Source organism: Leptodactylus fuscus, chromosome 1 (genome assembly GCF_031893055.1).
Source record: "Leptodactylus fuscus isolate aLepFus1 chromosome 1, aLepFus1.hap2, whole genome shotgun sequence".
Lineage (NCBI taxonomy): Eukaryota > Metazoa > Chordata > Amphibia > Anura > Leptodactylidae > Leptodactylus > Leptodactylus fuscus.
The window spans coordinates 125843714-125965609 of NC_134265.1; the positions used below are offsets into that span (position 1 = coordinate 125843714).

Here is a 121896-nt window from a genome sequence, read left to right on the forward strand (position 1 = left end):
CCCGGGAGGAACGCCCCCTCCATCTGCTCGCAGTACTCGTCCATAGACGAGCATTATCAGGGAGGGAGGGGGTATTCCTCCTGGCTCTCACAGTACAGCGCGATTGGCTGTGCTGTGAAGAAGGACGTCTCTGACTGAGTGTTAGAAACGCCCTTCTGACCATAGAAGAGCTACGGTACCGGACCGGGCTCTTCACACTGGGCCCAGATCGGGAAAGCCGACAGTGCGCTGAACTCAGCGCACTGTCAGCTTTCTGGCAGTATATAGAACTACCTGTGTCCGATCTGATGAAAGGTCCTCTTTAACTAAAATCCACACTGTGCCTAAAAATTTTTTTTGCTAAAAGTCGTCATATTCTGACACCCGTAACTTTTTTTATATTTTTGTGTATGGGGATGCATAGGGCGTCTTTATTTGTGGAGCCGAGTGTAATTTTTAGTTATACCATTTTGGGGAATTGCTTTTGCTTTGCTCACTTTTTATTCAAATTTTTATCAGAAGCAAAACAGTGAGAAAATGTCTGTTTGGCACTTTTAACTTTTTACCGCTACATAATTTACTGTATGGCAAAAATATATTTTATAGATTTATAGATCAGGTGTTTTCAGACACAGGGATACCTAATGTGTAGGTTTTTCACAGTATTTAAGTACTTTTATATGTGTTCTTGGGAAAGGGGGGGGTGATTTAAACTTTTAATGTTTTTGATTTTTTTTATACTTTTTAAAAAACTATTTTATTTTTTTGCATTTATTAGACCCCCTAGGGGTTTTGAACCCCAGGGGGTCTGAGTACTAATGCAATTTATTAGGGTAAGTTCACACAAGGTATTTTGGTCAGGATTTTGAGGCCGTATTCGCCTCAAAATCCTGACCAAAAAGACGGCTCCCGTTGAAATCAATGGGAGTCGGTCATGCTCATTCATAAAGCGAATCTGCCTGAGGACACTCCCTCTTCCCAGCTAGGCCCATTCATTGGGCCTAATCCAGAGCGCAGTGCGCTGCACCGGCATTCAGTCGCAGCTGCCCATTTCTTGGTCCGGAACCTGAGGCAGCTTCCGCCTCAGTTTCCTGACCAAAAAACCCTGTGTGAACTTACCCCTACAATGCTAATGGTTTGCAAAAAAAGAGTATCCTGCAATAAAAACTATTGAACATCAGACCTGGGAGCCTTCACAAGGCTCTTGGATGTCATTGAAATGGGATGCCAAATAAGGTCCCATAAAGCGTGAGATGTGAATGGAGCTTTATGCTGACAGAGCTTCTGGTAAAGCTGGTTTCACACAACCGTTTTCTAACTGGCTGCCATGAATGAAAGGCACGGCAGCACCCGTATACCGGCTGTGCTACTGTGGCCTCTTTCATTTGAATAGGAAAAATCCGGATAGCACACTGACCATACATAGAGTCGTGTGCAAGAGGCCTAAAAGTTAGAGATGAGCGAACACTAAAATGTTCGAGGTTCGAAATTCGATTCGAACAGCCGCTCACTGTTCGAGTGTTCGAATGGGTTTCGAACCCCATTATAGTCTATGGGGAACATAAACTCGTTAAGGGGGAAACCCAAATTCGTGTCTGGAGGGTCACCAAGTCCACTATGACACCCCAGGAAATGATACCAACACCCTGGAATGACACTGGGACAGCAGCGGAAGCATGTCTGGGGGCATAAAAGTCACTTTATTTCATGGAAATCCCTGTCAGTTTGCGATTTTCGCAAGCTAACTTTTCCCCATAGAAATGCATTGGCCAGTGCTGATTGGCCAGAGTACGGAACTCGACCAATCAGCGCTGGCTCTGCTGGAGGAGGCGGAGTCTAAGATAGCTCCACACCAGTCTCCATTCAGGTCCGACCTTAGACTCCGCCTCCTCCGGCAGAGCCAGCGCTGATTGGCCGAAGGCTGGCCAATGCATTCCTATGCGAATGCAGACTTAGCAGTGCTGAGTCAGTTTTGCTCAACTACACATCTGATGCACACTCGGCACTGCTACATCAGATGTAGCAATCTGATGTAGCAGAGCCGAGGGTGCACTAGAACCCCTGTGCAAACTCAGTTCACGCTAATAGAATGCATTGGCCAGCGCTGATTGGCCAATGCATTCTATTAGCCCGATGAAGTAGAGCTGAATGTGTGTGCTAAGCACACACATTCAGCACTGCTTCATCAAGCCAATACAATGCATTAGCCAGTGCTGATTGGCCAGAGTACGGAATTCGGCCAATCAGCGCTGGCTCTGCTGGAGGAGGCGGAGTCTAAGATCGCTCCACACCAGTCTCCATTCAGGTCCGACCTTAGACTCCGCCTCCTCCGGCAGAGCCAGCGCTGATTGGCCGAAGGCTGGCCAATGCATTCCTATGCGAATGCAGACTTAGCAGTGCTGAGTCAGTTTTGCTCAACTACACATCTGATGCACACTCGGCACTGCTACATCAGATGTAGCAATCTGATGTAGCAGAGCCGAGGGTGCACTAGAACCCCTGTGCAAACTCAGTTCACGCTAATAGAATGCATTGGCCAGCGCTGATTGGCCAATGCATTCTATTAGCCCGATGAAGTAGAGCTGAATGTGTGTGCTAAGCACACACATTCAGCACTGCTTCATCAAGCCAATACAATGCATTAGCCAGTGCTGATTGGCCAGAGTACGGAATTCGGCCAATCAGCGCTGGCCAATGCATTCTATTAGCCCGATGAAGTAGAGCTGAATGTGTGTGCTAAGCACACACATTCAGCACTGCTTCATCAAGCCAATACAATGCATTAGCCAGTGCTGATTGGCCAGAGTACGGAATTCGGCCAATCAGCGCTGGCTCTGCCGGAGGAGGCGGAGTCTAAGGTCGGACCTGAATGGAGACTGGTGTGGAGCGATCTTAGACTCCGCCTCCTCCAGCAGAGCCAGCGCTGATTGGTCGAGTTCCGTACTCTGGCCAATCAGCGCTGGCCAATGCATTCTATTAGCCCGATGAAGTAGAGCTGAATGTGTGTGCTTAGCACACACATTCAGCTCTACTTCATCAGGCTAATAGAATACATTGGCCAATCAGCGCTGGCCAATGCATTCTATTAGCTTGATGAAGCAGAGTGTGCACAAGGGTTCAAGCGCACCCTCGGCTCTGATGTAGCAGAGCTGAGGGTGCACAAGGGTTCAAGTGCACCCTCGGCTCTCCTACATCAGAGCCGAGGGTGCGCTTGAACCCTTGTGCAGCCTCGGCTCTGCTACATCAGAGCCGAGGGTGCGCTTGAACCCTTGTGCACACTCTGCTTCATCAAGCTAATAGAATGCATTGGCCAGCACTGATTGGCCAGAGTACGGAATTCGGCCAATCAGCGCTGGCCAATGCATCCCTATGGGAAAAAGTTTATCTCACAAAAATCACAATTACACACCCGATAGAGCCCCAAAAAGTTATTTTTAATAACATTCCCCCCTAAATAAAGGTTATCCCTAGCTATCCCTGCCTGTACAGCTATCCCTGTCTCATAGTCACAAAGTTCACATTCTCATATGACCCGGATTTGAAATCCACTATTCGTCTAAAATGGAGGTCACCTGATTTCGGCAGCCAATGACTTTTTCCAATTTTTTTCAATGCCCCCAGTGTCGTAGTTCCTGTCCCACCTCCCCTGCGCTGTTATTGGTGCAAAAAAGGCGCCAGGGAAGGTGGGAGGGGAATCGAATTTTGGCGCACTTTACCACGTGGTGTTCGATTCGATTCGAACATGGCGAACACCCTGATATCCGATCGAACATGTGTTCGATAGAACACTGTTCGCTCATCTCTACTAAAAGTCATTCTAATTTTGTTCACATAGGTTAGTCGACTGGGGCAACACGGTGGCTCAGTGGTTAGCACTGCAGCCTTGCAGCGCTGGAGTCCTGGGTTCAAATCCCACCAAGGACAAAATCTGCAATGTGTTTGTATGTTCTCCCTGTGTTTGCTTGGGTTTCCTCCCATTCTACAAAGACATACTGATAGGAAAAAAAAATCTACATAAAAAAAACCATAGGTTAGTCAGCTGGTGTGAATTAGGTAAATAATACTCATACTGAAACACAGTGGGAAAAAACGCAGTAGAAACATATCATGCTTTTCTCCAGCAGTTTTCATTGTAACTTTGCAGACTTTTCCTATGCGGACTTTCTGCCCTTATAACTTTATGGAAAGCGTTAACGTTTCCACAAGTATAATTGACATGCTAGGATTTTCAAAAAAGCATTTTTGAAAACTAAGCTTTTCTGCAGTGTGTGGATGGGATCACTTTTCAGGTACAGTAAAACTCAAGGTTCTCATAATGTGGAGCTTCAGCTTAAGCTTCTCTTATGAGTCCTATCAGGATATACTCTGCTTTTACTCAGAATTCCTGCTCAAAATTATATAAATCACTCTCATCCACAAGAATCCGTCATAATCCGCCCCCTCAAAATGGTGGTCTATGGAGACTGCCTGCAATCTTTTTTCTGCTAGTGGCATGTTGTCTCTCTTCAGGTGGATTCCGCGGCTCATGGAGCCGCCACGTCTGCCTCGCGGCAGCAATCTCTGGAGTCAGCCCATTCATTTGAGCCTGCTCCGGAGGGAGAAGCCGCGACTGTTGGAAGCCGCCCTTCAGCTCCCCGTGTAAACGGGCCTAAAAGTTTTTATCTAGTCTTAGCCATTTTGCTTTTAAGGTAAATTTACACATAGTTTTTTGGTCAGGATTTTGAGGCCGCATCCGCCTCAAAATCCTGACCAAAAAGACGGCTCCTGGAAAAAAGAAGCGAGGTGTTCATTCTTCAGGCTTCTGGTGCAGTGCAACGGCTTTCAGTCGTGCCTACCTGGTTTTTGGACCGGAACCTGAGGCGGCCTACTCCTCAGGTTCCGGTCCAAAAATTTCCGTGTGAACTTACCCTTAGTGTGGTTCCCCAATCAGAGAAGGCAGAAAGACCTGGAAGCACTGATAGCAGATTAGTGAAGGAAATATACTAATGAGGAGACAATAAGTCTGATGGTCCAACAAGTCTTGCAAGCATCCAACAGATTTCTTGAACAGTAGCAAGAAACTCTATTGAACAGGGGCCCATGGTAAACTTTTAACTTTGGGCTTCCCCCTGTCCCCACATAACAGCGCCCACTTTACTGGTCCCTACATGGTAAAACACCCCATTTACACACAGTATAAAGTCCCAGAGTGGCCTCCATACAGTATAATGTCCAAAAGTGGCTCATCCATACAGTATAATGTCCCATAATGACCCCTATACAATATAATGTCCCACAGTGGTCCCTCCATACAGTATAATGTCCAAAAGTAGCTCATTCATACAGTATAATGTCCCATAGTGATCCCACCATGTCCCCCAGTGGCCCCTTCACCAGATATATTTTCCCATAGTGGCCTCCGTACAAAATAATAATAATAATAATAATAATAATAATACATTTTATTTATATAGCGCCAACATATTCCGCAGCTCTGTACAATTTGTAGGGTTCAAATACAGACAAAAAGAGACATTACAAAGAAATAGTCATTTCTCACAATGGGCCCTGCTTGCAACAGCTTACAATCTATGAGGTAAAGGGGGTGACACAAGAGGTGGCAGGGGTGACATTGGAGGTAGCATTGCTTATACAGTGGTCAGACAATTTTGTAATAGAGGTTACTGCCATTACACAAACATAAAACTGTATTAGCCATCGCCAATCGTGTCCTTTAACTTGCAGTTGGTGCCTGAACATATAAAGTCAGTCTGAAACAGCATCATATTGTGTGGGGTAATGTGGGAGCTGGAACAGAGGAGGGTTTGTTTTAGGGATTCTAATTACGGTACAGACGGGTTAGGAATTGTGATAGACTTGTCTGAAAAGATGTGTCTTTAGTTTGCGCTTGAAGCTGTAGAAATTGGGAGTTAATCTGATTGTCCGGGATAGAGCATTCCAGAGAAGTGGTGCAGCTCGGGAGAAGTCTTGTATATGAGTGTGGGAAGTTCTGATAATAGAGGATGTTAGTCTTAGGTCATTGAGTGAACGGAGAGCACGGGTTGACCTAGACAAAGTAGGTAGACAAAGATGAGGGAGGTAATGTATGGAGGTGCGGCATTATGGAGAGCCTTGTGGATGAGGGTGATACATTTATATTGTATTCTGTAATGAACAGGCAGCCAATGTAGTGACTAGCACAGACCCGAGGCATCGCTGTAGCGTCTAGCCTGATAGATGAGCCTGGCTGCTGCATTCAGAATAGATTGTAGAGGGGAGAGTTTAGTAAGGGGAAGACCGATTAGTAAGGAGTTACAGTAGTCAAAGTGATAGTGAATTAGGGCAACAAAAAGGGTCATTAATGTTTCTGTGGTAGGCCAAGAGGAGTGCTGTGAAGGAGGCAAAGTAAAAGGGTACCGCATCCGCATTTTATATTTTGATGCATTTGTATGTAGAGTGGTTATGTGGCCAACTTTCCATGGAGAAATGACAGCTTACGGTTCACTTAACAATGTTGGCAGTCACAGAGGTTCGACCACCACCTATCATAAATTTTTGATATCTGATAGAACAGAAAAGTATAAAGGGGCTGATGTGGGATTCCCTCTTTAGCTAAGGCCACATGTAGTAAAACCCAGTAAAGAAAATGCTACAGAAAAAACACAACAAAAATGTATTATCCTTAATAAAGTAGCGTTTGAGTAAAATGGGAAATTCACTGGAATTAGGGTTATGGAAAGGTTAGAAAATCTTCCAGCTTTACCTTGTATAAACATGTAAGAAGTATATGATCTTTCATAAAAATCCTGCATTAAGTAAATGCGAGTACTAAATTTCACAAACTGCCCTTACTACAAAGAAGCTTTTTTTGAAGGTGAAACTTTGTTTTCTTGAATCTCAGGGGCCATCTTTATATGCAAATGTATCAATCTGCATAGCAGAGTATTCAAGCGATCTGTCTACAGAAGACAGCGCTTTATTTTTGCTTTTAAATGTTTTGAAGAATGACCTTAGCGGGTTTCCACCATTACATTTTATGACAATAATTTCTTTTATCTCCACACTTGATGAGAAGTGACTCCTCCGGCGGCGGTGCCAGAAAGGGTATTTACAAAACTGCAGAAACATAATACATTATAGGCTGTGATTTTATGAGGATCAGACTTGAGATCCGATTATGATGATTTGTTTACATGAAAAGATGCGAATAGTTCCTTTGTTCTTTCTAACAATGAGGCTGACATTGGTAGGCCAGTCATTCCTAAGCCGACAACTGAGAAAGACTCCTGTTTACACATGGCAATCAATCCAATAGGGCCTGTCTGACAATACCAGTTTTTTCATGTCAGATTAATTTCAATTACCATTATAAATGATGAGTACAAGTCATTTACATGCAGCCATTATCACTGGCAGTTGCGATTAATTGGACCGCAAGCAAAAGTCTAGCACCTACTTTTAGTTACATGTGAGAAGCCAATAGAAAACGCATTTCCCTACATTTATATTTTATAGTATATTATATAGTAAAATGGGAAATCAAGTGATTATTTAAGGAGGTCAGAGGAAAATTCTCAGCACTAAGTATGACATCGCATTATATTATACAAGTATTATTTCTTGGTTAAACTTTAATAATGTGCTGTGACGGAAATAAATACAGTAGCTTGGTTATTGTTCCTAGGAGTGGAAAATTCTGAAGTTTTCTCGTCCTAATTCAATTAGGTTAGGAAGTAAATAAGCTCAAGCACGCTCGTCTTTGTGAGTTAAATTCGGGAAATATTACTCTGGGTTCATTAACCAGAATATATAGGACATAAATGTATTACAGGCAGTGATGTGTAACTCTTCATTCCTTCGCCAAGAAATCTGGAAGAAATTGTTATTACTAAATCATTTACCCATTTACATCGAGGTACCTGCGAACCTCCTGACATACATCTGTAGCTGTGGCCAAAAGTTTTAAGACTGACACAAATAAAGGTTTTCACAATCTTTGCTGCCTCAGTCTTTTTAGATCTTTTAGTTTAAGGTCCCAGCAAAAAATGCTTCGGAAAAAATCGCAGTGGAAATGCATGGTGTTTTTTCCTGCAGCATTTTTCAATGCATTTTTGCTGCATCTTTTTTCTCCCCTTATTAAATCCACATGGAAAATACAAGCGTTTCGCAGGTGAAAATGACATGCTGCTTTTTTAAAAAAAAAAAAAAAAAAACATGTGTTTTTGAAAACAGCTTTTCCACAGCGTTTTTTTTCCCCCCACAATGTGTGGATATGGTTAGATAGAATCTCATTTGCTTTGCTGGTATTGTAAGATGCAGTCAGATATTTCTACAGTATACTGAGGTATAATTACAGTCCTATGAAAAAGTTTGGGCACCCCTATTAATCTTAATCATTTTTAGTTCTAAATATTTTGGTGTTTATAACAGCCATTTCAGTTTGATATATCTAATAACTGATGGACACTGTAATATTTCAGGATTGAAATGAGGTTTATTGTACTAACAGAAAATGTGCAATATGCATTAAACCAAAATTTGACCGGTGCAAAAGTATGGGCACCTCAACAGAAAAGTGACATTAATATTTAGTAGATCCTCCTTTTGCAAAGATAACAGCCTCTAGTCGCTTCCTGTAGCTTTTAATCAGTTCCTGGATCCTGGATAAAGGTATTTTGGACAAACAATTCAAGTTCAGTTAAGTTAGATGGTCGCCGAGCATGGACAGCCCGCTTCAAATCATCCCACAGATGTTCAATGATATTCAGGTCTGGGGACTGGGATGGCCATTCCAGAACATTGTAATTGTTCCTCTGCATGAATGCCTGAGGATTTGGAGCAGTGTTTTGGATCATTGTCTTGCTGAAATATCCATCCCCGGTGTAACTTCAACTTCGTCACTGATTCTTGAACATTATTCTCAAGAATCTGCTGATACTGAGTGGAATCCATGCGACTCTCAACTTTAACAAGATTCCCGATGCCGGCATTGGCCACACAGCCCCAAAGCATGATGGAACCTCCACCAAATTTTACAGTGGGTAGCATGTGTTTTTCTTGGAATGCTGTTTCTTTTTGGACGCCATGCATAACGCCTTTTTTTATAACCAAACAACTCAATTTTTGTTTCCAAAATGAAGCTGCCTTGTCCAAATGTGCTTTTTCATACCTCAGGCAACTCTATTTGCGGCGTACGTGCAGAAACGGCTTCTTTCTCATCACTCTCCCATACAGCTTCTATTTGTGCAAAGTGCGCTGTATAGTTGACCGATGCACAGTGACACCATCTGCAGCAAGATAATGCTGCAGCTCTTTGGAGGTGGTCTGTGGATTGTCCTTGACTCTTCTCACCATTCTTCTTCTCTGCCTTTCTGATATTTTTCTTGGCCTGCCACTTCTGGGCTTAACAAGAGCTGTCCCTGTGGTCTTCCATTTCCTTACTATGTTCCTCACAGTGGAAACTGACAGGTTAAATCTCTGAGACAACTTTTTGTATCCTTCCCCTGAACAACTATGTTGAACAATCTTTGTTTTCAGATCATTTGAGAGTTGTTTTGAGTAGCCCATGATGCCACTCTTCAGAGGAGATTCAAATAGGAGATCAACTTGCAATTGGCCACCTTAAATACCTTTTCTTATGATTGGATACATCTGGCTATGAAGTTCAAAGCTCACTGAGGTTACAAAACCAATTTTGTGCTTCAGTAAGTCAGTAAAAAGTAGTTAGGGGAATTCAAATCAATAAAATGATAAGGGTGCCCATACTTTTGCACCGGTCAAATTTTGGTTTAATGCATATTGCACATTTTGTGTTAGTACAATAAACCTAATTTCAATCCTGAAATATTACTGTGTCCATCAGTTATTAGATATATCAAACTGAAATGGCTGTTGCAAACACCAAAATATTTAGAACAAAAAATGATTAAGATTAATAGGGGTACCCAAACTTTTTCATAGGACTGTATAAGATTTTCATAAATTTTTACATTTTTATGAACAAATAGATTAGGTTTATGCAAAGACTCAATATTTACAGTGCTGATCCTTATTTTTCAAAACTTCTGCAATTTGCTCTGGTATGCTAGCTATCAGATTCTGGGCTAAACTGCGACATTACCAAATTGTTCTTGGATGGTTTGGAGAAGTTGAAGATGTCTAGATGGCTGTAACATCTCTGCCTGTTCGGGTCTCTGCACCACCCCCTGCTCGCATGCTGCGGTGCAGGAGGCGGGTGCAGTTTGGTTCTTGGCTTAAAGTTTTTGGTCGCACTGTGTGAACACGGTTTTAGTTCTGTGATTGTATTTGCACCACACCCGTATTCTGCCCTTATTTGCTTCTGTTCATGAAGTGTTAATTCGTGTGATTGACAGCCTGCCTTCCTATCAACTCCAGGGGCGGGTTCTTCCTCCCTATTTAGTCTTGACTCTCATTCACACCAATGCTTGCTATTGCCTTGTGCATACTTGCTCCTTACTGTCACTGTTTTTGCTTGCATTCTTATCCTTGACCTTTGGCTTTCCCTACTGACTATACTTTGGACTCTGATTTGGCACTGCATCGCTCGACTGTTACTGACCCTTGGCTAGCTGACCTCTCTTTGTTGTTGTCTGTCTTGTCTCCGTTTTGTGTTTCACATACACAGGAAGGGACCGTCTTCGTGGTTGCCGCCTATTACGTAGAATAGGGCCTGGCAATAGGAAGGGACAGTTGGGGGCTTCAGCTTAGGGCTCACTGTCTCTTGTGTCCCGTCCCAGGGTTCAACAGCTACTGGGGAATTGCTGTCCTAGCAATTTCCTAATAATGGCCCTGAAGAATCACCTATTTAGGAAGGCCTACAACCTCCAATAACACTACTGGCACCTCACCACCACCTGAACAGTCTCGCCCCTCTCCTTCTGTCTCTATCCCTCTTCCCTCATAGATTGTAAGTCTTTACGGGCAGGGCCCTCCATCCCACTGTGCCTGTCGGTCATTGTTCGTATTATATTTGTTTGTATATTTTGTGTACCATATGTAAGCCCTGAAATGTGCAGCACCATGGAATTAATGGCGCTATATGAATAAAAAATAATAATAATTCTTTATTAATGGCTGTTTTCTTAGGTAAAATTGTGAGTGAGCCCACTCCCTGGGACAGAAAGCACCGCAAATACATGAATGGTCTCAGGATGAAATGGCACTCAGGATTTTGAATGGGGCTTCATCAGAGAAAATAACTACTCTACCTTTAACTTTAATCATCTGCAGTCCAAGTCCTGTTCTTCCTACAGAATGTTAGTCTTTTCTTGATGTTTTTCTTGGACAGAAGAATGATTGGACTTAAGTATACTATAGAAACATCTAAGATTTAAAAATACTGAAGCAGGAAAACTTTGTGAAAATCAAAATCTGCATCAGTCTCACAACATTTGATGATGACCGTATATTATACAAGATAATAAGGAAGGATAATAGGCTACAAGAATTATTACCAAAGTTATATATGAAGGTATGCAACTAGCACTCTCCATAAAGATTATTCTTCCTGAATTACACTTACAGTTCTTAAAATAAATTTAGTTGCAGTTTATGATGCAGTTTTTGGGACAAACACAGTAGATACCAAAAAGGGGAGTAGTGCTAGGGTACTTTCACATGGAGGAATTTGCCACGGATTTGGGGGTGGATTCCACCCATAATCTGCCTCTCATTGTTTTCAATGAGATTGTAGCAGGACGCTGAAAAATTAAGTGTCCTGCTCGATCTTTCAGCAGATTCTGCGGCTTGAGACTCCCTCAGGAGAAAGCCATGACAGAATGCCGATGCCCTACACTGCAATTCATTGTGGGCGGCCCGTGGCCAAATAATTGAGCTCTTTGTCATTAACTCAACTCGCCGTGTTTAGTGGAAGAGAGATGCTGTTTATGAGCTAAAGAACGCGGTCCCCACTGTCAAGCATGGAGGTGGAAACATTATGTTTTGGGGTTGTTCTCTAAGGGCACAGGACTACTTCACCGCATCAATGGGAGAATGGATGGAGCTATGCACCATAAAATCCTGAGTGACAACCTCCTTCCCTCCACCAGGACATTAAAAATGGGTCGTAGCTGAGTCTTCCAGCAGGACAATGACCCAAAACATACAGCCAAGGCAACAAAGGAGTGGCTCAAAAAGAAGCACATTTAGGGTAAGTTCATATGGGGTTTTTTGGTGCGGAACCTGAGGTGGAGGTTGCCTCAGGTTCTGGACCAAAAACCGGGTAGCTGTAACTGAAAGCCAGTGCACATGTCGGGAGGAGGGAGTGTCTTCAGGCGGATTTGCGAGGCGACTTTGCCTGAAGAATGGGCATCTCACTTCTTTTTCCAGGAGCTGGAACAAACCAACTCCCGGAAAAGATAACTGACCGGCTCCCATTGATTTCAATGGGAGCCGTCTTTTTGGTCAACATTTTGAGGCGGATACAGCCTCAAAATCCTGACCAAAAAACTCTGTGTGAACTTACCCTAAGGTCATGGTGTGAAGCTTTCCTCCCCTTGTTTGGTTCATTGCATGCCAACTGTTGGTTGCATGTCACTCAGGTGGTGATAAACAAGATTTTAAGGCCTTATTTACACATCAACGCCCCATGATTTGCCTCTGGTCTGTGTCTGCATCAATTTTTGCAGATTGGATTTGGCTTAGAAACACTGATGCAAATCACCGACCAAAACACTGATATGTGAATAAAACCTAATATTGGTAGGAGGGAACTTTTACTGGTGGCTGGACTGATAGCTCAGATGTAGATGTTATATGTAAAATTTGTATTGTAGTTGGCCCCTATTTGCTCCTGGCAGGTAATGAGTCTACCTTCTTGTCATCATCTCTGCTTAAGGTAATAGGTCACATATACACTGGTGCCAATAAACGTATGTGCCTGTTTTGTGCTCAGTTCAGTAAAGCTCATTTCCCAATAGTCCCACAGAAGCCTTTTATAAGCAGCCCTCTTGCAGGAAGCCAGTATAAAAATACTCAATAATCTCAGAATCCATAGATGGAAGCTTAGCAGCCAGCTTTCCTCTGAGAACGGCAGATGATGAAAGTGCTGGTGGCACGTATCAATTAGTGTCACCAGCACTTCTGTTACATCATGAGTTATGCCGAGTGACAACTGGATCTCCATAGCCCTTCTGACATTAACTATTACAATGTAAAACTCCAGATTTTCCTTTACATTTACTGCACATATTCTTTCTATTTAATCTACAGATATATATTTCCCCAAAATATCAAAATACCTTCGACAAAATAATAGATTTCTGGAATTTACAGATGTAGCAAAGTTTAACTTCACACTTAATGCATTAACAACACCGTGGCACAGAGTATTAACTCTTTCAATGGCTTTTGTCATTTTTGACATCACGCTGCAGCAAGTTATCACATTGCAGAAAGTCAAGTTAAACTTTTGTACATCTGTATATACCTTAACTAGAGAAAAGAGGATATACTGTAAAACGAAGAAAAGTCTTCTCTTGTAGCTGCAATCCTCTGGATAATCTGTTCTTCTTGATGGCTCTGTATGATAAACCATGAATTCAAGATCACTACCAAGTATAGTAGAAAAGTCATCATTCTCACTCATCGCCTTATAATCCATATACTCCCTCCTGTTAATGTAAGCGTTCCGACATTCTGACATTTCTAACGTTCTCTCTTTAGCTCATGTTCATCCATGCTTATATTATATGCTTTTTTTGCCTTCATACTGTTAAATGAGTCCTACATAGACTTTTTTTTACACAGATTTGCTTACTGCAAAGTCAGAGTTTTATCATTCGGTTTCTAAATGGATAATGTTGTAGGTTTTGCTTTTTTGTATTTATTTTAAAGGGATTTACCCATGAAAGACATTTATTGGATAAGTTATAGACGTCTGATAGATTTGGATTCCACCTCTAGGACCCTCCCTTAAATAAACCCTCCCAAAGGCCGTCCCACAGCTAACCTGTACTCCATCCAGGCTGACTGTTAAGAAAAAGGCCACACTTACCCAATACCAGATGATACAACATGGCTGTGCAGACTGTCAGTGGTGATCTGGTTTTACACAATTAGTCAGGTTGCACAACCATGTGCTTATCGCCAGCCATGAATGAAAGGCACGGCCAGCATGTGGATGCCATCCGTGTGCCGCCTGTGCTCCGGCCGTGCTTCTGAAGCACCAGTCATTCAATGAATAGCAGCCATGGAAGCAAAAAAACGGACAGGAATAGGAACTTTAACATATTGTGGCCCAGACTGTCAGCCCGCACACAGGACCATGACCAAGGGGTCATATGTATGGGCCCATAGGAATGAATGGGTCAGTGTGCTATCTGGGAAAAACCTGGACAGCACCCTGACCTTTCATACAGTCATCTACAGGGGGCTTTAACCTAATTCTCTTGTTTCCATAACTCCAGGTTCACTTCTACAGAAGGTTCTGACAGTATAGTTTGGATTTGGGGTCTGACTTCTGGGTAGGGGTTTAATTTAGAGATAGATTCAAGTCTCAGAGGTAAAACCTGCATTTTAAGACATTAGGATATGCCATAAATATTGTTTGTGGGTAAACCTCTTTAAAGCTAAGGCCCCACATAGTGAGCTGCAGCCAAAAGCCAGCCAAAAGTCTGCAATGTTTTCCTCTGCGGGCTTTCTACCTCTATTATACCTATCCGTTAACCACCAGCATTTCTGTATGTATAATTGACATGCTGCGATTTACAAAACCATGAGCATTTTTGAAATTGCAGCATTTCTGCTGCAGATATTTTAATACAACGTGAGAATGGGATTAGCCAGATTTATATCCGCTATGCAGGTAATGCAAAACGCAGCATTTTTCCCTCAGCACTTTTCCTCTGTTGACTTTCTACCCCTCATATACCTGTATGGAAAATGCCAATAAGTATAATTGACATGCTTCGATTTACAAAAATGCAATTTTCTGAAATCGCAATATGTTCACTGTGGATATTTTTCCTTTTTCATGTAGATTGTGAGCCCCACATAGGGCTCACAATGTACATTTTTCCCTATCAGCATGTCTTTGGAATATGGGATGGAAATCCATGCAAACACAGGGAGAACATATAAACTCCTTGCAGATGGTTTTATGCCCTTGGCGGGATTTGAACACCAGGACTCCAGTTCTGCAGTGCTAACCACTGAGCCACCGTGTGGCCCCTGCTGTGGATATTTTTCTGCAATGTGTGGATGGGATTAACTAGCATCCCATCTACTGCAGGTACTATAAAACACCGCAGCAAAATTACAGTATTTACACTACATGGGACTCTGGCCTTACATCTATTTTCTTGTAGTTCCTATCCTTTGGGGGGTAAGGAGGGGTCTCCTCATTAATATTATTAGAGAGATACTCCCAAACCCATGACACACATGCATGCTCAATTTGGTTGGGTATGCATATGCTCTCAGTGGGAAGAATGCTACCTCCAGACTCTGCTGGCAGCGGTTTATCTTCCTAAGAACAGAAGGTGTGGCCCCCATACCCATTATATTAGTCAGTTGGTCCTGCTACAGTTGGTAGGTTTGGGCAGATTGTAATTGGTCAGCATAGGATATACTTGCTGCACACTGAACGCTAAGAAAACAGGAGCTCTTAACAATTAAATTTTACCATTTATCATTTTCACAAGTTATTGCATCCTCCTGCTCAGCGCCCCTTGACCAATAACACACTGAAAAGTCGCTTACTATCCCTTTGAGACAAACATAAACAATTCCAAAAAGTTTGGTCTCCGTGGACTTTGAGTTTATCAGACCAGTGTAAACATCTGCTCTCTTGAGATAGTTGTTTCTTAGTAAAAATCTGTTCCTAGCAAAATCCCTTTAACTCTTTCCTAGTTATCGTACATTTAATTTCACTGTGATAGTCTCATTGAGCACAGGGAAGTCAGAGACCGCAATTTAATCATCCCTGATTTCTCTTTTGGGGATAGCTGGCCCCCCACTTCTGCGGCTGCAAACTCTGCAATAATGTACCCCATGACATAAAGTCAAGGAGTAGTTACCAAGAGGTTAAAATGTAACTCTGTGATTCACTTAAATTTACACCTTGACATGCACCCCATTGGGGAAATTAATATTTACAATAGAATTAAGAATTGAGGACTATACCTTCATTCACTTGCAGGCTGCACGCACCATTCATTCTAGTATAAGACTGTGAAAGAAAATTGCACTTTACTTCCTCCCTGCTGATATCAGCTATTGGAGGAGACAGACATAGCTAAATACATTGAACAGCACTAATATGAAATTACAAGTTGTTTATATGGAGACTTGCTAGATGAGCGAACACTGTTCAGATCAGCCGTTCCGAACAGCATGCTCCCATAGAAATGAATGGAAGCACCTGGCACGGCGACCGGCCGCCGGCAAAGCGTACGTGCCAGGTGCTTCCATTCATTTCTATGGGAGCGTGCTGTTCGGAACGGCTGATCCGAACAGTGTTCGCTCATCTCTAGTGTTTACGTGTCTAATAGAGATGAGCGAACACTGTTCGGATCAGCCGATCCGAACAGCACGCTCCCATAGAAATGAATGGAAGCATCTGGCACGTACACTTTGCCGGTGGCTGGTCGCTTAACCCCCCGCGTGCCGGCCGCTTCCATTCATTTCTATGGGAGTGTGCTGTGAGCGTGCTGTTCGGAACGGCACTCTAGTCTAAATGAGCGGCGTTTTACTCTGTGGGATTGGAGCCTTAGACTGTCTAGCCTAATTTTTGCACTGTCTAAGGCTAAGGCTCCATGGGACGTCCTGCAGCAAAAAAGGACTACGGGAAAAAACAAGGCAGAAACACATTGCGGTTCTTCCCGCAGTGCTTTAAACAAGTTTTCCTCTGCGGACTTTCGACATTTCTGTAAGTATAATTGACATGCTGCAATTTCCAAAACCGCACCACGGTTTTTACCGCAAAGTGGGCATGGGATTCACTAGAATCCCATCCTCTTTGCCCTGACTGTAAAACGCCACGAATTTTAATGCGGCATTTACGTCCTGTGGGTCCGCAGCTTAAAAGTTAGACAGTCTTAGGCCAGGGCCCCATGACCCGGAAATGCCACAGTAAAAATCGCAGCATTTTTCAATACTTGCAAAGTGAATAGGATTCATGTGAACTCACCGATTAAAACCGGTGTGGTTTTGGTAAATCGTAGCGTGTCAATTTTATCTATGGAAACACCGTCATCTTTCTCGTAGATATAATGGTAGCAGAAAGTCGGCGGAGGAAAACTCTGTGAACTTTCTGTTCAAAGCACTGCGGGAAGAACCGTGATGCATTCCCACCGCAGTTGTTCCCGCAGCGCTTTAGCGCAGCGTTTCCGGTCCGTAGGGCCTAAGTTTATCTGCCCAATTGACTGATTTCTGGTCTATAGCACTATTAGGTCTGAAACATGGAAGAACATAAGAAAAACTACTTCATAATAAGGGTGCATGCACACTACGTAACGCCGGGCGTGTATGAGAGCCGTACACGCCGGCGTTACAGCAGGGCTGCCGAACACTTCCCATTCACTTCAATGGGAGCGCTCATAAACGCCGCTGTTACTAGCGCTCCCATTGAAGTGAATGGGAAGTGTTCGGCAGTCTGCTGTAATGCCGGTGTGTACGGCTCTCATACACGCCCGGCGTTACGTAGTGTGCATGCACCCTTAATTAGAAAGAATTAAATTAGTCATGGCAATTGTGTGTCTGATATCCTGCATTTTTAGCAGTTGTCCTCTCTGCAGGCTCCTTTCCTAATTCTAAGTTGGCCCTCAGCCCTCAGCTACTGGGATGAGACTAGCTGCCATGAAAATAGAAGAAGCATTATGGAGGAGATTTTAGAGCAATGCTCTATCATAAAACATAACAATAATAATAATAATAATAATAATAATAATAATAATATTTATTATTAGCTGAAGCAACATACAGTGCCTCACATAAGTGAGTACCCCACCACATTTTTGTAATTATTTCATTATACAGTATATTTTCATGGGACAACACAAAATAATATGACACTGTGATAATGTACAGCGTCAGTTTACAGCTTTGTATAACAGTGTAAATTTGTTGTACCATCAAAATCACTCAATACACAGCTATTAATGTCTAAACCCTTGGCAACAAAAGTGAGTACACCTCCAAGTGAAAATGGACAAAAAGTGCCCAATTAGCCATTTTCCCTCACCGTTGTCATGTGACTCATTAGTATTAGAAGGTCTCAGATGTGAATGAGGAGCAGATCTCTTAAATTAGTTTTTTATTGCTTTCACACTCTCTCCTTCTAGTTACTGGAAGTTCAACATGGCACCTCATGGCAAACAACTCTTATCCCACATTGCGAGAACACAGTGTTTGGCCACGGCAGAAACTCCACTACAAAAAAAATGCTCATGTTTTTTGAAAATTGCAGGATGTCAATTATACCTACGGAAACGCTGGCGTTTTCTGTACAGGTTTGATAGGGGTAGAAAGTCCACAAAGGACAACTCTGTGGACTTTCTGTGAAAACACTGGGGAAAAAAACGCAATGTGTTTTCGCTGCAGTGTTTTCTGTAGTGTGTTATTGGCTGCGGCCTGCTATGTGGGGCCTTAGCTTTAAAGACAAACCTTTTATGTCAAAGGTTTTGAGACTTTTACATGTTTATTTTTCTGCTGAATCTGTAGGATGGGTTATATATTTTTTTTACTTACATATAATTTCTTGTTTAATGTTTCTTGGGGGTTTTTATGAGTGAAATGGGAAAAAACAGCAATTATGTCATTGTTGGTTTCAATTACGTTTTTTGTCCCTATTGGTTGTTATAATGGCATCATTAGAATTAATTTTTTGCTAATAATATTTTTTTGGTACTATTCCGTTATCGGGCCAGCAGCAGCGCAGTTCAGCAGCAGCTTTCGGGACAGCAGTTCAGCAGCGGGAATTACAATGACATCCGAGGACTGCTGGCCCGATGCTTGTGCCCAGTAACCAGTACATCGATGACCCCCCTCCCCCATCCTTCTCCTCCTGCCAGTGCTGCCCCCCAGCTCTCCTTACATCTTCCCCGTACCCTCTCCCCGCCACACGACTAGGCCTCACCTCAGCGCTAGTACCGAGACCGAAAGGAAAGACACCGGGGCTCAATCCAGGCCCTGACAAGAAACACGCCGACTATAGGAACGGTGAGCTACAGCGAGCCGGAGGGACAAACTTTCTGCAGCGTCCGGCGGCTATCTAGTAGCATTCATTGCTCAAGATTTACGGTGAGGCCTATTACAGGGAGAGGGTACGGGGCAGATGTAAGAAGAGCTGGGGGGCAGCACTGGAAGGAAGAGGAGGATGAGGGCATCGATCGATGTACTGCCTACTACACACAAGCACGGCCTCTATCATCGGGCCAGCATCGGCTTAGTCATGTGGCGGGGAGAGGGTACGGGGTAGATGTAAGGAGAGCTGGGGGGCAGCACTGGAAGGAGGAGGAGATGGAGGGGGGGTCATTGATGTACTGGCTACTGGGCACAAGCATCGGGCCAGCAGTCCTCGGATGTCATTGTAATTCCCGCTGCTGAACTGAACTGCTGTCCCGAAAGCTGGTGCTGAAATGCGCTGCTGCTGGCCCGATAACGGAATAGTACCATTTTTTTTAATGAAAATCAGTTTAGTCAGTGAAGGCGTTAACATCCATAAATTGCTCACATCATATTATTGCCTGTCAGTGTAAGGCCTCATTCACATCTGCATCGGTAATCCGTTCGGGGAGACTCCATGAGGACTCCACCGAGCATATTACCAAACTCATTGGCATGCGGTGTGCAGTGAAAGCACACGGATCCCCATAACCTATGATGGGGTCCGTGTGCTTGTCGCCAGATCTCTGCAGGGAACATGCGGACAGGAAAGTACTTCACAATCTTCTTTCCTGTCTGCATGATTCGTGAAGGCAGCGCACGGCAAGCACACAGACCCCATTATAGTTTATGGGGATATGTTTGCTTTCACTGCGCACCACTTTCAAAAGCGTTCGGTAGTCCGTTCAGGGGGTCCCCATGGGCTCCCCAAACGGATTACCAAACGCAAATGTGAACCAAGGGTAAAGTTTTCCGTACAAACTATTAAGCCACACCCCAGACATGGCCTAATGCACTGAGGTCTCGGGCAGACTTATAGCCAGGCTGACATGGCAAAACTAGTAACTAAATGTTTCTATGAATAAAGTTATGGATTTTATCGCCCAAGCCTTTGCCTCATATCCTGCATCAACAGAGGAGTCAGCTCTGTGACCTGTGCACGCTGACATAAAAGGAGCACACATGAGCAGATCCCATTTGCTTTCTTGTGCATTGAAGTTGTTTTTTTACTTATTACATATGGTAACACACACTTTCAAAGGCTGGTTAATAGTAAGTAAAACTGACAAGTGTGAATTAAGAGTAAAAAAAAAGATTAAAAAATCCAAACCAGAGTTCCTCACAGTACTTATTTCTATCAAAATTGTAATTATTACGCTTGGACCCATGTTTTTAGCTTACAAAGTTTTACATCCTTTTTAGGATTGAGCGATCGGGATCGGAAAAGATCAGATCCCAATCGACGATCAAGTTAACTTCACGATCGCGATCGGGTTCCGATCCCGCCTAAAAAGATCGGAAATGGAATTCTGATCCCGATCGCTCAACTTACCTGCACAGATCCGCTGCTGCTCCCTGTTCTTCTCGCTCCTCTTCTCTCTCATTGACATGCCTTCTAAGCGCCCTGCACGCCCCCGCCTCCCTAGCCTAATGTTAGAGATGCTGGGAGAAGGCGGGGCTTGTGGCTTAGGAGAGTGTGGGCGGGTACTGGGAGGGGAGACGTGAGTGATGCACTTACGTCTCCCCGCTCACACTCTCCTAAGCATCGCCTACTCCCATCATCTCTAACACTAGCCTAGGGAAGTGGGGGCGTGCACTCTGAAGGCATGTCAATGAGAGATTAGCGGACCGAGAAGACCAAGGAGCGACAGCGGCAGCGGATCTGTGCAGGTAAGTGGATACCAGGGGGGCTAAGTAGCCGGGGAATTTTTTTTAATCGCTTCACAGCGTGGAGTCCAAAAATTGAAACAAAAATTGACACATGTATCACATTGAAAGCAATAGGTAAAAAAGCCTCCCATTAATTTCAATGGGTAGCGCGCGTATGCCGGCACCCATAGAAATCAACGGGATCTGTTTTTTATGCACTCATTCTGAACGAGCGGCGCGTAACTCCGTGTGAAGGCTCCCTTGGAAAAACCGTGGTGGCAGCGCATTGGAAAGTCCGCATTTCGGGTGTTCACCTGCTGTTCTGGGCGGCAGGCGGTGATTTCAACTTAGGACACAGATAAAGGTTGAATACAAGCAAGTGGCACTTTTCTCTCCGCATGATTCGTGCAGACACCGCGTGGAAAACACACTGACCTCATACTGACCAACATATTTTTAATGTTTTCGGTATTCCGTTTGGGGGGTTTACAAGTGGACTCCCTGAAAGAAATACTGAACGCAGATGTGAACCAGGCCTTAGGGCCCATTCACACAGAGTAAATGCGCGGGTATTTTGGCAAAATACACGTGCAAAAATATGACTCGCATTGACTTCAATGACATTTTTTTACACGTGTAAAAAAACACATCAAAATACATGTGTAAAATGTAATTGAAGTCAATGGAAGTCTTATTTTTACACGTGTATTTTTTACACGTGTATTTTACACGTGTGAACGGGCCCTTACTCTTGACATTGGCTCAAAAACACACAGAAAAATCTACAACAACAAAAAATCAGCTTTTCTGCAACATGGACTCTTAGCAAAACGAATGAGTTTCTGGCTAATCTCTCCCACACTGCAAAAAAAAAACCCAAAATGCTGCAGAAAATCTGCATTTTTGAAAAACACTGCATGTCAATTTTACCTGCAGAAATGCAAGCATTTGCCCTGTAGATTTGATAAGGCAAAAAACTGAGAAAAATGCAGCAAAAACACAATGAAAAAAGCTGCATTTCTTCTACGTTTTTTCCACTGCGTTTTTTAGCTGTGTTCCACAATGTGGGGCCTTAGCCTCAAGGTGTTTTCACACAAACAGATTAGGTGATCAGTATATGTTTGCCACAGACCTGTACCACTAACACCCGTATAATCTGAGGTTATGTGAATAGGTGATAATGTACTTTGTCAGAAAACCCCCTTAATATTCAACTCAAAGGGTTTAAATAACCCATTAGGACATTCTGAGTTAATAGAGGTTTCCCATTAAGGACCCTCTTCTGTCAGCCATAGCAGAGAACGACTATCATCTATTATTGCTGTGGAAGTCCCAGCATGCCCATACATTACACAGACAACCCAATGTGAACAGTGTTATGCTTCATTCCCTGCAAATTAAAGATGATCAATGGGCGGCCCAGCAGTGGGAATCCTGCACTCAGTTTATTGTCACTATCACAAAGCAGGTAACACCTTTCATTGCAAATTATTACTCATGTGTACTCTTTTTATTTATATTATGTCATTTTATATATTGTTAATAACTGATGTAAAAAAAATTTACATATATAACCAGGAAATTCTTCCTCACAGAAAACAGGCTCTAGATGAGCAGTACCAACTTCCAAATGATGTGTTGGGGGCTTGAACACTAAAAGGATTTATACCAGAATAGTACCTTGAAGTTCTTTGAAGTCCTGATGCAAATTCTGTAATGGAGCCCCCTACTTTAAAGGTGTTTTCCAGGCATTTAATTAAAAAAAAAGTCTGTTAGTGCTATTAATGGGTTAATAAATGCACCCATATACCTTTTAGGGGGAGTTCACACGGAGTTACGTGCCGCGAGATTTGGCACGTAGACGCCGCGGGACCCTTTGCGTGCCGTACACGCTCCCATTGAGTTCAATGGGAGCGGGGATTGTATGCGCCGCGCTAGTTTGCGGCCGTGCATTTATTCACGGCCGCCAAACTAGCGCAGCGCATACGATCCCCGCTCCCATTGAACTCAATGGGAGCGTGTACGGCACGCAAAGGGTCCTGCGGCGTCTACGTGCCAAATCTCGCGGCACGTAACTCCGTGTGAACTCCCCCTTAGTGTGTTTTGAGTGATTTCTGGGTGTCACTGGAGGCTCCTGGTATCTACTGCATTTGTTTACATGGTTCTGCTTCCTGCTCTGAAACTTTCACACTAACCCCTCTCACCTTACCCCCCCTTCCTCACTCCTTCCTCCCATACCCCCTGCCCTGTCTCTCTAGCTATCCCGCCTTTCCCTACCTACTCAGTCCAACCAATTCATATTATATACTTACCTCCAAGCTTCTTATGGCGAAACGGCTCCTCCTGTACTGCTCCTGCTCTGCAGTGATGATCCACCTGTACTGCACATGCGTGGAAGCGCAGTAGAATTCAGTGAATTGTTGGCGGTGTGCACAGTGGAGAAGAGCGCGCACAGACAAACTCATTACTGAGGGAGAAGCTGTCTCAGTGGAAAAAGCCTGGATAGTAAATATAATGGGGTGATGGAGGAGGGATTAGTAGCGACGATCCGTTTCTGGAAATGGGGAAACGGATCGTCACCAGATAATCAGAAAATGTCCCTGGGGTGGTCATGTGACTATGCGTAGCTATCCATTTTTGATAAATGATGTTATTTAGAAAGTAGGAGGGGGGAGGGCGTTTAGACTAGTTTAGGGGTTTCTAGTTATCCCAGACAACCGCTTTAGCTTGTACCATTTAAAATTGGTATACTTAAGTGTCGGAGGGACTAGTAGGTAATATCTCCTTGGCACTGACTTACCTATCATTTTGTAATTCACGACTGGTCACATGATTTAAAGGGAACCTGTCATCAGATATCTCCTGCTTGGCTCCTTCCCGTTGTATACCTTTTTCATTTTTGTTTTTCACCTTCCAAAAACCAATTTGATTTTTCCAGTCACAAAGTCGAATGAAATGTATTTTTTGCAGGACAAATAATACTTCGTCAAGGCATTTAATATTCTGTGCAATGTACTAGGAAGCTGGTTTGCTTGTCTTGCTATAATGTAACTTTTTTTTTAATTTTTCTGTGCACAGTGCTGTGCAAGGTGTCTTTTTTGCAAGGCAAGATTTTAACTTCTATGGACTTTATTTTGGGACATGTGCAATGTTTAGACTACATTTTATTCTAATTTTTTGTGAGATAGAATGATGGAAAACAGGAGTTCTGATTTATAAGGTTTATTTCCTGCAGAATTCGCCATATAGGATAAATACTTATACTTTTATAATCCAGGCACTTTATGATGCGGGGATGGCTAACACGATTTTGGGGGTGATTTCAATTTTCTTATATGTTTTAATATTTTAAAAAAATATTTTGGTTGTTTTTTTTTCATTGATTTTGTTTAGTCCCCCTAGGGGGCCTGGATCTTCAATCTTTAGATCAATTGTACCATAGACTGCAATATTACTGGCTAGCTGAGAGGATGTTGAGAGGATACAAGGATTTTTAAAGAATAAAAAGCTGCTGTCTGCCCCGGGGTGTCCGCTGTAAACCTCGGAGAAACCGGACAGCAGACGGCTTGCAAGCGGTCGGCTTTAAAACCCATTCATTTGACTAGCTTTTCAAAGGTGACCACCCATGCGCATTTTCAACCTCTCCGCCTGGTGTACATTTTTTTCCGTGGACACAAAGTCCTCCATGTAGGATTTTGTGTCTGCGGAAAAAAAACAGACACCAGGCAGAGGGGCTGAAAACGCATACGGGAGGTCACCTTTGAAAAGCCAGTCAAATGAATGAGTTTTAAAGCCGACCGCTCGCAAGCCGTCTGCTGTCCGGTTTCCCCGGGGTTTACAGCGGACACCCCGGGGCGGACAGCAGCGGCAGTGTGAATGTCGCTTAAGTTAGTGGATTATCACATATTTCATAGCTACTGATATAGTCTACTATATTTTTCAGGTCAGAACGCAACGTGCAATGCATCTGTTAATAGTGTATCAAATTTAGAACTTTACAAATAAAGAATCACACGTTCATGTCAGACAAGTTATGTTAGCTTATTGTAACCCAGCATGGAAATTCTTGAACCATATAATTGTACGCAGACTGAGATGTAGAAGACACTATACGAAAAGTGGCCACACAATTTGATAAATGTCACAGAAAACCACTAAATTCTGCAGGATCAGCCAACTATTTTAGCTGTTTGGGGTTTTCCAGATGTCAGAGAAAATATGGAACAGTTGTGTTGGACTTCAACAGAAGTTATTATGTTGTAATATGTTCGGTGGGGTGAAAACTGTCTTGGCCAGCCATCAAATGGGTAATTTGGTAAAGTCCAAACTGATTTTTGTAACTTCACAAATGTCTTCACTACAATGGCTCAGCTAGAATGACAAACCAGAATGATCTACTCTACTAATAGGGTTCGCAGCTTAGGATAGTCCTACCCATTTGTAGGACTCTTTCAGTCCACGAGAACCTCAGTAATAGAAAACATAAGGAAAATGTTTGTTCTCGTACCGTGTTAGCCAGTGGGTAGGAAATATAAAAAGGTATCAACTACTGAAGACTATCAAGTTTTTTGATTTTTTATAATAGAAAACATGGCATGGAGAAAATGAGGACCATATCGCCATTTTCAATCTGTCCTTTAAGGGATGGAAATGGGGTGAACACGTGTCTTATGCCCTTGCATTGAGAATAATGGTGAGATGAACATACACTAGAATGGGAAACCACCTTTATATATATATGATATTAATTTAAAGGGAACTTTTTTTTCCTGCATGAGTTTTCGCTGCAGTGGCCCCAAACCTGATGACCCCAATTCTATACCTGGATCCGCTGACAGTCTTAAAGTTTTAATATACTAAAGAATAACTCTGGGCTCATCTTTGGCAGATTTCAGGGCGAATGTGTAGTAGAAGCCAAGGGCTGTACACGTTGTTCCACTGTGCATGCGCATTGAAGTAAGATATACCCTTCTCAGGTTGAACTGCCTATTATGTATGTGCCTGAAGCTGCTGGGGATGAGTAACATGATGCAGATTTGATATATGTATGAATGATATAAAATGACATGAATGCAACATTATGTCAATAAGGTGCCCTATCTATGGATAAAAGGGTGCTTGTAAGATATGCATGATGAATTTAGGTACATATATGTATAGTGTCTGTGTACAGGAGAACAGTGTGGACAAATTAAAAGAATTCTCTGCACCAGGTCCCCAATATGTCCATTTACAGAGCCAGAGAGAAATCTCCCATCAATGCCACATCCCATAGATAGATGCAGGTACTTTGCTCTTTTCCAGTGTGTGCTATGTAGTGTCAGACAGCCAGGTCTGTGCTAGAGAGGCTGCAGTATATTGCAGGACCCAGCATTGCTGTGGGGTTCCCTAGGTCAGTGCTGCCTGTGACCATGATGTCTACATTTAGTAGTAAGAGGTAGATAAAGACTGCACTTCATGGAGATGTAGTGAGAAGTGAGGGCAGTAGTTCTTCACAGGGCTGGCTGGGCACTGTAGTTCTCTCCACTCCATATTGTATCCCTCCACTTTGTATCCCTCCTTCTTCCTAGCTCCTTCCCTCTCCCCTTCTTCCCCTTCTGCCTCCATCCTCAGTGCCCCCTCCTTGTATTTTCTTTCATTCTGGCTTGCTTCTTCCCTCTCTCCTGTTGCCTGTCTCCTTGCCTGCATTCTCCCCATCACACTCTCTTCCTTGCTCTCTGTCACTGTCTTTTTCTTCTCCTCTCTTTCCCATTTCCTTTCATGTGTCTCCTCTCCCCTCTTTTCTCCATCTTCAGCTGTCACTGTACAGTGCAGAGGTCTCTCGCTATTCCTGGCTCTCTACTTGACTTCTACGGTACCGCATGCCGTCTCTAGATGACATCCGCTTTCTCAGCCATCTCTCCATGTGACAGCTCTCCATTCAACTCTCTGTCTCTTTCTCGCTTGACTGTCTCTAATTGATATTTTCTACTTCTGTGGCAGCCCCTATTCTGCTGTCTCTTCCTGTGACATGCCCGTGTCTGCTGTCTTCTCCCTCTGCTGTCTCTTCATGTGACATGCTGTCACTCTGCTGACTGTCTCTTCACATTGCTGCTGTCTCTCCCTCTCATCTTGCTGACTGACATTGGTTGGGTACGTGGCAGCCCCTCTCAATGTGACAGCCACTGTGTGCCCGCATGCAGCTCACCTGTGACACTCGGCCAGTGACAGTGCCTGCACTGTGTGTTGGTGACCATCCACTGGTGACAGTCTCTCGGTGACAGTCACTCCGTATGCTGCCCCTTCGAGTCGTGTCTGCCCCCGGGTGTCCCCTCGCCCGCAGAGATGCCTTTTCACCCGGTAACGGCGGCGTTAATGTACAGGGGGGTCTACACTATCCCCGAATTACTGAGAGAGCACGCACCCACTCAGCTCCCCGAAGACGAGATAGAGGGTAAGTACTGCGGTGTGTGGGGGGCGAACACTTAGGGGCAGCCATTCTCCTGCTAGGTGAGCTGACCCAGACGGGAGGGGGAGGCTTCAACAGGTGAGTGGGGGGTGTGGGGTAGGATATAGGACAGGCTGGACAAGACGGATTGGGCATGGATATACTCGCTGTGTGTATATATATATATATATATATGGTATAATACATACATTCTCCATAGATAGAGATTTCCATTAGAGATGACTCTGCCCCCCATTCACTAGGTGACCCCTGGCTTGCCAGCATCATGAATATGCCAGGATCAGGCTATTGTTGGGCATGCTTTAGTCTGGAATATTGATGATGGTTGGAATATGGAAGGCAGGCTATGTGGACTGTGGAGAAGCTGTGTCCTATGTCTTTCCTGGATTTCATTCATTGACTTGTCCAGTGAGGGTGATGATGTATTGAGTGGATGGTAATTGGTGTAAATCAGGTGTCACACAGTGTGCTGATAGCAAGGACTGCTGCCAATGTGCTCTGTAGCAATGCCATCAAAGAAAAGACTGGCCGCTAATAGGAATGCAATGTCTACATGGAATCCCTACAACTGCAAACTCTCTGCTCCTTAGTTTACTGAAGCAGTCTACATTGTTTTACGGATGCCATTATATAACAGGGCTTGAGGTTTTTTCCATCAGCAACCATATTAAGTAAACCAGCTTACTGGCATAGGGAATGCACCAGGCTTCTCTCATCTATTCCAATGCATACGCTTTTCCCAACTAAAGCTATTGTACTGTTCTATGCTATGGCTTATTACAGCTGCTAAGGGACTAAATGGACGTCTTCATAGTGTAGCACTGGCACAGAATGATGGCATCGGTAATTCTGTTCACTGGGAAGTGGCATTTTGGGGTGTTTTGATAGGCTCGTGTACAAGTACCGGACATTTACAATATGTTTGCCACCTTGGTTATTATTTGTGATGGCTCCATGTTCGGAGGCTAACAGCGGTCAGATTATATATATTTCTTCAGAAATGATCACTTAGTATTAAATGTGGGTCCATATTTGTCCCTTCCCTCTTTGACCTTTCCTTACAGAATAAATGATTTTGCTCACGTACTTGGGCCTTTTCCATCAAATACAGATCAGCATATCGACATTGAATTTTAAAATGTTAACAAAGTTGAGAACAACATAGAAATATTCTAGCAATTCCATTCAGGTAAGGCCCCAGTACTAGAGAAAAGAACAAATAGCAATTGTAGTGTCCCCTGGGGTACCTGGCAGCTTGACACTTTAAAAGCCATTAAACCAAAGCATCTAAAGTATAAGAAAAAAAAAAGGAATTATTGCAATTATGCGAATAGTCTTAAGTCGACAATCTGACCATTTTGTGTATACAGCTACTATGCAGATCTGTGTTCTCCATGGTTACAGACTACAAGCAAACCATGTGGAGTGTAATCTTGCATTCATGTGTACATACAAATAAATGGCTATTAAAGTGTTTTTATCATTTACTCCTTGAAATATATTTTCTTACTTTAGTAGAAATTTGTAGGGGGGGACAATAAAGAGCAATGTAACAGAGTGAATTTGCTAATGTATTTGCACCTAGGTTTTGCACCAGGTATGCACCAATTTCTATCCAGATTTATGCCATTTTTCTGACTATCTCCACAAGAGGCATGGATTGACATAAAAGAGGTGGGGATTTAGTGGAAAGGTACCCTGGCTTGAAATACAACATTTTGGTTGAAAATTTTGGCACAAACTAGACCAACCAATAGGTGGTGTAAACATTTAGACAGATGGTGTATATGTCAGATTAACAAACAACCTGATCCACGGTTACAAATCTGGTGCATTTTCAGCTGTTTATGTTGCTTATTAGTCAGTATGGGCCAATGTGTATTAGCTTGGTGGGTTAAGGTTATGATTTTGTATGATTTCTATGTATTCATCTAAAGCAAAGTGTTAATGTATTCCACTGTCACTATTGGAGTATTACAATGGACATATGGATAAAAAGAGATTTTAAAGGAAAAGAATGGACTATATGGGCCAACCAGTAAATCCAGTTACTTGGATGCCAGATCTATTGTACAGAACCAATACAAAAATCCTCTGATAATATTCACAACCCACCCAACATTGTATTTATTTCTTTATGATGGGGTTGAGTTGTAGGATTCTTGACACTCAGGTGGTAGTGGTCCTTATCAGGAATGTACCAATGAGCATTGTAGACAAGGAGAACTTTCAGATGACTCATAATCTAAGTGCTGACCTAATGCATAGCAACAATGTATAAAGTTTCTCTTCTCCAGACTGGATTTATTACACTTTACAGTTTTACCTGGTTTTTATTATGTAGATCATGCACCATTCAGACAGCGTCTCATTTATTTGTGTCCTTCTAAATAGAAATGTCTGAGGACAATGAGAGCACTACTTACTGCAATACTGCTCCTTCAGGGTGCAGACTGACAATAGTGAGTTTCAGTGTGCGGATGCTGGTGAAAGAAGGACCAGTTCCTTTGTTTTTTTGCAGTGCAGAGTTGTAGTAATCTTTAGAGATGAGCGAACACTAAAATGTTCGAGGTTCGAAATTCGATTCGAACAGCCGCTCACTGTTCGAGTGTTCGAATGGGTTTCGAACCCCATTATAGTCTATGGGGAACATAAACTCGTTAAGGGGGAAACCCAAATTCGTGTCTGGAGGGTCACCAAGTCCACTATGACACCCCAGGAAATGATACCAACACCCTGGAATGACACTGGGACAGCAGGGGAAGCATGTCTGGGGGCATAAAAGTCACTTTATTTCATGGAAATCCCTGTCAGTTTGCGATTTTCGCAAGCTAACTTTTCCCCATAGAAATGCATTGGCCAGTGCTGATTGGCCAGAGTACGGAACTCGACCAATCAGCGCTGGCTCTGCTGGAGGAGGCGGAGTCTAAGATAGCTCCACACCAGTCTCCATTCAGGTCCGACCTTAGACTCCGCCTCCTCCGGCAGAGCCAGCGCTGATTGGCCGAAGGCTGGCCAATGCATTCCTATGCGAATGCAGACTTAGCAGTGCTGAGTCAGTTTTGCTCAACTACACATCTGATGCACACTCGGCACTGCTACATCAGATGTAGCAATCTGATGTAGCAGAGCCGAGGGTGCACTAGAACCCCTGTGCAAACTCAGTTCACGCTAATAGAATGCATTGGCCAGCGCTGATTGGCCAATGCATTCTATTAGCCCGATGAAGTAGAGCTGAATGTGTGTGCTAAGCACACACATTCAGCACTGCTTCATCAAGCCAATACAATGCATTAGCCAGTGCTGATTGGCCAGAGTACGGAATTCGGCCAATCAGCGCTGGCCAATGCATTCTATTAGCCCGATGAAGTAGAGCTGAATGTGTGTGCTAAGCACACACATTCAGCACTGCTTCATCAAGCCAATACAATGCATTAGCCAGTGCTGATTGGCCAGAGTACGGAATTCGGCCAATCAGCGCTGGCTCTGCTGGAGGAGGCGGAGTCTAAGGTCGCTCCACACCAGTCTCCATTCAGGTCCGACCTTAGACTCCGCCTCCTCCGGCAGAGCCAGCGCTGATTGGCCGAAGGCTGGCCAATGCATTCCTATGCGAATGCAGACTTAGCAGTGCTGAGTCAGTTTTGCTCAACTACACATCTGATGCACACTCGGCACTGCTACATCAGATGTAGCAATCTGATGTAGCAGAGCCGAGGGTGCACTAGAACCCCTGTGCAAACTCAGTTCACGCTAATAGAATGCATTGGCCAGCGCTGATTGGCCAATGCATTCTATTAGCCCGATGAAGTAGAGCTGAATGTGTGTGCTAAGCACACACATTCAGCACTGCTTCATCAAGCCAATACAATGCATTAGCCAGTGCTGATTGGCCAGAGTACGGAATTCGGCCAATCAGCGCTGGCCAATGCATTCTATTAGCCCGATGAAGTAGAGCTGAATGTGTGTGCTAAGCACACACATTCAGCACTGCTTCATCAAGCCAATACAATGCATTAGCCAGTGCTGATTGGCCAGAGTACGGAATTCGGCCAATCAGCGCTGGCTCTGCTGGAGGAGGCGGAGTCTAAGGTCGCTCCACACCAGTCTCCATTCAGGTCCGACCTTAGACTCCGCCTCCTCCGGCAGAGCCAGCGCTGATTGGCCGAAGGCTGGCCAATGCATTCCTATGCGAATGCAGACTTAGCAGTGCTGAGTCAGTTTTGCTCAACTACACATCTGATGCACACTCGGCACTGCTACATCAGATGTAGCAATCTGATGTAGCAGAGCCGAGGGTGCACTAGAACCCCTGTGCAAACTCAGTTCACGCTAATAGAATGCATTGGCCAGCGCTGATTGGCCAATGCATTCTATTAGCCCGATGAAGTAGAGCTGAATGTGTGTGCTAAGCACACACATTCAGCACTGCTTCACCAAGCCAATACAATGCATTAGCCAGTGCTGATTGGCCAGAGTACGGAATTCGGCCAATCAGCGCTGGCCAATGCATTCTATTAGCCCGATGAAGTAGAGCTGAATGTGTGTGCTAAGCACACACATTCAGCTCTACTTCATCGGGCTAATAGAATGCATTGGCCAGCGCTGATTGGCCAGAGTACGGAACTCGACCAATCAGCGCTGGCTCTGCTGGAGGAGGCGGAGTCTAAGGTCGGACCTGAATGGAGACTGGTGTGGAGCGATCTTAGACTCCGCCTCCTCCAGCAGAGCCAGCGCTGATTGGCCGAATTCCGTACTCTGGCCAATCAGCACTGGCTAATGCATTGTATTGGCGTGATGAAGCAGTGCTGAATGTGTGTGCTTAGCACACACATTCAGCTCTACTTCATCGGGCTAATAGAATGCATTGGCCAGCGCTGATTGGCCGAATTCCGTACTCTGGCCAATCAGTGCTGGCCAATGCATTTTATTAGCTTGATGAAGCAGAGTGTGCACAAGGGTTCAAGCGCACCCTCGGCTCTGATGTAGGAGAGCCGAGGGTGCACTTGAACCCTTGTGCACCCTCAGCTCTGCTACATCAGAGCCGAGGGTGCGCTTGAACCCTTGTGCACACTCTGCTTCATCAAGCTAATAGAATGCATTGGCCAGCGCTGATTGGCCAATGTATTCTATTAGCCTGATGAAGTAGAGCTGAATGTGTGTGCTAAGCACACACATTCAGCTCTACTTCATCGGGCTAATAGAATGCATTGGCCAGCGCTGATTGGCCAGAGTACGGAACTCGACCAATCAGCGCTGGCTCTGCTGGAGGAGGCGGAGTCTAAGATCGCTCCACACCAGTCTCCATTCAGGTCCGACCTTAGACTCCGCCTCCTCCAGCAGAGCCAGCGCTGATTGGCCGAATTCCGTACTCTGGCCAATCAGCACTGGCTAATGCATTGTATTGGCTTGATGAAGCAGTGCTGAATGTGTGTGCTTAGCACACACATTCAGCTCTACTTCATCGGGCTAATAGAATGCATTGGCCAATCAGCGCTGGCCAATGCATTCTATTAGCGTGAACTGAGTTTGCACAGGGGTTCTAGTGCACCCTCGGCTCTGCTACATCAGATTGCTACATCTGATGTAGCAGTGCCGAGTGTGCATCAGATGTGTAGTTGAGCAAAACTGACTCAGCACTGCTAAGTATGCATTCGCATAGGAATGCATTGGCCAGCCTTCGGCCAATCAGCGCTGGCTCTGCCGGAGGAGGCGGAGTCTAAGGTCGGACCTGAATGGAGACTGGTGTGGAGCGACCTTAGACTCCGCCTCCTCCAGCAGAGCCAGCGCTGATTGGCCGAATTCCGTACTCTGGCCAATCAGCACTGGCTAATGCATTGTATTGGCTTGATGAAGCAGTGCTGAATGTGTGTGCTTAGCACACACATTCAGCTCTACTTCATCGGGCTAATAGAATGCATTGGCCAATCAGCGCTGGCCAATGCATTCTATTAGCGTGAACTGAGTTTGCACAGGGGTTCTAGTGCACCCTCGGCTCTGCTACATCAGATTGCTACATCTGATGTAGCAGTGCCGAGTGTGCATCAGATGTGTAGTTGAGCAAAACTGACTCAGCACTGCTAAGTCTCTGCATTCGCATAGGAATGCATTGGCCAGCCTTCGGCCAATCAGCGCTGGCTCTGCCGGAGGAGGCGGAGTCTAAGGTCGGACCTGAATGGAGACTGGTGTGGAGCGATCTTAGACTCCGCCTCCTCCAGCAGAGCCAGCGCTGATTGGTCGAGTTCCGTACTCTGGCCAATCAGCGCTGGCCAATGCATTCTATTAGCCCGATGAAGTAGAGCTGAATGTGTGTGCTTAGCACACACATTCAGCTCTACTTCATCAGGCTAATAGAATACATTGGCCAATCAGCGCTGGCCAATGCATTCTATTAGCTTGATGAAGCAGAGTGTGCACAAGGGTTCAAGCGCACCCTCGGCTCTGATGTAGCAGAGCTGAGGGTGCACAAGGGTTCAAGTGCACCCTCGGCTCTCCTACATCAGAGCCGAGGGTGCGCTTGAACCCTTGTGCAGCCTCGGCTCTGCTACATCAGAGCCGAGGGTGCGCTTGAACCCTTGTGCACACTCTGCTTCATCAAGCTAATAGAATGCATTGGCCAGCACTGATTGGCCAGAGTACGGAATTCGGCCAATCAGCGCTGGCCAATGCATCCCTATGGGAAAAAGTTTATCTCACAAAAATCACAATTACACACCCGATAGAGCCCCAAAAAGTTATTTTTAATAACATTCCCCCCTAAATAAAGGTTATCCCTAGCTATCCCTGCCTGTACAGCTATCCCTGTCTCATAGTCACAAAGTTCACATTCTCATATGACCCGGATTTGAAATCCACTATTCGTCTAAAATGGAGGTCACCTGATTTCGGCAGCCAATGACTTTTTCCAATTTTTTTCAATGCCCCCAGTGTCGTAGTTCCTGTCCCACCTCCCCTGCGCTGTTATTGGTGCAAAAAAGGCGCCAGGGAAGGTGGGAGGGGAATCGAATTTTGGCGCACTTTACCACGTGGTGTTCGATTCGATTCGAACATGGCGAACACCCTGATATCCGATCGAACATGTGTTCGATAGAACACTGTTCGCTCATCTCTAGTAATCTTTGGTTTTTTTCTTGCTGTCGATACAAAGTCACCATTTCAGTCAATGTGATGAATTGCCAAAGAAGATTGTTGTATATATACATAATTTATGGAACAAATATTCCTTTTAATATTGTTTAGTACATCGTGATGATAAGAAATGTTTTGTAGCTGGCATTAAAAGCACGGTGGACCTCTTTGTCCTATGACTTCAGAGGAGAGAGTGAGCAAGCTATAAATCTTCAGATGTAGTCCTTCAGAGTTCTCTTGAATCTCATATTCATTTTACCACAAAAAGCTGAATGACACTTTGGATCAACTTACCATTTACCAAGTAACCAAAAGAACGTCTTGCAATGAATATTATAAAATAAGTGTTGTTTTTTCCTTTCTACTATTCTGAATTGGAACAAACACAGTAACTGGGTCATGGCAATATGGTCCCTAATATGAATATGAGACTGAAAAAATGAATTGTTTCATGACTGCAAGGCAATACACTTATGAATTATACCGTGCACTTAGCTCAAACACTGGGGGTGCATATAAAGAACGTGGATACTATAGCAAAAACTAAAATGAAGCCCTCTTTATGTAGCTTTTACTACAGCCCATTCTATCCCGGAAAAGGAGAGTTTGTCTTTTTATTGCTATTGAAAAGTGGAGAAGATACATTCTAATTTCTTGGCTAATTTTAAGGTGCATATGTATAATGGGGAGAGGACTAGCCCATGCTGCCCCCTCATCTAAGGAGTGTGGGAGAAACCAGAGTACCTGGCGGAAACCCATGCAGATATGGGAAGAAAATGCAAACTTCATGCAGATTTTGTCCTCATCTGGATTTATACTAGGAACCCAGTGCTGCAAGGTACATCATTGAACCACACTGATACCTGCTACATCATTGGCTAGTCAATGTAGAATCAAATATCCATGTCTGGACTAAGTAGACATTTTTACCCAATGCTGGACTATAAGAACAATCTATCTTCCAAGCACATTCCTCTAACCTCATTCTAATAAATTTTAATATCACACTAACACTTAATACTACTTTATTCCGACTTTGCATATTTTTCAATATCAGACCAGTTGCCTAATATCTCCAGTGTTATTGTGACCTACTTTAGCCTAGCACTGTCTCATAGGCTATAGATAACACTACCAACCAATTAGTGATAATGCAGCCACCTACTGTTTGCAACACAGCGAAAAGCGAGAAATCATTTAGACTAACCACGCAGAGGCATTTATGCCAACAATAAAAAAAGACTTTTATGAAAAAATATATCTATATATCTGGCTTTCATGTAGATATATAATCCACGGGTCATTTTAATTATGTATCCTGAAAAAATAAAAAGATACTGAATTTTTATTAAATAATAAGATGGAAATCTGTAAGACTACAATGACAGATGTGTCGGGAATGCATGGCAGCTGGCAGCACATATACCCATATGAGGCTGGGACCTTCCACTCATGTGCCGTACACAGTGCTAGACTCCTTTGTTGAAATTCACAACTACAAATCTGAGCAAGAAACCATCTGCATGCAGCATCTATTGATCACAGTGCGGATGAAGTACACAATATTGTGGCAACAACTGCAAATCACTTGTCAATTACTGGCCCTTTTGTATAAGCCGCCTATAATACACTTCAGCTGTAACTATGTTTAATGTCCCATTACAAATATAATTGAAACCCTCAAAAATAACAATTGGCGATTCAGAAACAGCAGTATCAAATTAACTAAAATATGCATGTTCTCAGTGTAGTTGTTACGCGTCCTAAAAATGAACTGACAAAATGTAATTTGGGCGTATGAAGCAAAGAATTGTGAATTGACTTGTAACAATCAGAATCCTACGCAAATGGTGTACTTAATATTGCAAGTGCACCATTCTGGCTCAAATGAATTCAGAATTCGGACACATATGTTGCACATTCAATAGGGGCTTTAGTAACTTTTTCTTCTCCACTACAAACTTTGTTAGGCTAATACCCACGTTGTGAAACGCAGCATTTATTTTAACCAAAGTCAGGAGTGGATTTAACAGAAGGGAAATGTCTAAGTGCTTCTTGACTTTGGCTAAGGTCCCACATAGGGGGCCACAGCAAAAAAATTCTGCTGGAAAAACTGTGGTGGAAACACATCTTGGTTTTTCTTGCAGTACTGTTCACAGAAATTCCGCCGAGGTTTGCTCTGTATGCTTTTGCTTCAATTATACCTATAGGGAAACCGCTGGCGTTTCCGTAAGTATAATTGACATGCTATGATATCCAAAACCGCAACGGTTTTGGAAATCGTAGCATTTCTGCTGCACATATTTTTCTGCAATGTGTAGATGAGATCCTGCAGTGACTAAAATGCTGTGGCGTTTACACCACATGGGGCCCCAGTCTTTGGCTCAAAAAACTGCAGCAAAATTTGCAACAAAATGAGCTGAATTCCTGCAACGTGGGGTATTAGCCTTAAAGTGTCCAGGGAATAAAGGGCATTGTTAATAGGGCTCTTCAGGGAAAGAAAAAAAGGGAAAAAACATCTCAGTATAGATAAATTCAGAAATACACTTCATGCAAAAGCTGCTCCTTTTCTGGTTATGCAGAGATCTATGGAGGTGGGTGAGTGGGGACGGTAGGCCAGTTACTGGTTTTAAAGAATACTTTGCCTTTTAACAAACTGGGCATGAATCAGTAGTACAGTATGTGCACATAAGGAATAATAGTACTTATAGCCATTGCGTGTCTTCTGTAATGTTTAGCCATTTTGCCCTGCATGCTCTCCATCTCAAATTCCCATTTGTTCTAGAGCTAGTGGATGGAGACTAGCTGTTATTATGTCCCTGTAGACAGCACACAGAAAGTAGAGGAGAATCTTCTTCATATCTCTCTCTCACACTTAGGGAAATCAGCATGATCATATAGAGATGTACGGACCTATATTGATGCAAAAAAAAGGCATGGTGTTACATAGAAACTTACAGTCCCTTCTGTGCCTGTGTCTTTCCATTTTTTCAGCCCCTGCTCGCTCCTCCCTTCCCTCTCCATAGACTCCAGTAGTCATATGTAATTTTATACCTGTGTGAGCTACAGTCCTCTCATGAGCTAGCAAAATGGATTAGTCAGTGATTTAAATGTCAGTTTGGTAGGAAGGGAGAGCGGACAAGGAGCCAGATAAGTGGAGAGAGGCATTTTTCTGTGATATCATATTGCAGAGTTTCCTATATTGAACTGCACCATTGATTTATACAAAGTTAGTGACCATTTATGTAAGAGAGAAGGTTTGAAATCTCCCTGCATGGTCTAGTTATACAGAGAGTCTGTCTACAGGAAACTCTGTATCATATTAATGACAGTACCTGGTAGGGCTGCTTCTATATTTTCCAAAGATGCCTTTCCTATTCTGCATTGCAGCCCCATATTCATGGCAATCTGGGTTTTATTCTCTTTCTGCAAATTAGCTGATAAATGCTTGTCATACCATGGCTGATCCAGACAATGAGTACATGGGAAGATGTCACTCAAGCAATGGAGGTGGAGCTTGAGGCAGTTTGGGGTGGTTATCTAGATGCGAGAATGGAAACAGAGTTCCCAGTAACCAAGGGGTTCCTTGGTTTCTCATGTGGGGTTCCCTAGAAAAAAAGCAACAACAAGACAAGTCACTAGGAGTAGCGAAGGTGAAAATTTATTTAAGCCTGCTCAAATGAATGGCAAAGCAGTAAAGATAAGAATGATAAAATCCTTCTGCTACCCAACACCAAACGTCTTGGAAGCAGGAATAGTATCAGGAGTTCCCCAGGGCTGGAAATACTTTTCAGGTAGGATGGTTGGGAAGTACTGGTTTATTATATTCCATGTTGTGTTCATCATGGCAATGTGCCAATCTAGTGCCAGTCCAAGCAAAGTGTTTTGTCTCCTTTACTGTTTGCAAAGAACTCTGTGCTCTGCGACCCAGCAGGATGATTCACATACATACTAAGGTGTACAAGATAGAGGATCATCTAGGACCTCAGTGATATTCAGTTCTAAAATCACACCCATTTTTGCTGAGTGATATGTCCTCAAATTGAAATGTACATAGGGCAAATATTGGTTTTATTGCAGATAGTATTTGAAGAGATAAATTCCTTTTAAGACTTGCTTGTCTTCAAATAACATTTAAGTACATCATACTCTCGGGCGTTTGTTAGCTTGTGCCATTCCTGGAAAATGCTGCGTTGGTTTCATTTTTTTCATTTTTTTTTAAATAAAATTATTTAAGTAGTATTTTTGTAGGTTATGTGAGTAGTATGTGAAATGAGAAATGTTTAATATAGCCCTCTAGGTCATGCTGTGTAAAGTACAGGCGGATGTGTGACATAAATGAGATGTCTTATTCTGCTTTCTTCCTGTTTCTTGCTATGTAATGTTCTCTTAGTGAGTTATGATTTGCCCTTTAGCCATAATCCTGCCTCTGATTCTAGTTATACTCTGTATTTAATGTGCACCATTAGGTATTTTAATACTCGTGTCTTCCTTGTCCTTTTTCTAAATGAACTTAGCTTTCCCTTCTGTGGGTAATAATGTGTCATTTGCAATAAGATTATAATAATACTATGTTATCTACATCATTGTCAACAATTTGCATAAAAATAAAATATAGCTACCCCATGGTATAATGTGGACAGTGCTGTGTTCCTCCTGAACAAATCTATGTGTGGTATTTATTTAAAGAATCTTTCTGGCTTCACACTGTTGACGGCCATGTCTTCGGCTAGGATATCAATATCAGATTATTGTGGGTCTGATTCTCAGGACCACTTCTGATTCAGTGTTTAAAGGGGCCACAATGCTCGTGTAAGTGAATGAGACAAAGCTGGAATATCCTGCACAGCCATTCCTTTGTGGATTGTGTGCAGTGGAAAAAATGCATGAGACACTTTAAACAGCTGATCAGCAGGGGTACCGAGAGCTTGACCCCCACAGATCTGATATTGAAGGCCTATCGTAAGTACAGTATTTAGGAGCACTGAAATGTTTTCTTATATCATTGGCAATTGAGGTTTAATGTATAAATCTTAATACGTTGGACAGATCCCACTGCATTATTGCAGCTGTCTTTTTTGGAAGATTTACAACACTTTGTGGTGTAAACAAGTCCAGGTTTTTCTCTGTTTCATAACAAGTGTATGGTGTGCCTCGTAGACCTGTTCACCAATAACATTCACTGTTGCTCAGCAGTGTATAGAGATCATTCTGGGGAAGCGTATGCTGTCATGATGTAGAAGAAAGTTGACAGCAAAAAAATGATAGTATAATTCATGAGGAGCCTTTTCTAACCTATAAAATTCTATATACGCCATTGCTAAGACCAATAAGGCATAGGATAACTACAAACATAAGAGTGGCTATTATTTCATACAATTCATATACATTATTAATACAACTAAACAAAGCAACTACATAGCACACTTTTTTTTCTTTCTTTGCAGATTGCGAGCCCCATATAGGGATCACAATGTACTTTTTTTCCCCCTATCAGTATGTCTTTGTAGAATGGGAGGAAATCCATGCAAACACAGGGAGAACATACAAACTCCTTGCAGATGTTGTTCCTGGTGGGATTTGAACCCAGGACTCCAGTTATAATCACTGAGCCACCGTGTTGCCTGCTACATAGCACACTTTTGTATTGACCTCACATTGTTTCTGTCTATATGCAAATCCAGAAGTTTCACTATCACAAATATCTGGGGCACAGGCACCAGACCTTTTGCCTAGTATCGCAAGCACCCAGTTCTAAAATTTGCCCTTATATGTTACAGGCTGCCTTAGGCCTGTAACCTGTAACAGAGCTCGATAAGTTGTCTAAATGGTGCAATACAGAAGCCAACAGAGCAAAAAACAAAAGTGACCTTTGACCTGCACAATATGGCAAATGGTTTACGTGGTGCCTGGTGCTTTCAGTTTGAGGGTACGATGAGACATACACGAAAGCCTTATTACTGTTAGGGGAACTATGTGGGCATTATTATAAATGGGAGTTCATTGAGGGAACATTATTACTAACGGGGGGATGCTAGGGGAGCATTGCTAATAGTTGGGGTATGCTGGGGGAGTATTATTACCATTGGGCACTATTACAAATTTGGCACAATGAGTACAATATTTGGGGAAATTACTAATAGGGCACACTGGGGATAATTTTTACTATGGAAGACACTGTTACTTATTGGAGTACAATTATGAACAGAGCAATCTGAAGGGAGGATTATTACTATAGGGCACTATTGCCAATGGGACACACAGCGGCAGTATTATTGTTACGGGGGACACTATTACTAATTTGGGCAAAATTGAAGGAGCTATCACTAAGCTGGCACTCTGGGGGAGCATTATTACTACTGGGGCACTATAACTGTTGAGGCATCATTTCCTGGGCTCAATTATATCTGACGGTATTACATGTGACAGTAATATATACACACTGCTCTAATGCACAGTAGGGGGCATTATCTGTATGCCACTATAATTTCTGCAGTGCAGTATTCACGAGCACTGGGATGTTTTGTTATGCAATCTTCATATGTTGAATAGATCATACTGCAGTATTCTAGCATTCTTGTAAGGAAGATTTTGGTGACATTTGATCTCAGTTCATTATGAAGGATGTAGAGTTTATCATGGATACCCATCACATAATATTAATAAAATTAATTATTAGGATTCTTGATCTAGTCCAACGATGGGCCAAACGGCACATGCAGAATTTATCCTTTTCTCCATTCGTTCTCAATACAATAAATAAGGACCAACATATTTTCCAACTGTCTTAACATCTGTTCCTACATATTGACATTATGCAATTTACCTATTATAAATTCACAGAAAACTGCTCCTGATCTGCCTGAAAGTGTAGCTGACACATGGATCACTGATCCCCATAATAGCTGCTTTCATCTTCCAGATATACTGTATTGTGGAAGGAGTTTTCCTACTGTATACATGTCTCTCCTATTCATAGGACAGAAGGTGCATATGTGTGGCCACTGCTCCATTCATTTCTATGGGGTTGCTAGAGATCATTGTCCCAACAGTCACACAGAAGTGAATGGATCAGTGGCTACACATACACATCGCTACCTTATTCACATGGAGCACGTAGGGACTTGACAGTCACTTTTCTCATGAGTTTAAGTATATTGAGGCACCACAGAGGGTTTAGTATCTTTAAGAATTCTTTTTTTATCACAAATACATACTGTACCTCCCAACTTTTAAAGGACAGAAAGAGGGACAAAATGTTAGCGTGCTATGCGTGCCATGACATATTTAGCTCCACCTAAATCAAAATTGACTCCGCCCATTTCCATCCATTTCTCTTTTAATGTACCCTGCACCCCACACCTCTCCCCTCCACACAGTACACCTTGCATACCACATCTCCCTCCACACTGTACACCCTGCACACCACATCTCCCCTCCCCACACAGTACACCCTGCACCCCACATCTCTCCCACTCATACAGTACACTCTGCACCACAAAGCTCTTTCCCCACAGTACAACCTTCAACCCACATATATCCCCCACACACAGTGCACCCTGCACCTCACATCTCCCCCCCCCACAATAGACCCTGCACCCCACATCTCTCCTCCACACTGTACACCCATTCATCCCGCATCTATTCTCCCACACAGTACTCCATGCACCCCACATCTCTCCCCCACATTCTACACCCTGCATCCCACATCTCTCTCCCCACCCCTCCACACACACACACACACACACACACACACACACACACACACACACACACACACACACATACTACACTATGCACCTCACATCTCTCCATTTTCTTCCACCCACTGCACGGGATACAACTTTGCAACTTGCAAGCAAAGACACACCCTGTCACGTCTGATATCAGGAGGTCCTTATCTGGTGATCTGGCAAAGTTTGTTAATGAGAATAACATGTCAGGGACATAGTGGGACAAGCTGTAAGCTGCGGGACAGCAGTCTAAAATTGGGACTGTCCCGCCGGATCCAGGACAGTTGGGAGCTATGCAAATATGTTTTAATATGTCAGTCTTTTAAAGCTTTATGTCTTGTATTTTGTTTAGAACACTTATGTCATGTTTATATCTGTAAGCCTTCATCAAGTGACATCCTTGCCACATTCAGAACATTCATTTATCTTTCTATACTGCATTCATTTCCATAATAACCTTTATTCATAGCTTCCTGATGTACCAAACGCTGAATATACGTTAAACAGAACTAGTGATATACCTTCCCACATAGTACTTCTCATTACAAACATCTAAATGTACTATCAAACCTACCTTTTTTGGGGGTTATCTTTCCCTGTTCTATAAGGCATTCATTACAGTGTCCTCCTGAATCCATCTTCAAAAGCTTTTTAAATTATTCTCATTTCTCAGACATGAAGCTATTAAGATCATAATCCATTTCCTTCCCTTCTACTATACTTTGCCTCCCTGTTAATTGGTCCGCCTCTCGGAAAACTCTTGCCCTCACGCTTAACGTGGGCGTTTGCATATTATCAAGGCTCACATCACATTGTGGGGCCGCCTTTTATACTGAATATCTAAAATTCTATCGCATATCTGGAAAAGCTTCAGTTACCTCCTTCAACTTTATTTCTCGTCTAACAAAAATTTCTCACCCAAGTCTGTTGCCTCACTTTTTTCTGTATTTCCTCTTGCTAAAACACAGTGGTTTAAAAAGTCTCAAAGACTGATCAGTTAATTAGTAGTTAAAAAAAAGTACTATTCCACCAATTTCTTTCTTCTTCTTTTTTAAATGTAGATTGTGAGCCCCATATAGGGATCACAATGCACTTTTTTTTTTTCATTCAAGTATGTCTTTGTAGAATGGGAGGAAATCCAGGCAAACATGGGGAGAACATACAAACTCCTTGCAGATGTTGTTTCTGGCGAGATTCAAACTCAGGACTCCAGCGCTGCAAGGCTGCATTGCTAACCACTGTGTTGCCCCCCAATTTCTTTATTTTTCTTCCTCATATAGCTACAACATACTCCACCACACTTTACAGATATTATCATCACTCCGTGTTGATATTGTCCTTGGCTGGATTTATACCCAGGACTTCAATACTACAAGGCAACAGTGCTAACCACTGAGCCACCATCTTGCTTTACACCTAGACAATCTATACTCATACTTTAAATAAGAACAACCAATCTGACTATATGCAGCTGAGCAACAAGCATATCTCAATGGTATCTGGGATTGTGTGAAATGCTATTGGACCTTCCTTTGCCAGTACTGTATTCTGTCATTTCTATTTTGCCAGACCCGGTGCAAAGGTTATATAATTCACTCTAAGTGTTAAAAGTCCAATTAGCATATGCATTGGTTGAAGACATTACAGTATTTCCCAAAGTGTTGCGTGGGACAACAGGTTCTGTGCTATTTATTGCTTTTTCTCACCCGCCATAATAGGAATAAGTAGCATCATGACAAGACCCAACCTGAATTTGTCTGCACTAATAATTGAAATTACATTACAACTCATCTCAGTCAAGATCATTTGCAGATGTGCAAACATGTGCCCAAAGTGTAAATGCTCTGTGTTTCTTTAGTGAATTTTCCTACTTATATTTGTGTGATGATATGTAATTCTTATGGGAATACACATGGTGAAAGGAACTAGGAATACAAACCAAGTGGAGCTGTGCATTGTAAAGATAATCTTCAAAAAATTGGGTGTAAAGCTTTCAAAGATCAGACTGCAGACCCCAGTACATCCAAAGAAAGAAGCAACACTCCAGGGAATCCAGTAAAATGTAAATTTATTCAGCCACAATTACATTTCAGATCTTCATACAAACTATTTTCTGGTCCAAAGTAAGAAGAACTAGTTATTCATGTATTTTATTTAGTGTTCCATAGGAGAACGTCTAATGGTACACCATACAAGACTAGAGTGGGTCTGGTACTATCATTTCAACTAATAAGAACCTATAACATTAAACATACTATCCAATCTCTTAACCTCATGAATAGAACCAGGCCTGTAGTACTGTGGCATGGCCTCTGTATAGGTAAGAGCATATGCTTTTGGCTATGTCCACTGTATAGGTTCCATTGTTGGAGGGTCCCTGACAGCTGATTGGTGCAGGGTTCAAGTTTTGGACCACCAAATGATTCTGATGATCTTTCCTCTCCAGGTTACCAGTATCAAAAATGACCACCAACCTGGAAAACGCCTTTAAAATTAGCTTTGGTATTTTAAAGTGCACGTACTCATCATTTGTCCATACATGCTGTCCAGAGTCAGTCTGTGGTATGGCAGGGTCACCTTTTGCACCCTTTCCTTTAACTCAAGTGATTGGGGCTGAGCTGTAGTTTTGCGCATAGCCAATTGGCCAGGAGCACTTCTGTATAGGGAAAACCAGTTAAGGGCTGCAGTGTAAAAGCAGTTGGACCACTAGTGACAGCACTGCTAAGATATCCTATTAAGAAGTTTTTTAAAAAATTGTTATTTTTTATTGGGAAAACCACAACTCCCAGCAGGTCCTGATGGTCTACAGCAGTGTGGATGTGCTGGAAGTAATAGTTCCCTATGGATGGGAAGGGGATGATCGTAATTTGTTCATGTATTTTATTAACTAGTAATGGAGAGGAGTCAGAGGACCTTTTATTTTCACACCCGTGCTGTTTGGCACTCATCAAGTGCGTTTAGAAGTTACACTCACTCTAAGATGTAGTAAGTCTACGCTCTGCCCTGTGCTGCTTCTGCTGTGGTCACTCTCCTTTCTCGCCACGCCGACTGCTGGCATCTACTGCAAGTTTAGCTGTAGGAAATGAACCCTCAAAGAATCTGAAGCCTTGGATTACAGAAGCAATGTGAACGCCAGGCCAGCTGACATTTGCCAGTATTGCCAGATGGGCAGTCTGACCCTGGCATTCCAGGGACTGCGCAGTTTATCTTCTCATCTTGCTCAGCCAGAGTGACAGGTAATGGGCAGCCGCTGAGGTGAAAGACAAAGATTTTTCCATTGAGGCAGCTGCAGGTAAGCTCCATAGCATGCATAGGGGTTGATGCAGCATGGTAGATACAGTGCACCCCTGCAAGTAAATAATGTAAGCAATTGCACAAAGTTGAGGGTAGGGTGAGTCATGAGGGCAGGTATGAATTGCCTACCCCTGTGTCACGGGCATGTATTCTCATCTTGTCTGTGCCCTTTCTGTCTCTACCAAGCATTGTACTGGCTGTGGGAACTCTAAAAGTAATACTATTAAAAGAATGGAATACTGATGTAATCCACGTGGAGTTACTAACTTAGTACCTCTTTGTGCATTATATAAGCAACAGTATGTACCAACGACGGACAACAAGACCAAAGGGTCTAAGTGGAAGAGTTGTTTATGCCACCCCTGCCATAAAAGGTTTATTCAGGTTATTCACATTGATGACCTACTCTTAAAGGGGTTGGCCACTTTCACACCAATATTGACAAACAAATGTACAATAAAAAGATATACAGTTTTCCAATATACTTTCTGTATCAATTCCTCACAGTTTTCTAGATCTCTGCTTGCTGTCATTCATTCTGTTACTTCTAGAGGATAAAACTCCGACCATGGTCATGTGATTTACAGTCCATGGTCATGTGATGAGTACACAGGTGCTGCTCGTTATAGTCACAGCCCAGTAATCAGAAATCCGCCTGGTAATCAGCTGGTAAGGTATAATAGAGTGGGGAAGGGGGTGGGCTGAGTGAGTTAGGAAAGGCTAGCAGTTGGAGGAATAGCTAGGGAGACAAGGAGGGGTGTTGGGGGGGGGAGTGAGCTCGAGATAGTGTGAGAGCCTACAACTACCAGAATGCATTGCAGCAGGAAGCTCCACACACCATGCAAACAAATGCAGAAGACACAAGGTATTCCCAGAGAGACCCAGAAATCACTCAAATCACTGCTAAAGTTATATAGGTGAACTTAATAACCCATTAATAACACTAGCAGACCTTTTTTTCAAAAAATTATTTTTGCCCGGAAAATCCCTTTAAGGATAGGCCATCAGTTTTAATAACCTGAATAACTCCTCTAGGACGGGGCCGCATGTTGTGAAAAAAACAGAGCGTTTTGCAGTACCTGCATAGTGGATGGAATTTTGGCTTATCCCATCCACATATTGTAGAAAAAAATCTGCAGTGAAAATGCTGCGATTTAAAAAACGCAAGGGTTTCTGCAAATCGCAGCATGTAAACTATACCAACAAAAAGTTGTTTTTTTCTGTACAGGTATAATAGAAGCAGAAAGTCCGCAAAGAAAACCTCAACACGTGACTGTGGCTTGCTATGTGGGGCCCAAGTTTTGAAGTTTCCCTTATCCACACTCCATTTCTTCTCAATGCACTGCCAGAGATATCTGAATGCTTTACTTGGCTAAGTGCTCATTCACATCTGCGCCCGTACTCCGTTCTGCAGGTTTACGTTTCCTGCACAAAACTGGGCAAGAGACAGAAACCTGCCGGCATGTTTCAATCCCATTCATTTGAATGGGCTTGAAAAGTCTCCGGCTGTGTGCACCGGTGAGCGTTTTATGCGCTCCACAGCGAAACAGTTTTTTTTAAACCGGACACAGAGTCGGACATGCAGTACTGTGTGTTCGTTTTAAAAAAAACGGTTTCGCCGCGGAGCGCATAAAACGCTCACCGGCGCTCACAGCCGGACTCGGCATGACAGAAGAAACCTGAAAACGGAGTTCAGGCGCTGGTGTGAACCCAGCGTAACACTCATAGATAATATGATAATATAATAACTCCAAGAGCAGCACATACAGCAAACAAGCACAACACAGATATTGCCCGCACATCTGGCACATACCATGATGTATATACACTAGTTATCTTTAAACATGCCCCTTTATATACCGCACATGCGGTTTTATATACCGCTAGTACGCTGAATTCATTCGGCTTTCCCATTATGTGCCCCTGGGCTGGAGATATCTGTGTTCCTTACCGCCCAGCCATGACACTGAGCTGTGAGCCTAGCTGGACTGTCAGGAACGCCCTTCTGACAGTGGGCTGAGATAGGTAACGGCACTGATATCTCCAGCCCCGGTCACACATAACGGGAAAGCCAACAGTGCACTGAATTCAGCATACTGTTGGCTTTCCAGCCGCATATATATAATTCTATGCGGCCGGGGAACATGAAAGGTCTCTTTAAGGGATTCTTCCTTGTTTTTGGTGCTAACCTCCAGCAGGCTGAAACTTCCATATATAAATCCATGTCCCTATCAGGTAAGCCCCACCCACTCACTGCACTAAATCTAGGATCATTAGTTTAGTAATCCCATTGCTTCTTGTTTTAGGGTGCCTTCACACGGCGTAGCGCGCCGCTCCTTTAGACATGTATACACGGGACCAAGCGCGGCGCTTCAAAACAAAGCCCATTGATTCCAATGGGTGCCGATATACGCGTGTATATCGGCACCCATTGAAATCAAAGGGGCTCTGTTATGAAGCACTGCGTTTGGACACGTGTATACATGTCTAAAGGAGCAGCGCGCTACGCTGTGTGAAGGCACCCTAAGTCTCCTGATTGAACCTCGCCTTAGCATTTCTTTGTACCTTCACTTAGGCTCATTGGGGTTATTGACATGTGGTACATGGGCAGAGGCGTAACTTGAAGCTCTTCGGTCCCAGTGCAAAATCTGTAATGAGGCCCTTATCTAACTTGTGCCATATCTTATATATGGCGGAGGATCCTTTTGGGTCCCCTCAGAGTCCAGGGCTCAGTAGCGACTGCTATCTCGTCACCTTTTATAGCTACACCACAATACTTTGCTTTGCTGGTGTATTTTTATTTTTTTTTTTATGCCTCCTCTCCTCTCTCCAACAACCATTATAGAAGTAAAACAATTAACTCTTTACCCACCTTGGTACCAATTTTCTTTTGATGGAGCAAAAGTGAAAAACTAAGCAACTCTGCAAATTCTCCTAATTTCTGTATAGTTTTTTCTATGTACAGGTCTCATATAGACCTTTATGTCTCAATGGTAACAGACTATAGACAATCTTGATATAGTCTGAACCTACAGTTATACTCTCTTCCCTCATCTAATGATAGCTTTCCCCTCTAAATTGCCTCCTCTCTATCTTCCCCGCTGCCTTAGATATAATCTGTCCCTCCTTCCTCAGGTATCATGTACCTTCCGTCTTCCAAGTCTAATCCCATTTAAGGGATCATCTGGACCTTTCCAAAAAAATTGTAGAGCAGTCTTACTCTATCATAAATGAAGGATATGATGTTATGTTGAACAAAGCCGAAAATAAAACTTTTAGTTCTTGTCATTTGTAACATTTATAAAATTGTCTGCAAAGGAAATCTGGTGTCTTAGCTATTATTTTGAGACAGAAAATTAAAGCTTGGTCATGATAGATTGCTATGGTCGGCTGCTCCGTCTCCTCTTCACTAGTTATTCTAGAGCAGACCTAGTTACTGATCTCAAAATACTGTATGCTTCACAAAACAAATTGCAGATAAAAATGTTTCCACATTTCTTTTTGAGCCATCTTAACCAGTAAAAAAAAAGACAAAATATTTTATTGTTATTAATATGTAAATGCACTGTGAATGTGGAAAAATTGTTAGTTATGAGAGGTTCAGTCACACAATTAATTGAATATAAGACATTATCAAATGTGTTAGCACAGAAGTGCACATAAACTGTATAAGACAATATAGGAATAACTTACATTTTTCGAAATGCATTGCAACTTCATAATGTGCACCCTGAAAACCACAGAAAAACTTGTTATTGTAGAATCCTGAAAGGTTTGTCAGTATAAAGCACATGGATTTCTGCAAGCCCATTAAGTTGTGAATACATGTGAATACTAAAGCCCTGTGGCCATGACCGAATATGTCATCAGATGTGGGACTGAGGTTGCAGTATAATGCACTCGGATGACACTCCAAGTGCATTCTATGATGTACTTACTTGTATGGGTGCTCCCAATGAGTTATGTTCTGATGACACAGAGCAGGATAGGAACTGTTCTATGTTCATTGGAAAGGAATAGACCATCGGATGCCCCCTCAGAGGAGCAACGACAAGCACACTGTCATCTGCATTAGGCCTATGGCTTAAAATATATGCCCATTAACTTTAAAGGAAATTTGCACCACTCACGCATACTGTACTTTTTTATGTCTATCAACTAAACATTCTCAGTAAAACTCATTTTACACAGACCAGTCATATTAATGTGACCACCTGTCAAACTCCAGAATAGCCACCTTTCGCAGAGCGGACCGCTTCGAGACATGCTGGAAGAGAGGGGATGTTGTGATGATGTTCACTGGGATGTTGAGCCATGCCGACTTCAGTGCCGTGGCAAGCTGCGCTAGGTTACGCAGTTGAGCATCCATGGTGCGAACAACCCGATTGAGGTGGCCCCACAGATTCTCAAATGGGTTCAAGTCCGGGGAATTTGCTGGCCAAGGGAGTATGGTAAACTCATCCAGGTGTTCCTCGAACCACACACGTACACTGCAAGCTTTATGACACGTCGCATTGTCCTGCTGGTAGACGCCATCATCCTGAGGAAAAACAATTTGCATGTAGGAGTGAACATGGTCTGCAAGGATAGATACATACTTATGTTGATCCATTGTGCCTTCCACAATGATGAGTGCACCCAGATGGCTGGTGACACGTGCCTTCTGCGATTGGTTATTTAACGCTGACGTCAAAAGTGGGCAGTGGTCACATTAATATGACTGGACTGTGTACAATGAAATACAGGGGAGGCAGAAACGAACATTTTGTTTCTGTTCACATGGCAGACGCACCGTTTACTAAGGCCCCAAGTAGCAAACCTCAACTAAAAAACATGTGGAAACGCTACATTTTCATTGCATTTGTGATGCATTTTTCTTCCATTATTTAATCTACAGGTAAAACATTTGCGTTTCGATAGCTGAAATTGAAATACTGCATTTTTTTAAAAAGCAGTTGTTTGGCAGGATTTTTTTCCCTCAATGTGTGGATTGGATTAGCCAGAATCTCATTAACTTTGCTGGTACTGTAAAACGCAGCGTTTCCACTGTGTTTGTGTGTTTCCTCAAGGTGGGGCCATAAGCTTAAACCACGCCAGAAATCAAAGGACAAATACAGTCCTATGAAAAAGTTTGGGCACCCCTATTAATCTTAATCATTTTTAGTTCTAAATATTTTGGTGTTTGCAACAGCCATTTCAGTTTGATATATCTAATAACTGATGGACACAGTAATATTTCAGGATTGAAATGAGGTTTATTGTACTAACAGAAAATGCGCAATATGCATTAAACCAAAATTTGACCGGTGCAAAAATATGGGCACATCAACAGAAAAGTGACATTAATATTTAGTAGATCCTCCTTTTGCCTCTAGTCGCTTCCTGTAGCTTTTAATCAGTTCCTGGATCCTGGATGAAGGTATTTTGGACCATTTCTTTCTACAAAACAATTCAAGTTCAGTTAAGTTTGATGGTCGCCGAACATGGACAGCCCGCTCTCAAATGATCTGAAAACAAAGATTGTTCAACATAGTTGTTCAGGGGAAGGATACAAAACGTTGTCTCAGAGATTTAATCTGTCAGTTTCCACTGTGAGGAACATAGTAAGGAAATGGAAGACCACAGGGACAGTTCTTGTTAAGCCCAGAAGTGGCAGGCCAAGAAAAATATCAGAAAGGCAGAGAAGAATAATGGTGAGAACAGTCAAGGACAATCCACAGACCACCTCCAAAGAGCTGCAGCATCATCTTGCTGCAGATGGTGTCACTGTGCATCGGTAACAATACAGCGCACTTTGTACAAGGAGAAGCTGTCAGGGAGAGTGATGAGAAAGAAGCCGTTTCTGCACGTACGCCACAAATAGAGTTGCCTGAGGTATGCAAAAGCACATTTGGAAAAGCCAACTTCATTTTGGAAACAAAGATTGAGTTGTTTGGTTATAAAAAAAGGCGTTATGCATGGCGTCCAAAAAGAAACAGCATTCCAAGAAAAACACTTGCTACCCACTGTAAAATTTGGTGGAGGTTCCATCATGCTTTGGGGCTGTGTGGCCAATGCCGGCACCGGGAATCTTGTTAAAGTTGAGGGTCGCATGGATTCCACTCAGTATCAGCAGATTCTTGAGAATAATGTTCAAGAATCAGTGACGAAGTTGAAGTTACGCCGGGGATGGATATTTCAGCAAGACAATGATCCAAAACACCACTCCAAATCGACTCAGGCATTCATGCAGAGGAACAAGTACAATGTTCTGGAATGGCCATCCCAGTCCCCAGACCTGAATATCATTGAACATCTGTGGGATGATTTGAAGCGGGCTGTCCATGATCGGCGACCATCTAACTTAACTGAACTTGAATTGTTTGTCCAAAATACCTTTATCCAGGATCCAGGAACTGATTAAAAGCTACAGGAAGCGACTAGAGGCTGTTATCTTTGCAAAAGGAGGATCTACTAAATATTAATGTCACTTTTCTGTTGAGGTGCCCATACTTTTGCACCGGTCAAATTTTGGTTTAATGCATATTGCACATTTTCTGTTAGTACAATAAACCTCATTTCAATCCTGAAATATTACTGTGTCCATCAGTTATTAGATATATCAAACTGAAATGGCTGTTGCAAATACCAAAATATTTAGAACTAAAAATGATTAAGATTAATAGGGGTGCCCAAACTTTTTCATAGGACTGTATAGGGCCTGGGTCACTAAATGTAGAAAAACACTGGTCAAACACCAGGGTCAATGTATTTTGACTTCCTTGCTTTGGGTGCAAAAGAGTTTAGTAAGCTAAACACACACAAATATATTAATATATATATATATATATATATATATATATATATATATATATATATATATGAGACATTTATTCATTCATTTATTATATATGTATGTATGTATATGTATGTAATATTTTTACATATTTTTTTTTTACAGAGTCTTAATGTATAAAGCGTAAGGATGGATATATTATTCTATAAGTGTATATGACACCATGTGTACATCACTTGGTGCATGTAGTGCAGAGCAGGTGTGAACTTGGTAGGTGCCTGTGTGTACATATTGGGTGTCATTGTCTCTCTCCCATTAAAATTCCTCTCAGGTTTCTGTGAGGAATTCAATTTGTTCAAACACAAGGCACAAAGGAGTGAGCGGAGGAGACCTGGAGACTGCGGTGTATGTGTGTGCATGCATAGCCTGTGTAAAACTGTGTGGACGTAGTGTGTTTCTTTGTGGATATATGTATAATTCACACAGCATAAACAGCGCCTGTAGAGCCTTCAATGAGTACAACACATGAGGAGAAGCGCGATGCAGCCAGCCAGTGACTCTGTGGAGGAGATAAATCCACATGGAGCCTGTGCATGTGTCTGTGTATTATGTATAGTGATTCTTACTGTGTGAGGAGTCAGCTTGTGTATGTTTAGTAGAAATGTGTTTATACGGCATAGAGCTTGCTCTGCCTGCATAGGGGGACGTTTACATTGAGTGGCTGTGTTCTGTGTATGTATACTGTGCTCCCTGTAATGGATGTGACAGCAGCGTTTGTATAGCTTCTTATGTATACGACAGTCTTAAAAACTTTGTGTCTGAAGAGATGAGTGTGCGCCTACATGATGTGTACAGTAATGTGCGCTGCTGCTCACCGTGTGACTGCAGTGAATATATTTCATCTCTAGGTGCTTCACTTTGGGCTTCTTCACATACAGCATAGATGGTGTTTTCCAATATGATTTTGCAACACTGCAGTATATTTGTACATGTTGGAAGCGCAGTGCGAATAATGAAGGGTTATAATCATGACCCCATGGTTTATCACATCCCCCACTACTCTTTTCCTCCCCCTCCTGCTTCTCTCCCTCTCTTCTCCCTCCTTTAGGCTTTCCTGATTTTTTTTTTCCCAACATTTTGTTACATAATTCAGGCAGCATTTCAGTCGCTTCCTTTCTCGGTTCTATATTTTCATTCCAGTGCAGAGCGCATGGTGTGGATACTACTGATCTTGGTTTCTTGGGTCCTATCGGAGATGTAACCTCTGCAGATATCTATCTCCTTACTGATTACTTAAGATGTGGATTTTCTGCATTTTTATTTTATGTAAAATTCATTTTGTGGGTGACCCAATGAACACAATTATCTGCAATTCAAGAGTTTTGGCTGGCCTTTTATATAGTAATATCATTTATATTTCATTCAACCTACAAAATATATTCTCAGAAAATCCACCATAAATTGAATTAAGCTGTAAAGACCAAATGCACTTGCCAAGTTGGGTGACCCTGAAAGCTTACCAATGAATAAACTTGTCCATGCATATAGCCGTTCTTGAGGTTTGTCCTTAGATTTGTAAATCAATATATGTGTATATTTATCAGTGAATAATACATGCTGCCACACACGAGTGCTCCTGATAGACTAGTGGGCTGCCCCGAATGTCAGCAACAAATAAACATGGTAACACGTAGTATGTGGTCTTGCACTGATACACAAAGATAATGGAGTCAGGTCTGATCTGCCTCTGAACCGTCAAACGTATATATTTCACGCCATACCAAAAGATAAGAAATCCCCAGTATGGTACAACGGCGAGTCAAAAATTATTCGCACTCCAGTTATATGAAAACGTCTGTGTCTTATCATTGCTTTCCATATGTGATCACTCGCCACAGCCACTGCTCTGCTGGTATAAATGTGTTATGTCAGTTCATTTATGACTGTGGTGAGAGAAAAAATGGCTGCTCCATTTGTGATTGTATTAATGAAGGTGTCTGGTGACCTTGTGCGCAGTATGGAAAAAAATGTATATGAATGGATGGATGGAGAAGTTCAAGGAAGGTCGCACAAGTGTCCGCTGTGAAGAAGTAGTAGGTCGCATGACCACAACATGACCACAACATTGAGCCTAAATGTGAAATTCATCTGAGTGATAGTCAATCCTGTGGCAAATAATTTGCAGATCAACCACATCTGATGAAGACCACAGAGTATTCATGACTCGCAGCTCAGCCTAAAAAAAATAATGAGGAAATACAAAAGCTTGTTCACAGATGGACAAGGTACTTTGAAAAGCAGGGAGTTCATGTCAAAAAATGATGGATTTGTCTTTTCTGAAAGTTGATTAAAATTGATTCTCAAGCCAGAGTGTAGATAATATTTGAGTTACCATCATACATGTTATATTCCATTTTGCAAAAGGATGCCTACTGTATAAGTTGCTCTAGTCATGGGTTCCTTCAAGCACATTTTGCACATGGTAAGAATGGAAACTAAATGTTTAAAAAAATAAATAAATTATATATATATATATATATATATATATATATATATATATATATATATCAATTATAGCAGCAATGGTGTGGACCCAACCAGTGTCGGAGACATGGACACGAAAACTATAGCAAACAGGTTTATTTAAAATAAATAAATAAACAAACCTTCACTTCAGGCACAAAATCAGCAAAATAAACTACAGCCTTAACTTCTGGAAAAAACAATATGAATCAAAACCCTGCTCGTCTGAGTGCTAACTAAACAATAACTACTAACTGTAAGGGTGGCTTACTGCCAGCCACACAAATAAAAGGGCGCAGTACAGTCTTACCAAACTCACAGTGTCAGGACAGACCCAGGCACTTCCTCTTCTCCCAGGATCTGCCCTGAAGTGCAGGCTCTGCAACCTTTTATGTGCCAGTAACAAACCCAGGACCCACACCTGGGCTAAGGTCTACTCAAGATCTGCACTGGACCACACATAAGTCAGGAATCTGGGGGAGATATACTGGGACTCAGCACTCTGTCACTTTCTCACAATATATACATTATTTAATGCCCAAAAAATAGGGGACCTTATGGTAAGGTTTAGATTTACTACTTGGTGTTTAAAGGCACCTGTATTTGTCATTTCAGGTGACTTTTTAGGATAAGTTGTCGTGTGTACGTGAAAAGTAACTTTATTTCTGGCTATTATATGACTTCTATTCATTACTTTATAGTAGTTTCTCTTTTGCAAGCTCTATTTGTAGTTTGCAGTTCTTTCTGAGCTGGCAGATGGAGGCTGAAGGCACCTACACTAAAGTCATATAGCACAAAACGTAACATAGGGGTGCTGCCATACTGTGCTCCCAGCCAAATGCGTTTACCGCTATTTGCCTGGATACACCTGTACTTTTCCATTAGAAGCGATGTAAGTACATGTGTATTCCGCAATCAGTGATAATGTATGTGACTGGGAGCACTAAGAGGTAACACCTCTAGGGGGCAACATACTATGAACCTGGATTCTGCATCTAGTCGCCGGCCGCAAGTACCATCACTTTTCTGTAAGGGAAACGCAGACTAACTTCAGCCACATTTAATTCCTTGCAATGCGTTAACAGGAATTAATGGGTATCACACATACCCCAAAGTGACAGCACTGGTGCCAGGGGTTAGATTTGGCTATAGCTACATCTGGGTACACAGCATGTCAACACCTGAAAAGAAACACCATCTGGCCCCATGTTGCAGAAACACAGCTTTTTTGTTGCAGATTTTGCTGCGTTTTTCTGAACCAATGCCAGGAGTGAAGTGAGCAGAAGAGAACGTATAAGAAGGTTCCTAGACATTTCCCATTCCTTTTGTAACCATTCTTGGCTTTGGTTCCAAAAATTGAAGCAAAATTTGCAACAAAAATAATGCTGCATTTCCACAAGATGGGGCCTCAGCCTTAGGGGAGCAGCATACGACCAGCGACATACTGTCCTGTACTGTAATTGATACGAGGCAGAATGTGGATGGGAAGCCGGGGACTCGTGGCATCATAGATGACTATACTGTTAGGAGTCTTGCTCTCAGCATGACGTTCAAGCCGGTAAATCTGGCTGACATACAGACCCTGTTTAATGGGTGAAACACAGTCGTGTGTTGCTCTCCTTAGACTTCCCAAACACAGATAGCACGGATGTGGTTTTCACTGACATATACATTAAGAATGAATTGACAGGGCCACAAATGCAGACACATATAGGACCTGCTCCATAATTTGCAGGTCTTCAATTTTGGCCCGGACACACAGCAACAAAATAGAGATGAGCGAGTAGTATTCGATCGAATACTACTATTCAATCGAATTCTTGTATCGGTCGAATACCACGCGGGAAAATTCCATTGAATTCAATGCAAAAACCTCCTCGTGCTCCTCATCCTGCTACTTACGGAACTTGGAGGATCCAAGGTGTTGAACTTTGGTTTCCATGGAAACCGGAACAACATTCCCGTTTTTTCCCATAGACTATAATAGGATTAGATAATCGAACGAATACTACTCGCTCATCTCTACAACAAAAACAATGGCTGTGTGTATGGGTCCATTGAAATATAATAGTCCATACTTTTATCCACAGTTGTAGAAAAAAAAGTATGATTACTGTGTAGTAACTCCATGTGCCTCATATTAATAGCAGTTAACCCCATCATGTCCCTCACATTAATTCCATGTGTACTACACAGAAGAATTACTGATATGTGAGAGACGTGGAGGTAATAATTAAGTATCTTCATAATTAAGGTCCTTTATTAGTACCCTCATATGTCTCACATATTAGTAACCCTTATATGGGGCACACAGGGGTTAATATGAGGGACATGATGGAGTTAATTGCTATTAATGTCAGGCACATGGAGTTACTACAACTACATTAATAACCTCAAATGTCTGACATTAATAGGAATGGCAACTCCAGCAGGTTCCTGTGTGTTTTTTTACTGTCACTTTGTTCGGAGCTCTCCTATGCTCTGTCACTTCTGTGCAGGATGCAGATGGCAGGAGCCTTCACTGCAGGAAGTGCCCTGGATCTCTATAGGGATAAGCTCTGCTTCCTGGGTTCTCTTCTCTCCTCTCATTGGTGGACAGAGGGCAGCCAGAGAAGGGGGAGCGAGAAGGGACATTCCGCTCCTGCAGGTCCTGTCTGCCGTGCCAGTAAGATATACCACGTGTGCCAAGGGTTCCTGAACCCTGATATAGGACATAAAATGTGATTAAATATTTGGACTGTGATAGAAAGTTTTTATTTAATAGTGGTAGGACAGGTTTTTTTTTTTTTTCAAAGAACCTTCATTATTACTGGTAAAAAAAAAATAGATGTAAAAATATATATGGGAACCTCTCTTAAAAAATGAGGGATGGATAATGAATTGGAATGATGCAGTTCAGAGGCTACACAAGAGATGGTAAGAGGTAATCAGTGTCGTAGAATTAATGGTGTAAATGGCACCATAGATAAGAGGTGCCACACAGATACCATAAACTAGACCATAATGTAAGGGGGTGCATTCTCATCGCAAGTAAGTTGTTCCTCTGTAATGCATATGAACACACCGTTAAACAGACGGGACAACATGAACCCAGGTGCCAGCATAGAGGGACATACAATCATCTGGCAAAGCTGATCATTTATGCTAGGCCTCGTTCACATCTGAGTCGGTAATCTGTTCAGGGAGTCTGCTTGGGGACCCCCCTGAATGGACTATCGAACACATTGACAAGTGGTGTGCAGTGAAAGCACACGGACCCCATAGACTATAATGGGGTCCATGTGGTTTCCACATGGTGTCCATACGAGTCATGCAGACAGGAAAAAAGATCGTGAACTACTTTTCTGTCTGCATGTTCCGTGTGGAGACCGTGCAGAAAGCACAAGTACCCCATTATAGTCTATGGGGTCCATGTTCTTTCACTGCACACTGCTTACCAATGCGTTCGATAGTCTGTTCAGAGGGGGTCACCATGCGGACTCCCCCAAATGGATTACAGACACAGATGTGAACGAGGCCTTAGCGAGCACAAAGATCCAGAGTGTAATTCCCTAGTGAGGGTAGAACCACTATAAAAACGTAAAAATCACAACAATAAAAGTCTCAGACTACCCCTACAGGTCCTTGTGTAGATAACACCGGACTATTGAGGTATAACAATGCTCTCAAACAAGCGCATTCTTAGTTTCTATTTAGCATTAACCTAAGCCCCTGTACTTAGTCATCTTACTGCTCACGCTAACCTCTCTCCCTCTCCATAGACTTCTACACAGTGTTGGCCAAAAGTATTGGCACCCCTGCAATTCTGTCAGATAATACTCATTGTCTTCAAAGGAAAACCACAAAAAGAATTGTCAGAAAGTCAAATTGGATATAATTCCGCACCAAACATAAAAAAGGGGGTGGACAAAAGTATTGGCACTGTTTGAAAAATCATGTGATGCTTCTCTAATTTGTGTAATTAACAACACCTGTTACTTACCTGAGGCACCTAACAGGTGGTGGCAATAACTAAATCACACTTGCAGCCAGTTGAAATGGATTAAAGTTGACTCAACCTCTGTCCTGTGTCCTTGCGTGTATCACATTGAGCATGGAGAAAAGAAAGAAGACCAAAGAACTGTCTGAAGACTTGAGAAGCAAAATTGTGAAGAAGCATGAGCAATCTCAAGGGTACAAGTCCATCTCCAAAGACCTGAATGTTCCTGTGTCTACCGTGCGCAGTGTCATCAAGAAGTTTAAAGCCCATGGCACTGTGGCTAGCCTCCCTAGATGAGGACGGAAAAGAAAAATTGACAAGAGATTTCAATGCAAGATTGTGCGGATGGTGGATAAAGAACCTCGACTAACATTCAAACAAGTTCAAGCTGCCCTGCAGTCCGAGGGTACAGCAGTGTCAACCCGTACTATCCGTCGGCGTTTGAATGAAAAGGGACTGTATGGTAGGATACCGAGGAAGACCCCACTAATTACCCAGAGACATAAAAAAGCCAGGCTTACCTGAGAAAGCCAAAAACGTTTTGGAAGAATGTTCTCTGGTCAGATGAGACAAAAGTAGAGCTTTTTGGGAAAAGGCATCAACATAGAGTTTACAGGAAAAAAAGAGGTCTTCAAAGAATAGAACATGGTCCCTACAGTCAAACATGGCGGAGGTTCCCTCATGTTTTGGGGTTGCTTTGCTGCCTCTGGCACTGGACTGCTTGACCGTGTGCATGGAATTATGAAGTCTGAAGACTTCCAACACATTTTGCAGCATAATGTAGGGCCCAGTGTGAGAAAGCTGGGTCTCCCTGAGAGGTCATGGGTCTTCCAGCAGGACAATGACCCAAAACACACTTCAAAAAGCACTAGAAAATGGTTTGAGAGAAAGCACTGGAGACTTCTAAAGTGGCCAGCAATGAGTCCAGACCTGAATCCCATGGAACACCTGTGGAGAGATCTCTTGATGGCAGTTTGGAGAAGGCCCCCTTCACATCTCAGGGACCTGGAGCAGTTTGCCAAAGAAGAATCTAAAATTCCAGCAGAGCAGTGTAAGAAACTCATTGATGGTTACCGGAAGCAGTTGTTCGCAGTTATTTTGTCTAAAGGTTATGCTACCAAGTATTAGGCTGAGGGTGCAAATACTTTTGTCCGGCCCATTTTTGGAGTTTTGTGTAAAATGATCAATGATTTGACTTTTTTTTCATTCTCTTTTGTGTTTTTTCATTGCAAGCAAAATAAATGAAGATATTAATACCAAAGAGTTTGTGCTTGCAATCATTTTATGGAAGACAATGAGTATTATCTGAGTAATCTGATACATCACTTGTATAGTTTGTCTCAGGCGGGATATAGCTAGATATATAGATATTTCAGAGTGAAAGACAGTTTATAAGGGATGGAAGAGGAAAGAAAATGGCCAGATAAGAAGAAAAATAAGCATTTTTCTCAGATAAGTTTTATTACAAAGTTGCTTTTATTTGCATATACTACATACAGTGACAACAATAATATGTTACAGCCTTTCGCTTCTCACATTGCAGGAAGGGACTGAATAGCCATTAGAATGGGTTTTTAGGCCAGAACCATTCATTTTAGTTTACTTTCCGCTAACATGTAAATGGGTATTTTCATGAATAATGTATTACACTGCAAAGCAATACATTAAATTAAAGGTATATTATGCAATAAACATGCAAATAACGGCCAACCCTAGTAAATGTAATAAAATCACAGAGGAAGCAATACTTACCTGTCCTGTCCTCCCACCTCTTCAGTGCTGCAGCTCCACTGCAGACTTCCTTGGCTGCAGCAGTTGTGTAGTCTCCTGCGGTACATGGCAGGTGCCTCACGATTCGCTGCTGTGGTGAGGAAAAGGTGGGAAATAAGCCTTGTAGGTATTATTTCTTAAGTTATTTTATCACAATTCCTAGTCCTGTGCCATTTTTCCTATGACTTGGACAACCCCTTTAAGCACTACAAATTGAGCATGATGGGATTAAGGCTGAGGCCCCACATGGCGTAAATACTGCGGCAAAAAATGCTGGTGTTTTACAGTCACTGCAAAGTGGATGGGATTCTAGCACATTCCATCCACACATTACATAAAAATATGCAAAGTTTACTCGCTGCAATTTCCATAACCATTGCATTTTTGGAAATCGCAACACGTCATTTATACCTACAGAAACGCTGGAGGTTTCCCTATAGGTATAATGAAAGCAGAAAGTCGTTTCCACCACGGTTTCTCCTACATCAATTTTTCACTACGGCCTGCTATATGTTGGCTTAGCCTAAAACCTTTCTATATTAGGCTTTGTTCATACTGAAAAACCAAGTAGCCACAAGCCAGGTATCACATTTTACAAATCTTTCACAGTGGCCAGAAAAACCTGCGTTGTTTTATTGCCTTTTTCACATCTTAGTTTATATAATCACAATAAACGTTTCTAGGATTGTTTCTTAAAAAGACGAAGCTGAATATAGTGGAACTCAGAACAAATTCTGTGTATTTTACATAGCTTTGGTAGCAGTAAGCCCATCAAGCGATATTCGCACACTGCAGAAATATCTGCTACTGAAAATCAGCTCCATTCACCTCAAAGGGTTCTTTCTGCAGAACGCACGTACATTTCTGCAGTAAAGTATGAATATAAATATCCTATAATATAACCTGATGACAGGTACCTATAAGACTATATCACTGTAAAACAAACTAACATAAAATGTACATTTCATTAATAACTGTATAAAGTAATGCACAGAAAAACATTTAGATCTGATAATACATAAATAGCAAATGCATGGCTGAGACAGTGCCCAATGCTCAAGGAGTGTATAAGAATAATAAACTAAGATTACTGTTACAGACATATCAATGTGTTCCAGCTTCATGTAGAAGAATGAAAATGTATTAAAATTATAGGAAAAATTATAGCAAAACAGCTTTACCCTATTACACCTATTGCAGTTTACCCTATTACATCTGTTCCTAAATCTCAGGAAATTACATTAGGATGCCCCAAATAATTGGAGACCTTCCTTATGTGTAACAGATATGTCCATATGACAAATTTTTTGATGCTTTTTTTCATGTAGTTTTTTTAACCAATATCCGGAGTGGCTTTAGAGGAATGGGAAAAACAAAGGAGGTCCTTCTCCTTCCCCACTTTTGTCTTAGGCTCAAAAAACTGCATCAAAAACTGCAATGGTATTTTTAAAAACTTCTGTGCGTCAAACCAACTTTAGGGAGCCTTCACATGGAGTAAACGCACGTGTATTTTTGCAAAGTACATGTGTAAAAATACACGTGTAAAAATAAGACTCCCATTGACTTCAATGACATTTTACAGGCGTATTTTTATACGTGTAAAAAATATCATTGAAGTCAATGGAAGTCTTATTTTTACACGTGTATTTTGCAAAAATACGTGCGCGTTTACTCCATGTGAAGGCTCCCTTAGACCTGAGGCCCCACGTGGTATCAATGATATCAAAAACTGCGGTGTTTTACCTTCCCTGCACACACTGCAGAAAAATACACGCAGTGGAGACGTTGCGATTTCCAAAACTGTTACGATTTTGGAAATCGCAGTATGTCAATTATACCTACGGAAACACTGACAGTTTCCCTAGAATGGAGGAAAACTCTGTTGACTTTCTGTGAAAAGCGCTACGGGAAAACTAAATATGTTGCCGCCGTGGTTATTCCCAGAGGTTTTTTAGCTGTGGCCCGCGACATGGGGCCTTAGCTTTAGTCTAAGACCCCCATTGATAAAAAGCTGCTATTTTTTGTTTTTTTGTTTCTTGTTGTAGATTTTGCTGAGTTTTCTTGACCTTGGCTCACAAAACTGCAGTTAAATTTGCAACTAAAAAAAAGCCACAAGTGGCATTCTTGCATCGGCCTCTCCATGTTTTCAAATATGGACAGGGATGGGTGCGATTAGCAGCTGTTCCATATTTATTATCATTTACGCCACAAAAACAATTACTAATAAAATTGCCTGTATTGCTTAGTAGGGGTTTTTTTTGTGCACACAACATTTTTCAGGTGCCTTTTTTTCCTATAATGAAATCTGGAAAATGCCTAAAAAAATACCTAGAACATGCTGCCTTTTGAACAAAAAAAAAAAAGACAACAAAAAAGGCCAGAAAATGTTGAATACCGCTACTACTATAAATCTGTTTTAAAGGTTTTATTTACTGTAAGAAATGAGGCAATAAAAGAAGAACTTTAGGCTAAGACTGAGTTCACACGTAGTTCTTTGGTCAGGATTTTGAGATTGAATTCACCTCAAAATCCTGACCAAAAAGACAGCTCCCATTGAAATCAATGGGAGCCAGTCAGTTCTTTTTTCCGGGAGCCGTTTTTTTCCAGTTCCTGGAAAAAAGTAGCGACATGCTCATTCTTCGCGAACCCGCCTGAAGACACTCCCTCCTCCCGACTAGGCCCATTCATTGGGCCTAATCTGGAGCAGAGTGCGTGACTGGTTGCCGGTGCACTGCATCAGCATCAAGTCGCAGCTACCCGCTTTTTGGTCCAGAAACTGAGGTGGCCTCCACCTCAGTTTTTGGATCAAAAAACCCTGTGTGAACTTGGCCTAAGGCCTCGCACTGCCGAATGCAGTGGAAAAAAATGCTGACTTTTAGGCTAAGGTCCCACAGCAAAAAAGTGCTGCAGGAAAAACTGGCGGCAATTAATCCTAGTTCTTCCCGCAGCACTTTTCACAGAAAGTCCGCAGAGTTCTCCTCTGCGGACTTCCTGTATCAATTACACCTATAGGGAAACCACCGGTGTTTCCGTAGATATAATTGAGATGTTGCGATTTCCAAAACCACACCAGTTTGAAAATCACAGAGTGTCTGCAGCGTGTCCGCAGGGCATATTTCTTTTTTTGCAAGGATGGGATTTGCTAGACTTCAGTGACTGTAAAATGCCATGTGGGGCCTTGGCTTTAAAACACCAGCAAAGTGAATGAGTTTTCAATAATCTGATCCATCCATTGTGGGAAACATAATAGAAACAATTCACAACAAAATAGCATAAACCAAAATGGCCTGTTTGGTATTGCACGATAGCTGCATATAGCTACAACCCTAAAACACACAACAAAAATGCAGTTAAATTACCATGGAAAGCGCCATAGAAAGTGGACTTTTGTCATAAAGATGCTATTTATGAAATGAGCCCTGCGCTAGGGCCCCATGTTTTGGAAAAAAATTTTCAGCTGAATTTGCACAGTAGCCAAAAACGCTGCCTTTCCACAACATAGGGCCGTAGCGTAGGGATGATTTCATATATAGCATCTTTACAACAAAAGTCCACTTTCTATGGCGCTTTTCATGGTAATTTAACTTCATTTTTGTTATGTGTTTTGGGGTTGCAGCTATAGTGCTATATCAAACATGCTACATACAGTGCGTTTTGGTTTGTGCCATTTGTTCCATTATGCATCATGCTCTGAGTTTGGTAGGTTTTTCTAGTGTGTTTTTTTTACATAGGCTTTTCTATAGAAAAACATGTATAAAACATCACAAAATTAGAAATGGTTGTTTCATATTTAAACATGCTGGCAAAAATGTTTGTTTTCCCCATTCATGTTAAAAATCCAGAAAAAAGTATGAAAGGGTCTTAAGGATGTGTTCACATGGGGCAGATTTATTACAGAATTCTGCAAGTTTCATTCATCTCAGTTGGGTTCTTTCTGTATATGTATTTCTGTAAATCCTTCTCAGATCAATGGGACAGTTTCAGAAACTCCTTTATAAAATCTTCGGAGGTGAATATAATGTCCAGAAATGTATTAAAAACTGCCCTAGAATGGTGTACAATCTAATTCATATATCTCTAACCTACAATACGTATGGACTGTGGATGAGACAATGGACTTTGCAGGATGTTTTTGGAATCGCAGAAACAGTCTGGAGAGAAAATCCTATTCATACCCAAGACACAAGCTTGCTAAGCATTTTTGTGCCCCTAAGGCCACAGGGTAAAATCCATTGTAAAGCTGCTATATCATGGTAACTCTATGGATTTGGAAATCTGCAGCATTATCTCAAATCTGCAGCTGAAAAATCAACTGCATGTGACTGGGTTTTGTAAAAGGTATACAGAAAATTTGAATCTGAACATGATTAAGGTAACTATATATATATATATATATATATATATATATATATATATTCATTCTGCATGCATTCAACTGCATTGTAGGTAAGGACGGTTTAAGGGTACTTTAATGTGTATGTTCTTCATTTGCAATTTTATTAGGCCATTATTTTGTACTTCGACCATGAATACCTAAACAGTGTAAGGTAATGTCTTCTAGGTGTCTAATGGGATGGAAACAGTTAACCTTTCTTTGCCTGTCTACACAGAGATTCGAGAAGCCTTCAAGGTGTTTGATCGAGACGGAAATGGATTCATCTCCAAGCAGGAGCTGGGCACAGCAATGAGGTCTCTGGGGTACATGCCCAATGAAGTGGAACTGGAGGTCATTATACAGAGGCTGGATATGGATGGTAAGGCCTGGGAGCATTATCCGTACTTCATCTTTATACTATACAATGGAGCTAAATACTTGCTTTTTACTTCCCTGTAGCGTAGTGTACTGTTTCTATATCCTCATCACAGTGGATAGTAATCTGACTGTATTCCCTGTCAATCTATAGTTACAAATCACCTTCTTACTATTCTTTCTGTATGTTTCAGATAATCTTTTACATGTTAGGCCCTGCTTACTCTGCATTTACAGTGTACATCAAATATCCTGATAAATACTTTTGAAGTGTGCCACTGTATTGGCATACATTACAGATTTAGGGTCCATGCACACGGAGTAAACACGCACTCATTTTGGCAAAATACAGGTGTAAAGAATACACGTGTGAAAATAAGACTCCCATTGACTTCAATGACAGTCATTGAAGTCAATGGGAGTCTTATTTTTACACGTGTATTCTTTACATGTGTATTTTGCCAAAATAAGCCCACGTTTACTCTGTGTGAATGGACCCTTACTACCATCTTGGCTGTGTTCACATCTGCTTCGGATGTTTCATTACCTCTGCCACAGACGAGAAAGGAGTTTTTCGTCCAGCAAATTGATGGACATCATAATGGATACCTAATGTACTCTATTATTGTCAATGGAGTCCAACGGGATCCACATGTGTCCATCAAATGACAGATCTTTCCCCCATTGGGATTTTACTTTTATTACGTTAGATTCGTAGTAGCATCACCTCTCCATTGTTCTGGTCCATTGATGGACCCAAACAATGGAGAGGCGGACTGATATGATAACAGTAATACGCGACAGACCCCATTAACTATAATGAGGTTCATTGGGTCTGTTGTTTTTAAACTGAAACTGAAAAGAGACTCCAGTGCAGATATGAATATAACCTTAAATAAATTATTTAAATGCATTTAAAATAAAGGTATGCCCACATATACTGACCCAGCGCACTCTTTTGGCATATGTTGAGTGAGAGGTCTTAGATGGGTGTGTTCAGTGTATACATAGCCTTATACATATGACAGCCACTGTGGTTAAATATAAAGCTGAGCTCTGCCATTATTAAAAAGAACCATACTTTCTTTTTTTTTTTAAGCAGCTAGTACTTAGAGGTATGAGGCAGCATCCCATAGCCTAGCACATTAAGGGTAAGTTCACACGTACTTTTTTGGTCAGGGTTTTGAGGCCGTATCTGCCTCAAAACCCTGACCAAAAAGGCGGCTCCCATTGATTTCCCATTGACGGCTCCCGGAAAAAAGAAGCGAGATGCTCATTCTTCAGGCCGAGTAGCCTTGCGATTCAGCCTGAAGACACTCCCTCCTCCGGACTAGGCTCATTCATTGGGCCTAATCCGGAGCAGAGTGCGCGGCTGAATGCCGTTATAGTTCACCGGCTTTCAGTCGAGGCTACCCGGTTTTTGGATTGGAACCTGAGGCAGCCTCCGCCTCAGGTTCCGATACAAAAAGCCCTGTGTGAACTTACCCTTACTTATGTTTATCATTTATACCAGAAACTGGCATAAATTATAGAAGCCCAAAGTTGATGTAAATTTGTGTTCTGGCACACTGCTATCACATGTGCCAAATTTATTATGCTTCTTAAAAATTTGAAGCATTTCGCTCCTACAATTTTAATAAGTCTTTCCAGCAGAGTTTGTTTATATGTCAGACAATAGAACTGGACTGATAGGTGAGTATTATGGTAGTTCATTTTTTTTTCTTAGAATGCATGTGCCTCTCTGAATAAATAATACTTGAACCTGACCACCTGTTTATGACACTTAACGTAAAAGGGTATTTAAGGATCCTATGTATACAGCTAGCTTATATAAATTCAATAGTTTTCCTAAATACATTGCTTTAGCAATGCTGCTTTGTTTGCCTGCTATGTGAAATTATTCCGACCATTATTTACACAGCGTTTTCTTGGTCACCGTCCTATTTCTGATAAGACAGGTCGGAGGATGAATCACGGCTCTCTGGGAGGGAACCGTGTTCTCTTGCTGTTATGTACAGCTCTGTACAGTCTGGACAATCAGGTCAGTTTATTGCATTTTGCATTTTGATAATACAGACATGGACAGTTTAAGACTCGGTTGCACTTTGTACAGGGATTCCGTTTCCCTCTCCGCATGAAAAATGTGTTGAGAAAAGTGCTGCAAGCAGCGCTTTTTTCTCCACATTTTTCACCCTTCTCAGGCAGAAGCCAAACGGAAACCACACGGATTGCATTAGTCTATGAGGTCTGCGGGTTTCCTAAGATAACCACTTTTTTATGCGGATTAGGTTTACATTTGGGGGGTTTCGAAGCGGATGTGGGTTATCACTTTTTAAGTGCATTGGGTTTCAAGTAAGGAAACATGATCGCAGGTGTGAACTTAGCGTAATGGTTGGATAGGTGAGTAAATTCCCAATATGTAATTTGTATCTTGGTACTCTCTGATATTCCCTTGCAGTCAGCCTGCAAAGCATCACTGTGCTGTGTGTTAATGTATACCCAGGAAGCTCTGCATAAGGCTTTAGCTGTCTTTGTGAATACTTAAGGGATTGTCCATTTTCAGACAAATACTGAGAGACAATTGCTATTATTTATATAATGAAAAGCTCTGTGCTTGCTGTGACTCATTCTGCTTACTTTAGTGGCTAAAGATCCGTCCATGGCCATGTCATGGTACATACAGTCATGGCCAAAAGTTTTGAGAATGATACAAATATTAATTTTTACAAAGTCTACTGCTTCAGTTTTTCTAATGGCAATTTGCATATACTCCAGAATGTTATAAAGAGTGATCAGCTTAATAGCAATTACTTGCAAAGTCAATATTTGCCTAGAAAATTAACTTTATCCCCCAAAACACATTTCAACATCATTGCAGCCCTGCCTTAAAAGGACCAGCTAACATCATTTCAGTGATTGCTCCATTAACACAGGTGTGGGTGTTGATGAGGACAGGGCTGGAGATCAATCTGTCATGATTAAGTAAGAATGACACCACTGGACACTTTATAAGGAGGCTGGTGCTTGGCATCATTGTTTCTCTTCTGTTAACCATGGTTATCTCTAAAGAAACACGTGCAGTCATCATTGCACTGCACAAAAATGGCCTAACAGGGAAGAGTATCGCAGCTAGAAAGATTGCACCTCAGTCAACAATCTATCGCATCATCAAGAACTTCAAGGAGAGAGGTTCCATTGTTGGCAAAAAGGCTCCAGGGCGCCCAAGAAAGACCAGCAAGCGTCAGGACCGTCTCTTAAAAGTGTTTCAGCTGCGGGATCGGGCTACCAGCAGTGCAGAGCTTGCTCAGGAATGGCAGCAGGCAGGTGTGAGTGCATCTGCACTCACTGTGAGGCGGAGACTCTTGGAGCAAGGCCTGGTCTCAAGGAGGGCAGCGAAGAAGCCACTTCTCTCCAGAAAAAAAATCAGGGACAGACTGATATTCTGCAAAAGGTACAGGGAGTGGACTGCAGAGGACTGGGGTAAAGTCATTTTCTCTGATGAATCCCCTTTTCGATTGTTTGGGACATCTGGAAAACAGCTTATTCGGAGAAGAAGAGGTGAGTGCTACCACCAGTCTTGTCTCATGCCAACTGTAAAGCATCCTGAAACCATTCATGTGTGGGGTTGCTTCTCAGCCAAGGGAATCGGCTCTCTCACAGTCTTGCCTAAAAACACAGCCATGAATAAAGAATGGTACCAGAATGTCCTCCAAGATCAACTTCTCCCAACCGTCCAAGAGCAGTTTGGCGATCAACAATGCCTTTTCCAGCATGATGGAGCACCTTGCCATAAAGCAAAGGTGATAACTAAATGGCTCAGGGAACAAAACATAGAGATTTTGGGTCCATGGCCTGGAAACTCCCCAGATCTTAATCCCATTGAGAACTTGTGGTCAATCATCAAGAGACGGGTGGACAAACAAAAACCTACAAATTCTGACAAAATGCAAGTATTGATTGTGCAAGAATGGACTGCTATCAGTCAGGATTTGGTCCAGAAGTTGATTGAGAGCATGCCAGGGAGAATTGCAGAGGTCCTGAAGAAGAAGGGTTAACACTGCAAATATGGACTTGCTGCATTAACTCATTCTAACTGTCAATATAAGCTTTTGTTACTCATAATATTATTGCAATTATATTTCTGTATGTGATAAAAACATCTGACAAACACAGATAAAAACGAGAGGGCAGCAGATCATGTGAAAATATAAGATTTGTGTCATTCTCAAAACTTTTGGCCATGACTGTAGGTGCACAGCTCATTACAGGACAGATGTCTGATTCACATTTTTTTTTTTAATGTAGATTGTGAGCCCCACATAGAGCTCACAATGTACATTTTTTTCCCCTATCAGTATGTCTTTGGAATATGGGATAGAAATCCATGCAAACACGGGGAAAACATACAAGCTGTTTGCAGATGGCTTTTTGCCCTTGGCAGAATTGGAACACCAGGACTCCAGCGTTGCAAGGTTGCAGTGCTAACCACTGAGCCACCATGTGGCCCCATGTCTGCTTCACATTTGCATTGGAGACTCTGCCACAGATTCTTCTTAAAATCCACAGAGAGAAAAGGTTCTGCAAGGATAACTTTCCTCTCCACTGTTTTTAGTATAAAACTGATGGAAACAGAGCGGACCCCATTATAGACTAAAATGGGGTCTGCAGGTTTCCACTGGTAACCACTGTTTAAGCGAACAAGGTCTCTTGTCCCCATGCAAACCCAAACAATAGAGACCCAAATGCTAGTGTGAACTTAGTCTAATTGTGATGTGACTATAACGAGCTGGGCATATTTGTGTTCATCACATGACCATGGACTGATTTTTATCCACTTGAAATAAGCAGAATGAATGACAGCAAGGAGAGATCTAGAAAACTGCGAGGAATTGATACAGAAAGTATATTGGGAAATCTGCTATGACCAAGCAGGGCTATGATATAGCTAGACTAAGTTGACTAGTGACCAACCAAGCAACATAATCTCATTTTATATCTTAGTTTCCTTGCTTTCCTAATAGGACATATGGACCAAATGGACAATCCAGTTGTTTGTCTCTACATTATGTACATGTTCTGCTCACATCACATTTGCAATACATGTTTGGTGAATACATCAAGAGAATTTCCTAATGTATAATCTGAACATGTATATAATGTGTCCTTTTAAAAATGTTCTGGTTATCTGGATTGGCATACTTTTTATTCTACTGTACTAAAAATTGTAGTTTAGTGTAGACTATGGACATGGAAGTACAGTAGGATTGTGATTAACTGCAGATTTTTGTTTTTTCTTTGCGAGCTTGTGCAATGTAAACTCAGAGTAGGGGAGTATAACGAGCTTGTGCAATAAAGCTACATGACAAAACTTTCAAGGTTACCTTCAAATTCATTGTAGGAAAGTAATAAATTATTTATCAACTTATATAATGTAGTAGGTCACCTTTAAATAGGGCTGGCCATGACAAGCTACATTTGGGATGGATAACAGAGATCAAAGTGTTTAGGCCTTGTTCACACATTAGTATTTGATTAATATATTTTATCTGCCTTCTTAAAACCAAGATCAGGGATAAATTAAATAAGTGTAAATGATTCAATCATACCTTTTCTGCTTAAAGGGATTCTACCACTAAATAGCTATTTTTTTCTGCTTTAGATGTCAGAATAGCCTTTAGAAAGGCTATTCGTCTCTTACCTTTAGACGTGGTCTCCGTTACTCTGCAGAGTAACTCCAGCAGGTAACAGGCCCTATTTACTTATCAATCCTGGTCACGGCAATCCCCAAAAACACTATCATTATACTTTTCAGACCCCCAAATATAATGATCAGAGGCCCAGGGGAGGTGAGGTCAACATAACAAACACTGTTACTTATCTCTCCTGGTCCCGTAAGGATACTTGTGTGATGTCCCAGGCATCAAATGGGCTGGAGCTTGCGTCCTTATGCTTCACGACGCAAGCATCGGCTCAAGTGACATCCCATACATCATTGAAGAAGGTCAACATCAGCAGGGATTGCGCCGGAGCCCAGGAGAAGTAAGTAACATTGTTTTTTATGTTTGTATCCTCCCCTTGGTCTCCGATTATTATACTCTGGGGTCTGAAAAGACCCCAGAGTTTAATAATTGTTCATGGGTGGTCCACAATGGGGCATAATACTGTGTGCAAGGGCCACAATGGGACATAATACTGTGTGCAGGGGTCACTATGGGACATAATACTGTGTACTGGGGCCAGGGGCAACACGGTGGCTCAGTGGCGCAGCCTTACAGCGCTGGAGTCCTGGGTTTGAATCCTGCCAAGAACAACATCTGCAAGGAGTTTGTATGTTCTCCCTGTGTTTGCATGGATTTCCTCCCTTTCTACAAAGATATACTGATAGGAGGAAAAAAAATGTAAGTTGTGATCCCTATATGGGGCTCACAATCTACATTTAAATAAATTGTGATCCCAAATGGTGGGAGGGATTAATGTGAATGGTGACAGTGTCTGTTACTTAATATTAGGTGCTAGATAAGCAATGCAAAATAAAATAATAGATTGTTACCCAGTAGATTAGTGTAATCCCATGAAGGAGATCTATCACTTATGCAGAGGATAAATGTATAAAAGGTGGAAAACCCACTGTTGGAAACCCCACAATCAGTAGAACAGGCGTCCTGAGCCCCCGTTTTTCACAAATGCAGTGAAGAAGAGTAGTGGCCATGCATGCACTTTGCCAGTGCATTCAGTGGGGGTTATTTATTATATGCCCCTTCTTTTGCAGGTGCGGCCCTTTTTTGACTACTTTTACTGTGGTATCTATTTATAACCTTTTTTGCCCCTTTTTCAAAAAGCGCAAGTCATAAATACAGCGAGAAAAGGATCTCCATTTAGGTCATGCCCCCTATTCCCAAGCAGCAAGGCAGCATTACATCTGGGAAAAAAAGGCACAAATGCTTCATAAATAAAGTGCAGGGCAGACAAAGACCACAAAAGGCGCAATTTATGACAAAGTAAGGCACAAGTAATGTACCCCAATGTCTTTAAGAATGCCAAAAACAGCTGAATATGTCACGTATTGTTTCTTAAAGGGTTTACCCCCATGGACATTGATGGTATATTGATAAATTATGCTATCCATGTCTTTTTTTTTGTAAATTATGTTTTATTGAATTTTTAAATTGACAACAATGAACATATACATCATTGAAAGCAATAACTGTGGCGGTACAGACTCAGATAAAAAACCAGAAAAAAAGGACCAATAGGATGGCACTGCTGGATCTGTAAAATATGATTCCTGGTGGGCTGGAGGTAAATCAAAAGGATATAACCTTGAATGTAGAGAGCCGTGGAGGTGCTACACAACCAGAGACAAGGCAATGTGATAATGTAGAAAAAGTAGAAAAATTGGAAGGGCACTCACCCACATAACGGCTCATCTTCATAAAAAGACTTCTTTATTTAAGTATCACATCTTAAAAACAATTTTTGAAGGGAGGGAGAGACAGCATCAAAATGGCAAGAAGGCAACAGCCGTTTCACGCAACTATGTGTGCTTTCTCAAGCCTCAAATGCAATCTTTGCATTCAAGCATTCAAAAGTGCTTGTATATAACAGCAGGTTGAGCAAAGCTATTCATGTCTTCACAATGATGGTCCAATGGTTTGGTCACCTACTGATTCTTAGAGTAAAGGGTCCACAATGTCCATCCACATGAGAATAGCACCTGGTTGGCATTGATTAGTTGTCAGGGGGCCACTGAGGGGACATTATTAGTTATCTGAGTGCTCCTGGAGGACATTATTACTTACCTAGGGTCACTGAGGACATTATTACTTACCTAGGGTCACTGAGGACATTATTACTTGTCTGAGAGTCTCAGAGGACATTATTACTTGCCTGGTGGCTACTGAACAACATTATTACTTGCCGGGTGGCCACTGGAGAGCATTAACATTGGCTTGGGGGCCTTTTGGGAGCATTATTAGGAATTTGTGGGCCAGTGGGGAACATTATTTGGTGTCTGGGGGCCACTAGGGAGCATTATTACTCGTATGTGTCAGAGGGTCACTAGGGAGCATGATACTATGTGGAGCCACTAAGGGAGCTTGGTGATGGTAAAAGGTGAATTTATGTATGTGCTGGGTGGAAAGTATAGGATGGTGTAGCTTTGAGGATACATTCACATGGTGCCATTGTGATGCATAATATATCTTTATATTGCAAAAATGTACACCCTGCTCTATAAACCCCTGTCGGAGCTGAGCTTTTAAATTTTCATGTCCCAATGTTAATAAAATATGTGAAACAGCTCTAGGGTCAAAATGCTCACTATTGCGCTTGATATGTTGTGTGAGGGGTGTAGTTTCCAAAAAGGGGTCATTTTTAGGGGGTTTCCACTGTATTAGTACTTTGGGGGCTCTGCAAATGCGACATGGCACCTAAAAACTATTCCAGCAACATCTGCCCTCCAAAAACCAAATAGCGCTCTTTCCATTCCAAGCCCCACCATGTTCCCACACAGCAGATTATGACTGCATATGTGGTATTGCCGTGTTCCAGAACAATTGTTTAACAAACGGTGGGGGGCTTTTTCTCCTTTAACCCCTTGTGAAAATGAATACTTTGGGGATGTGACGTTTTAGTAATTTTTCATTTACATACCCAAATGTTAGTAAAATCTGTGAAAAGGCTGTTGGGTCAAAATACTCACTATACCCATAGATGAATTCTATTCTGTAGTTTCCAAAATGGGGTCACTTTTGGGGGGTTTCTATTGTTTTGGTACTCTAGGGGCTCTGTAAATGAGACATGACACTGAAAATTATCTCAGCAAAATCTGCTTTTCAAACACCCAGTGTCACTCCTTCTTTTCCGTGCACTGCCGTGTGCCCAAACATCAGTTTACACTCACATGTGGGGTATTTCTGTGCTCTGGAGAAATTGCACAACAAACTGTCAGATGCATTTTCTCCTTTAGCCCTTTGAGAATGTGTTGAACGTATTAGCGAAAAAAAATTAAATGTCTAAATTTCACCTCCATATTGTTTTAATTCATGTGAAATGGTAACAAACTTCCCAAATGGTGTTTTAAATTATTTTTGGGGTGCAGTTTTGAAAATAGGGTGATTGTGGGGTTTCTAATATATAGGCCTTTGTAATCCTTTTTAGAACTGAAGGGGTCCCTGAAAAATTAGTTTGGGAAATTTTCTTGTAAATCTGGAAAATCGCTGTTACTCTTGTAAGCCTTGTAATGTCTAAAATAAATTGAAGGATGATGAAAATATGATGCCAATATAAAGCAGAGATATATTAGATAATATTTCTTCATGTATTTGGGTGGTATGACTGTATGTCTGAAAAGCAGAGAATTTCATGTTTTGAAAATTGCGATGTTTTTTTTCTAAATTTTCATCAAATAGTGACCACTTTATTTCTGAAGGTGATTTTAAAGGCCCGTGAATTAGAAACCCCCATAAATCATCCCATTTTCAAAACTGCACCTCTCAAATAATTCAAAAGAGCATTTGGAAAGTTTGTTAAACCTTTAATGGTTTCACAGGAATTAAAACAGGAGGTGAAATTTAGACATTTAATTTATTTTCAATTACCTTTTGCCCGCGACTTCATCTGCGTTCTGTTGACGTTGATGATCCCCCTATATTCAGCAAATTGATGGTTTGCCTGCTCCGGCGTTTCGGCAGTTCTTAAAGGGGTATTCCCATGTCGCATACTCACCAGTCTTCACTGCTGTAAAATCTTTTCTTCCTGGTTTCTTGCGTCATTTGGTGGGCGAGGTTTCACATGCAACTTGCTGTTTAGCTCCGCCCCCAAATCAGTATGTAGCTCCGCCCACCGCATAGCATGATCCTATGGGGCAGCTGAAGGGCCTGTGATGTCATCAAGTCCTCAAATAACACTATATGCACAATATTGGACTATGAAGTACAGGCAGGAGCAACTCCATTCTGTGTTACATCCAGAGACTGTCTGTCTCTGCCATAATGAACACAATTGAATTAGCTAGCCTGATAACTGGGAGAACAGAAGAAATGAAAGCAGCTCCTCTCCCCTATCTGAGTGCAGAGAGCTAGGTCACATGGTGTAGACACAGGAATAGCTAGAAACACAGGCTCGCTCCTCCCTCCCCCCTGAGAGCAGGCAGATACATCACTTGACTTTTGAGTAGATAAGTCATGGGCTGTGTCAACAATGAATTGAATAAAGTAAGATAGTGGACAAACAAAGCAGTTTTGCTGAAGCAGTGTATTTAGGAAAAGTCTTAAATCCACATTAACAAGCAGTATAGATAGGATCCTTGTGATGGGACAACCCCTTTAAGCTGTCCTGCTGCTGAACTCATTCTTCATGCCGTGCCCCTGATTATTCTGGCATCTCAGCAGCTCACTGGGACACCATGTAATGAGCATGCTGTTGGCATTGATGATCCACCTGCTCCGGCGTTTCAACAGCTGTCAAGCTGGCCTGCTGCTGAACTCATTCCTTGCGCTGTGCCCATGACTGTCCTGGCATCTCAGCAGCTCGCTGGGAAGCTATATAATGACCGTGTTGTTGGCGTTGATGATCTCCATGCTCTGGCATTTCGGCAGCTCTCAAGCCGGCCTGCCGCTGAATTTGTTTCTCGCACCGTGCCTGTGATTGTTCCGGCATCTCAGCAGCTCGCTGAGACGCTATATAATGAGTGTGTTGTTGGCTGAGATGATCCGCCTGCTCCGGCGTTTCAACAGCTGTCAAGATGGCCAACTGCTGAACTCGTTGCGCTGTTCCCGTGATTATTCCAACATCTCAGCAGCTTGCTGGGAAGCCATATAATGAGCGGGTTGTTGGCGTCGATGATCCCCCTCAGCTCCGCTTGAGGAGAACTCTGTTGACTTCTGGCTACCTTCATAGCTCTTGTTGTTTGCGACAAATTCTATTTTCTTTTTTCCAGGCATGTTTAAAATTGGCAAACTGCCAATTTGGATTAAAGGTGCTTTCCCATCCAGTGTGTCAGCATGTTGCCTGGAGCAGATCAGATAATATGCAAATTAATGTACACAATAAACTGAGGGTTAGCTGAGTGTTTACACAAGAGAGCTAATACACCTGGCTTTATCAAAACATGAGATATGCTGCTGCAAGAGCAGTGTAATATAGTATATGAACATAAATTCATAACAGTCATGAAGCCATGTCATTTACCAGAATAAAAAGTAGCATATGTGTTAATTGAAGTTACAAACTATCTATGTGCCAATTTTCACTCAAATCCGTTCAGCCATTTTTGTGTGATTGAGGAACAAACACACAAACTTTCACATTTATGATATTAGTAGGATGTTCATTTAGCCCTAAAATTTAAACATTCACAAGGGGTTAAAGGAGAGAATACATCTGACAATTTGTTATGCAATTTCTCCCAAGCTCATAACCCTCATGTGGCTGTAAATTGTTGTTTGGGCACAGGTCTGAGGACCAAAGGGAAGGAGTGACACAGGGCGTTTGAAGAGCAGATTTTGCTGAAATAGTTTTCAGATGTCATGCCTCATTTGCAGAGCCCCTAAAGTATCTGCACAGTGGAAACCAACTGCCACAGAACTCCATTACCCCCACTACACCCTCAAGGAATTTATCAAGGGGTAAAGTGAGCATTTTGACCCCACAGCCGTTTCACAGATTTTTCCTGCAGTGCTTTTTTGCTGTGACCCGCTACGTGGAACCTTAGCCTAAATCTTTCTTCCAAATCTTTTTTCCTTCTGCGCCTGGAGGTGTGTCCAAATAGCAGGTTATACCCATATATGACACTGTTAAGTATGTTATTCTGGGTCAAACAGTGTCATACATGTTGACATAAACTGCAGTTTGGGCACCAGAGAGAAATTAGAAGGTAGCGCTACGTAGCGTTTGGAGTGCAGATTCAGATGTTTGGTATTTGGACATCATGTCATATTTTCAGAGACCCTAAGGTGCCAATGAAGTGGAATTCCCTAGTGAATGCAATATTTTAAAAATTGCAATACTAAAAGAATATTTTAAAGGGCGTAGTGAGCATTAATTTTCCAGACGTGAATAGTGGATGGTGAATAGTGTATATGTAAGCTGAGTGCAGTACATTGGGTACACCAAATTCCCTATTTTCCCAGAAGTAGTTTCCCATTATGGGGGTCACTTCTGGTGTCTTTTCCTTCATAAGCTCTAAATCTGGGACGCACCTTAACATATGCTTGCACAGCTTAAACATTCCCTTCCTGCTGTAGCCAGTTTTTTCCTAAAGATATTGAGATTTTGCGGGGGGTTTTCTTGTCACATTGTACAAGCTACATTTATTTTTATGGTGATGTAGCCATATAAGGGTTTGTTTTTTACAGCATGAGATCCACTTTGGGTGCTGATATATTATTAACATATTATTATTATTATTATTATTATTATTATTATTATTAATTATTATTATATTTTTTCCCAAATTGGCGCCGCTTGAGTGGCTGCCTGTTATAGAAGCTCCAAGCAGAGAGCGACCTTTATCTTTCCTTTTTCACTCTTTTTGTCTATAGTTACAAAAATCCTCTACTCAGGTACCATTGCACCATGAATAGCTAATTATTTATACTGGAAAAAACTTGCAAAACTCCTTCAAAGGTATCCTTTGTGTCTATTGTTTATGCTTGGAAGATGCCTGCAACCGGCAGGTAGGAATTTCCTGTGCATACTTGGAAAACTTTTAATGTAGCCTAGGAACCAACCACCTCCCCCGAGTTAAGGTGAATCATGGACAAGAGAGACAGATAAAGCATGGAAGAGAAACTTGCACGAAACTTGCGGACTCTTTCTTTCAAAGGTATCCTTTGTGTTTATTGTTTATGCTTGGAAGATGTCTGCAGTCGGCAGACCGGGATTTCCTGTATACATGTGAAAGGCTTTATTACATCCTAGGAACCAACCATCCCTCACAAGTTAAGGTAAAGTATAGAGGAATAATCAGCACCCTTGTCTCACTGGATGGTTTCAGACTTCTCTGGGTGGATAGAACATGTGACAGCGGTAAGAAGAAAGGAAGAGGGCTTGCGATGAAAGATGCTGCATATTGGGGCATTTTGTGGTTAAGAAACAATAGTGTTGCAAGGATATTATAATATCAGCTGTGAGCATGAGATCTTATTACCTACTAAAGGAATTGTTACATGTTATCGTGATAGCTGCATATTTCTCCCACCTCTGAAAAAGCTGATTCTGACTGTAATGTCTGCATGCCCCCTTCTCGTGTCCTCCAACCGTGGTTGGGCTGTATAATCAACATCACTTCACACAGAGAACTAAATGATCCTGAAGTTTTTTCTTTTGTTTTTAGTTGTTATGACTCCTAGTATCTTTTTCTATCTGCTATTCTGAGCTTGTATGTGTTCTGTTCTTGTAATATATGACTGCATTATCTATGCTGCTGTAACACACTGAATTTCCCGATGGTGGAACTATTAAAGGATTATCTTATCTTATCCTATCTTAATATTTTATTGGCTAAATTTTATTAATTCTGACATTGCTTTTTACCTTTTACATTTTTTGCTGTTCAGCATAAAGCATAAGTAATCTTTTGAATAAAAAAAAGCATAAGTAACATGTTACTTTTATTCTATGGGTTGGTACAATTACAGAAATACCTAATTTATGTTGGTTTTTAATGTGTTACTAGTTTTGCTGAACAAAAAGGAAAGAAATCAATTGTTTTTGTATCGTCATTGTCAGAAAGGTAACATTTTTATTTTTCTGTTTGAGGGCTTATTTTTTGCGAGACGAGATGTGCTTTTTATTTTTAAATGTAGATTGTGAGCCCCACATAGAGCTCACAATGTACATTTTTTCCCTATCAGTATGTCTTTTTTGGAATATGGGATGGAAAGCCATGCAAACACGGGGAGAACATACAAACTCCTTGCAGATGTTTTTTTTTTTTTTTTTTGCCCTTGGTGGGATTTGAACACCAGGACTCCAGTGCTGCAAGGCTGCAGTGCTAACCACTGAGCCACCATGTGGCCCCTGAGATGTGCTTTTTACTGGTCCTATTTTGGGGTACATATGACTATTTATCACATTTTATTCAATATTTTGGTAGGAGAGGTGGTGAAAAATCATTCCTTTCAAAATTTCTTTTTCTATTTCATGGTTGGTTGTACAGATGCAGCGATACTAAATATATTGTTTTTATTAAATATTAGAGTTTTTGGTTTTTTACGATTTTTCAGCTTTGATTTTTTTTTACACTTTAGATTTATTTATACATTTTTTTCCTTTTCAACACTTGATTTTTTTAAAAACATTTTGCAGGTTTTTTTTTCAAATTTAAATTTTTATTGAAAAGGTCTTCGTAAAACATACAATCAATAAAATAACAACACATAGCATAGAATAAAGTGGAGCATGAAGGCAGCCCCATCAAGGAGTATCAAATAAAATGTAAACATAAGACAAGGGGAAGAACAGGAAGTAGGGGAGATGAGAGTAACCATGGTCAGATGCCTAGTAGGGTAAAATAAGTACCCCAAGGGGTCCAGATAGACTGGAACACCTCGGTGGTGTTATTGAGAGTTGCAGTGAGATACTCAAGGCTGCGAACAGCTTTCACTCTAGACATCAGGACAGGACCGGGGGCAACATGCATCCAGTGCTTAGGTATGAAAGTCTTTGCCGCAGTACACAGTTAGAGAAAGAGTTTAGACGTCTTTTTACCTAGGTGTCTAGGAGGAAAATTTAACAGATAGATCAGAGGGTCTAACAGGACTCCCAGAATGAAAAGTGCATCAGTCAGCACCTTCACCTCCATCCTGAATCCCTGTAACAAGGGGCATTTACAGAATATATGGTATAGCATGCTCACTGCACCGCAGTAATACCAGCACAGAAGGAAAAGCCTGATTCAAAGAATGGAGTAAGGCAGGGGATTGGTACCAGTGCATCAGGAGTTTCTCCTGTGTTTCTTTTAGGGTAAGTTCAGATGGAGCTTTTTGGTCAGGATTTTGAAACCGTATCCGGCTCAAAATCCTGACCAAAAAGACGGCTCCCATTGAAATCAATGGGAGCCGCTCAGAAGTGAGATGCCCATTGTTCAGGCTGTTTCGCCTTGCGAATCGGCCTGAAGACATTCCCTCCTCCGGACTAGGCCTATTCATTGGGCCTAATTTGGAGAGGAGTGTGCAACTGGATGCTGGTGCAGTGCACCGGCTACCCAGTTTTTGGTCCGAAACCTGAGGCGGCCTCCGCCTCAGGTTCTGGACCAAAAACCCCATCTGAACTTACCCTAAAGGTGACACACATGTAGGATTTCATAGTGTGAGACAATATGATCTGCCACTGGCCAGGTGATATCAAGATCCTCACTGACTGAGACATATACCTAAGTATGTAGGGGGGTTACTTTCTGGGGAGTAAAGGATCTGGTAGGGAACCATATAAAGAGTGAACAAAATGGGCAACCTGCTAATAGTGAAGCCACTTTGACCCAGAGAGGTAAGGGTAGAGGTAAGGTACTCGAAGAACCTGAGCTCCAAGGTAGCAGGATCGAATATATGCTCTATACGGAATTTGACTGCTGCAGACCATGTATGGACTACATGTGTCGTCAACCCCTCTCAGAGAAGCGATTTATATAGGAGAGATACCATCAATGACAGTCGGGAGGCATGAGGGAAGAGTTTGCTACATGTGTAATCCAGAGAGCTGTCCTAAAACGAATGGGCCAAGAAGGAAAGGGAGTTGGGATGCACAGTAGCAAGCCCTAATTTTTCAATTTCAACCCATTTCATGTAGGCAGGCATAGCCATTCTTTATAATTTTTTGATGTCCCACTTCTGATCACTGGTTCAGTGGTACATTCTACAATACATGCAATACACATAGGCTGAATTCCTCACTTATGGGCAGGATCAATCAGGTATGTTGTTTTGGCTGCAGAGAGTCACTGATGATACCCTGGGCTGCCCAAAATAGAGATCAGCACCCCCTGAACACGCCGTGGAGGAAGGGGAATTCAGCTCCGACCTGGTGTGCTGAAGCAGGGTACTAGCTGTAAATACAGAAGAATTTGTTTACTTAAGTCATTAAGGGGTTAAAGCAGCTGACTTCAGAGACATAACTTGAAGCCTCTGGGCCTAAATACAAAATCTGTAATTGGGACCTTACATATTTTGTACCATTTAGAATAGTGGTATATTTTATGTGACAGATGATCCTATATGGACCCCCCTCAGGGTCCAGGACCCATTAGCAACTGCTACGTCTGCACCATATATACAGTAGTTACTCCTCTGCCTGTTTTAATGAATGTACTCGAACTACTAAAAAGTTCAAATAGAATTTATTCTCATTCTCTTCATCCATTCATAAGAACTCTCCTGTGTGTATCTTTATTCAGTTTAATAAAACTGTTAGTGGATAAGTGTATTGCTACCCGTGTCCATATATATCAGAGAAGTAAGCCACCCCGGCAGCAGTGCAGGCAATAGCAATAAATCTAATTCCAGACCTTACTTAGTAAGATATTGCCACCGCAGACATCTCTAGGATATAAACATGCATACAAATGAATATGTATATTCAGTCCACGTAGGTTGCAGTGAGTAAGCTAGGCCTGTGCTGTCCAAGTATGTTTATGACGAGGGTCACATTTATGCTCTAAACTGTTGTGCCGGTGTGACATTTCAATGAATATACCATACAAAAAGTCTGAAAAGCTGCCAAGGATAGATGGCGCAAAATTACATTAAAGAACCCATCAGCTGGATACTTTGCTTTTGTCTAAATGTCCTGGGAAATGTTGGTAAGAGGAGTAAGTGTAGGAAAACTAGAAAACTGCTGTCATTTAGACTGTTTACTAGAGATGAGCGAACAGTGTTCTATCGAACTCATGTTCGATCGGATATTAGGCTGTTCGGCATGTTCGAATCGAATCGAACACCGCGTGGTAAAGTGCGCCATTACTCGATTCCCCTCCCACCTTCCCTGGCGCCTTTTTTGCTCCAATAACAGCGCAGGGTAGGTGGGACAGGAACTACGACACCGGTGACGTTGAAAAAAGTAGGCAAAACCCATTGGCTGCCGAAAACATGTGACCTCTAATTTAAAAGAACAGCGACGCCCAGCTTCGCGTCATTCTGAGCTTGCAATTCACCGGGGACGGAGGTTTCCGTCCAGTTAGCTAGGGCTTAGATTCTGGGTAGGCAGGGACAGGCTAGGATAGGAAGGAGAAGACAACCAACAGCTCTTATAAGAGCTAAATTCCAGGGAGAAGCTTGTCAGTGTAACGTGGCACTGACAGGCTCAATCGCCGCAACCCAGCTTTCCCAGGATCCTGAATGGAATACACTGACAGTGTATTCCCGTATACCCGATATATACCCCCGATACCCGTTCCAACGGTGTGCCCCCCCACCTTCACCCCAGAAATACCCTGCAAGTCCCCTAGCAATAGAATTGGGGCTATATACACCCACTATTTTTGCTACTGCCATATAGTGCCATTGTCTCACTGGGAATTCAAAGAATATATTGGGGTTACATATCACTTCAATTCCAGGGAGAAGCTTGTCAGTGTAACGTGGCACTGACGGGCTCAATCGCCGCAACCCAGCTTTCCCAGGATCCTGAATGGAACACACTGACAGTGTATTCCCGTATACCCCATATATACACCCCAAATCCCCGTTCCAACGGTGTGCCCCCCCACCTTCACCTCAGAAATACCCTGCAAGTCCCCTAGCAATAGAATTGGTGCTATATACACCCACAATTTTTGCTACTGGTATATAGTGCCATTGTCTGACTGGGAATTCAAAGAATATATTGGGGTTACGTGCACCCACAATTTTTGCTACTGGTATATAGTGCCATTGTCTGACTGGGAATTCAAAGAATATATTGGGGTTACCTGCACCCACAATTTTTGCTACTGGTATATAGTGCCATTGTCTGACTGGGAATTCAAAGAATATATGGGGGTTACGTGCACCCACAATTTTTGCTACTGGTATATAGTGCCATTGTCTCACTGGGAATTCAAAGAATATATGGGGGTTATGTGCACCCACAATTTTTGCTACTGCTATATAGTTCCAGTTTCTGACTGGTAATTCAAAGAATATATTGGGGTTACCTGCACCCACAATTTTTGCTACTGGTATATAGTGCCATTGCCTGACTGGGAATTCAAAGAATATATGGGGGTTACGTGCACCCACAATTTTTGCTACTGGTATATAGTGCCATTGTCTCACTGGGAATTCAAAGAATATATTGGGGTTACGTGCACCCACAATTTTTGCTACTGGTATATAGTGCCATTGTCTGACTGGGAATTCAAACAATATATGGGGGTTACGTGCACCCACAATTTTTGCTACTGGTATATAGTGCCATTGTCTCACTGGGAATTCAAAGAATATATTGGGGTTACGTGCATCCACAATTTTTGCTACTGGTATATAGTGCCATTGTCTGACTGGGAATTCAAAGAATATATGGGGGTTACGTGCACCCACAATTTTTGCTACTGGTATATAGTGCCATTGTCTCACTGGGAATTCAAAGAATATATTGGGGTTACGTGCACCCACAATTTTTGCTACTGGTATATAGTGCCATTGTCTCACTGGGAATTCAAAGAATATATGGGGGTTACGTGCACCCACAATTTTTGCTACTGGTATATAGTGCCATTGTCTCACTGGGAATTCAAAGAATATATTGGGGTTACATGCACCCACAATTTTTGCTACTGGTATATAGTGCCATTGTCTCACTGGGAATTCAAAGAATATATGGGGGTTATGTGCACCCACAATTTTTGCTACTGGTATATAGTGCCATTGTCTCACTGGGAATTCAAAGAATATATGGGGGTTATGTGCACCCACAATTTTTGCTACTGCTATATAGTTCCAGTTTCTGACTGGTAATTCAAAGAATATATTGGGGTTACGTGCACCCACAATTTTTGCTACTGGTATATAGTGCCATTGTCTGACTGGGAATTCAAAGAATATATGGGGGTTACGTGCACCCACAATTTTTGCTACTGGTATATAGTGCCATTGTCTCACTGGGAATTCAAAGAATGTATTGGGGTTACGTGCACCCACAATTTTTGCTACTGGTATATAGTGCCATTGTCTCACTGGGAATTCAAAGAATATATGGGGGTTATGTGCACCCACAATTTTTGCTACTGCTATATAGTTCCAGTTTCTGACTGATAATTCAAAAAATATATTGGGGTTACGTGCACCCACAATTTTTGCTACTGGTATATAGTGCCATTGTCTGACTGGGAATTCAAAGAATATATGGGGGTTACGTGCACCCACAATTTTTGCTACTGGTATATAGTGCCATTGTCTCACTGGGAATTCAAAGACTATATTGGGGTTACGTGCACCCACAATTTTTGCTACTGGTATATAGTGCCATTGTCTGACTGGGAATTCAAAGAATATATGGGGGTTACGTGCACCCACAATTTTTGCTACTGGTATATAGTGCCATTGTCTCACTGGGAATTCAAAGACTATATTGGGGTTACGTGCACCCACAATTTTTGCTACTGGTATATAGTGCCATTGTCTGACTGGGAATTCAAAGAATATATTGGGGTTACGTGCACCCACAATTTTTGCTACTGGTATATAGTGCCATTGTCTCACTGGGAATTCAAAGAATGTATTGGGGTTACGTGCACCCACAATTTTTGCTACTGGTATATAGTGCCATTGTCTGACTGGGAATTCAAAGAATATATGGGGGTTACGTGCACCCACAATTTTTGCTACTGGTATATAGTGCCATTGTCTCACTGGGAATTCAAAGAATATATTGGGGTTACGTGCACCCACAATTTTTGCTACTGGTATATAGTGCCATTGTCTCACTGGGAATTCAAAGAATATATGGGGGTTATGTGCACCCACAATTTTTGCTACTGGTATATAGTGCCATTGTCTCACTGGGAATTCAAAGAATATATGGGGGTTACGTGCACCCACAATTTTTGCTACTGGTATATAGTGCCATTGTCTGACTGGGAATTCAAAGAATATATTGGGGTTATGTGCACCCACAATTTGTGCTACTGGTATATAGTGCCATTGTCTCACTGGGAATTCCACAAATAATTTGGGGATTCATTCACCCTACATCTCAGGCTCTTGCCATATTCACCCAGGTTGTCAGTGCTGCACCAGCTCGTTCCCAGGCAGCTCGGCCCGAAAAACACGTTACCTATATAGAGGATTTGGACAATGAAGACAACATGTTCTAAATCTAATGTCTGCACCTTCTCCAGAATTAAAATAAAGGCAGCGTTTAACTTTCAAATAGCACTGCACAAAGGAAGAGCTTATCAGCTTGTCTCATGACATGCTACTGAAAAGTGTCATTTGTGTATCTTAATGTAAATATAGTTGTATAAGCTTTTTGGGTTTTAGGCAATGCCAAGTTATTTATTACCACCCGCTCCCTTATAATGATGATGACGCCAAAGTCACTGTGGGTGTTCAGAGCTCACAGCTTTGGTTGACATTTGTCTTGCTCTCTGTCGGTACCAGCTGTCTTTTTGGATACCGTAAAGTTATGTTGACTTTATTAACAGCTATAGAAGCTTTAGCCAGGTTGTGACGGTGTGTAAACCTAACAACACTAAGCGGGATACACATTAATAGTCAGTCTATGTACGCTAAACGTATCACTGAAGTAATTTTTTTTCCCTCTCCCCTAATATAAGAAAGGAACAGACATTAGACCTAGACCGGGGTTCGAGGCTTGTAAAAATCCAGTATTATTTGTTCTTCATGATGTGAAATATGTATTGAAAAGCAATCCAAGATGAAGTCAGCCATGTGTGCCAGTGTGTTACTTGGCATGCCTTTGCTGGCCCCAACTGTAAGGGTCACTCTCCATTTCCTCCATTTTCCACTCCCCTTCACACCATTTGTGGTGAAGCAATGGGATGCACTGAAGTGCACCCTCTAGCCTCGTGTGGGACAGGGACATCAGATGCCACTCCAACCCCCTCGTCTTCCTCCGCCAGCCAATGGTGCGAAGATGAGAGGAGTGTGCTCTGAATGTTTTCTGCCTAGCAGAGGCTAGTTCTCACTTACGAAAATGGCCCCACTTTGACCTGTATATCAGGCACAATGGTGTAGGTTTCAAAGAAACATGGCACCAACAAGTTGGAAAACGTGGGCCATGCGTGGACCGTGTTTGAGTCTGGCAAGCTCCAGATCTGCTACCAGGTTCCAGCCATTATCACAGGCGCAAAAATGCCAGGCCCCAGGTGTAGCAGGGAAAAAAAAATGCCATCTCAGCCAGGATGGCATCCCTGACCTCGGAGGCACTGTGCTGTCTGTCCCCCAAGCTGATCAGTTTCAGCACGGCCTGCTGACATCTCCCCACGCCAGTGTTACAGTGTTTTCCGCTAGTAGCTGGGGTGGAGGTTGCAGCATCGTAGGGTTTCAGTCTACTCCTGCCATGAATTTTGGCCTGGGAGAGGAGATAGGCCACCCCAGTTTGCACCCGGGGACCAGACTCCACCACATTCACCCTGCCTGTCATTAAAGATAAGCACTGCAGCATCCCTGACCACAGGCGCTTGTCCATGTGTCGGTGGTCAAGTGGACCTTGCAGCAAAGCGCAGAGCTCTGGGCCCGACTGATGTTATGGGACACATGCAGGCGCAAGGCAGGGACTGCACACCAAGAGAAGTATTAACGGCTAGGCCCAGCATAGGGAGGTGCCCCAGCTGCCATCTGCTGACGGAAGGCCTGGGTCTCCAGAAGCATAAACAAACACCAACATCTCCAGGGCCAGCAGTTTATCGATGAGGCTGTTAAAGGCTTGGGCATGGGGGTGGGTTGTGTTGTACTTCTGCCTGCAATGAAAAGCTTGGGAAATGTGGAGTGGCTGGGAAGAGGCGCATGATGGTGCAGGCCAAAAGGGCGCATGAGGGTGAACTCCCCAATGTGTCAGAGATAGGTGTGTAGGTGTCCTTGCATGATATACTTGCACCATATTTGGCTTTGGAAGTTAATTTTGTGCCAAAAAGTGGTTAAGACAGCGATCCCTCAGCTACTCCCGTTACACTGTCTAGTGAAATTACCATCTTTGGAAGTGGACCACCACTTGTAAGATCCCAAAGGAAGCAGGCAAGAGATGTGCAGTGCAGAAAAAAAGATGAGAAAATAAGTGTAGGCTGTAGAGCACAGAGGGATCGGAGAGGACAGAGCTGGTGTCGGCCAGGTATTCCCACAACATGCGCCTATACTTGTCCCTCCTGGTGACACTAGGCCCCTGAGTGGCAGTAATTTGTCCAGGGGGGCCATTAACGTGTTTCAGACCTAGGAATAAGTCTTCCAACAGGGTAGAGTTTTGCATGCCTTTGCTTCTACCCACTGTTTTTGCTGCTTAGCTTCCCTCCACATCTACACTGCTTTCACCCCTAAACATCACCCCAGTTTATGCCTTTGCTTCTACCCTGTTTTTTTTGTTGAATTAGCTTCCCTCCACATCTACACTGCTTTAGCCCCTAAACATCACCCCAGTTTATGCCTTTGCTTCTACCCTTTTTTTTTTGTTGAATTAGCTTCCCTCCACATCTACACTGCTTTAGCCCCTAAACATCACCCCAGTTTATGCCTTTGCTTCTACCCTGTTTTTTTTTTGTTGAATTAGCTTCCCTCCACATCTACACTGCTTTAGCCCCTAAACATCACCCCAGTTTATGCCTTTGCTTCTACCCTGTTTTTTTTTGTTGAATTAGCTTCCCTCCACATCTACACTGCTTTAGCCCCTAAACATCACCCCAGTTTATGCCTTTGCTTCTACCCAGGTTTTTTGTTGATTTAGCTTCCCTCTACATCTACACTGCTTTAGCCCCTAGACATCACCCCTGTCCATGTGGGGTCGGTGGCCTCGTCATCCACCAACTCCTCTTCCAATTGCGCACTGGCCCCTTACTGCAAACCGCACATGACCACAGCTTGCCCTGATGGCAACTGTGTCTCATGATCCCCACTTAGGTCCAGACAAGTCGGTGGCGGGTCCAAAACCCCAAAATTGGAAGGAAATGGCGGATGCTGCAGTATTTCTAACACCTGTTCCTGGTGCTCGGGCCTGGTCTGTGTTGTACCCTGAACCCTGCTTAACGCAGCTGCCATATCCGAAGTTGTGCTGAGCGCATGCTAATGTTTCGTGTCCAGTGCAATGGATGGGATGGGATTTCACATAAGTCTGCCACCCATGGCCACTCATGGTTGAGCAACTGAGGGAGTTGACTTTGACGAACCCGAGGGTTTTGGAGTTGGAACTACATCAAAGGTCTGTGCTGCTCACACACTCTGCTCAACACATGATATGTTTAGTGCCAGCAGTGTGGAGACGTCGCACAACAGCCGTTGTTCCAGCAGGTACAGGCGTTGTAGGAGTGCATAGAGGCTAGCAGAGGCAACTATAGACTTTAAAAACTATCCGCACAAGCGCCACACTTTCACCAGTAGCTCAGGAACATTGGGGTACCTTTTTCAAAAGATTAGCAGCAATGAGTTAAAAACGTGGCCCAGGCATGGAATATGTTGCAGGCTGCCAAGCTACAGAGCCGATCCCAGGTTACGGCCATTATCACACATGACAACATGCCTGGGCCCAGGTGCAGTGGCAAAAACCACATTGCCGTCTCATCGAGGATGGCATGACTCACTTTGTAGGCAGTGTGCTGTCTGGCCCCCAAGCTGATGAGCTTCAGCACGGCCCGCTGACGTCTCCCCACACCAGTGTTGCAGCGTTTCCAGCTCGTAGCTGGGGTCAATTTAACAGCGGAGGAGGGTGGTGTTTCAGCCCTCCTCCCAGGAATGTTGTGTGGGGAGACAAGTCAGGCCACCACATTTTGCGACCCGGTCCACGCCTCAACTACATTCAACCACTGTGCCAAAATTGTAAGGTAGCGTCCCTGTCCGCATGCACTTGTCCATTCGTAACTGGTCACGTGGAACTTTAGGGCTAAGCGCTGAATTTAGGGACCGCCTCATGTTTGGGGGAAAGTGCTCGTGTGGACGGCACAGTGCGGTGGCGCAGTAGACACTCTGCCCAAAAAGGGCAGAGTGTCCCCCAGCCGGGATTCCAACATCTCCTGGGCCAGATTTCTTGAGATGAGGCCGTTGAAGCCTTGGGCATGTGGGTGGGTTGCGCTGTACTTTAGCATGAAATGAAAGGCTTGGGAGATGGGGAGTTGCTGGGAAGAGGCGCATGATGGCGCGGGCAAAAGGAGAAATGGCAGGAAAAGGTGAGGATGAGGGTGAACTCCCCAAAGTGTCAGAGGCAGATGTGGAGGTGTCCTGGCTGCTGGTCTGGACTGCAGCGCCAGCCCTGTCAACAGTGGGAGAGGCAGTGGCCGCCAGGCCAAACGACGATTATCCTGTGCTTGCTCTCACCCACTGAGCCCAGGGCTTGCCTTCCAAATGATGGCACCCGCAAGAGGTGGTGAGATTCCTCTCTGCAGATCTCCAACCCATCTTGGACTTGCAAATTGCACTAAATTTGTCATGTAACTGACATGTATATGATGAGTCTATCCATTGTCTGTTCATTTTGGTGAAAGTCAGCCTGTCAGCTGACAGACAGCTGTGCTTGTCAGTGATGATGCCACCGGCTGCTTGTACCCCCAGTTTTTGCTGCTTAGCTTGCCTCCACATCCACACTGCTTTTGCCCCTACACATCACCTCTATCCATGCCTGTGCCTCTAGCCATAAGTCTGCCACCCATGGAAACTCATGGTGCAGAAAGTGAGGGAGCTGACTCTGAGGAACCCTTGGGTTTTGTAGCTGGTACTCCATCAAAGGTCTCTGCTGCTCACACACCCTGCTCAACATACGGTATCTAGGGTTAGATCGTGTGGTGACCTCGCACAACAGTAGGTGCTTCAGGCAGATGTAGGCCTTGCTGGAGTGTATTGCGGCTAGCTCCAGGTACTGTAGACTTGGGAAAGTGGGTGTCCAAGTGCCGCACTTTCACCCTTAGCTCAGCTAATTTGGGGTATGTTTTTAAAAATCATTGCACCACTACATTGAACACGTGGGCCAGGCATGGAACGTGTTGGAGGCTGGCAAGCTCCAGAGCCCTCCAACAAGACAAAAAAGCCTGGCCCCAGGGGCAGCGGGGATAAACAAATTGCCATCTCATCCAGGATGGCATCCCTGACCTCAGAGGCAGTGTGCTGTCCGTCTCCCAAGCTGATGAGCTTCAGCCCAGCCTGCTGACGTCTCCCCACACCAGTGTTGCAGCGTTTTCAGCTCGTAGCTGGGGTCAATCTAACAGCGGAGGAGGAGGAGGGTGGTGTTTCAGCCCTCCTCCCAGGAATGTTTTGTGGGGAGACAAGTCAGGAAAATTCTTGAAACAGGGGAGAGTTTTGCATCTTTGCCCTTGCTGCCTATGGACATCCCTTTGCCTCTAGCCACCATTTTCCCTGCTTTGCTTGCCTCCACATCCACACTGCTTTTGCCCCTAGACATCACCCCAGTCCATGCCTTAGCTTGTACCCCCAGTTTTTCCTGCTTAGCTTGCCTCCACATCCACACTGCTTTTGCCCCTAGACATCACCCCAGTCCATGCCTTAGCTTGTACCCCCAGTTTTTCCTGCTTAGCTTGCCTCCACATCCACACTGCTTTTGCCCCTAGACATCATCCCTATCCATGCCTCTGCCCCTAGCCATAACTCTGCCACCCCTGGAAACTCATGGTGCAGAAACTTTGGGAGCTGACTTTGAGGAACCCTTGGGTTTTGTAGATGGAACTCCATCAAAGGTCTGTGCAGCTCACACACCCTGCTCAAGATATGGTATTGTAGGGTTTCAGCGTGTGTGAATGACAGACAACAGCCTGTGTTTGGACAGAGTGTTTTTAGGCTAGCAGCGACTCCTGTGCACTTGCAACAGTGGGCGCACAAGCGCCGCATTTTCAACAGTTGCTTCGGTACATTTGGGTATGTTTTCAAAAAACTTTGCACCACTAGGTTAGACGTGGGCCAAACATGGAACGTGTTGGAGGCTGGCAAGCTCCAGAGCCGCTACCAGGTTCCAGCCATTATCACAGGCGTAAAAATGCCAGGCCCCAGGTGTAGCAGGGAAAAAAAAATGCCATCTCAGCCAGGATGGCATCCCTGACCTCGGAGGCACTGTGCTGTCTGTCCCCCAAGCTGATGAGCTTCAGCACCGCCTGCTGACGTCTCCCCACACCAGTGTTTTAGCGTTTGCCGCTAGTAGCTGGGGTGGAGGTTGCAGCGTCGTAGGGTTTCAGTCTACTCCTGCCATGAATTTTGGCCTGGGAGAGGAGATAGGGTACCTCAGTTTGCACCCCGGGACCAGACTCCACCACATTCACCCTGCCTGTCCTTAAAGATAAGCAGCATCCCTGACCACAGGCGCTTGTCCAAGTGTCGGTGGTCAAGTGGACCTTGCAGCAAAGCGCGGAACTAAGGGCCCACCTGATGTTGAGTGACACGTGCTGGTGCAAGGCGGGGACGCCACACCGGGAGAAGTTGTGACGGCTAGGGACGGCATAGTGAGGTGCCACAGTTGCCATCAGGTCCGGGAAGGCGGGAGTTTCAACAAGCCGGAACGCCAACCTCTCCTGGGCCAGCAGTTTAGCAATGTTGGCGTTCTAGGCTTGCGTGGGTGGGTGGTTAGCGGTGTATTTCTGCCGGCGCTCCAATGTCTGAGAGATGGTGGGTTGTTATAAAGAAGCGCCTGATGGTGCCTTTGATGGTGCAGGAGAAGGAGATAAGACAGAAACAGGGGAGGATGAGGGAGAAGTCAACAAAGTGGCGGAGGCAGATGAAGTGATGTCCTGGCTCGTCCTCTGGAGTGCATCGCCAGCACTGTGAGCAGAGGCAGTGGCATGAACGGCGGGCGACGTTTGTCCTGCCGTTGCTGCCTGCCACTGATTCCATTGCTTGGATTCCAAATGACGGTGCATTGAAGTGGTGGACAGGTTGCTCTTCTCAGGGCCCCTACTTGATTTCGAGAGGCAAATTGTGTAGACGACACTATATCTGTCCTCGGCGCATTCCTTGAAAAAACTCTACACCTTCAAGAAACGTGCCCTCGATGGGGGAGTTTTTCTGGGCTGGGTACAAAAGGGAACATCTTCGGACATTCCGGGTCTGGCCTGGCTTCGGCAAAGCAGCTGACCTCTGCCTCTGGACATGTCTCTGCCTCTAGCTACCCTTTTTGGTGCTGCACCTGCCTCAACATCCACACTACTTTCCCAGCTTGACATCCGCCTTGTCCAGGTGGGGTCGGTGTCCTCGTCGTCCACCACCTCCTCTTCCAACTCCTGTCTCGCCTCCTCCTCCTGCACAATGCGCATGTCAACTGGCTGCCCTGACAGCAACTGCGTCTCATCGTCGTCGATGAGGGTGGGTTGCTGGTCATCCGCCACCAAATCGACCGGAGATGGAATGGAGGAGACTCTAGTGTTTGAGCATCTGGACACAGATACTCGTCTGTTAGGTCCGTGGAATCGCGAAATGGAGGGGCAGGTTGCGGTACAGTCAAAGGAAGGGAGAACAGCTCTGGGGAGCAGGGACAGTTGGGGTTATTGTTCTGGGAAGATTGGGAATTTTGGGTGGAAGGAGGACAAGACTGTTGGGTAAGAGGAGGTAGAGGCTGACTGGCTGGTGGACAATGTGCTTTAAGCGTTATCCGACAGCCATTGCAAGACCTGTTCCTGGTTCTCGGGCCTACTAATCTTTGTACCATTCAGCCTAGTTAATGTGGAACTTTTGTGCAAAGCGCAGAACTTAGGGCCCGCCTGATGTTAAGGGACACACGCTGGTACAAGGCTCAACTCACCCTAAGTGCCAAAAACACTGCTGGTGCAAGGCTCTACTCATGCCAAGGGCCTCAATCTCTGCTGGTAGCTCAGCTTAAGGTCCTGTAACTTTGTTTGGAAGGGCTCATGTTAAGGGCTAGAAAAGTGAATTTTGGAAGGTCTTACCACATCACACACACACACACACACACACACACACACACACACACACTCAAAATGACAGTTAAGGGTGAGGGCTTTTGGAATTCCCATTGCCTATTCCATTTGTGGTTGTCATGGGGAACGTGATTTAAAGGGGTGGTTGTTACTGTTTGTTGAGCTTAAATTGGGGTTTGTGTCCATCCATTTGGGGAGTAAAGAAGGTTTCCAGGTATTTTCCCACTTTGATAGAGGTTTTTTTGAATGTGGAAAGTATGTAGTTGTTAGGCTGTGATGTTGGGGTAATAGAGGGTCTTTGGTGTGTTAGATGCCCCCAGACATGCTTCCCCTGCTGTCCCAGTGTCATTCCAGAGGTGTTGGCATCATTTCCTGGGGTGTCATAGTGGACTTGGTGACCCTCCAGACACGGATTTGGGTTTCCCCCTTAACGAGTATCTGTTCCCCATAGACTATAATGGGGTTCGAAACCCGTTCGAACACACGAACATTGAGCGGCTGTTCGAATCGAATTTCGAACCTCAAACATTTTAGTGTTCGCTCATCTCTACTGTTTACATGTACATTGGAAGTTCTGCTGGGATAGTCTGTCAGAGATTGTCATATTTTCAGGAAAAAATAGTGCAGCATGCAGCAGTGTGGGGAAAATCCACAAAATGAAAGAAGTCAATGTACCCTATCAGTAGCGTCATAAGGCTCAGTTGGTGGCTATCCTGTGACAGTCTGGGTATGAATTCCTTTCTTTTGCTTTTATGACTGAATTGAAAATGGAGTTCCAAATGTGAATTCAGTCGGGTGCATTCAGACTAAGTATACGCTGACTGATTCTGAACGTTAAGGGTGCGTTCACACGATGTAAAATGGAGCGTGATCTGGCACGTATATGGCGTGTCAGAGTTTGAGCGCACAAAAAGATCCCATTGATTTCAATGGGAGTTATGAGCGCATACGGCGCGTTATTTTGCACCCGTAATTTTGCGGCCGCAAAATTACTGGCGCAAAATAACGCAGCGTATACACCTGTAACTCCCATTGAAATCAATGGGATCTTTTTGAGCGCGCAAAATGCTGACACGCGTAGACGTGCCAGCTTGTGCTCCATTTTACATCGTGTGAACGCACCCTAAAAAACAAGTTCAGAATCAGCGTGTATAAAGCAGATTCCATTCATTTCAATGAGAGCTGGCATACGAGCGCTCCCTATTGAAATGAATGGGCTGCTTTTTCTCTACGAGCGCTCCCATTGAAGTGAATGGGAAGTGTTTAGAAGCGCTCGCGTGTACGGCTCGGAATGAGCCGAGCGCTTACGACGTGTGAAGGGGCCCATAAATAGAGAAAAAAAGCAGCCCATTCATTTCATTGGGGAGCGCTTGTATGACGGATCCCATTGAAATGAATGGGATGTGCTTTATACGCGCTGATTCTGAACGTATTTTAACGTTCAGAACCAGTCAGCGTATACTCAGTGTGAATGCACCCTAAAGTTCTACTGAGTACCGTATATCAAACTGATAAGATAATTGGATTTTGATGCCTTAAAGGTACATGTTGACTAGTAACTGTCCAGTTGAAAGTGGCATGAGGCTAAAGGGAGCAGCCATTATTGGGTTATTTCACTGGAATCCTGTCTTAAGACAGGCTTGCACATTCCAGTGAGCGCCCTCTATTGGTTTGCAACAATGAGGCAGCAACTGTCTTCCTAATTACATCATGGAAGGCGGATTTGCATATTCTTCCCATAGTTCCTTGCAAAGTGGAGTGCTAAAGGCTTAACAAGTCTCCACACACCTATATGGTGGTCTCTCCCTAAGGAGTGACAATATCCCCCGAACCCTGTCTAAGCCTCTCACCTCTACCAGGTTATAGTCCTCTCTACATCGGGCTGATGAGATCCAACCAGATCGAAACAGCTGTCCTCGATTGAGAGACTATAACCTGGTAATAATCCCAGCGTCATTGCTAAACAAAGGCCTCTTGGAAGGTCGGGCATGAGGCTAAAGGGAGCAGCCATTATTGGGTTATTTCACTGGAATCCTGTCTTAAGACAGGCTTGCACATTCCAGTGAGCGCCCTCTATTGGTTTGCAACAATGAGGCAGCAACTGTCTTCCTAATTACATCATGGAAGGCGGATTTGCATATTCTTCCCACAGTTGAAAGTGAGTAATATCACATTGCAGCTTCCTACCATGTTATCCAAGTCGACTGCACTCCACTGATGTCCCTTGAGTCCTGCAGACAGATTGCCTGTGGCACTGTTGCTCAGCCAAAGCAGAAGGCTAATGTGCAATTGGCCTGTCATACTGGAAACCAGGTTTGAAGGAATTCACGGATTAAACATTTACTGGGGCTTTCTGTACGTGCCCGGCAGACCCTTTGACATAATACACACTTGAAGAGATACCATAGGGAGAAATATATAACAGCTACTCACAGGTGTCCAGTATGAAATGAAAGAAATTTTCTGAGAGAAGTCCTCAGTAGTTGATACCTTTTTTAATGGCTAACTCAAAAAGTTTTTTGATGACATATCGAGCTTTCGGGACTACTATAAAGGTCCCTTCATCAGGATGGTATAACACAATGTCTGAAGGTAGGCATATATATACAGAGAAATGGAGTGTTAGATGCAAAATAGATGGAAAACAGAACATAAACAGTTTTTTTAAAAAAAACACATATATATCAGTTCGCAGGAAAGTTCTCTGGGTATATGGCTTCTTTGATCAGTGACGTGGTGTCTAGTGGTTATAAAAGGCCATAAAACCCTGGGCCCTGTTTAAACCTTGTTGGAGAGTGCAAAGGGTCGTCATAGGTTTAAATTCCCATATGAGGCGATCTTTTCTGTCTCTGAAATTCCCCCTTAGTACCAGGATCTTCATATCCTGGGTCATATTATGATTTGGATTACAGAAGTGTTTTGGCACCAGGAGGTCCATTCTTTGCTCTCTAATCGTATGTCTGTGTGAGTTCATCCTCATCCTAAGTGACTGTCCTGTCTCACCTACATACAGGCCCTCAGGACACTTAGTACACAATATCAAATACACTACATTAGGTGTGCTGCAGGTGAAGTTACCTGGGATCTTGTAGTGTCGATCAGAGTTCGGGATCTTTATTTTGTCCGTAGTCAGTATGTGCGGGCAGGTTTTGCACCTCTTCTGTCCACATGGAAATGTTCCTTTGTTAGTTGGAGGTGACAGTGAGCTGCTAATAATCATATTCCTGAGGTTTGGTGGCTGTCTGTAACACAGGATTTTTTTTTTAATTTGCGTGTAATTCCTCTCAGCGTCTCCAGGTGGGGGTTATATGTGACAACCAGGGGCACCCGAGTGTTCTCCTGTTTGGTATTGTATTTTAATAACTCCGATCTTGGTGTTCTGGTGGCCCTGGTGATTTGGTTATCAATTGTTCTTGGATGGTAGCCCTGCCTCAAGAATGTGTTTTTGAGGCCCCCAATGTGCTTGTCTCTGTCCACCGGGTCTGAACATATGCGATGGTATCTGATGGCTTGGCTGTAGACAATGGATTTCTTTATGTGTTTCGGATGAAAGCTATCCCATCTTAGGTAGGTAGGGCGGTCAATCGGCTTCCGATACAGTGATGTCTCAATTTTGTTGTCCTGTATCTTGATGACTGTGTCTAGGAAGTTTATTTCTGAGAAGGAGTGATTGAGCGTCAGGTTGATGGTGGGATGGAACTGGTTGAATTGTTCATGGAAGGTTTTCAGCTGTTGTTCAGACCCAGTCCAAATGATTAGGATATCGTCAATTAAACGGTAGTAGGCCAGAGGCCTGGTGGTGCAGGTGGATAGGAAGTCACTCTCAAGCTTGGCCATGAAGAGATTAGCGTACTGTGGCGCCATTCTGCTCCCCATTGCGGTGCCAGTCTGCTGTAGGTAGATGCAGTCACCAAAAGAGAAGTAATTGTGGGTGAGGATGAATTTTGTGAGTTTCACCACAGCTTCAGCATTCATACCTTGTCTTTCCATGAAAAACTGGCAGGCGTTTACACCATCCTGGTGTGGGATGTTGGAGTACAAGGATTCTACATCCATGGTGGCCAGGATGGTTCCATCTGGAAGGGGACCTATATTAGATAGTTTATTTAATAGGTCTGTAGTATCCTGTAGGTAGCTGGCTGTATCTTTCACTAAAGGTTTGAGGATGCCCTCCACCCATCCAGAGATCTGTTCAGTAAGAGTTCCAACACATGAAATGATCGGTCTCCCTGGTTTGTGCAGTTTTGGAAGCATATAAAAAGTCCCTGTCCTTGGACTTGCTGGTATGAGGCTGCTTAGGCCTTTGGCTCCATCAGATAGACCGGAGATCACCGTTTTTAGTTTTTTGGAGTATTCCACTGTGGGGTCTGAATCCAACTTGGAGTAGTAGTGTGTGTCATTCAGTTGTCTGTGTGCTTCCTGTATGTAGTCTGATGTGTTCATCATGACTATAGCACCCCCCTTGTCCGCTGGTTTAATGATGATGTTGTTATTATTTCTCAGGGATTTTATGGCCCTTCTTTCCTGGGCACTAATGTTAGACGGCAGGGCTTTATTTGTATCCAGTATAGTTGATTTGACCATGTGTCTAAAACAGTCTATGTAATTATCAAGATGGATATTGCGTCCATTGGGAGGAGTCCAATCAGATGTCTCCTTTTTTACAAAGGTTGGACCCTCTGTATGAGTAGATTGGGTTCCCTCTGTGTCATCCGTGTCATGAAAATATTCCCTCAGGCGCAGTCTCCTGAAAAAATCCTCCATGTCACTGCACAGTTCTATTTTGACCGCCCTACCTACCTAAGATGGGATAGCTTTCATCCGAAACACATAAAGAAATCCATTGTCTACAGCCAAGCCATCAGATACCATCGCATATGTTCAGACCCGGTGGACAGAGACAAGCACATTGGGGGCCTCAAAAACACATTCTTGAGGCAGGGCTACCATCCAAGAACAATTGATAACCAAATCACCAGGGCCACCAGAACACCAAGATCGGAGTTATTAAAATACAATACCAAACAGGAGAACACTCGGGTGCCCCTGGTTGTCACATATAACCCCCACCTGGAGACGCTGAGAGGAATTACACGCAAATTACATCCACTACTGCAAAAAGACAACCATCTAAAATCCATATTTCCAGAACCCCCTCTCCTGTGTTACAGACAGCCACCAAACCTCAGGAATATGATTATTAGCAGCTCACTGTCACCTCCAACTAACAAAGGAACATTTCCATGTGGACAGAAGTGGTGCAAAACCTGCCCGCACATACTGACTACAGACAAAATAAAGATCCCGAACTCTGATCGTCACTACAAGATCCCAGGTAACTTCACCTGCAGCACACCTAATGTAGTGTATTTGATATTGTGTACTAAGTGTCCTGAGGGCCTGTATGTAGATGAGACAGGACAGTCACTTAGGATGAGGATGAACTCACACAGACATACGATTAGAGAGCAAAGAATGGACCTCCTGGTGCCAAAACACTTCTGTAATCCAAATCATAATATGACCCAGGATATGAAGATCCTGGTACTAAGGGGGAATTTCAGAGACAGAAAAGATCGCCTCATATGGGAATTTAAACTTATGACGACCCTTTGCACTCTCCAACAAGGTTTAAACAGGGCCCAGGGTTTTATGGCCTTTTATAACCACTAGACACCACGTCACTGATCAAAGAAGCCATAAACCCAGAGAACTTTCCTACGAACTGATATATATGTGTTGTTTTTTTTTTTAAACTGTTTATGTTCTGTTTTCCATCTATTTTGCATCTAACACTCCATTTCTCTGTATATATATGCCTACCTTCAGACATTGTGTTATACCATCCTGATGAAGGGACCTTTATAGTAGTCCCGAAAGCTCGATATGTCATCAAAAAACTTTTTGAGTTAGCCATTAAAAAAGGTATCAACTACTGAGGACTTCTCTCAGAAAATTTCTTTCATTTCATATCCACTGGCTAACACGGTACAAGGATATATATTTCTTCTTTTACACAGGTGTCCAGTAGCAATTCTTCAAAAGTTAATGTCAAAAAGCACTTGCATGGCTTCTATAAAACCAGGGACACGCTGGGTGAAATTTTTGCAGGCTAGTGTTTGGGTTTCTGTTCTTCGGGTCCGCCCAAAATCGGCAGAGAGAGAGACTCCTGCTTGCAGGACATTTCTCTCCACTTATTTTAAGCAGAAGGGAGTACAGAGTCCCCGAATGTTCACACAACGATAAATCATGTTGAATGCCAGACCTTGTCTTTCCCCTCGGTCATCTGAATGTAGCTTTACTGTCGAAATGTTTTATACTGGGAAGTAAAACCTCTACATTAGGCACTGTATAGTAATCTGGAAGAAAGACTTTTAAAGGCAATGTACACATTTGAAGCTTTTTTTTTTTTGTAATTCTTGAATTGTTTGTATTTTGAGTTTAAAAAAGTAATTTTAGTAACTGGGATTAATAAAAAAAAATGATGCTTGGTTTGGCTTCTACAGTTTAAGGGTAAGTTCACATGGAGTTTTTTGGATCAGAACCTGAGGCGGAGGCTGACTCAGGTTCTGATGCAAAAACCGCAGCCGCGACTGAAAGCCGGTGCACTGCACCGACATCCAGCTACGCACTCAATGAATGGGCCTAGTCCAGAGGAGGGAGTTTTTTCAGGCCAAATCGCGAGGCGACTCGGCCTGAAGAATGAGTACCTCACACCTGAGCGTCTCCCATTGATTTTAATGGGAGCCGTCTTTTTGGTCAGGGCTTTGAGGAGATTACGGCCTCAAAACCCTGACCAAAAAACCCTGTGTGAACTTACCCTGATGGTATAAGCACTACTTTATGCAATCTGTAAAATAGCTTATTCTCTCTACTCTTCTGAACTAATTGTTATGCTTATCTAAACTTTGATCTGGTCATAAATAAGCTTAGGGCCACACATAGTGTAGTTGCAGTATGTCGGCCATTGGTGCAGCTGCTTCCAACTCATTCACAACAGTGTAGTAGATGAGATATAAAATAATGTAGGGTTCCTTCTACACTTTCCAAAGATGCCTTTCTCATTCTGCTTTGCTGCTCTATTATTATGGAAATCGGGTTTATTCTTATGCAATTATAAGGTCAAATGGACTTTAGGGGCGTTTCTTCTCCACTGTAGATAACTACCGGTAACTGCAGACAAAGTAGGATAAAGTGGCAGTGTAAAAAGTGAAGCCCCAGCAGGAGAAGAAATGACCCTAAAATCATTTTAAGCTTATTTGCATAAGAATGAAATGCTGATTTTCTTGAGTTGCAATACAGAAAAAGAAAAGCATCTTTGGAAAGTGTAGAAGCAGCTCTATCAGGTATTGTCATTAGATTCATATTGATTATCCCACTGACAGACTCTCCTGTAAACAAATTCTATTCGCTCATGCTGAAAAATCCTGCAGCATGCTTGCTGTGGGCTCAGCCTTTGCAACGCCAAAAAGTGTGGCCTTAGAAGATCTTTCAGGAGAGGTCCGAGACGTATAATGACCTGCCAGGTGGATTAGCTAATAAGCGGCATTCTACTGCTTGGATTGTTCAGTTTATACATACAGTTCTAGAAGCCAAACAAAGCAACGATTTTAATTAAACCCCAAAACAACAGTTTTTAGTCCAAAATACATACAATTCAGTAATAAGAAAATGCTGTGCAAGTATACATAGCTTATAATGATGTGTCCACCAGCAAAACAGTGAATGCTGCTCTGGACCATATACCAGCAATAGCTTAAGATCAGTGCATAAGTGAAGCAATGCATTCGCCAGTCTGAATCTATATGTGACATGATATACTTATTGTCTTGTATCTGTTTTATTATTTATTTCAGGGGATGGCCAGGTGGATTTTGAAGAATTTGTGACATTATTGGGACCAAAAATCACAACTTCTGGCATCCCAGACAAGTTTCATGGTGCTGACTTTGACACTGTGTTTTGGAAGGTACTCAATTTTACAAATCTATGCTTCTGAAGCTAAACTTTAGAAAAGTAGCCACAAAAATGTATGTAATGGAATAGAAAGAAGCTTGATGATACTATTAAAGGGGTTGTATAGGATTATTCTTTTTTTTTTTAAATTATCTGGTTGATACCCGGATCGCCCAGCTGTACGGATACGCTACCGGCATCCATCCTGTAAAAAATATGGGACTATCACTGCAGCTTAGCTCCCACTGACTTCATTGGAAGCTGAGCTGCAGTGAAGGTACCTGGCTGCTAGACACCAGACAGCTTTCTGCTCCCATTCCTGTATCATGTACAGGACTGGTGTTGGAAGTGGCTCCATACAGATGGTCAGCCCCATATCGATCACATATTTATGGGCTATCCTGAGGATACGGCGTAAAAAAAAATAAGGCTGGACAACTCCTTTAATTCAGGGCACATTACATTCAGATTTTTCTCTAGATAAATCATCACCCTTATTAAGGCTAAAGCCCCACAGTGCAGATTTTGCTGTGTTTTTTTGAGCCAGGAGTGGCTTGAAAAGAAATGGAAAATAAGGAAGCAGTTGAGTTGATGTCCCATGTGGCGTAAATATAGTGTTGCCCCACGTGGACTGTAAAAGCATTTTTTGATATGACATTTTACAGTCCCTGCAGTCCCCAGTCTAGTGAATCTCATGTTGACATAAAAGTAGTTCACAATCTACTTTCATGTCCACATGACTCGTGCGGAGACTGTGCAGAAAGCACACAGACCCCATTACAGTCTATGGGGTCTGTGTGCTTTCACTGTACACCGCTTGCCAATTCGTTCGGTAGTATGTTGGGGGGGGGGGGGCAATGCAGACTTCCCAAAGGGATTACCTTTGCAGATGTGAACGAGGCCTAAGGTGCAGGATGGTAAATCAGGCACACATGGCCTTTTACTTCTACCTTCTGCTAAATCCACTCCTGACTTTTATTCAAAAAAAGCAGTAAAATCTGTATCACTTGGCTTTAGTCTAAGGCTAAGGCCTCACAATAAGGAGCCGTTACATTTTTGTCTGCCACAGAAATGAGCTTTTTTGAAAAACGCAGCATGTTAATTATTGCTCAGGGATTGTAAGCAGTATATATATATATATATATATATATATATATATATATATATATATATATATATATATACTCTCACTGGCCACTTTATTAGGTACACCTGTCCAACTGCTCGTTAACACTTAATTTCTAATCAGCCAATCACATGGCGGCAACAGTGCATTTAGGCATGTAGACATGGTCAAGACAATCTCCTGCAGTTCAAACCGAGCATCAGTATGGGGAAGAAAGGTGATTTGAGTGCCTTTGAACGTGGCATGGTTGTTGGTGCCAGAAGGGCTGGTCTGAGTATTTCCGAAACTGCTGATCTACTGGGATTTTCACGCACAACCATCTCTAGGGTTTACAGAGAATTGTCCGAAAAAGAAAAAACATCCAGTGAGCGGCAGTTCTGTGGGCGGAAATGCGTTGTTGATGCCAGAGGTCAGAGGAGAATGGCCAGACTGGTTCGAGCTGATAGAAAGGCAACAGTGACTCAAATAACCACCCGTTACAACCAAGGTAGCCAGAAGAGCATCTCTGAGCGCACAGTACGTCGAACTTTGAGGCAGATGGGCTACAGCAGCAGAAGACCACACCGGGTGCCACTCCTTTCAGCTAAGAACAGGAAACTGAGGCTACAATTTGCACAAGCTCATCGAAATTGGACAATTGAAGATTGGAAAAACGTTGCCTGGTCTGATGAGTCTCGATTTCTGCTGCGACATTCGGATGGTAGGGTCAGAATTTGGCGTCAACAACATGAAAGCATGGATCCATCCTGCCTTGTATCAACGGTTCAGGCTGGTGGTGGTGGTGTCATGGTGTGGGGAATATTTTCTTGGCACTCTTTGGGCCCCTTGGTACCAATTGAGCATCGTTGCAACGCCAAAGCCTGAGTATTGTTGCTGACCATGTCCATCCCTTTATGACCACAATGTACATAACAGCTGATGGCTACTTTCAGCAGGATAATGCGCCATGTCATAAAGCTGGAATCATCTCAGACTGGTTTCTTGAACATGACAATGAGTTCACTGTACTCCAATGGCCTCCACAGTCATCAGATCTCAATCCAATAGAGCATCTTTGGGATGTGGTGGAACGGGAGATTCGCATCATGGATGTGCCGGCGACAAATCTGCGGCAACTGTGTGATGCCATCATGTCAATATGGACCAAAATCTCTGAGGAATGCTTCCAGCACCTTGTTGAATCTATGCCACGAAGAATTGAGGCAGTTCTGAAGGCAAAAGGAGGTCCAACCCGTTACTAGCATGATGTACCTAATAAAGTGGCCGGTGAGTGTATATATTTATATATGTTACATGGGGCCTTAACCTGAAAGGTATGTCCGTATGGGGACCCGAAAGAGAGCACGTCCACTAAAAAAGCGATAGACTATAATGGGGTGCGCCAGGTGTCCATCAGTTTTATACTGAAACTGGTGGAGAGAGAATAGTCCTCCATGCAGCGTATACGATCCCGGCTCCCATTGAAATCAATGGGAGCGTATATGGCCCGCAAAAGCTCATGCGGCGTCTACGTGCCACATCACATGGCACGTTACTCCGTGTGAACTCACCTTTACGCTAAGGCAGAAATGCAGCAATTTTTGCTGAATATTTTGCTGTGTTTTTTTGTTTTGTTTTTTTTTTTGCCAAAGTTGGGAGAAGATTTAACAAAAGAGAAATGTCTAAGTTTTCCATTCCTTTCCAAGCCACTCCTGACTTTGGCTGAAATAACCGCAGCAAAATCTGCAACATCAAATGCTGTGTTTCCGCAACATGAGGCCGCAGCCTAAAAGAGGTTGTCCAGCAAAACATACCCACACAACATACTCAACATATTCTCCTTTCCTTGGTGCCTCCCAGCATGGTCCAGTCCTGCTGTTTTGATTCTTTCTTGTGGTGGAGATAATTACAGAGATAATGCACACAGTGATGTCACAGTAGTGGGATAACAGACATAGAGACATCACAGTACAACAGTAATGCACATAGTAATGTTACAATACAGGGATAATGCACACAGTAATGTCACAGTAGTGGGATAACAGACATAGAGACATCACTGTACAACAGTAATGCACATAGTAATGTTACAATACAGGGATAATGCACACAGTAATGTCACAGTAGTGGGATAACAGACATGGAGACATCACTGTACAACAGTAATGCACATAGTAATGTTACAATACAGGGATAATGCACACAGTAATGTCACAGTAGTGGGATAACAGACATAGAGACATCACTGTACTGAACTAATTGATGTAACAGTATGCAGATAATGTGAAACTATTGCACAGAAATTAACCAATGATGTTACAATACAGGGGTAATGCACACTACAAAAAGGGTCACAGTGTACACTGTGACATAACAACACAGCACAGATGTAAAAATTACAGTATGTGGAAGGATTCATAGTCCTAGTCAACTCACCTTTGTCACTGAAAATAGGCCCCATGTTGGTTGCTGTACCTGCTAACCTGGATTGACATCGAGTCATCTGCAGAATACCATGTTTTATCTATGTGCCTGTTTGTATCACAGGTTTAGCTTGCCTATTAAAGTTGCTCTGTGTTAACTCAAACTTTTGCAATGGGTTATTCTGCTGCAGACTACAAAAGAACAAAGCATAGTCATGGGAAAAACATTTTTCAATTATTTTTCATTGTTTTTTATTGTCTTCTGTGCTAAGGTATTATGCTGTAGCAGTTTACCCCTTGTCGAAGTTCACGGTTAACTCTACTACATCTGTATTTAGGCAATTCAAAGATAGTAGTAAACCCTTAAGTGTCTAAATCAGACGAGCAGCCTATTATGATTTGCAATGACCTTGTTACCCCCTAAGCCCCACTGCCTAATGAATAGATGAGCAGTATCTGTGTTGGGAGCAGGGCTGTATCTGTCATGAGTCGAGATGAATATCTCGCATCAGGCGGCAGATTCCTGAGTCCCTCAGGGGGTGGCACTTAGGTGAACGCGCCCAGCGGTTTCGTTCAGACCGAACACATTAGAAACAATGTTGCAATTATTATACTCTGGGGTCTCTTCAGACCCCAAAGTATAATAAGTGAAGGCCCAGTAAAGGTGAGCAAGCATAAAAAAAACAAACAAACAGTGTTATTCACCTTCCCTGGACTATCTGGCAGCTCCCTGTTCTCTTCATCACTTCTGCCTGATGTCAGAAACCACTGATTGGGTCTCTGGGGTTACGTTGGCTTTATTATGCATCACGACATCAACGTAACCCCTGAGGCCCTATCACTGGTCTCTGACGTCAGGCAGAAGCACTGAAGTGAATAGGGAGCAGTGCTGTCTTCCATGGAAGGTGAGTAACATTGTTTTTTATGTTTGGCTGAACTGAAAATTTTTGGAAAATTCATAGGGGGCCACTATGGGACATTACACCAGTTGAAGGTGCCACCTTTGGACATTATACTGTATGCAGGGTCCACTAGGGATATTATACATCACCACACCACCATCTGAACAGTCTCCCCTCACCTTCTTTCTCTATCCCTCTTCCCTCATTGATTGTAAACCCTTGCAGGAGGGCCTTCTATCCCAATTTGCCAGTAGGTCATTGTTAGTATCATATCTGTTTGTATATTTTGTGTACTGTATGTAAACCCTCAAATGTAAAGCACCATGGAATTAGTGGAGCTATATAAATATAATACATTGTGAAGGGCCACTATGGGACATTATACCATGTGAAGGGACGACTATGGTTCATTATACTGTGTGGAAGGGCAACTATGGCACATTGTAACACTTAGGGTCATTATACCATATGGAGGAGCCACTATGGAACATTACACTGTGTGAAGGGGATACTAGGGATATTGTATTGTGTGGAGGGGCCACTATGGGACATTATGCTTTATGAAGACCACTATCGGATATTTTACTATGTGAAAGGACCACTGTGGTTCATCATACTGTGTGGAGGGACCACTATGGGACATTGTTCTTAAAGGGTTTTCAAGGAATTTTTCCAGAAATCAAGTTTTATGTGTGAAAATTAAAAGAATACAAAGAATATTGCATATAAATGACATAATAAAGAGTGCTTAATAATCTAATTGCAATGTCCATCATGTAGAACTCAAATAGCAATAGTAGAAAATTACATGCAAGGGAAACATTTTAAGAAAATTAAAATAATCCATCTTATGGGATAAAATAGATAGAGAGATAGATAGATAGATAGATAGATAGATAGATAGATAGATAAATAGATAGATAGAGATATACAGTACAGACCAAAAGTTTGGACACACCTCATTCAAAGAGTTTTCTGTATTTTCATGACTATGAAAATTGTAGATTCACACTGAAGGCATCAAAACTATGAAGTAACACATGTGGAATTATAGACTTAACAAAAAAGTGTGAAACAACTGAAAATATGTCTTATATTCTAGGTTCTTCAAAGTAGCCACCTTTTGCTTTGATTCCTGCTTTGCATTCTCTTGATGAGCTTCAAGAGGTAGTCACCGGAAATGGTTTTCACTTCACAGGTGTGCCCTGTCAGGTTTAATAAGTGGGATTTCTTGCCTTATAAATGGGGTTGGGACCAACAGTTGTGTTGTGCAGAAGTCAGGTGGATACACAGCTGATAGTCCTACTGAATAGACTGTTAGGGCGAGTTCACACGGAGTTAACGCGCGCGCATTCTGGCATGTATGCATGTGTCAGAATGTGAGTGCTCAAAACAGATCCCATTCATTTCAATGTATTGTTTCGGGCGTATAACGCGTGTAATTTTGAGGCTGCAAAATTATGCGCACAAAATTACGTGCGTTATATGCCCGTAACGATACATTGAAATGAATGGGATCTGTTTTGAGCGCTCACATTCTGACACGTGTATACGTGCCTGAATGCACGCGTGTTAAATCCGTGTGAACTCGCCCTTAGAATTTGTATTATGGCAAGAAAAAAATCAGCTAAGTAAAGAAAAACGAGTGGCCATCATTACTTTAAGAAATGAAGGTCAGTCAGTCCGAAAAATTGGGAAAACCTGGAAAGTGTCCCCAAGTGCAGTTGCAAAAACCATCAAGCGCTACAAAGAAACTGGCTCACATGAGGACCGCCCCAGGAAAGGAAGACCAAGAGTCACCTCTGCTGCGGAGGATAAATTCATCCAGCCTCAGAAATCGCAGGTTAATAGCAGCTCAGATTAGAGACCAGGTCAATGCCACACAGAGTTCTAGCAGCAGACACATCTCTACAACAACTGTTAAGAGGAGACTTTGTACAGCAGGCCTTCATGGTAAAATAGCTGCTAGAAAACCACTGCTAAGGACAGGCAACAAACAGAAGAGACTTGTGCGGGCTAAAGAACACAAGGAATGGACATTAGACCAGTGGAAATCTGTGCTTTGGTCTGATGAGTCCAAATTTGACATTTTTGGTTCCAACCACAGTGTCTGTGCGATGCAGAAAAGGTGAACGGATGGACTCTACATGCCTGGTTCCCACTATGAAGCATAGAGGAGGAGGTGTAATGGTGTGGGGGTGCTTTGCTGGTGACACTGTTGGAGATTTATTCAAAATTGAAGGCATACTGAACCAGCATGGCTACCACAGCATCTTGCAGCGGCATGCTATTCCATCCGGTTTGCATTTAGTTGGACCATCATTTATTTTTCAACAGGACAATGACCCCAAACACACCTCCAGGCTGTGTAAGGGCTATCTGACCAAGAAGGAGAGTGATGGGGTGCTACGCCAGATGACCTGGCCTCCACAGTCACCAGACCTGAACCCAATCGAGATGGTTTGGGGTGAGCTGGACCGCAGAGTGAAGGCAAAATGGCCAACAAGTGCTAAGCATCTCTGGGAACTCCTTCAAGACTGTTGGAAGACCATTTCAGGTGACTACCTCTTGAAGCTCATCAAGAGAATGCCAAGAGTGTGCAAAGCAGGAATCAAAGAAAAAGGTGGCTACTTTGAAGAACCTAGAATATAAGACAGATTTTAAGTTGTTTCACACTTTTTTGTTAAGTACATAATTCCACATGTGTTACTTCATAGTTTTGATGCCTTCAGTGTGAATCTACAATTTTCATAGTCATAAAAATACAGAACACTCTTTGAAGGAGAAGGTGTGTCTAAACTTTTGGTCTGTATTGTAGATATATCTCTATCTATCTATCTATCTATCTATCTATCTATCTATCAAGCGAAGATCACTCTGTACAGAAAACTAATGATTATGATTATGAAGTCTTCCTTCTTTCTTCTTTTCTGCCTTAGCTGCTATGGACTCCTAGTATATCTTCTCTTCTCAGCTTATGTGTGTCTACTTCCGTAATATATTACTGTGTATTATCCTGTACCTGTATTACTATGCTGCTGTAACATACTGAAATTTCCCCACTGTGGGACTATTAGAGGATTATCTTATTTTATCTATCTATATCACTTGTATAGATAGAGAAAGGATAGTAAAAGATACCAAAGAAAAAAAGATTATACCAGGAAGGAAATAGGGGAGAATGAGGGTAAGGAAGAGAAGAGAAAAAAGAAAAGTAAAAACAATACACACACCAAGGAGAGGGACCCCTATGGCCCACACATGCAGGGATTCAGAGTAGAGTCTAATCGGAAGTATCAGCTCCTTGGAAGGAATGAACCATCATGTTACAGTACCCACTGATGCTAGGTTCACACTAGTGAGTTCACACTACTATAATGGGGTCCATGGGTTTCCGCCTGAAAAATTTTAAGAGAAAAGTCCTTCTTGACCGAAATCTGAAATCCCAGGTCTCTCCTACATGTGTCCAATATTAGTATACACTGTCAACTGTGAGGGCCAATCCAGCACCTCTGCTACATTGTCATTGAACCATTTCTTCGCTAATATCAACATGTGCTTTGGGTCATTGTCTTGCTGAAAGACTATGTTGCCTTTTTCATACCCATAGTTTTCAAGTGTATGAAGTAACTTTTTATGTAGGATACTTACACATGGCTCCGCATTGAGACCACCATCTATCCTGGTTAAGTATCCATCACCTTTGGCTGTGAAACAACCCATATAATCAGGCCTCCTCCACTAAACTTCACAGTTCCTTCAATTTCTCTCTCTTTTAGCCACCTTTTTCCTTGTTTTTTCCAGACCCATTTGCACCCATCACAGCCCAGTCTATTGACTTTTGTCTCATCGCTCCCAATTACCCATTTCCAATCTTCTAGTTTCTAATTTTTGTACTTTTTCATGCAAACTTGAGCTGACGCTTCTTATGAAGATATTGCAGTTGATACTTCTTCACCTTTTTTCAGGCAACCTCCACAGACTTGTGTCACACACGTTGCACAGTGCTCGCATGAACGTCTATGATCTCATTATTATGAAGCATACGAGCTACCTTCACTGCCGTGTTTGTTGCACCCAAAGTAGAACTGGAGCAGAGCCGGCATCATAGTTAACAGGTCTCCGCTGTTTTATACAGTGGAGACCTGACGGCAATTCCCTCGATCCGAGTCCTATTTGATTGCCATCATTTACTCTTCAAATGCCTTGGTCAAATGTAACTGAGGCACTTGAAGACTGGTGGCACATGGGCACCTCCATGTTATCTTGGATCCCCATCCCCAGAATGAAATTAGTATTACAGTATACTGCACTGGTGATCTAACTTCCTGATATACAAAATGATATCCATAAAAAGTATAACTTGTCTCTCAAAAAAAAACCTCACTGAGTTCTTTACCCAAATATAAAAGGGTTATGGGTGTATTAATGTGGCAACTTTATTTTTATAATTTTTTTCAAGTTTTGGACATTTCTAAAGCTATTAAAAAATAACCAAACTATACAAATTTGGTATAACCTTGATCAAACGGACCTGCAGAATATAGGTAATGCATCATTTTGGCTGTACAAGAAACAGTGTAAAAACAAACCCTATGAAACAGTGCATAAACTTCCCAGACTGTGCATAACCATTACTATAAGAAAATTCCTAAATAGACACATGACCCAAGACACAGTATAATATATCCATATTTCATCACAAACACCATCTGACATTACGTAGTGGTTGGAAGTTACAGCTACAAAATCCACTATAAATTGTAAGAATAAAAACCGTTACAGACTGAACGTTTTTATGATCACTGAATTAGAGTGACAATTCTAATGTCTGCTGATCTGTTAGAAGATGCATAATCCAAGATGACTTTGATATCATCTACACGAGCACAGATAAATAACTGCAAACATTCAATAACCTAAGAAAATAGGACTATGCCTTTGGTGAAGGCTACATGTGGCGTCCTGCAGCAAAAGAGCACTGCGGGAAAAGCTGCGGTGGTAATGTATCTCGGTTCTTCTCACAGTGCTTTGGACAGAAAGTTTGCAGAGGTTTTCTCTGTGGACATTCTGCTTCAGTTATACCTATAGGGTAACCACTGGCGTTTCCGTAGATATGATTGACGTGCTGTGATTTCCAAAACTGCAACGGTTTTGATCCGGCCTTGATCCGCAAAGTGGGGATGGAATTCACGTGAATGCTGCTTATTTTTCAATCTTTAAATGCATTTTAATTGTATAAATGTGACCTTTCCAAAACCCAAGGTGTGTTCAGCTTATGAGCTCGCTAGGAAGATGAATACTTTGCAATGCTTCCTTAATCCCTTTGAATTCAGATTGTATATTATGAATTGCTAGAATGGAAATAAATCCATAATATAACTAAAGGTTGATAGTAGGAGCAATGTCTTTCCTACTGATATACTGTCTCAAACACAAGACCCCTGTCATCTCCAACTCCGAAGAAGTTATCACCCAGCAGGAGATGTTGATACTTATTGGCCCAAATGGTACGTTCACACGGTGGAAAATAGAGTAGGATTTGAAATGAACAGTCACCTTAGAGTCATCTTATTTTCCACCTCCCTGCTCCCCACAATGCAATGCCAAAACAGAGCATCCGCTTTCCATTGCTGATTAGGCCAAGGTAAGTGGGCCAACTCAGAAGAGGGGAGGAACGAGCAACGACAGGAAGTCACCGTGCTTACTCCGAAAATGTTAGAAAACACACGCAACTTTATTTTGGTCACATCAACACATGTTGATGTGACTGAAATAACGTTGCGTGTGTTTTCTAACATTTTCGGAAGTTACGGATCTGACCTGCCGACTTCCCTTACCCACATTGTTCCAATTGTTCCAACATGCCAGAGAATGTTCACCTTTTAGACCTGCTGCGAATGTGTCTTCCCGTCGTTGGTCGTTCCTCTTCTGTATTGTCATCCCGTGTGGGTGTTGGGGATCCCTGCTGCTTTATCATCTCCGTTCTCCTGTACTATCTACGTTGTCATACACGATAAAGTATCACTGAAGTTAACAACAGACGGTTGCTCGGGGCAGTACTCTGGTTTACCACTCAGCAGAGGGTCCTTAGCCACAGAATCTGTGGTCGAATTTGCAGCAAAATCAAGCTTGACACCTATTTTTTTTCAGCAGCTTGCTCAATTCAATGCCCCCCACTGAACATGAATGGAATCTGCCACTGATTTTGGGGTGAAATCCACCTGAAAATTAGCAGCAGATTGGGATCTAATTGTTACCAGTAAGTTTTTAAGGAATCAGGCACTGAAAACCAGTACAGTCCAAATACATTCATAACTCCACCAACTTGTACCAAAATTGATCTTGAACAATGTTCTCAACAAAGAGGCAAAGAACGACTGCAAAAAATCTCTTCTTTGTAATGTAAGTGTTTTGGACAATCACCTTTTATATTACATGTTACCTGGCAACAAGTCAATCTTAGGGATGTCTACTGCTTGTGTAAAAAGTAACCAATGCATAATGCCCATTGAAATCAGAAATCCATCGAGTCCAGCTACAATATAGTCCTGAGCCATGCTGGGGCAAAGCTGGAAAAATTTCCCTTAACCTGTCGGAACCATTAAAGTAACAATCCTGCCAAAAATGATACACCTAGTTATATATTCAGTCAGTGTATAATACCTGTTGTACCGTAGCATAACAAGCACTCAGTACTTGGAGGTCATTGTGATCTTTATCTAATCCCTTGTGTTCTAGAGGATTTTAATGGGATTTATTTTATTTATCTATCCTGCATATATTCTGTGGTGTTTTACAGCATTGTCATCACTCCAAAATAGGGCTCACAATGTCCTTCCAAATATCTTTGCCATATAGGAGGAAACTGGAGAAAACCCATGTAAGCCTTGGTCATATTCAAACCCAGGACCCCAGCTATGCCAGGCAACAGTGCTAACCACAGAGCCATCAAGCTGCTCATGGTGGTTAATGTCCTGGCATTGATGCTACTGACTTTCTATTCTGCTTACAAGATTATGGGGAGGTCATTGGGATCGCTGTGGATCTACAGTTCTAACGAATCCCATCCACACATTGTGGAAGGATACACGCAGTGGACACGCTGCAATTCCCAAAACCATCACGGAAATGCCGCTGAAAATGCCAGCGGTTCCTCTATAGGTATAATGGAAGCAGAGACCATCTGTGAAAAGCGCTGCAGAAAAAACATGATACACTGCGGCATACAATGTGTGGCTTTAACTGAAAAATGATTTCTTCAAAGCAGAAATTGTCAGATTATGGAGGATTTGGGGCATGTGTGAAAGCTTTGGAATTTAGGGAATTTTTTAAATACAGAAAGTAGCAATATAAAGTATCATGGTATGACTAAAGATTGCTGTGCTGGAAGCTACAGTGAAAAATGGGCACAAACAGCTTTACGCCTGTTCAGTCCGATCCCCAATAATTTACTATACAGTGAAAGGAGCCTGCAGTTCTTGGCCTTCATTACTTGGTATTGAGTAGAGCAGAGCTGCTTCCAGCTCCATGCTTCACTGTAGCTTTCTGCACATGGAAACAACTGAATAAGCTGATCAGTGCGGAGTCTGGGTGTTGAACCCCCACCGATCAGTATGGAAAATTGAATTGGTACAGAAAACTGCTTTAAGCTTAAGTGACTAAATACATGTTAAAAAGGTTTACTATAACTTCAAAGGACAAAGGAGAAATGGAGAAATTGTGAGCATAACTAGCAGACTTACAAATGCAAAACACAACCTGGTGCCCATCAGTGAACAATAAAACTATATGTATTGTCAGGGTCTGGGGTTGCTAGGTGGGGTGGCATAGACACACAAGTCCAGTTTCTTTTAGTCCAAAACAAAGGTAGAGTTTTATTTTCACTCAAAAAGGTAGTGCAGCAACAGAAGGAAACAATACAAAAATAAATCCCTGCCCGGCTAGGCTCTAACTAAGCATAGAATAGGTTATCTCACCTAGAGTAACAGAAATCCAAAAAAAAACCAGTTGAATCATTCAGGACACAGCTCCACAAATATGACCTCTCAGTTGGCTCTCCAGCCAAGCTCTGCCAAAGTGTTGCTGCTGAAGCTGGCTTCTTAAGCTTCCTTGACAAGGAGACTCTGCAGCTGAGTCACTGCTGGAACATCCCCAAAGTGTGGACTGGAGGGAGTGGAATGACAGGTCTCACTACCAACCTACCTGTCATACCTAAAAATCCAGCCCAGTAACTGGAACCTTGAAATAACCCTCAGCAGACAATAGTTATCTGCTGAGAAACCATCTTTCTGGAGTTTTCTCATCTCACCCACCTTAGTAGTCTGGGTGAGATGTACAGCCCCTCCACTACCTGACCAGCCATTGGCTTACAGTATTAATAGTGAGTTAGTCTTCTACATGATAATAACTTATAACTGAGCGCAGTTCAGATTAGGACAGGACAGATCAATCAAGTTCTTCAACACCAAACCTGACTGCAGTACAAAGTTGGAGACATAATTTTCTGACAAAAGTGTATGCTGAAGCATTATGATTATGCTTCTCAGTAACTCAATGCCACGGCACTAGTAATTCATCTATGAGACAACCAGAGGATACAGCATAGTTAATAACACATTTCCAATTCCATATTCTCCAATGGTGGCTAGGTATATGGAAGATGAACCCATACTTGGCTTTACCTATGGTGATTTTAAATGGTCAATGCCATTTCAACTGACTCATTGATCAATACTCAAGTGATAGACAGTGTCACCAAGTGATAGACAGTGTCACCAAGTGATAGTTGGTGTGACCAATGGATAGCCAGTGTTGCCAAGTTATAGTCAGTGTCCTCAAGTGATAGCCAGTTTACCAAGTGATAGCCAGTGTTACCAAGTGATAGTCAGTATAACCAAGTGGTAGCCAGTGTCACCAAGTGATAGCCAGTGTCTCCAAGTGATAGCCAGTGCCAGCAAGTGATAGTTGGTGTGACCAAGTGATAACCAGTGTCACCAAGTGAGAGTCAGTGTCACTAATTGATAGTCAGTGTAACCAAGTGTCCAAAACAATAGAAAAAAAAAGCAGGGCACTCACCAGAGCAGTTCATAAAAAATGACATGCTGATAGTTATAGTAAGAGATAGTAAGTGTCACCAAGTGGTTGTTGGTGTGGCCAAGTGATAGCCAGTGTCACCAAATGATAGTCAGTGTCAGCAAGTGATAGTTGCTGTGACCAAGTGATAGCCAGTGTCACCAAGTGATAGTTGGTGTAAACAAGTGATAGTTGGTGTAACCAAGTGATAGTAAGTGTCCAAAACAATAGAAAAAAAACAGGGCACTCACCAAAGCAGTTAATAAAAAACGACACGCTGATAGTGATAGTAAGTGTCACCAAGTGGTTGTTGGTGTGGCCAAGTGATAGCCAGTGTCACCAAGTGATAAGCAGTGTAACCAAGTGATAGTGTCACCAAGTGGTTGTTTGTGTGGCCAAGTGATAGCTAGTGTCACCAAGTGATAGCCAGTGTTACCAAGTGATAGTCAGTGTAACCAAGTTATAGCCAGTGTCACCAAGTGATAGCCAGTGTCACCAAGTAATAGATGCTGTGACCAAGTGATAGCCAGTGTCATCAAGTGATAGTAAGTGTCACCAAGTGGTTGTTATTGTGGCCAAGTGATAGCCAGTGTCACCAAGTGATAGTTGGTGTGGCCAAATGATAGTCAGTGTCACCAAGTGATAGTCGGTGTAACCAAGTGATAGTTGGTGTGACCACCTGGTGATGACTGAAATGGTCAGAGGGTCAGACTCACCAATAAGAAGTTTCAATGTTGTACATTTAGAGTATATCAGTCATAGTCAGGATAAGTAATCCTTTATCAATATGTTTTTTTATATATATGAAGATATGACGGTATGTTTAGTAAATTACTTATGGAATGACACAACTAACTGGTTTTCAGTGAAAGTCTGATATTCCACATGTTTTTACAGTGTGACATGCAGTCATTGTCTGTCGAGGAATTGAAGAGATTATTATATGACACTTTTTGTGAGCACCTGTCCATGCGAGACATCGAAAACATTATCCTGACTGAAGAGGCTGGAAACCTCGGAACTAAAGGGGATTGTCCTGTAGATATGGAGAGTAAGTATTATTTCTGTATAATCTGAATTGTCTACTGCAGCCATGGACGGCACTTTTGTAGAAACAAAAACAAAAACTAATAAAAATGTAAAGGGACAATCTTATTGTTCTAATTCTGTCTTATCTATTAGCTCCATGTCTAAAGTGAACCTTTAGCCCAATCCCTTGAAGCTTACCCACTATTGAAAAGTGCAGATCAAGAATCCGATTTCTGTTGGATGTCATTCTCAGCAGAAATGATTGAATTTGTCAGACGGGTTCTGTGTCAGTAAGGTGTACTTTTCATAAAATCACTTCTTACCGGGTGCAGCATGAGCCGAGAACTGTAGCAGTCCTCAGTATTCATGAACTGTGGGCTCCTCTGACTGATTGACAGCCTTCTCCCTACTACTGAAGAACTCCAAGGAATATGCATATCATTGAGAGGACTCCTACCTCACAGTACTTGGTTTGCTCTGCACCTGATAAATGTAACTTTATGAAAACAACACCATATTGACGAGTAAGATTCTGTTCACATCATACTGCATAGACTTGGAAAATCTGCTTTAAAAAAACGCCAGTTTTTGATGTGTTTTTTTATACCTCCCATTGATTTCAATGGGTTTTTTTAAGATAAAATCCACCTGAAGGTAGCTCAGGTCGCTCCCCCCCCCCCCCTCTAGTTGAAAAAATTGAGGCAGACTATAAAATCTGCTACTGACTCCCATTGAAATGAATGGGAGGCATTTTTTTGAAGTGGATTCTCTGGAAGAAAACTCAGTGTGAACTCACCCTAAGTTTCCATCATGATGTCAATGTTTTACCAGACAAACTAGCACACCGGGCTGCACTATTTTTTCCAGGAACATTTGACAGAATCTGCAACAGAAGTTGAAATGAACCTGTCTGTTATTACTTCATGTTGCCCCCAGATAGGGTAGCATAAAGCAGGTTAAACATCCCATTTAGAGGAGTTTTCCCACTTTATTCCACAGGATAGGAGTCAAGTTGCAGCTTAGTTATAGCCCAACGCCTGTGACTCCCACTGATCATAATATCAGGGGTGTTTTGCCTGGTGGTCCTGTTGGAGTGAGGATGTGCATGTCCAAACATTGATCCATTGAGAATGGGGGGCAAAACTCCTCTATTGTCATGATTCTCTTGGGTTGCCAGCGATTGGACCCCCACTGATCTGCAACCTTTCCCCTCTGCTGTGGACAAGGGAATAGCTTGGTGAGATGAGAAAACTCCATAAGGTTGAAGCCCCATATTGAGTAAAAGCAGCTTTTTTTCTTGCAGATTTTACTGTTATTTTTTTTTTTAGCCAGAGCTAGGAATGGATTGAGCAAAAGTTAGAAGCATAAGTGTTTTCTAGATATTTCCTATTCCTTCTGTGGCCACTTCTACGTTTGGATAAAAAAAAGAAACACGGCAAGATCTGCTACAAAAAAGGAGCATTTCTATAACATGGGGCTTTAGCCTTAAAGGGAGACTACTATCTTCACCAAGCATATGCAACCTCCACCAGATTACAGAGCACATTATAGTAATAAACAACATAACTTTGCTATTTAAGTCACTTTTGTAGAAAAAAAAGCTTTGAAATAGTATGTAAATGAGGTAGTTGGTGCACTGGAGGCGGGCCTTCAGCCCTGGGAGCACTGCTTTTGCTGCTCATGTCAGATGGGCGATGTTATAGCAGTGGAAGTTTCAACTGGGGAGTCAAGATATGGTAGGGTTATGAGCAGGGAGCTGAAAGATTACCCCCCGTGCACAAACATTTGCATATCACCACATTTATATATCACTTCGAGGTTGGTTTTCTCCAAATCTACAAAAATGACATACATAGCAAAGGTATGTTATTTATTACTGCCATGCACTCTGTAACATGGTGGATATGCTTGGAGTTGATGTCAGACTCCCTTTAACACAAGTAAGGGAACTCTATCATTGAATTTTTTGGAGTTTTAACTGACAGCATGTGGGAATAGCCTTTATAAAGGCTATTCATCTCCTAGCTTTATTTCCACTGTCCTCGCCACCAATTTCACGTTATACCTGGTTTTCAGTTTATACAAATGAAGCTGCGAGATTACAGGGTGCGTTCCCCCTGTGCTCAGAGCACAGCTTCGTCATTCCCAACAACGCCACCTATGTGTATTTTCAGCATGCCCCTTGCTTCTTTTGTCTGGCCTCTTTGCTTGTCAGGAGCCGACGTTATCTTCGGGATCAAAATCTCAGGCAGAGCCGACAGAGCCTTTTCCACCTGCTATCTTGATTCAATAACTATATGAGTGTACCACGCAGGCGCAGTACACTCATGTAGTTCTATGGAGTATACTCAGTACTCCATAGAAGTAGACAGGTGCAGTACTCTCATGCAGTTATCGAATCAAGATGGCAGGGGGAACATGCACTGTCAGCTCTGCCCAAACTAGAAGAGGCAGAGCTGACTGCGCATGCGTGACATTTCGATCCTGAAAATAATGTTGGCTCCTGACAAGCAAAGAGGCTGGACAAAAGAAGCAAGGGGTGTGCTGAAAATACACATAGGTGGTGTTGTAGGTGCTGATGAAGCTGTGCTCTGAGCACATGGGGACCGCCCCCTGTGCTCTCTCGGCTTCAAAAACTAGGAATAACGTGAAATGGTGGCAAGGACAGTGGAAATAAAGGTAGGAGATGAATATTCTTTATAAAGGTTATTCCTATATGGTGTCTGTTAAAACTCCAAAAATCCCATGAGAGAATCCCTTTAATATCGCTTCTATTTCAGTATGTACTAGCACATACAAAACATACAGTAGGTCTCATCATTGATTACTCTTTCCTTTCTTTGTTTCAGCTTCCCCAAATCAACAAATCCGCCAGACCTGTGTCCGCAAGAGTCTGATCTGCGCCTTTGCCATTGCTTTCATCATTAGTGTAATGCTAATAGCTGCAAATCAGGTCCTGCGCAGTGGCATGAAGTGATGAAGTGGGGATATCAAGCCATGAACTTAGATGTACTTTCAGGAGCTTTTCCTGCCTATTCCCCACTTCTAAATGAACTGCAATGTACAGAGGAGGAAGCCTCTAAGACCTTGAAAAATATGGGACTTACCCTCCAGTGTCTGAATGTGCATGGGACGATTTGCATGGAAAATGCATGGGCATTTAAATTGTCAGGTGACCATCTGTGCTTTTCAAATCTGTGACACGAAGGGACTCTATATATAATAGGTGTATATATGTATACGGATATATAACTCTATATTTATGAGCAATAACACTTTTGGTCGCTAAAGGGTTAACTCTTTGGTTGCTGGGCACAGGGTCAGTAGGGTTAATGAGCTCCTGCTAATGTGTAATCTTTTCTACACTGCAAGGAGAAAGGCAGTCCGAAGGTTAATTTGTCTTCCCTTCCCCCAATATCATTCGCCTTAGCCCCTAAATCGCTGAATGAGTTAATGTTAAATGTGGCTCTCCCTCTTTTCCTTCTGTATGTCTCTATGTTAAAGTATCTGCTTGAAGTATAATTGGCCAATACCCTGTTTGGACGTTATCTCTTGTGACACAGGGGATTGCTATGAAGCCCTGATTCCCTTTGCTGCAATCGCATTGGAAACCAATAAGCTGCTGGCTGCTTCAAGAGCAAAGAATTGCTATTGTTATTTTTCAAAGCAGGAATGTCCGTCCTCATGATGAAGTATCCGTGTATAGAGAATATTCACCATTCTGTTTTCTGTGGATTCTCATGCTTTTAGTTTGGTTACCTGAGCTATCGGCACACCTCCTTTAGAGTTGCTCTTATTTGCTTTAGATATTTTATATAAATTCAGCATCTTTGTACTTTGGATCTTAGATTCTGTTATATGCTTCACATTTTTCCTGTCCCTTCGCATTCATGTTTTAATGCATTTCAGCTTCTTCAGCGTAATATTGTTTATTTGAACCATTTTATCATCTTTACAAAAGGGGTTAAAATTAGAAGGGGAAGTAAAAAATTAAAGGTTCCCTACTATTTTTAATGTACCTTTAACTTATCTTGACTTGCTGACTCAAGTGATGCAAACACATGTGGTCTATTTTTCATCATATTCGCCTTCTCTGTTAAGACACCTGTCTAAGTAGTAGACTAAAATATCATTCCTTGTTTAGACCATTTAGACATGTTGTCTTCTGAGGTGCCAAAGTCAAGACCGTAAACTGGATGCTTTGAAATGTTTCCAGTCCACTCTTCTTGATACAGTCACAGTCTGGCAAGCCTTGTAAGGCCAACAATGCAGTACAAGAGCAGTTATTCTAACTATTCCAGAATCTTTAGGATAAGTCCATACACAGCGAAATCAGGGAAATTCAGCAGATTTTCCTCTATAAGGGTGGATGCACACTACGTAACGCCGGGCGTGTATGAGAGCCGTACACGCCGGCGTTACAGCAGGGCTGCCGAGCACTTCCCATTCACTTCAATGGGAGCGCTCGTAAACGCCGCTGTTACGAGCGCTCCCATTGAAGTGAATGGGAAGTGTTCGGCAGTCTGCTGTAATGCCGGCGTGTACGGCTCTCATACACGCCCGGCGTTACGTAGTGTGCATGCACCCTAAAACTGTTGCAACAAAAAGCAGCTGAGGATAAGGTCCCACGTAGTGGGTCACAGCAAAAAAAACGCTGTGGGGAAAAAACGCTGCGGCAACTCCTTGCAATTTTTCTCGCAGCGATTTTCACAAATAGTCTGCAGCGGTTTCCACTGTGGACTTTCTGCTTCTATTATGCCTATAGGGAAAACACCATGCTCCAATTTCCATTCTGCAACGTTTGGTCCTTAACCTAAAGATACAGCAGATTTATCATCCAGCATCAGCCCCTGTAATAAATTTGGTAGTTTTCAGACTGCCTGTCTAAGTTTGCACTTACTAAGCCCCTTTGCACTCGACTGTATGAATGGTCAGTGTGCTATCCAGGTTTTTCCCAGATAGCACACTGACCCATTCATTTCTATGGGCCTGTACACATGACCGTGAATTGCACAGTCATGTGTGTGTCCGGGCCACAAAATATGAAATAGGTCCTATTCTGCTGCCATGCTTCCGCCACTCCTATTCATTGAATGAAAGTGCTTATGGAAGCACGGCTAGTGCATGAGCAGCAAATGGCCGACATCCGCGTGCTCGTCGTGCGCCACACATTTCATTCATTCATGGCAGCTGTTTAGCACGTGATTATGTGAAACCAGCTTCAGGCCGGGGCCCCACGGGATGTAAACGCCACGATTTGACCGCTTCAGAGATGCTACGGGAAAAATCACGGTGTTGTACAGTGCAAGCAATGGGGATGGGATTCATGTGAATCCCATGCCCACTTTGCAGAAAAAAACGCAGTGCAGACACGCTGTGATTTGCAAAGCCGTTGCGGCTTTGTAAATCGCAGCATGTCAATTATATCTACGGAAACGCTGGCGGCTTTCCCATAGATAAAATGTTAAGAGAAAATCCGCAGAGGAAAACTCTGTGAAGTTTCTCTTAAAAGCGCTGCAGAAAGAACCGCAATGCGTTCACGCAGCGGTTCTTTCCGCAGCGCTAAAGCGCTGCGATTACGGCCCGTCAGGCCTTAGCCTTAGGGTTCATTCACACAGAGGAAAATGGTGAGGAATTTCAGCGCTGAAAAAAAAGCCTCCCATTGACTTTAATAGGTTCCTTTTTCTGCTAGCATTTTTTTCAGCGCTGAAATTCCACACCAAATTCCTCACCATTTTCCTCCGTACTCTTAGTAAACCTGGGCCATTGTATTTGTCTTCTGCTTACTTCTTCGGCCACGAACTAGTAACAGCAAGTCAGACACACCAATTAAGTTTAAGGTTTTCAAGATATGCTTTTGTTCTTCTATATTCCCTATTGCTTCTGCTGTCACTCTTTTTGTGTTGATTTGACAACACATTTGGTGACTGGCTTTTGTGGTCATGTTACTATAAACTGCTCCATGTCCTGTCATTATATACATCGTGCAGGGGTGAACCTTCCCCTTTCGCCGCCCAAGCTAACTGCAGAAAGCCGCCCCCCCCCCCGCCG

At 42.7% G+C, this 121896-nt stretch overlaps 1 protein-coding gene across 1 annotated transcript; it reads left to right on the forward strand.

Moving 5' to 3' along the window:
- The first annotated feature begins 26463 nt into the window (after positions 1 to 26463).
- CABP7 (calcium binding protein 7) lies at positions 26464 to 119800 on the forward strand. Its single transcript, XM_075276668.1, has 5 exons — positions 26464 to 27385; positions 65210 to 65353; positions 101212 to 101324; positions 115714 to 115867; positions 118695 to 119800. Exons 1-5 carry the CDS (start codon positions 27277 to 27279, stop codon positions 118820 to 118822), a joined length of 648 nt encoding a protein of 215 aa, XP_075132769.1. The 5' UTR covers positions 26464 to 27276; the 3' UTR covers positions 118823 to 119800.
- Positions 119801 to 121896: the final 2096 nt, after the last annotated feature.

Excerpts from the sequence above, each read along its gene's own strand:
- CABP7 (XM_075276668.1), top strand. The coding sequence starts at position 27,277 with ATGCCTTTTCACCCGGTAACGGCGGCGTTAATGTACAGGGGGGTCTAC. Across the intron at positions 27,386-65,209 it reads CCCCGAAGACGAGATAGAGG|AGATTCGAGAAGCCTTCAAG; the intron begins GTAAGTACTGCG and ends CTGTCTACACAG. Across the intron at positions 101,325-115,713 it reads TTGACACTGTGTTTTGGAAG|TGTGACATGCAGTCATTGTC; the intron begins GTACTCAATTTT and ends ATGTTTTTACAG.